The 121896-nt window shown below is 35.0% G+C and overlaps 9 protein-coding genes, 1 non-coding gene and 1 pseudogene across 16 annotated transcripts; 4 read left to right on the top strand and 7 right to left on the bottom strand.

The window, feature by feature from the left end:
• The first annotated feature begins 6219 nt into the window (after positions 1 to 6219).
• LOC129888654 (protein NLP6-like) lies at positions 6220 to 11618 on the top strand. 2 transcript variants are annotated; one of them, XM_055963605.1, is made up of 5 exons: positions 6220 to 6724; positions 8121 to 8698; positions 9147 to 9194; positions 9284 to 10214; positions 10321 to 11618. In XM_055963605.1, exons 1-5 carry the CDS (start codon positions 6406 to 6408, stop codon positions 11466 to 11468), a joined length of 3024 nt encoding a protein of 1007 aa, XP_055819580.1. In that variant the 5' UTR covers positions 6220 to 6405; the 3' UTR covers positions 11469 to 11618. The 2 variants fall into 2 exon arrangements, with proteins under 2 accessions (XP_055819580.1, XP_055819579.1); XM_055963604.1 differs by having other exon boundaries at positions 6221 to 6724; positions 9257 to 10214.
• A 1967-nt stretch (positions 11619 to 13585) lies between these two features.
• Positions 13586 to 15579, top strand: LOC129888653 (mitochondrial pyruvate carrier 1-like). The gene is made up of 5 exons (XM_055963603.1): positions 13586 to 13729; positions 14525 to 14640; positions 14729 to 14783; positions 14860 to 14995; positions 15345 to 15579. Exons 2-5 carry the CDS (start codon positions 14548 to 14550, stop codon positions 15376 to 15378), a joined length of 318 nt encoding a protein of 105 aa, XP_055819578.1. The 5' UTR covers positions 13586 to 13729; positions 14525 to 14547; the 3' UTR covers positions 15379 to 15579.
• Positions 15580 to 16231: 652 nt separating this feature from the next.
• Positions 16232 to 18919, bottom strand: LOC129888652 (bidirectional sugar transporter SWEET4-like). The gene is made up of 5 exons (XM_055963602.1): positions 18709 to 18919; positions 18384 to 18420; positions 16952 to 17330; positions 16580 to 16699; positions 16232 to 16500 (listed from the first exon to the last, which is right to left on the bottom strand). The coding sequence occupies exons 1-5, from the start codon at positions 18752 to 18754 to the stop codon at positions 16327 to 16329; spliced, it is 756 nt and encodes a 251-aa protein (XP_055819577.1). The 5' UTR covers positions 18755 to 18919; the 3' UTR covers positions 16232 to 16326.
• Positions 18920 to 20573: 1654 nt separating this feature from the next.
• On the bottom strand, positions 20574 to 23008 carry LOC129888651 (UDP-glycosyltransferase 86A2-like; annotated as a pseudogene).
• A 569-nt stretch (positions 23009 to 23577) lies between these two features.
• Positions 23578 to 26782, bottom strand: LOC129888649 (protein KINESIN LIGHT CHAIN-RELATED 1-like). Its single transcript, XM_055963600.1, has 3 exons — positions 25740 to 26782; positions 24339 to 25247; positions 23578 to 24065 (listed from the first exon to the last, which is right to left on the bottom strand). The coding sequence occupies exons 1-3, from the start codon at positions 26405 to 26407 to the stop codon at positions 23825 to 23827; spliced, it is 1818 nt and encodes a 605-aa protein (XP_055819575.1). The 5' UTR covers positions 26408 to 26782; the 3' UTR covers positions 23578 to 23824.
• Positions 26783 to 31834: 5052 nt separating this feature from the next.
• On the bottom strand, positions 31835 to 33524 carry LOC129888648 (transcription factor MYB3-like). Its single transcript, XM_055963599.1, has 2 exons — positions 33388 to 33524; positions 31835 to 32758 (listed from the first exon to the last, which is right to left on the bottom strand). Exons 1-2 carry the CDS (start codon positions 33518 to 33520, stop codon positions 31941 to 31943), a joined length of 951 nt encoding a protein of 316 aa, XP_055819574.1. The 5' UTR covers positions 33521 to 33524; the 3' UTR covers positions 31835 to 31940.
• A 4224-nt stretch (positions 33525 to 37748) lies between these two features.
• LOC129888647 (2-deoxy-glucose resistant protein 2-like) lies at positions 37749 to 43673 on the bottom strand. 5 transcript variants are annotated; one of them, XM_055963594.1, is made up of 8 exons: positions 43385 to 43673; positions 40435 to 41563; positions 39924 to 40014; positions 39663 to 39820; positions 39521 to 39572; positions 38904 to 38983; positions 38717 to 38810; positions 37749 to 38572 (listed from the first exon to the last, which is right to left on the bottom strand). In XM_055963594.1, the coding sequence occupies exons 2-8, from the start codon at positions 41539 to 41541 to the stop codon at positions 38028 to 38030; spliced, it is 2127 nt and encodes a 708-aa protein (XP_055819569.1). In that variant the 5' UTR covers positions 41542 to 41563; positions 43385 to 43673; the 3' UTR covers positions 37749 to 38027. The 5 variants fall into 5 exon arrangements, with proteins under 5 accessions (XP_055819569.1, XP_055819573.1, XP_055819570.1 ...); XM_055963598.1 differs by having other exon boundaries at positions 40435 to 41560; positions 43385 to 43671; XM_055963595.1 differs by having other exon boundaries at positions 40435 to 41557; positions 43385 to 43671.
• A 17013-nt stretch (positions 43674 to 60686) lies between these two features.
• On the top strand, positions 60687 to 62267 carry LOC129890294 (dof zinc finger protein DOF3.7-like). Its single transcript, XM_055965866.1, has 2 exons — positions 60687 to 60896; positions 61279 to 62267. The coding sequence occupies exons 1-2, from the start codon at positions 60887 to 60889 to the stop codon at positions 61968 to 61970; spliced, it is 702 nt and encodes a 233-aa protein (XP_055821841.1). The 5' UTR covers positions 60687 to 60886; the 3' UTR covers positions 61971 to 62267.
• Positions 62268 to 64680: 2413 nt separating this feature from the next.
• On the top strand, positions 64681 to 75422 carry LOC129888646 (plant UBX domain-containing protein 10-like). The gene is made up of 4 exons (XM_055963593.1): positions 64681 to 65575; positions 73762 to 73932; positions 74031 to 74234; positions 74949 to 75422. Exons 1-4 carry the CDS (start codon positions 64796 to 64798, stop codon positions 75174 to 75176), a joined length of 1383 nt encoding a protein of 460 aa, XP_055819568.1. The 5' UTR covers positions 64681 to 64795; the 3' UTR covers positions 75177 to 75422.
• A 79-nt stretch (positions 75423 to 75501) lies between these two features.
• TRNAV-AAC (transfer RNA valine (anticodon AAC)) lies at positions 75502 to 75575 on the bottom strand. Its single transcript has one exon. It is a non-coding gene; the product is annotated as a tRNA-Val (tRNA).
• A 639-nt stretch (positions 75576 to 76214) lies between these two features.
• LOC129888645 (protein yippee-like At4g27745) lies at positions 76215 to 78596 on the bottom strand. 2 transcript variants are annotated; one of them, XM_055963591.1, is made up of 4 exons: positions 78434 to 78596; positions 78061 to 78126; positions 77836 to 77969; positions 76215 to 76737 (listed from the first exon to the last, which is right to left on the bottom strand). In XM_055963591.1, the coding sequence occupies exons 3-4, from the start codon at positions 77926 to 77928 to the stop codon at positions 76507 to 76509; spliced, it is 324 nt and encodes a 107-aa protein (XP_055819566.1). In that variant the 5' UTR covers positions 77929 to 77969; positions 78061 to 78126; positions 78434 to 78596; the 3' UTR covers positions 76215 to 76506. The 2 variants fall into 2 exon arrangements, with proteins under 2 accessions (XP_055819566.1, XP_055819565.1); XM_055963590.1 differs by having other exon boundaries at positions 77836 to 77979; positions 78434 to 78594.
• Positions 78597 to 121896: the final 43300 nt, after the last annotated feature.

Here is a 121896-nt window from a genome sequence, read left to right as displayed (position 1 = left end):
AAATTGTTAGTTAGTCTCTTAATTTATGTGGCATATTTGGTACAAAGTTTAAGAAACAAAGAAAGAATTTTAAAATTTATAATCTAAAACAAATCTTAGATATTTGTGTGACTATAAATTATTTTTTGAAGGGTTAAGGAATTTTTTAAAAATTAAGTTATTTCTAATTAGAGAAAAGTAACATTTATTTTGGAGCGGCCTAAAACTGAAAATATGTAATATAAATTGGGACAGAAGGAGTATTATTTTTTTTTTTATAGTGTTCTACTGATGTGGTATACCACTACTTAACCCCCTTAGATTATCCATAATCAACCACCTGGTTTAATTTTTACATGTATTTTATTATATGTAATTGATGGATCTTGTTTTTAAAGTTGGAGATTACAATGATATCATCAATATATAGCTTACGTAGCCAATTTTAATTTACACTAAACATTGAAAACCCAACTACATCATAATCTTAATTCAAAGACATTGAGATCATCTTTTGGATATTTATTTTGATATTCAAAGTGGTGTGTGGAAGGAAGAAACAAAGAAGCATAGGGAGGCTATTACGTATAATTAAAGAAGATGATATATTTGACGTAGCTAATTCATTTACGTAATATGCATTTGAGAACACAGACAAATTTTTTTTAAAAGATTGAACCAAAAATATCAAATATGAACAGTTGGTTATGTGTCAAGTTCAAGAGACTGTATATGTAATATGTGTCTTAAGCGAACATAGAATGATCAATATTTATACATCAACATGAATAATAGGAGTATATATACTTTACCAGACCTATAAAATGGGAGGAGGGAGAGAACAAAAATTCTTAAGAGTGCATTTTTGCAAGTATTGTGCATATATTTTGTGAACAATGTTGTGCCTTTTTTTTTTTATAAAATACTTACAATTAATAATTTGCTTTCTTCATTAGGGAAGTTAGGAGATTTTTTCTTTAATTTCTCATAGTTGATGGTTGCCAATTTGACCACCATCATTTAATATTCTTTTGTGGGAAGATATTCCTCTTCTTCTTAAGGTGGTCCAAGTTATTTGTTTGACATAAAAAAAAGTCTTCAAATTTGATGCCATATATATATTGTAAGTATTTTTGCATTGGGGTCAAATATTAAAAAATATTCTTGAATATAAAAATGTGTTTTTTTGTGGTTCCTAAATTTTTATTCTTAAAACTTATAGATGTGAAGTCAACTCTCGGAGGAGTTAATTTATTATAAATATTTATTTTGACTGTGTGTTTATGCTCATCCAATGAATTTAACCTTAGTTAACCAAAATTTAAAAATAAGAATGCATATTATTACTTATAAATAATCATGATTAAGTAGTAAATGTGTGTATGAAAGACATATGTTTTATATGTGTAAATATTTCACGTGATCAGTAAATTTGTATAGAGTTAATTTTGGAGACACACACATATATATTTGGTGGTTCTTTATATTTTAGACAATATCCCCTTTGAGCAAAGAAATAGAAAAGAACAACATAAATAGCATCGAAGAAATGCGATTTATAGGAGTTTGTGGGGAAATTAGAGAATTCGTCTAATTTATATTTTTTAAAAATACATAAAACTTCTTGAATATCAATGATGAATTATCTTTTCTTTTTCTTTCTAGTATTCTTTTTTATATATAAAAAAAATAATCAAAACAATATGCTTTTATTCATTCACTAACAAATAAACAAAGTCACGAATTTCATGTACAATACATATAGGAAATTGTTCATTTCAAGAGATCTCATGTATCAAAGTATTTGAAAAATTAGTTAGAAGGTGAATACACATCAGCCAGAGTTAGAAATTGACGTACAAATTTAATCGAACATAGTAATTTTAATTCAAAGTTCAAACTACATATTTATTATAAAAGAATCATTAAATATGTATACAATTTAAATTCAAAATTCAGTTACCAACGCTTATTATCGGTATCATCAAATTTAAAACTATTAGAGTTGAAATCATGCTTTATAATAATGATAATAATAACGGTTAGGAAGATAATGGTGCCAAATGATAGGTGATTAAGAGAAAGATTAGTCGGAAAGGACTAACTACTAAGCAACTAAATGCCAAATAAAAAGGGAACATATTTTATAATGATATGGAACCAATTGTGCCAGATTTCATGGGTGATCAAACTCTAAAATTATAATGTTATTTTATCTGAAAATAGTTAAGTATTTATTAACTTTTATATACTAAGCAACTTTATTTATTTATTAACTTCTTTATTAATTTCTATAGATATATAAGTTACGTATAATAACACTGCAAATATTTTTTATATTATCAATATAGTTTAACATGTAATAGAAAGTTAATTATCATCTTTAGCAAGTTATATACTAGTTACTAATGTTTATCATAGAAATTTACATAACACACATAGATATATTAAAAATTTTATTAAATATTTAATTTTTAAAATATTCAATTGTATTAGTTTGAAATCGTTATAGCAACTCATAGACTAAGAATTCGAAATCCCCTCTTAATAAGTGGTCTAATTATATAAATATTTTTTTTAGAGAATTAATGCATAGACTATTGATACGAGGACGATATTTATGGATCTAGTGGCACTAGAATTCTAAATCTTATTAGTAGTCGAGAAATAATGCTTTAATTTTTATTTTTTTATGTTTCTAAATTAAAAGTAAATAATTTTTTCTTCTTCAAACATTTTGGAATTTAAATTTTAAATGACATAAAAGCTCGTTATTATTTCATTTCTTGTGGGTCCTTTTAGGTCTATGAAAATTACACACTAAAAATTTAAAAAATAAAATAAAATAAATAAAAAATAATATGTAACTTTCATAGACCAAAATGGAGGTGGAGAAAACACTATTTTTTTCCGGGATTAAGACAATATGGAGGTCTTAACTCAACTTTCCTTTAGTTAATAATAAAGACGGATTCAGAATTTAAATTTTATGAGTTTGAATTTGAGTTTTACCAAAGTCATGTGTTCTACGGGGTTCAAAATTTGTTATTTATACTTATTTAGTGAAGTTTTTATATAACTATATATAGAGTTAAGGGTCAAAAATAAAATTTAACTATTCCACTTTATTGAGTATTATACTTGAATTATTGAAAGTGTGAGTTTTCTATCTGAACTATCATTTGATGATTAGCGAAACACACTTAGACGTTGACTAGATTAAATATTTGTCTAGAAATGCTTTCAGATACGTTTGTTCATAAAATCTTCGTTCACCTGACATATATAACATCTCTATTTTTTGACACATTAATTTTTAAATATATTTTAATTGACTTCTTTAAAATTCTAACCTCTCTCCTTTCAAGTCGAAAATAATGATGTCACAATAGAGACGAGACCATGATTAAGAAGATGGAGAAGATGATGATGATGGATCTCGCCGTTGGAATAAGTTAATTTATACGGTGATAGTTTTAACCTTTAACCTAATATTAATTTATTTACATTTGCTATGGTGGAATTACTTTTTCATGTGGATTGCCATGTCACAGAATTTTTAAACAAAAGAGAAAGTGTATACACATCATCATAAATTAATCGAGGTGTGTTTTACTAGTCGTTTGGTTGGAAACAAATTATCACAAGATTAATTATATTTTTAATGGAACAAAACTTTTAATATTCATATTTTTAACAATAATTTTAGTGGGTGGACAACTTAAAATGTTGGGTTTTTATTTTTATCATCAATATGGACCCCTTATACAACAATTTTAATGGGGTCCTCGAATTTTGGTCTACTCCAAATTGGAATTTTCAATAGTTGCTCCAAATGATTGAGGTTGATTATATATTTATTTTAACCATCATATCATTTATATAGTCATGTTAAATCAATTTTTATTCTCTACTTAGATGGTAATAGATTTATGTTTTTCTCCATCCCGTGAGAATAGAACTAGCACTAAAATTATCGAAAGCCTTTCCTTTATTAAAATTTCTTTTTAATATTCTTGGAAAACAATTAAATCGAAGGTTCATAAATATTTATATTTATTATTGAATGAATGACTGATAAAGAATTCATTAATGTTAGTCTCACTCAATTAGAATGTTTGTTTCTTTATAGTTGTACATATATAAGACTGATCAATGAGTTAATTAGAGTGTTATATTGTTAACAAAAGATTAGCGAACTAATCACCATCGACAATAACGAAGCATTCAAGAGTAGTAAAGTAGGTTTATTTTTTATTAGTTAATAATGACTTTAAAGTACATAATTTTCCTTAATATAATATGAATAAAGGATACTAACACAGACTCCATTTTGTGATTTTGCTTTCTCACCACATGTTTTTTTCAAAGCCAACATAATTTAATATTTAGAAAATCAACTAAATCATCAAGTCCTAATAAAAACTAAATTATTTAAACACATAACAAAGTTGTTAACTTTTTATCTATTATTAACATTATTATTATCACTAGGCTTGATGGTAATTGGGACAGAGTACCGTATCTTCTTTCACTTTGTTATCATAGTAATAACATTATTTTCATAGTTTTTTGTCTTTGATTTTCTATTACCGTCGGTGTTTTTTTGTACTTTAACTATCACATTATTTTATTATTGTTACTGTTATTTTTTTCTAAATGTTATGTAATGCTTTTTTTTTTAATTGTCAGGTCTTCTTCGTTTTCATATTTTCTAAATTTGCTTTGAAGTGCTTTTCTTGAAGCGGACGGTCTATCAAAAATTAATAAGTTCTATACTAAAATCTGCATATTTTCTACCATCCGTCAAACTCCACTTATAGAATATATTGCTTTAAATATTATATTGTTGTTGTTATTATTATTATTATTATCCGTTGAGGTTTGTATTTTTGTTGTTGGCGAGTAAGTCTGCCATTGGTTGATACCACAAAGCCATAATAATAAATGTAAAAAGAAGAATGATTTGTCCCTTTTGCGCACTATAAAGAAATTTTGAGATTTTAATTATGGTATATTGTTTTTTTTTCCACTTGATCTTCGATATTATGTCTCCAGGAAACAGCCGTCCTATCTTGGTAGGAGTAAGGTCTGCGTATATTCTATCCTCCCCAGACCCCATGTTGTGGAATTTCACTGGATTGTTGTTGTTGTTGTTGAGCCGAGGGTCTTTCGAAAACAGCCGTCCTACATTGGTAGGAGTCAGGTCTGCGTACACTTTACCCTCCCCAGACCCTACGATGTGGGATTTCACTGGATTGTTGTTGTTGTTGTTGTTGATCTTCGATATTATTTGGGGTTTATAGTAATTCGAATTCCAGCCGAATAAGACTCAATAAAGGAAGTATTTTTAATTAGGATATTTATCATTTTCAAGATTTGAATTATTTGAATTTTTTAATTAAGAATAAAATTTTATTAATAAATACTATTTATTCTTAATTAAAATTCTTATGTTTGAGTCTTGTTGGGTTAGATAACATTTTACACCCCAATATGAAAATTCTAAGAGCTAATCGAATAATTAAAAAGTTAAAAACTAGATAAAATTAAAGAGAGAAAAGGAAGGGAAAATAATACAATGTTTCCTCAGTCATCAATTTATTAAATGAGGATGCCTCTTTCGACCAACTACAAATTAACTTTAAAAATTAAGAACAAAAAAAAAAACAATATGATTATTTTAAAATTACTATGAACACGTCACTATTGAAAATCACTTTTTTTTTATAGGTCCACCATGCTGTAATTTGGAGGAAAAAAACAGAAAAAGAGCTTATACATCAGAAATTTCCTTAATATTTATGGATATTATAAAGTTATTACTATGTAAATTTGAACCAACATGACTCGTAACATGATTGAAATTTCTCCAACATCTTGAATTTAAGATCATGAAAAAGTAGCTGGGTTCAAGCCTAGAGAAGAAGAAATGAGTTATGCAGCACATCAAATTCGACGGATATTGAGTGAAGCACCATAAAAAATATGTAAATTTTAATCAATATTACTCATAAGATGATTGAGATTCTCTCTATTCTTAATCAAATATATCAAATTTTAGATTTTAAAAATTCATCCACAGAAGCAGGAGTTCAAGTCATGGAAAAAAAAATTAGTTATACACAAAATTAAATTTGAGGCACACCAATTATCAAGATATAAATAATGAAATAACTTATCCGAATAAATTTTAAATTCTAATTTTGTATTCGATTCCATTTTGTAGATTGTGATTGATGCATAGAATAATCCCATAAACTTTTGCGAGTTGCAAGTGGGCTTATTAGATTCCAAGTTTATTTTTTTTTTCTATAGAATCAGGCTCTGCAAATTGCCATTAAACATATTTACCTCTCTTCTCCACTCGCCACATACAAAATCTCAGAGAAAAAGCAAAAAATTCTGGAGAAAATTTGAACAAAAATGTCGGAATCGGGAGGAGGAATGACTCAAAATCACCCTCCGAAGTCAAAGGAGTTGTCTCTTGCTCCGCCGCATACGCCGGCGACGGCGACGGCGACGGAGAGAGAGTCGATGATGATGGATCTCGATTTCGATATTGACGCTTCATGGTCCTTTGATCAGATTTTTGCTGCTGCGGCGGCGGTTTCGTCGAATCCAGCGTCTCCGTTCCTGCCTTGTTCTCCTCTTTGGGCTTTTTCCGATGATAACGATGAAAAACCGACCGGAAATGGACTTTCCGGCGCTCTTCGTATCTCCGGTCACCCTAGATTTGTCGCTTGTATGTCAGCCTTTAATTTGTTTTTTAAGCTGTTTTTATGAGAATATATATGAAAGTTAGTTGACTTTTTGTTCTTGCTGCAAATTTAGGTGACCTTTTTAGACTTGTACAAATTTAGATAGCATTTGTTACAAAAACTGAAAATTTGCATAAAGTTTTTGTTTTGATGTTTTTATTTTGCAAAGTATCATATACTTAATTTTGATGCTGTATCAAACAAACACTTCTGCAAGCAAAAACTTTTTAAAAGTATGCAATCTTTAGCTTTTGCAGAAACAGAAACAAGGGAAAGCTGAAAGTTTGCAGAATTGGGAAATCTTGGTAGCTTAGTTGGTTGGTTGTTTACCTGAACTTTCACCTTGTCAGTGGGTTCGATTCCTTACTTTGTATTCCCCTACGGCAAGTTTTAAAAAAAATTATTTTAGGATAGAAAGATTGCAGAATTGGATACCATATTTGCACAATCTGAATTGAATCTATTGAACTTCAGTTTAGAGAATATTATGTTTTACTTTTTCATTTTCGAGACATTTCTTATTCCCACCCTTTTATTCACATCATGTTTAGTGAATTTGATTCTAGGAGAGCAATAGTTACACACTAAGATGAGTTAAGATTTTTTTCTTTCATAGTTTATGAACGTACATGCTACTATATTTTACTTAGACTATTAAAAGTAAGAAAATAAGTATGATTTTTAATTTACTTTCTTAGATATTAATATAACATCATATGCAAAACATATCTTAATAGTAGGAACATTGGTTAAGCGATAAAGATTTAGTTAAAAAGAAAGTCAGGTTTATTTGTTGGTTTAGTGTAAACAACCGGTGCATATATATTAGAGCAGGAAAGTTTCTGCGTAGGTGTGCCCATCTCTGTTTTGCAATCAGATGGAAGATAAAGAACACACTGGACATCAGAGTATTAATACAATGTAAAAAGTACTTCGAATGAAATCTCTTTCTTACTGATGAACAAAATAGGTAGAAATATTTCTCGTCTGTGTAGATAAGAACAGAATGTGAACCAAGTCTGTTTTTTTCTTGATGAATTCATTCAGTATAATAAGCATATAGTATCTTCACATAGTACTTATCAAAAAAGAGAAAAAGATGGCTTCACATAGTAAAACATTAAAGCTATGCTGTCACTCATCTGTAATTGTTTTCCCAATAGCTTAGATTGTTGGTATACAAAAGTTGAACTTTAACTTTATAATGAACTAGTTGTAGTCTTTCTATAATTAGATTCTCCATGAGTAGCTTTACTTTGTGATATATGAACTTATAGTCAGTTTGTCCCTGTGGAAAGGGGATGAATGAGTTGGACATGTATCATTGGCTGGGAGCACACAATGAAAGAGTAATTTATTTGCCTTCCATTTTTGGAGCAGACACTGGTGATCTAGAGGCTACAACTGAAACTGTCTCTGTCAACGCTGATAAAGGACGACTTCCTCCACCAATTTCAGGATTAATACCTGGAGATTATCCAGAGGGGTCTTGTATAATCAAGGAGAGGATGACACAAGCGCTCCGATACTTAAAGGAATCAACAGGAGAGCGAGTTTTAGCTCAGGTCTGGGCACCTGTAAAGGAAGCTGGTCGGTCTGTACTCACAACTTCAGGGCAGCCCTTTGTTCTTGACCCAGAGTGTAATGGGCTTCATCAGTATCGAACAGTTTCTCTGATGTATATGTTTGCTGCGGATGGAGAGACTGATGGAGTTCTTGGACTTCCAGGCCGTGTCTTCCGCCTTAAGTTGCCTGAATGGACACCAAACGTGCAATACTACTCCAGTAAAGAGTTCCCTCGGCTTGATCATGCTCTGCATTACAATGTCCGAGGAACTTTAGCGCTTCCTGTATTTGAACCATCTGGACGGTCTTGTGTTGGTGTACTGGAGCTCATAATGACCTCCCAGAAGATCAACTATGCTGCTGAGGTGGATAAAGTATGCAAAGCACTGGAGGTTGGTTCTTTTAACCCTTGTAAATTTTCTAATTCACATCTCTCATGTTAGATGTCTTATCTTTTGATGATATTGGATCTTGTGTTTCTGCATCAACTGTATGAGAAAGTGTTAGAGCTAGCCATTTATAGCATCTATTGTACAGTGATAGGCTGAGATTTTGTTTGTTGGAAATGTGTTCACAAATTCAATCATGTTTCAATAGGAATTGTTGAATAGTGTTGTTGGCTTACAAAGGTACACTTGGACATGCATTGAGCAGTCTTCACATAGCATGACATCTAACTGCAAGAGTAATCCAATTATTGTGGTTTTTATGAAGGGAAGTAAAAAGTTTTGAGTAGATAAACACGTCTTTCATCTAAATCAAATGTGTTCATCATCTTTTCTTGCCTTTTCTTTTTTCAAGATGAGCTCTCTTTGGTTAATCTAATTCTACTTTCTGCAGGCTGTCAATTTGAAAAGTTCGGAGATATTGGACCACCCAAACACTCAGGTGAGGAACAGTTGTTTAAAAATTTCTCAGTTAAGTGGTTGTTTCATCATTTTTCTGAACAGGTCTATGTGATGGGGTATATGAACCAGATCTGCAATGAAGGCCGGCAGAATGCATTGGTTGACATCTTGGAGATACTAACTGCGGTATGTGAAACATACAAACTGCCTCTGGCTCAGACATGGGTTCCATGCAGGCATCGCAGTGTTCTGGCTGATGGTGGTGGGTTGAAAAAGAGCTGCAGTAGTTTCGATGGAAGCTGTATGGGACAGATCTGTATGTCCACAACAGATGTAGCATTTTATGTGGTTGATGCTCACATGTGGGGTTTCCGTGATGCCTGTGCGGAGCATCATTTACAAAGGGGACAGGGAGTTGCTGGAAGAGCATACGCTTCACGAAAATCATGCTATTGTGAAGATATCACACAATTTTGCAAAACCGAGTACCCTTTGGTACATTATGCACGCTTGTTTGGGTTGACCAGTTGCTTTGCAATATGCTTACGGAGCAGTCACACCGCCAATGATGATTATATTCTGGAATTTTTTCTGCCACCGAATTCTGGGGATTACAGTAACCAGCAGGATTTGCTTAACTCACTCTTATTGACAATGAAGCAGCATTTCAGGAGTCTCAGCATTGCTTCCGGAGGGGAACTTGAGCATGACTGGAGCTCAGTTGAGATTATTAAGGCTTCCATGGAAGAGAAAATTGACGCAAAGCTTGAATCTGTACCAATACCAAAATCTTTTCCACAGCCGACTAGTATACCAAATGGATGGATGCATCTTGATCCAGTGGGAGAGCAGCAGTCAGCAGTAGGATCCAATGTGTCTAAAGGTGCAAGGAGCACAAGTGGTACAGGTGAAGCCCCTAACCATGTATCTAACTCCGAGAATAAAGTGTCGGGAAAGAAATCAGAGAGAAAACGTGGAAAAGCTGAGAAAACAATAAGCTTAGAGGTTTTGCAACAGTATTTTTCTGGAAGTCTCAAGGATGCTGCAAAGAGTCTTGGGGGTATGTTCTCGATTTGAAATGCTTTTTGTCGACCAAATCACTCATATAGACATATTTCCTTTTATTCCTTTTTTAGCTATTCTCATCAATGTTCTTGCAAAAACAGTTTGCCCTACCACAATGAAACGCATATGTAGGCAGCATGGGATCTCTAGATGGCCATCTCGCAAGATAAATAAGGTCAACCGTTCCCTTTCAAAGCTAAAGTGTGTAATTGAATCCGTTCAAGGAGCCGAAGGTGCATTTACTCTGACGTCACTGGCACCAAATTCACTTCCTGCTGCTGTTGGTTCAATTTCTTGGCCTGCTGGTGCAAATGGTTCCAATCTACCAAGTTCACCATCATCTAAACCTTCAGTATTTCCCGAGGAGAAGAATGAGTTCTCCAACCATGGAACACCAGAAAGTCACGTAGAAGCTGAACCCTCAAATCAAATGCTAGGAGGCAGGGTGACCAGGAAGGAGAAATTCACTCCTCCGCAGAACGGTTTTCTGCATGCTGAAGGCTCACACAAGTCCAGAACAGGGAGTGTCTCAAGAGAGGAGAGCGCAGGGACACCTACATCCCATGGTTCTTGCCAAGGCAGTCCTTGCGCTGGAAACGAATTCTCCCCTCAGAACGAGCTGGTTACTTCACCAGCACATGAGTCGTGCATGAAAGTGGGAGGCTCTCTGGAAGCAGCTCGTCAGACCACAACAGAAATCAACTTATCTTCTGCATTCCTAATGCCTCGGCCTGTTATTCCAAAACACGCCCAGGAACCATTTGGAGGAATGCTAGTCAAGGATGCAGGCAGCTCTCATGATCTGAGAAATCTTTGTTCACCTGGAGATGCTCTGGTTGATGAACGTTCCCCGGACTACAGTTTGACGAATCCACCTTTTTCTGATGCAACTGCCAAGGAACCCGTTTATGTTCCCCCCGACACAATGCAACAATATTCTGCCTGGCCTGAAGTGACATCTGTTACAATAAAAGCAACATATAAGGATGACATCATAAGATTTTGGCTTTGTTTAAATTCTGGTATAGTTAAGTTGAAGGAAGAAGTAGCGAAGAGGCTTAAGTTAGAGCTTGGTACTTTCGACGTCAAGTATCTAGATGATGATCTTGAGTTAGTTTCAATTTCTTGTGATGGAGATTTGCAGGATTGTGTCGATATCTCAAGATCATCGGGTAGTAGTATTGTGAGGTTGTTAATTCATGATATTATATCCAACCTTGGGAGTTCCTGTGAGAGCTCAGGTAAATGATAAAAGGAATTAGGTTGTAAATACATAAAACTAGTCAAGTAATTATTGATATACTAGGATGTGTAAATTTTGATTGACAGGTTCTCTGTAATTGTAACAAATTTCCAATTGTATCAAGTCTCTGAGGTAATATATTGTGTTTTCTTGCTTCTTTTGCATCAGAACAAATTCAATACTTGAAAATTTCCTCCCCTTTTTTATAACCATTGTTTCCGGTCGATTTGCACGCAATATCTACTATCTTATCTCTTTGGGTAGTATATACTGATGAATTTTACGGGATATGTGCTATCTCATCTCTTTGGATAGTAAATACCAATAAATTTTATGGTATACGTACTATCTCATCTTTTTGAGTAGTATGTGCAGACGAAATACGTGGTATCTCATCTCTTTGAGTAGTATGTCCTGATGAATTTTGTGGATAGTATGTACCAATGAAATTATTGGTGTCCACAAATTGATCCGGACACTTTTTTTTATATAAGAAGAAAAAGAAAAGAGAGAAATCCATCCCATTTGACTAAAGTTTTCACCTAAACTTGATTGGATCACACCTCAATAATTCATATTAATATATATGAAACTTAAAGTCAACTTGTTAAACTTATTCTTCTAATACAATATGACAATATAGATGTATTTTGATTAAGTATTTTAAGCTACATATTAAACAATACAACACCCACATATCCCGTGCATATTAAACAACACTATTATCATAAATAGAAAATTTGAACATGCTAGATACTTCATTAAAAAATTTAATAAAGGATGTTTTTAGATGCGAATTTCAATTAATTAGACCCAAAATAAATATATAGACACCAGAGTGTGGAAAACAAAAAAGAAAATATCATGTAATAGAAACAACTCTTGACTTGTTAAAATATTTCATTAAAACATAATTTAACAATTACATAAATGTATTCTGATAGGTAATTACAGAACAAACAATATTATTATCATTAATATATCACTATGTTAAATTTTTTTAACCATGTTAGATGTTAACATTCTAATAAATATCTTATAACAGTTTTGTATCAATATAATAGAAACATCAATTTCATGTGTGCTGGCAAGAAATAATAGATATCTGCTAAATTAATTTAGTTATGTGTAAATGGTCTACACATCAACGTTATTAAAATCCGGACACCAAAAAAAAATCAATCGCTATAAATTAGGATGTCGGTTCGGTTCGATTTTGAAGTTTATCGGTTTGACTTATTGGTTATCGATTTATAAACATACCAAATCATTAAGATATTGACTTATCGATTATCGGTTACTGATTATTATCGGTTCGTTTATCAGTTTAACTGTTAAGATTTGATACAAAAAAGCCCATTGAAAATCACTTAGAAATAAGGTGACAAACCAAATTAACCATGTACATAAGTTGATAAATTGCATCTTGCTCAAAAGCAAATGTAAAACATTGTATAATAACTAAGAGTTTGAGACAACAAGAAATAAAAGTATGAAAACTAAAGCATAACTGAACGACTTTATATATCGAATGGTAATAAATATAAATTATTATGTTATTATCGGGTTATTGGTTAACCCGTTAAGAAAAAAATTTAAACCGTTAAGAAAAAATCTTAAATTGATAAAAAAAAAAATTAAAACTATTACCGAAACCGCTAAACCAATAACCCATTATCGATAAATCAATAACTTTTTTCCGATTTGATTTATCGATTTCAATTCAGCTTTGAACATTAAAACCCCGATTATCAATTATTTCCTGATCATTCACTAAAGCTATGTTATACGGGAAGTCCAAGGGAAAGCCAAATCATCACTTAAACTTGTGACCTCATTATCGTAATTACCAGTTACGCCAAAGCTAAATCCGAGCTAAGAGCAGGACAGTTCAATTAAGGTATAGAAAAAACTTCAAGCAGCTACTATTGATCAACCTTATTCAGGCACATCAATCAAAAATCTTGCTTTAACAGATAATTTTCTTAAGAGAAATTTTGACAAAGCTAAAAAAAATCTTTCAACTTAGACTTTAACGACTATTTTACTAATTTGAATGATTTAATTGACCCTTAAAAGCAACTTATATTATTTATCGAAATTTCCGAAAGAAATTAGTAGAAAAATAATTACATGTCGCCATTGGCGACTATAAACTAGTACAATATAGACTTACCAAAAATGGACCATATATGTATATATAAAGAGGTAATCGATAATCGGGGCTATTTTTTCAGAGCAACGGACGTTTCAGATCTCTGATTAAGGTATGATTTTGATGAATTTATTTAGATTTAGATGCAAAGCAAGTTAAGTTATTGATTTGTGGTTTTGGAATTTGTACAGTTTTGTTTATGGCCGGAATATGTATGTTTTTGATTTCTGATAAATAGGTCATGAAGAATTGGAACTTTTGAAAAGCAATAAGTTGGATTGTGAAAATTGCAGTTGTTATCACTTAGTTGCTTTTGCAATCTGTTTATTCTAACATGATTGAGCAGAGATTGTTCCTGTGTGAGTCTACTTAGATTGTTGGTCTCGTGCCTGGATAAATGAGGAGGGTTGCAGTAGGTGGACAATCAATGTAAAACTAGTCAATTCAGTCATTAGAAAATGTTGAAAACTGCTTATGTTAGAGAACCATAAGTAGTGATTAGTGGAATGAAACAGGTTCAGATGAAACAGTATAGATTGTGTGAAGATCCATATAATCGGCCACAACTAGCTTGTGATTGAGAAATATTTGATACTGTTGATTACGAGAAAACCAAAAGAAACTGGTACGATACCAATCAAGGGAATTTGAAAGTTCGTCTAGGTATTCTAACTGCTTTGATCCCCATTTTTGCAACTCGTTTTTGTTCAACAAATTTTCTGGTAGTATATTAAAGTTGTTTTAGTTCACCTCGATTCTGATTCATTAAGTGCTTAATCTTCCCGCTCAATTGCTATGTTTTCTGTTCTTGCTGCTTTTGCCTGCTGCTATATTAGCATAGTCAGATTTATGTAACAGGATATCTTGTGTTTGACTTCGAATACTGAATAATTGTGTTAAATTGCAGGAATTTCACACAGTGTGTTGCGTATGGCTTCCTTCAAGGCATTTTTGAACAGTCCTGTTGGCCCCAAAACAACTCATTTTTGGGGTCCCATATCCAACTGGGGATTTATCATTGCTGTATACTTATCTAGAATATAATATTATAACACGACGTTGGTTTCGTTTGGTTGACATTGTAAATGAGTTATATTTACGTACTTTGCAGGGACTCGTAGACACACAGAAACCCCCAGAAATGATATCAGGCAACATGACTTCAGGTAGGCCTTTTCTATTTAAACAGATGCTGGCTTCAACGATATATACCTTCATCTTCTTTTCTTTCTGATAATGCAGTAATGTGCGTGTATTCTGCACTGTTCATGAGATTTGCATGGATGGTACAGCCTCGTAATTATCTACTTTTGGCATCCCATGCCTCGAATGAGACGGTGCAACTTTATCAGCTATCACGTTGGGCAAAAAGTCAAGGGTAAGCAATTTCCAGTGTACCATTTAATCTTGTTCTGCCTCTCCTAACCATTCATCGACACTTACACCTTCCTCAAGAGGATTTTAAGACAAAATTAAGAAAAGGGGAGAATGGAAAAAGAACTTCAATGAATTAGGATGCTTAGGAAACAGTTTTACTTTCTCCTGTTTATCCCTATAGTACTTTGTGAAATATGTTTTAGAGCCTATATTGTTTATGACTTGTGTGTTTTGCCCTTGAAGCTTGTTCCTTTGTTTTGTGCATACAGTTACAATTTTACGAGTATATGTTTGCAATCTATGCTACCAATTGTTTTGTTTTTATGTTGGTTTCCCCATTGTACCTGCAGATATTTGCAGCAGAAAGCAGACAAAGCAGTGTGATCTAGTGTTCTTTCCTGTTTAATTCTGGACCTCTGTGTAGTTTCGGTAATTTTCCATCACTCTTTGCACAGATTATTGTCCATGATCATCCAAGAGCTGAACTAGCTGCTCAAAGTATTACATATGCCACAGTAAGCATAATTTGAATGGCAAGAAATGTTAGTATGGAACAATTCAATATATTTGTGATTTCACCCCGCACAAGTTTTTCCGCTGTCCCATCTCACTAGCATTTCGTCCTGCACTTCCCAGTCCCATTTCGGTTCCTAGATTTCACTGTTTCTGTCTAGCCAAACACTACCATTTTATGTGAAAAAACTCCAATCTAGAAACTTTATGTACCCCCAACAAACTGTTTGAGTCCCACTAACATGCGGGATGGAGATCATTTGCCTCCTAATGTGGTCTTTAGCCAATCCTCACGTCATGCGCTAGCTTTTAGGCTTGAGTTAAGGGCAAGGTCCATTTCTTATCATATTATCAGAGTCATACCCATTTCAATTCTTGGTTTACTCGATGTTGAGCCTCCATATTATAATGTCCATGCTCGAGATACCCAGTCCCGAGGGCGGGGGTGAGAGCCCTACGTTAGGGTGTGGGATGAGATTATGTGTTTCTTTACATGGTCTTGAGTAATCCTAACTCGTGAACTAACTTTTAGGGTTAAGTTTGACCCAAGGTTCATTTGACTTTTAGCTGTCATGTGTGCACAAACAATTGATACTATCTTGAATTCTAAATCAAGATTAGCGGAACAAAGATGATCTGTAGCAGTAGGTGAAGGCTGTTGCTTCTATTTGTTGTTATTTCTTGTCTTTGTTCCTATACTGAAGGAGCAGGGGGAGGCGGGGTGGGGTGGGGTGGGGTGGGGGAGCTAGGAATGGAAATGTCCATAGAAGTTGGGCTAATGACCCAAAATCATTAGAATATGGGCCTTCCAAAATTAAGTTAAACACTAGCCTCGTTGCTCGTCTTTTGGACCGCTTCAGAGACTGTCTTCTCAACCAGGTCGAGTTTTCCTTGGGCTTGTCTTTCTGCTATCTGTCTCTTAGTAGACTTGTAATAGGTAGCATAGAGCATCAGTTGGGCTAGGCCCAGCACTGTTCCTATCACATTTGCTGTCTGAAATAAAGAACTGAAAAATTTAGAGCAATCAAAAAGATATAACATTGACAATATAAAGTAAGTGAAAATAACTCACAAGAATGTAGACATCGAGACGGATGAGGGCATAAGTAGTCCAACTTATGCTGCAGAGAAAGGAGAAAAAGGAAAGGAAGAAGGGCATGTACTCCACACTCTTGGTTTTTATCACCAATTTCTACAATAGTAAAAGTATCGGAAGTTCTCTATATATTCTACTGACATATAAATCTCACACATATGCTGAGGCTGGAGCTAGAGGGATGCAAAGGGGACCAATCTGAAACCCCTTTGCTGGAAAATTACATTGTATACATATATAAAGTCAATTTATTTTTTGAATTCCTTTAGTGAACATCCTAGCTCAGCCGCGGCATTATATGCATGTGAAAAAACATGAAGAATGTAAAAAAGGAAATGATATATTTACCATGATGGCCAAAGGAGAAGCATACATCAAAATATTTCCCACCATGCAAATGGTACCAACAATTGTGGATCTTTCTTTGTGGCTATGGACAAGAGTTATGACAAGAATGGCAAGTGAACCAATGAGCACAATTTCACTTAAGAAGATGAAGAAAACTTTCATCCTTTTATCCCTTTTAGAGTACAACAAAAATAGCATCAAGTACACCGTCTCAATGGCAAGTCCTATTCCATTAATGGTCATGATAAGAATGGCTCCTTGTTGAATACATGGAAGTCCATATAAAAGCCAAAGGCCACAGTTTAGGGATGAGGCAATGTATGGATATGGTGAGAATTTCTCCACTGATTTCTTCTTCCATGTATGAATAAATGTAGGCCTAATCAAAAAGTTTAAAAAGTTTCATGAGCAAGAGGTGATCAAGTTTTAGATGAACAATTTGCTTATTCCACTTGGGTTTTAAGTAAATTTAAAAACTACTACGTCTCGGTCCAAACAAGAGGGATTTGTCACCAACTATAAGTAAATAAGACAACAACAACAAACCCAGTATAATCTCATAGAGTGGGATATGGAGCAGGTGGAGTGTATGCAGGCGTTACGTAGGATTGTACAGGGCAAACCGATAAACCGCACCAAACCGACAAACCGAACCAAATCGGAAAAAAAAATTCGACTAGTGGTTTTGTTTGACTTGGTTTGGTGTTTGAAAAAAAAACCCGACCATTATAGAGTTGGTTTGGTTTTAACTAAAAAAAGTCAAACCGAACCCAAACCGACCCGATTATAGATATACTACTTTTAAATTATGTTATACATAAAAATATTTATTAAAATATAATTTATAAATATTTTTTTAAAAAAATCATAATTTTTATTTTCTTTCTTACATTTAGATTTGGACTTGAGAAACCCATCTAAATAATATACAAAAAAAGTTCATCTTATAAAGTTAAAACTTCAAACAATGTTCTGCCTCCATCTTATATGTTGATATTTTGTACTAGAACTCTTTTTAAGAAGCACTGCTCTGTGCTTTCTATTAGATACTATGAAAAATCTGAGAAACCCCAAAAAACCCGAAAAACCTGAGAAAAATTGATATCGAAAAACCAGACTTTTATTGGTTTGATTTGGTTTATAGATTTAATAATCCGACACAAATGGTTTGGTTTGGTTTGTAAAAAATCCGAACCAACCCGGTTCATGTACACTTCTAGCGTTACGCCTACTTTGGAGGTAGAATATAAGTAAACAAGACATAGTAAAGTCTGGAGAGGGTAAAGTGTATGCATACCTTAATTTTATTCTTGGAGGTAGAATATAAGTAAATAAGACAAAACAAAAAATATTCCAGCCATATATACACACATATCCTTTAAATTATCTTGAGAACTCAATAAATGGAGAAACATGTATAAAGCTTACTTACAAGGGTGAAAGCAACAAGATGAATGCATTGATGCTTCCTGAAATAAATGTCAAAAGTCATATCAACAAAACATAGTGAGAAACAATTCATCGAGTGTATTTGTGTATATAATTGATTTTGATAGGGTAGGAAAGCTATGTTGCTCTGATTCTTTAAAAATATTAGTGGTTACGTGCCGAATCCTCCAAAACTAGTGCACTTTTAGAGGATCCGGTACAGGTAAGATTACATTTTTGAAGAGTTCAAGCAATATAGGTAGAAAATGAATAGAAGAAACTTTTTTTGTCCATCACCCCGACAAACTTGAGAAATAGAGGAAACTAACCAAAAACACCAACAGCAAAATGAGCATTCTGTCTATCAAAAACCATGTGAATGAAGAAAAAGAGAGGAACAACTGCTAGAAAAAAAAATTGGGAGGAGGGTGGGGGGAATGAAAAAAGGGGCCAAATAAATTGTGGAAAAGAGAATTAATTATTTTCTGCATGTATTACAATTAGTCAAAGTTAAAACTACACATCAATTAATTATCTTTTGTTTTTTTTTATTACACTAAACTCGAAGCCAAACTTATATTCTTTTTCTTTTGTTTTCATTCTGGATTGAGGTTTTCCCCCAGTCTTTTGAAGTCAGTATTCCTTCTTGTCTCACTTTTATTTGTTTATTTTGGGTTTTGCAGGTCTTTAAAGAATAATAATTAGTCCCTCCATTTCATATTAATTAAATTTTTGAGGGTTTTTTCATTGTTCAAAATAATTGAATTGTTCAACGTTCAAGATAGATGTTTGAAACTTTTTTCATATTTTCCCTTTCATTTATTGAAGTTTTATATTTTCTAGGAGATAAATCACACTACTAGCAAAGTTATATTTATGATTTTATAAATGTCAATAGTAGAAAGTTTGGTTCAAATTATGTCCTTGAATGTTTTTCTTAATATGTGTGTATTGCCTCACAAATTCACTTAATATGAAATAGAAGGAGTAAAAAAAGAGCAGCTCGGTGTACTAAAGCTCCCGCTATGCGCAGGGTCCGGAGAAGGATCCGACCACAAGGATTTATTGTACGCAGCCTTACCACATATGAAGAAACTAAAGCTTTGAAATTACTACTGCAAGTGAAGACGAAGAGTGTGTATATAATAAATATTGCACGTTGAAAAGCCATCCCATGTGCGGTACCTATATAGATATAGGAGCCAAACTAATTTGAATTCACCCGGTAGGACTTTACCCATTCGGATAGCCCTCCTTATTAAATTAATTTATACCTAAGACTCGAATTGAAGCTTGGCTCATCTGAAATCGCATTGAGTATGACTCATTCGGAGATAGCACTCTCTATCAAGACTTTTTTTATATTTAGGATTCGAATTGGTGCTCGGCTAATCTAAATTCATGTGAGGTAGGATTCATTCAAGAATAGCGCTTCCTAGGCGCCGGAAGGCATCTTTTCATAGACTTTTTCTTGCCTTTCAAGATATTGTGTATAAAGATAAAGATAGCCAGTCCTCTTGGGCGGCCGAGAGTGTTATGTAAAAAGGACCAAGGAGGATCCTATCCTAAAGGAGAAGAAAGAGGAGTAGGAGTAGGAGCTAGCTTTAGGGGCGGAATCGAATGATTATGAGATAAACAATGAGACAAAGGAGAGCACTTAGACGAGTCAGGCAAAAAGAAAGACCACCAAAAGTAGCTACCACCAAGATAGGCCTAGTAATTCGATCTTTTGATCAACTACACCTAGGTAGTTGTTTGGTCCTCCAACTCTCAATTTTATATTGGTTGATCAATAGGTATTTGGTGGTCTTCACGGCAATGATCTCCTTATCAGTCCTAAGAATTTTCCGTAAGGCCTCATTTGAGGTAGTGCTCCCTACAATTTTTTTCTTCATATTTAAAATTTAAAATCAAAATTTCTGATTTTAAAAAAAAAAAAAGCATCTGCGCACCACATTTGTTGGTGGTAGGAAGATTGATTAGGATTGAGCTTTAAACAAAACATTGCATAAAATGGGTCAACAATTCATTATTTTACAATGAATAATTAGTAGCACTTGATTCGTTAAATTTAAATTAACTCTTGAAATCCCATCAAGTAACACATAAAAACCAACAATTACATAATTAATATCCTAAAACTCGAATGAATACCAATAATTCATCTAATAATTTCAAGAAATTGAAACTTATTTTATTTACATACTTTTCCTATGAAATTATCTAAATTTCTCTCTGATGATCCTTCAGCTCTTAATGCATTCTCTAATGTCTTCCTCACTTTCTTAAGTGCATTTCTGAACTCATCACTTAATTTTCCATACATCAAATTGTGTATTTTCTCTGAAATTTCAACCTTAGTGATTGGATTTTCATCGTACAAATTAAGTCTGATTTTTCAATCATCGACGACTAATTTTTGATTAGTGAATTGATCGGTGAGCAAAGGGAAACAAAGCAAGGGAACTTCACACCAAATGGCTTCTAGGATCGAATTCCAGCCATAAGTCAAGAATCCTTCAATCGCTGAATGAGTCAACACTTGTTTTTGACAACACCAAGGTACGACCAAACCACGACCACATATTTTGCCTTTGAAATCTTCTGGTAACGGGTTTGGGTCATCGGAGCCTACAATATCGGGTCGAAGCACCCAAATAAAACTAACTTTACTTAATGATAAACCATAAGCTATCTCTACAAGGTCATTTTTGGTAATATGGGCATAGCTACCGAATGACACGTACAAGACAGTTGCATGTTGTTGTAAATCGAGCCAGTAGTCACACTGCTCTTGGTGAATTCGGGTGGGAAGATGGGTCCTATCGTGTAAACTGGCTTTTCAATTTGTAGAGCTGATATTGTCGTAGGGATGTACATGGACCGGGTTGGTTCAGATTTTTTACAAATCAAACCAAATCATTTGTGTCGAGTTATTAAATCTATAAACCAAATCAAATCAATAAAAGTCGGATTTTTCGATGTCAATTTTTTCGAGTTTTTTCGAATTTCTCAGATTTTTCATAATATATAATAAAAAGCACAGAGCAGTGCTTCTTAAAAAGAGTTCTAGTACAAAATATCAACATATAAGATGGAGGCAGAACATTTTTTAAAGTTTTAACTTTATAATATAACCTTATAAGATGGGTTCTTTTGTATATTATTAAGATGAGCTTCTCAAGTTCAAATCTAAATGTAAGAAAGAAAACAAAAATTATGAAAAAATTTTAAAAAATATTTATAAATTACATTTTAATAAATATTTTTAGGTATAACATATTTTAAAAGTAGTATATCTATAATCGGGTCGGTTTGGGTTCGGTTTGACTTTTTTTTAGTTAAAATCAAACCAACCCTATAATGGTCGGGTTTTTTTTTTTCAAACACCAAATCAAGTCAAACCAAACCACTAGTCGGTTTTTTTTTCCGGTTTGGTTCGATTTCTCGGTTTGGTGCGATTTATCGATTTGCCCTGTACAACCCTAGTCTTGGATTCGAGCTCTAGAATGGTGTTACATAAGATGAAATCAGCATTTCTTACATCCTTAATGCATTGAAAATAATTTGATGACAAATTGAGGTTGTATCTGTTTCTTGAAGATATGACATTAGGTCCTTTGGGTTTATTGATTGGACTCCTGGTCCGTAGTCAATAGGATCTTCGCGCAGATCTGATCTCAAATCAACAAAAATGAGCAAAAAAAAATTAATTTATCATATTTGTAGTCATGAAATTTTCAGCATTAAAAATAGGCATCTTATAGTAGAAGTCGAAGATAAGAGTTGATTTCTCATATGGTTACTCAACTAAATAGAATCAAGAAGAAAGATGACTTTCTGATATTATAGCAATTAGTTGTGTGATCATTGAGACGTAAATTAATCAGACTTTTCCAATGTGGAAAACTAATAGGAGGAGGGACATATTTGAGACTAAAGATAAAGGTGAGGACTGAAAGATAAATCGCAAATGTAAGGGGCATTTTTGAACATCTTTCCTTAAAAAATCTTGTAATTGTAATAAGAGATTAAAATGAACTTAGTGAGGCTTACCAATACAACCAAAGTGGCCATGTAACTTCAAGAGATGAAGATGATAATAAAGGGCAAAAGCCATATTTGTCATAAAAGATAATGTATAAAAGCCCATATTTCTTAGCCAATTTTCCAGGAAGCACAAAGAAAGAATCAGCAATCAAGCAGTTCACTGGAGGATCTAATTTTGACTCCATAGTTTTCACCAAAGCTTCTTCAACATGAGCTGAGAATACATGTAACAAAGATGCCATGAATTGGTCATGGTTCAATGACCTGTTGAAATTTACTGGAAGCCCGTCAGACACCATCATATAACGTATATCTAGGTCTTGATGACCTTGAATGCTAGAAAATATGTCGGTTTTATTGTTCTTTTGAGTGGTCTGATAGTGTGTGGACTCGGTATTGATGAAGGTGATAGTGAAGTCTTTTTGTGCAAGCTTGATTGCTAGATGGATTGTGGGAATAACATGGCCTTGTAGTGGATAACATACTAATATTGCATGAGGCTTTGGGCTTGAACCCACCATTTGTTGGTAAATATGTTGAGACTCTATGCAGTTGACAAATTAAAGTGAAGAGGTAATGAGAGAGACCAGAGTTTTGTAATGTATGAACATAAGCAAGAATAAGCCTTACTTTTGAAATGGTACTATATATAGGGAAAGGTGCAAAATATCATGATATGCTTGCTATTATAATATTAAAAAGTTGATTTGTGAAGGATAGGTGTAAGGAATAGCTTCTGAACTTCGTTAAAACAACGACAATATACCCAGTATAACCCATAAGTGGGATATGGGGAGGATAGAATATACGCAAACCTTACAAAGCAATTGAAGCAACATGTATTCAACATGTAGCAAAATACAAATAGAAGAAAATGAACAATGTGATTACTAAATAATACTACTAATAAGGAGAAGGTTAGAGGAAGCTATCCCCCTGCCTGCCTCTCCCACAACACTCTGCGATATAATCTTCTATATATAGATATAATTTTCCGACAAAGGGTATTCAACTTTCCATCTTTCAAACTATGTGGCTCCGCTGCTACTCCTAAATTTATTAAAATTTCCTCTTCTTTTTCCTCTTATCATTTGGATAATAATCCTAACAGATATGTTGTCACCAAATGACATAAGACCCATATCAGCTATACTATAAGACATTTACTTCCATAGATAAACATTGATTGATTTTGTTGAAACTGAGAGAAAATAAAAATTTGGAGGAAAAAAATGACAGCAGAAACATCTTCAAATTACAATCTGAGAACCAATTAAGCACTGAATGACAATTCAAAAGGACAACAACCAATAGGCTTCCCAAGATTGAAATGATTAGCTTAGCTCCTATATACATACCTCTACAATGTAACAGAAAAATTTTTGCTAGCCAGAATCAACTTCTGAACCCAAAGGCAGACCACTTCTTTGATGAAGTCTCCTTCTTCGTCGTCCTTTTAGAGTTTGGATCAATAAGATTTTCTAAGGATTTTGGGTTTTTGTTTCGAGATCTGCCTGCTTCTTTCAATAGTTCAGCCAGCCTCTTTTTCTCATCGTTAAAATCAGGATTTGCAGTTCCGAGTTTTTCTTCTCTCAATTTAAGAACATTCTCCAGAATCTCAATAGCATCATCCACTCTGTATGTTACATAAAATGTCAGAACAACCTTAACATCAAAAATACGCTTTGAAAGGTACATAGAATCCACCAATTAATCAGTAATGGCTTCAATGCATATGGATTTGGTGCAGGTGCATGACAGTTCATAATGTATAATAAACCACAAAATATGTAAGATACTTGTAATGTATTTGCTACTTTAATCCTTAGTCTAACAAGTTGGCATAGCCTATACGGGTTCTTTGTTTCATCTAGAGATGAAAAAGAAAATGCTCAAATATAAATATTACCTTCCAATTGCATCATAAGTTGCTGCAAGATTGCTATACACACCAAGGGTATCTTGATGACAAGGGCCACACTCCTGTTCCAGAATTTGTCTAGCTTCTTCGAATAACTCAGCAGCCTCATCTATTTTAAACAATTGTACAGAAGACAACCCCATCTGATTTAAAACAACTCCAAAGAAAGCTGATTTCCTCTCACCACTGGCTCTAAGTTTTACTACTGCATTTTCAAAGGAACTCCGTGCCTCTTCATACCTCCCGACCATATAAAACATAACACCCATTCGTGCTTCTATGCCAGCAATGGTACTTTGCTGTCCTGGTTTATCCTCTAAGAGTTTCATTGCCTTGATCAGCAGTTTCAGGGCCTCCTCAGGTTCATTAAATAACTCATATATTGCTGAAATTTCCATCAATCCACTGGCAATATCTTCTGGGGTTGTTCCAGGTACAGGTTTTGCATATATTCTGAGGGCATTTTCACAATAGGATCTGGATTCCCTCAGTTTTCCTGTCTTGTAGTATAGGTCAGCCAGCCTTACATAGACAGATGCAACTGAAGGATGGCTGTCACCCTTCGATGATTTGAAAAAAGTGAGTGCCTTCTGATAGGAGAAGACGGCCTCATCAAAACGAGACAACGACAAGTAGATGTTCCCTATTCCAACATCAATAGCTGCAACCTCATTTTCCTGTCCATTAGCAATCATAGCCATGTTAGCAAGTACAAGATGCTCAAGGGCTGACTCATAATCGCCTTTAGCCTCACATATTAGAGCCATCAAGCGACGATCAGCTGCCTCTTCAAGAGAAGCTGGAGGACTGTGCATGCGATGGATTTCCAATGTTTTTTTGCACAACTTCTCCGCCTCATCAAACTGCATTGCCTGAACATGGGCTTCAGCCAAGTACCTACAATTTCAGTTCAGTTGTGTCAGAATAATTAAAGCCAAGAAAACATCTGTCCATAATGGCCTCCAATTACTAAGAAGAAAAGAATGAATTCATCTGATATGCAGTAAAATGTTTGTCTATCCAATTTCTTCATAAAAAAATGTTTTTTTTCCTCATCCAATTCCATCATTGTCACTGTTTTCTTCTTTTTCCTGGGTTTGATACACTTGAGCCGAGGATCTTTCGGAATCAGTCTCTCTACCTCTACGACGTAGTGATAAGATCAGCATACTTTATGGGATTTTACTGGGTATGTTGTTGTTTATCCAATTCGATTATTGAGAATTACGAGCTACAATTTTTGGAAATATATAAGTCACAATAGGTTTATCCCGTCTTCAAATGCCAAAAGCACTTATACAGATAAACTTATAACATAAGAACTAAAACACTAAAAACCCAAATTTGTGATGACTTCAAATGCCAGGAGCAATGAATAAGATACATTACCTACAAGTCTCTGCGACTCTTGGATCTGTATCTCCCAAAGCTTCAATCTGTGTTTTCAACCCCTCCTTGTAAGACTCAATCGACCGATCCAACTGTCCTAACATGGAATATGTATCACCTAGCTGCATATACCCTGAGAACGCCGCAAGAGCATGATCTGCACCTCTTGAAACCTCCGGCACCTTAATCGCCGTCTCTAGCACCGTAATAGCCTCATCAAACCTCACCAAACTACAATATATAGCTGCCACAACGTGGAGGCTCATAGCTAGATCCAAACTCGGCTCACCGTCAACCGCGCACCTCTCAAACGACTTCGCAGCTCGTAAAGCATAATCTAGTGCTTTGTTCGGTCCTTCGCCGGAGGCAATGGTATCACGCGCTAGCTTTAATAGGAACGGCCCTAGATCCGGATTGTCGAGAGATGACTCGTCGATTACAACCTTCTCCGGAGGAGATTTCTTCTTTCCTGAACTCCGATCCGGAGATGGCTTCGCTCGTGAAGTTGACGGTGATGGAGGTCGTCGTGGCACAGGTGAGTTTGTTTTCGTGTTAACTTGTTCGGATCTACCAGAACCCGGCCCGTTTTGGCCGTGGTTCTCATCGGGAACTGATATTCTCAATGCCAGAGCTTCCGGCGGAGTTTTGATTGAAACTAAACCCGGCATTGCATAAGCGAAAAACAGAGTCTTTGCTTAAGACGAAGTTGATTAATCTAAATTTAGCAGACTATAATCTGTTGTATTAAGCAGTGATTTGTGATTAGTGTGTGGTGACGAGGTAATTAGAGGGATAATTAAGGAGATAAAACGAGATTAATTAGAGAGAAAATGAAATTTAGCTAATGTAAACCAATTGTAAAGGAAAAAAAACAGTTGAGCTGAGGAAGAAAGCAAAGACTTTGAGTGGACTTAATACTGAAAAATATTGGGCCAGCTCAGATTTATGCCGTTGTAAAGTGGGGCCAATGTTGATGACGTGGAGTCAATCTGAGCTGGAAGGTATCATTATTATTAGGGGAATTTTCATAAATATTTAGCTTAATTATCCAAAATGGGTATATATATCAAATTAATAAAAATGCTTTATGTATTTTGTAGATATAATTTTCTCTTTAAATCGTAGTTAATATATATATATATATTATTTAATCAAGACAATTGGTATGATCTTGGTGTAAATATATATCTTGTACGAATGAATTTTTACCTATTATTATAAAGATGATCGAATCGAAAGTTAAATACTTATTTGCATGTTTTTATCTAATTTAAGTTAAGCAGTTTAAAAATAAAGTGAGAAAAAATTGTATATGTATAAGATAGTTATTTTGTATATCTATTAGCTTGGTGTAAACATTAAAGCGAGTAAGTTTCTATGACCCCTAAGTGTAGTGCATGTGTGAATCAAATTGGTTTTTTTTAATTATTTTAATCAAATTTTTATCAATTGAGAAATTATCTACGAATTTTTTAATTTATTTTTCCTAATAATTGTATCTTTAAATTAAAAAAAACATTTGACGAGCATAGTTTGGTGAAAGTATTATTATAGGTTTGTTGGTGAAAGTATTATTATAGGTTTGTTACAAGGCATAATGTTGTCTTAAATCATGTAGTCGTTCCATGATTAGTATCATTAGAATAATAGCCTGTTTAGATGGCCTTATTTTAGTTGTTTTTTAAAAAAATTAAAGTAATTTTTAAATATTTTTATAGTGTTTGGATAAAGTTAAAAAATATTTTTAAACATTTATTTTAAGTCTAAATAACACAAATAAGCTAAAATTCTTAAGTTAAGATTCCTAACTTATGTCTTTTGACTTGTAAGTTTGAAACCATAAACCCATTCAAATAGGCTCTAAATTTTAGTGTATGTTTTTTTTATAGATTTAAATTAAAGATCTTGAAGTTAAACTTTGAGTATAAGATTATTTTTCTACTGAACATTTACGTTAATATAAAATATTTTAGTTGAAATATGAATTTAATCAGATCCTAATATAATTCGTAGATATAGATAATAGGGTGGGAAAATTAAAAAGAATAGATTAGACGCATATGATATGATGACAGATGAGATGTTTGTCCAAAGCAACTTTCGATTTTTTGATTACTTTGGACACACTCACAATTATGAGTATCATTTGAGATTCATTAGAAATTATAGTATATAGTTAGGTTACTGTTATTGGAATTAAATAACATTCTAACTTTTGTCTTTTCTCTCTACACACATGTGCTGGATCATAATGATTCTTTCACTTTGTCTAAGCTTTAAGTTGATATTTTAATTAAGAGTTGGAACAACAATATGCTAATTAACCATTATATTTTTACTCTTTTTCACATACGTCGAGGTTAAATATATTAACGAAATTTTGAATTAGTGAAAGTACCACTTCACTAATTTTCAGTAATTATTCAAAATATATTCAGAATTTGAAGTTCATGATTTCTTACAACGAAATCAAGTTAATATATAATGTAATAACTTAACTTACAAACAAATATATAAAAATATCACAAGATGTGATTTTTTAACTTTTTTTAAATGTTTACTTTATTATATTTTCAAATCCTTTTAATGAGAATTTTGATTCCACTTCGAGAACAATTAGGGATCATTTATAGCGAGTAAAGAGATAACTTATAATGTGTATACCAAGCACTTGCGTTGAACACTCTTCTTTAAAGTAATAGCGTAGAGGCATGACCAGGTCACAATTAAGATCAGGAACGCATTGCCACCGACATTCATTGACATCTTCTTCTTTTTATGGGGTGGGGTGGGGTGGACATAAATGATGGTGGCCTTTAATTAGTTTTACATTATGGGCCAACAAATTGATAGCAACCTCATTCTCTTGCAACTTAAAAGCGTTCGTCTTGTATGTGTTTTTGGCCCATGCACTATGAATGTTAGGTTCCACCATCTCTTTTATTTGGACATTACTATTTAATCTGTATTTTCTTTCTATTTTGTACATCTGTCACTTCGAAATAACTTTAGATATGCAATGCCTTTAGACATTTCTACTTGAAGTTCATACAAAAATGACTAAATTTTAGCCATATATAATTGAAGTTGAGGACATTTTGTCTAGTCTAACTTCAGACATCATATATCTGAAATTATTTCGAAGTAAAATAGATTTGTAAATCTTTAGGTATAACGAATATAACTTAAATGGTAGGTCCCAAAATGGATATATGACAATGGATGAGAATTTCATATAAATATACATGTACTTTATATATATATATAGTTGAAATTGAAAGTTATGAGAGTGGTTGCACTTGCATACTGCATCTACCTTATAGCTGTCTGCATTTAGTTTACAAATTTATGGGACGTGGATCATATGCCACCCCCAAAATTTGATTGAATTACAATATAGATTTATGCCATTTTCTGAACCTTTTTGGAATGATGTGATGTTATTCAAATACTACCAAACAGACATTAATGCATCCTAATTTAACAGTTTGTTTTGAAGGGGAAAATAGTTTCTAAATGTTTTTCTGAATTGAGAAAACATGAGACGAAGTAATAGAAAGGATATATAAGTGAATGACTTGTGTCATTTTTATAAGGTTTATCACTTAATTATAAGGCATACAATATGAACAGACACTCATACTTGGCCTCAACTATCAAATAAATATTTTAACTTTTAGTATGCATATATAGACACCTTAACTCATTTTTATTGTGTCAGTTGAAAACTTCAACTTCCAAAATGATTATCTAGACACCTTCAAATTGTATGTGTCACATTAGGATTGTGTGTCTACAAGATACTGGAAAGACAAGTAGAGGTATTTAGTTACTCCCTCCGTCCCATATTAAATGACACTTTCAATTTTATACGGTGATTAAGAAATTATTCATACATTAGAATACTTTTTCATTTTGTCTTTTCTTTATATCAATGCAATATATATAGTGTATATAAATAGCTAGTATTGAAAATTGTTTACATTCAAAAGGTTATGTTAATTGTAGGGTAAAATAGAAAAAAATTAATTAATTCTATCTTGATTTAGTAAGTGATCAAGTAATATAAAACAAATATTTTTAGTAAGATGTCTATCTAATATGGGATGAAGGAAGTATCAATTAAAATCTAGTTAAGATGTAATCATGATTCTCTTTCTTTCTTTTTTTTAGTTTTATTTTCCATTCAATGTTTGGAGCCTACGTTGAAATTATTATTAAATTCAAATCGCGCGCACCACATGACTCATTCGAAAATGATGCTCCCAATATAATTTTCTCCCTATCCAAAATTTGAATCTGAAAACTCTAATTAACAATAAAATAATTTCATTCTTCTTTTCTTTTATTATTCCTCTCTCCTCTATCTTGGCCAAAATTCTGTCTTTAAATGTGCACTTGAAAGTATACACCTAAAGTGTCTAAACTAGGAGTAATAAATAAGGTTGTCCCCTAGTCCTTACTAGAGGCTGCCCAACAACTTGAAATTCACCACTTCCACTAAAATAAATACTGGTAAAATTGAATGGTCACCAACCAATTATGATCTAGAAATTTCTTGAAGGGGAAGTGACTATATATATTCCGACCGTCTATTTTTACTTATTCATTATACTATTTTGAAATATCCAACAATAGTTATTCAATTTATAAAATTAAAAAATAATTTATACTTAATTTTTAATTTATCTTTATCATTAATTAATAGTCATTTTTCTATTATATTTTTCAAGACATTATATTTATTATATTCAAAGAGTAATATGATAAAATTATCTTTCTATTTATAGTTTCTTAATCCCTGTGTCAAGTCAATAATAGACAAGTAAAAATAGACGGAAAGAGTATTTATATTACTTCATTCATTCACTTTTATTTATCTATTATTTTAAAAATAAATTTTTTAATTATTTTTTACTTTTAACATATCAAAAAAATAATAATTTTTTTATGTTTTACCTTTAATATTAATTATTTATTTCTCAAATCATTTTTCAATATTTAATATTAAATATCAATTAATATGAGTATTATGATAAAAAAAACGTGTAAATTCAAAGTAATCCGGTAAAAGTGAACAAAAAAGTATTTTACCTACTTCAGTTTATATGCTAAACACTTTTGTTTTACTCCCGACCTATTTTAAGTTGGAAACAATTAACATGTATTTTTCATTTTATTCTTAATGATAAGTTTTTATAATCACTCTAATGTTATGGCATGTCTAACATTACAACAATAACATATTTCGTGAAATTTCACTAGGTGGTGTATGAAAAGGGTTGAGTATACACAAATTTTATTACCTCATAAAGATAGAGAGGTTATTTTTGAAGGACCTTCGACTCAAGTGCATCAAACTCAAGTAATAAAAAAAAAACATAACAGTATATACAACAATACTGTTAAGTCTACAAGAAAAAAACTAGTATACAACTATTACTATAACAAACACTAACAAGCCTGAGCATGACACCGTCTAACCCTACTAATCTTTTGTCCTAATACGTAATCTCCACTTTTCTCTATCTAAAGTCATTACAAATTTCAAATTCAAAAGATTATATAAATGCAATGATATATTTTAGATTATAAATTTTAAAAATCTTTTATATTTTTTATATTTCTTGTCAATTTAAAATATGTAATAAATTGAAACAAATGAAATAATATATTCCTGTCATTTATTATTTAACAATAATAAATTAAAGCAACTGTCATTTTCTCTAAAAACTATCCGAATATTCTTCTAGAAAGGAATTTCCTTTAATTCTTTGTTGAATCCTATTTCATACACAATTCTATAACTAGGATACACTTTAGGTTTGAGTGAACTTCAAATTCAATTATTGTACGATGTTACTTCATTTGATCTATAAAAACAAAATAACTTTGAGGATAACTTCTAAGGTTAAGGTTATATATATATATATATATATATAAAGAGTGATAAAGAGTGGTATGTACATAAAAAAAATATATATGTACAATGCAAAAGGAAAGAGCGGCGAACTTCCCTCTCTTTGAGCTATATATATATATAATTACACAATTAGAAGTTAGATAAAAAGTATTAAATCAATTAAAATTGTGACTTTTGATCAAACATGAATAATGTCACGTAAAGCGGAACATACAGAATATATTTTTACAATGAACACAAAAATAGAAGCAAAAGATTTTGAACACTAAATACTTGCACTAGAGTGCTATTGGATCATCTTGATGATAACATTTTTCAGAAATAAGTTGAAGATATTCTTCATAAACCTTCTCCAGCATGCTTTCATTTGAAAGATCACAATATCCATCTAGTAGAACTTCATCAAATAACAAATTTGAAGCACAAGGAATAAATGAAACCTCTTTTATTTTACCCTCAATATTCTCATCATCATTGGTAATAACATTAATCTTCTTGTGGTTATTATCACCTTCTTCAGAACTAGGTAAAACTATGTTGTTCGAGTTCTTCAGAAATGCGGATAGGTGTGAATCGGATTCTTCAGAAATAATGCAGTTTTTAAGGATCTGACATGTGTGTGGCAATATTTTGGGTGAGTCGGAGCAACATAGAGATGAAATACTCAATAATGCAACATTTTCAACACTAGAATTCCTCAAAAGTCCAGAGGAAATTCTAATAGGCTTTGGGACAAACACAAATTGATGAGGAGTGTCTAAAGATTGGTCTTTTTTCTTGTTATTTTTCTTCTTTTTGTCCTGTTTTTTACTTGGATTCTCTGTTTTGGGCTTTTTCTTTGGAGAAACTTTGTGGACTTTGGGCTGAATTCCAGCAATTTTGAGCTTCTTGATAACATGTGTGTTCCAATAATTCTTGATTTCATTGTCGGTTCGACCTGGTAATCGACCAGCTATGAGTGACCAACGACTACCCAAAAGGGAATGGAGCCTTATTATAAGATCTTCTTCATCTTGGCTGAAATTTCCTCTCTTGATTCCTGGCCTTAGATAGTTCATCCACCTTAACCTACAACTCTTTCCACATCTAAGTAGCCCTAAAAAATTCAACATGATATCTAGTATGAAGGAGCTACATGTAGTAAAAGCACAATAAACTGTCTTTACTAGAATCTAAAATTCAAAATTTAGTCTTTCACTGGTGACATGAGTAGAAACTAAAATACTTTTTGAAAATTGGAGAGTTTTACAACTAAATTTTTGAGCAATAATAATAAAGTGTTATTAGTCGCAATAAACAATATGAAGTTAAAATGAAAAATGTTCTACAAAAGTTGACTTTCCCCTCATAAGTGAAGGAAATCATTTCTTATTTTGATTTTAAAAAAAAAATAAAAAATCAAACACTAAAAAATGATCAGGAAAAAAAAGGCAAACATTAAACAATATTCTTAATGATAAAAAAAAAATCAGGAAAAAATGTACGAGCTTGACCAAAAGTCGATAATATCCCCCATATAATGAGTATTTGAAGAGTCAAACAAGATTCTAGAAATTAACATACTCATATTATTCAAACTCTTTTAAAATATCAATTTATACGTCTCAATTTTTTTTAAAATAGTACATTTTTGAGAATCGAATACTAATACGATCATATTTTCAAAGAATCCGATCAACATAAAACTCGAAAGAAACTAGTTGAAGAGAGTGTGCAAGGGCATACCAGCTTTATTGGGTAAGTTTCTCCATTGGCCTTCACCATTTTCCTTAATATAATTTGTAAGCAATAAGTCTTCTTTTGTAGACCATGGACCTTTACGAAGCCCCTCTTTAGCACAGCATGGTGCTCTCCCCATTTCTTTTGCTCACTATAAAATAATTTGGACAAGAACAAAAAAAGAGTTGTCAATATATAATGAGAGAAGAAATAGCTAGAGACAAAAAGTGTAAGACTCAAAAAGGTTCTCACTCTACGTCAGTACCAATATTTAATATTATTTATTTTTAAATAAATAATAGACATTTGATGTATTTTTTCTTTGAAAAAATTAAAATTTAAGGACTATTAGCGGTCTTGTTTGTTCTGCATGCTTCGAGATTAGTGGCGAAGCCAAAATTTTGAATAAGAAAATTCAAAATTTGAAGAAGTAGATACATAAACTAGTCGAAGGGAGTTCTACACCTATTATTTATATATAAAAAATTATTTTAATCATGTATAAATAATATAATCTTTCACTGAAGGGGATTCGGATGAACCTCTTAATCACCATGTGGCTCTGCCCCTGTTCGAGATAATCGATTTATCTGAACTCAAAACTTTTGATATAAATTAAAATTTTACTGAAATTTTGTTAAATATTAGATTAGAACTTATAACTATATCAAATTATAATAAATTTAATATTAAAAATCTTAAAATTTAAATTTAAATTCTTAATTCGATTTTAATTGATATTAATGTAAAATATATGAAAGATGAAGAAAACGCCACAAAGCTTGAAGTAAATTAAAGTCGTGTCCTTTTAGAAGCCACGAGATCCACTTCAGGAACATTAAATATTGATGGGACAAATAGAGACAATATTATGAAGTTGTTCTTTACGCTACTATTAGTTGGAAATATTGAGACCTAGTATATTTCATTCCTATATTTTATTCTATTTTATAATTATAACGTTTGAGCTAACTTACGATATTTCGTCTAATTTTATAACATTCTTGATGTTATCTTTTAATGATATGAGTATCGGATAGATTTGTGCATACTGCATACTATGACTAATTTGTTGCCTCCTAATGAGCATAGATATCGAATAGTTATATTTTGTTACTTTCTATCATCACAAATGCAAGATCAGCTTATGCATATAAATGTCGGATCAATTTACACACGATTAATTTTATGAAATACTTTTACCTGTTATAAGCAAGTATCAAAATTACTTAAGTGTATTATTAATTGGGATCCCACGTTACTATGACCTGTTCGTAGCATTCATTTATTCATTTGGTCTTATAGAGGCAAATGATCATCGGGAAGAGATTGGATCTAATGCAAGACTTAATAAATAATACTTGCCTCTTTACCACTTGCATCAATTGGGCAAGGATTCTAATATTTCTTTTGATTTTGAAGTTCTTTTTTAAAATGTTTTGTTTATTATACTGTCTATCCCACAACCACCAAAAAAAACAAAGACAAAAAAATTAAATATACATCATATTGTAATTATTTTTTTCTTTTTTGATATCACTTTATTTAGCCGGTAATTCATAGTAGAAAGTTATCATTTTTACCAAGTTATTAATTGTATTGTAGTACAGAGTGACAGTTATAGATCAACATTGTTGTATATGGCGCAGAGTATTAGCCAGTCAAGAATGCTTACGTTCAGAAGATGAATGTAGTGGAAAAGGGAATGCTCAGATGGATATGTGAGCATACTAGAAGAGATATGATTAGGAACGACGTTACAAGGTAAGATGGAAATGACTTTCATGACAGACAAGATAAGAAAAGTAAGATTAAGATGGTTCAAAATGTGAAGAGAAAGTGCGCGCATGTGCCAATTAGATGGTGTGAGATGTTGGTTGCAGCAGAAGTTAGGAGAGGTAGAGATAGGCCGAATAGAAGTGGGGAGAGGTGAGTAAAAAGGACATGACACAACTTTAGCCGAAAACATAACTCCAGAAATGAGTGGGCGTAAAAGTTTCTTCTTTATACGATATTTTTAGTTAGATGAAAAGAGGTCGAGGTAAGTCTCTCTACCCTACTTGTTGATCCTTCTCTCCTCTTGCTCGATAAATCAATTTCAGGCCTTGATTCGTCCGCACCCCTTGGCCTAGGGTGTACATTCAAATCTGGAGGCATACCTAATTAACGATAAGAGCAGAAATCTCCTCTCTCCTTCAGAAAACTAGATTTAAATCTTGGAAATAATCGACTCAAGCTGGTTAGCAAAGACCTCTTTCTCTTTGCGAGCTTTCGTAACAGCCCCTGGACTGGATCTATTTTGATTCTGAATTATCTGTCGCCGGCATCCCCTCTTAGTTTTGAGTAGGCAGAACCATTCTGTTTTGGTTCTTCTCCACGGGGTTTTTGTATCATGGATCTTGGGTCGCGCTTTATGGCACCTAGTGACATTTATGCCAGACCAAAGCATTCTTCTCAAGAAAAGAAAACGGAGAGGGTGACTGAATTACACTCTTTATTATTTCTTACTACTCTTCAATTCCCATCAAGTGTTGTCTTATTTCCCTAAAGACTAGAGATAAACTATGAGTGTATCTTACCTTCACTAAATTCATTTATGAGATAGCACTTAATATATTACTATTGTTACGATTATCAATTTTATTGTGAGATCATTCATCAATAAATATCTTATAGCAAGTGATATGATCTGATTATATCAATATTCTTACTCTATCAATACATAAAACTTAATTGATCTAACAGAATCTTTAAATATAAGGATATTAATTAAAATGCTAGTAGAATCATTTTTGGCTTCTTTTCCTATAAACTTTATGATTCCACCTACTTATATTTATTTGGTGCAATTGATAAGCGTGCACTCTGATTATATCATCTGCTCAGAAAATTTCGATGGATGCTGCAATTAAAGTCTCCACGTGTCTGATTATTATTTGCTGAAAAAATCTGCTGAAACATTATGTCAGAAAAAAGAGAATATTAATTTAAACTAAGAAAGGAAAATGAAGAAATGAAAGAACTAATATATATATATAAACATAAGGAGGCAGAGTGAGGTTTTTCGTGAAATTAATTATTATTTTTAACTAAAAAGTGTCAAAATATAAAATAAAAAAAATACATGAAAAGGTTGAAAGGATTCAACATATAGTATAACATATGTAAAAATGATAGTATCGTCGAAGGGCGTGGTGAAAAAATTAAAATTTCTTCATCTAAAATCACAGATTTTAGGTTTGAATGTTGAAGAGGAAGGAACTTTCTTGGGGGGGGGCATTTTTTTACCTCCTCTAGTAAATCTATTCACCATAAATTTAATTAATCAAATCAGTGAATTTCGATGGATAAAAAAAAAAGTAAAGTGTAAGGTCCACTTTTCCTCTTTGATCATGGTCATGTCATATTTGACAATTCTAGGACCACAAGAATGTAGAGAAATAGCAAAAGAAAGGGATAATTGGGAAGACATTCTGCTAACTCAAGATCGTTAACTAAGATAGGAAGATTTAACTAAAAAAAAAGTAGTTAAAAATGAGAATGTGTATTTTGGTAAGACAATTTTGTTATGAAAGAAGACTCTTTTATTTTTGTTATTGTTATAAATGTACAAGACCACCCATATTTATACTTGTTCATGGATGGTTTTAGAATTTCTTCTAGATACATCTACAAAAAAAAATCTAGAGAACTTTATCTTTTATATCTAGATATTTCCTTAAGATGTTTATCCTAGATTAAAAAAAAAGGACAGCTCGGTGCACTAAAGCTCTTACTATGCGCGGGATCCGGGATCCGGGGAAGGACCTGACCACAAGTTATCCTAAATAATGCTCTAAATTATTCTATAATTGACTACAAATATTTCATTATCTAGAACATCTAATACATTTCTTAGATACACAATTTTAGAAAGTTACACTAAATATCTAGAACTATTTGACCATCCAAAAAATCATCTTTATTTTTCAGAAAAAATGTGTGACAAATCATATATTATAGAGCAAGTAAATTTGACCTGTGCCAAAGTAGAATAATTCAAACTGATGATTATTTGCGTTAAGGTGGTCAACAATTATATGGTCGTCTGGTACACAAGATAAAGCATAATAATTTTGAAATAAAATTTGAAATTAACATTTTAACCCATGTTTAATTTAAAATATTAGCTAATTGCGAAATTATTTTATTCCATTATTCGTAATAAAATAGTAATACTACTATTTCATATAAAAGATGGAATAAAATGACCATGTATGATTTCATTCTACGTTAAGAGTTACTGGATAGAATTTACACTCATTCAAGAAATAACTAAGCTTCAAAATTTAACTGCTTAAACTACAGCTTAACTTCAAGACTTCAACTGAACAAATGAATAATAATATATGTGAACCATGGTTTTCATATATGTGAATAATAATTACATATATAGACTAGTATGCCCTAAGCACAAAATGTAATATAACCTATTGGATATAATATTTTCTTTGCGTTAAAACAAACTTTGGTGAAAGAGCCAAGAATTGATATAAATTTACAAGCAAGAGAAAAAGGAAAAATCTCAGGCTTTTGTCTGTGGCAGAATTCGAAATAGATGTTGCGCTCTTACCACTAGACTGAAGATCCCCGGGGGGAAAAGAATCTCAGAAACGAATAGGCAATCCGTGGTTGAGGAATGTTCTAATGCATCCATCCAATCCTGCGGTGACAACCACGAGACCCCACAAATGACTTGAACTCAATGCACTTTGCCAAGCACTCTTCAAGATCTTGTATTCGGATTTACATATAGAAGGGGAGACAGTTGCAGGAGGACTTGAATCGGGTAGTTTCTCCTCTGGCCACGTTGCAGAGCTCTTTAGTAGAGAATCTAAGAAAGACGCACGTCCCAAGGAGAAGCAATCTTGTAGAGATAAAGTTTTTGGCAATGAGTTGACATCACCGTTTGCTAAAACACTTCCTGGTAGTGTCGTTACTGGATTTGTTTTAAAACCAGACCAAGGTATGGCAACTGATGCATTTCGGGAAAAGAAACTCTCGGATGAATGGACTTTCTTTGGTTGGCTAGTCGTCCTGTCCTCGTGACTATAGTTCCAGACATAAACATTTGAATCCTCAGTGACCGCGAGAATGTGTTTCCCATCCGATGTGAATGATGCAGGACATTGGCTGTCCAAATTTTTAGTTCCTGGACATGCAGCAGGCAACAGTTTAAATCTACTCAAAAACGCCTCATCAGAAAGCTGCTTGCTTACAAAAGTTAGGCTAAAGTATGATGAAAACAAGGACATGGTGGGGGGACGGGGAGGTAGAGGGTACACAACCTACACACCTTTGAATTTGCAGATGATGTTGGATCCACAAAGTATTCTAACTTGAGAATCAGCAGAAGTAACCATGACTTTGCCCGAGTCATTCGGGCAGTACTGCGTGATGACAGTCTACGTTAGTTTTCAAGCGCATAAATCATTACAAGATACCATTCTTGTGGAAGTAAGAAAAAGAAAACAAATGGTTACCTGAAATCCAGTTACTCTCTTGTTAGTAAGCTTCTTCTTTCCTTGCAGGCACACCTCAAGCCCCATCTGCAAACGATTACCTAACATACAGAAATAATAGTCCGTTAATGTGAATTGTCTGATAGAGTAGAATTAAATAAGATAAATACTTCATAATATATCAGAGTAAAAAGGCCAAGTGATGGAAACTCAATTGCACAAACAGCTCACTTAAATATAAACGCTTTTGAAGACAACTCAAAACAGATGGAGAACACAACTCCCTCCCTCCATTTTTCCCTTCTCTTGCATAGCAATATTGCACTCGCAAAATACAATTTTATAGTACCATTACAGTGGTTAACTTCCTTTCTTTACTTCTCGAGCAGGAAAATAAATTCTCGATGAATATTATATGGAAATCATAACTTGCAAAGTGCAGTTAGAAGTTTAGTATACTGCATGATTATATGCTTTTCTATCATGATTACCTACTCTAGCAATTTAGTCAGGGGACAAAAAAATCAGTTACCAGAATTGTTCTATTCTCAGAGCTCATATCGAGAGCATTTATATGTAAATCAGCGAGAAAATGGAAGAACTAGAAAAAAGTGTCAAGAAAAGACAAGCTACCGTACCAACAACATCATAAAAACGGCAATTGCCATCCATATATCCCACAACACCTCCCTGCACCAATCACAAGCAAGAAACTTAAATAAGTTCCAAAATCAAGTACCATCTTTAAAAAGGTTTAAAAAAGAAGTAAAGCGATCAAACCTTTCCATCAGGACTATAACAAACAGCGGTCACTATTTCCTTTACATCAGTCCAATCAATCACTCGACAATCATGCACCTCCCAGAGACGTACTTTCCCATCTATTGAGCCACTAATGAAATAATTATCATCCATGGGGTTGAATTCTACACAAGTGACTGTATCCAAGTATGACATTGGCAGATGTATGATATAAGCATCCAGTTTAAAGTTTAGAAAAATACTTCAGCAAGAAGAGAGAAAGCACAGAAATAGGCTCACCATAATTATTATGCGAATAAACACCAAGGCATTTATCATGTCCAACTTGCCAGAGACGAGCTGTTTTATCAACGGAAGATGACAGCAGATACTGCAGCAAATAATGTTCGTACAAAAATTACAGTTTATTCATGTTGGATGATGTTTTATGAAGCAGATACTGCAGCAAATAATGTTCGTAGAAAAAATACTGTTTATTCATGTTGGATGATGTTTTATGAAGCTGTAAAATATACTCCCTCCGTTCACTTTTCGTTGTCCATAATGGAGTTTGCACTCCTCTTAAGTAATAAATGAAGTGCATATTTTACTTTAATACCCATGACTATTAGCATTTCAAAAATCTTGAAAAAAGATTTGGAGAATGACTAGTTAATGTTAAGGGTAAAACAGGAAAAGAAAAATAATGCTAAAGTTGACAAGTAAAAGTGAATATTTATAGTGGACAAGTAAAAGTGAACGGGGAGGGACTATTTAGTAAACTCAAGCCAATGAGATATATTATACTGACCCCATTTTTGGACCATGAGAGGGCCAAGACTTCACCCATATGCCCACGGAACTCTTGGATTGGTTTCTCCATTATCCGGAATAACTTTGGCGGGAGGACAACACAAGCTGATTCTGATGATTTTCTCATCATTTTCATCCCGTTGATCTTCTCTCTGTTGTCATTGAGAGAAGCTAATTTGGACAAATGATTCAGAGAGAAGTATAAACAAGAGGGGTCAATATCCTGAACATTGAAGTTTTTAGACATCTCGTCCTCAATCACTCTCCAAATGCGCACAGTGCCATCTTTGCCAGCACTTGCCAAGTATTGGCCACAAGGACTGAACTTCATTGTTATGATGGAGCCTTCATGTGCCAGGAATTCTTGGCCTGTGTAAAGTGAGGACAGTTCTTTTGACTCCTTCTTACTGGTTTGGACCCGAACTCTTTGAGAACCAGCCTCTGGCTTTGTCCTCACTTTGTGCCAGGTGCCAATAGTGAGTTTTTGAAGCAAACTTCTCACTTTCGTCTTTGTATTAACTGTACTAAACCCCTTAATATCTCTATGCAGCAACTGTTGAACCAAAGCCGATGAGCCAAGAGTTCTTGTAAACTCTTCAATAGTGAATATCTTGTTTGTACCTACTTCACGTAGTCGGCTAAGCATGCCATCCTGGCCTAATTCATCTGCAACAAACTCTGATCCGGTGTCCAGATTCCTAATTTTCCAATACATTGGATCCTCTTCAGCATCCTCCTCCAATTCTAGAGCTTCATTTGACTCAAAAGATTGGGAAGATCGACCAGAGAAAAAATTGCCTTCAGCATCTGAGCTTGCCAGCACAGTCTCATTGTCATCCCTAATTCTATCAGTACTCGTCTTTCTTTCATCAGAGCAATCAGATCTGTCACAATTTGAGTTCAAACCCATCCATTTCAAGAATCTATGGCGGCGTTCATCAACACTTTCAGGATCCTGAGTCCAAAATTCATATCCCAAAGCACATTCGGAAATCTCATTACGAGTACAAGCATCAGAGCCATCCGAACCCAAATCAGAGAGAGAACCGGTCTCAGCACGTATATCAAAGAAGCTATCTTCTTCAGTCTCACTGTAAGTTCCCATCTTTCTTCAAATTCAACTACTCCTTGAAAGAACAGAAAATCAAATCAGGATCAATCTTCAAAAGCAAGATATTATAAAAATGGTCAATCCAACTGGAAAGATAACTAAAGAAACAACCTAATCTTTCAATTCACTCCAACAATCCCAAAAGAAATCCCCATAAACAACAGAAAGGAAAATCTTTAGAGTCTAAAATTCCTATATGATCAAGAATTGAGCATAAAAAACCCCAATTACGATAAAAGAAAATACGCCAACACCCACAATAAGAAAAAGGAAAAAAACAGATCTTTCAAAAGGGCAGTTGAGCAACCAAGTCAACATGAAAATACAGTAATCTAATCCCCAACAAGGTATATGAAAACAGAATCTTTGAATTAATAAAAACAAACTGTACATAGTCAACAGAAAACTAACATAAACATGCTTATACTTCTACAAATTCAAAACTAAAAAAAAATGACAGATTTTGCTTACCTTAACTACCATGGACTTAATCAAACAAGCCCAGAAATTATTTCCAAAAAAAAAAAGAATGATCTTTAGCATCCACAAAATTGAAATGAAGACTGAGAACCAAGTGGACTCAAGTCAAAAAACTCACCCATTCTTCAATTCAAACCATCAACCCCACAAACAACAAAAGGAGAAACCTTTAAAGTCTAAACTCCTCATATAATCAAGAATTGAGTATTAAAAAAAATCCCCAATTATGATAAAACAAAAATATGCAACACCCACAACAAAAAAAACAAAGATCCTTCAAAAGGGTAGACAAATAACAGTAATATTAATCAAATTACCAGCAAGAAGATAACTTGTACCAAATCAACATAAAACTAACATAAACATGCCTATGTTTTTTCAATTTCAGACAATAATAGTCACTATTATTGGTGTATCAGTTAAGACAAAAGAAAAGATTTTTCTTTCCTTAACTATAATGGACTTAATCAAACAACCCCAGAAATTATTTCACAAAAAAAAAATATGATCATTACCATCCACAAAATTGAAATGAAGACTGAGAACCAAGTAGAGTCAAGTCAAAAAAACTCATCCATTCTTCAATTCACACCATCAATCCCATAAACAACAAAAGGAGGAACCTTTAAAGTCTAAACTCCTCATATAATCAAGAATTAAACATAAAAAAAATCCCCAATTATGATAAAACAGAAAATATGCAACACCCACAACAACAAAAACAAAGATCCTTCAAAAGGGTATACAAATAAAAGTAATATTAATCAAATTACCAGCAAGAAGATACCTTGTATCACCTTGTATCTAATCAACACAAAACTAACATAAACATGCTTGTGTTTCACAATTTCAGACAATAAATAGTCACTATTATTACTGTATCAGTAACGAAAAAAAGAAAAGATTTTTCTTACCTTAACTACCATGGACTTAATGAAACAACCCCAAGAAATAATTTCAGAAAAAAGATGATCTTTAGCATCCACAAAATTGAAATGAAGACTGGGAACCAAGTGGACTCAAGTCAAAAAACTCACCCATTTTTCAATTCACACAATCAACCCCAGAACAAATCCCCATAAACAACAAAAGGAGACATCTTTAAAGTCTAAACTCCTCATATAATCAAGAATTGAACATAAAAACAGAAAATAGGTAATACCCACAACAAAAAAACAAAGATCCTTCAAAAGGGTAGACAAATAAAAGTAATATTAATCAAATTACCAGCAATAAGATACCTTGTACCTAATCAACATAAAACTAACATAAACATGCTTATGTTTCTACAATTTCAGACAATAATAGTCACTATTATTACTGTATCAGTTAAGAGAAAAGAAAAGATTTTTCTTACCTTAACTACCATGGACTTAATCAACCAACCCCAAGAAACAATTTCAGAAAAAAAAGAGATGATCTTTAGCATCCACAAAATTGAAATAAAGACTGAGAAACCAAGTAGACTCAAGTCAAAAAAAATCCCAAAAAAATCCCAAAAAAGAGACAAACCCCACAAAAACTGGGAAATGATCCCTAAGATATGAAGTCAAATAAATTGAAGATTTCGAAGAAAAGGGTATGTTTGAAGGTAAAAAGTGAGAAAGAAAGAGAGTCGCTATTTTTCTTTCTTTCTGGCTTTTTTCACTTTGAATGGACAGACAAAAAATTTAATATTAATCCGACGGTTTTACCCTCCACCTTGTTGCGTCCGTCCAATTAACGGTTGTAACTAATCGTGTCATGCCTGTTCACTATTTAAGTTTCTGGCGGAGTGAGAATTTTCGTTAATAAAATTTAAAATATGAAAAAGTAAAATAAAATAAAAATAAAAATTAAACCTCTATGGTATATATATGTATAGATAATTTTGATCTTGAATATTAAATATAATTATAAAAATATGTGGCGAAGTTAGATCTTTACTGAAAATTCAAAATATCAATAAATATGTGAAGAAATTAAAGAGATTCAAATTTATTACTATTTTCAAAGCTTGAAAACGTGACCTTTTGGTCAATGGCAGTAACTTTACCAGTTACTCCAAAGCTCTCCTTCCAAATTTATTATATATATATAAAAAAAATTGACCTTATATATACTGAATAATTTTTTAAAGAAATGAACTCTTTTTTACCCCCTAACTCCGCCCTGATAAAAAGGGGTAAACTATTAATTACTCCCATTATTTTATCATATGTAACGTTAAATCATTTTTAGTTTGTTTCGAAAGAATGAAATTTTTGGAAGGAAAAAAATGGATATCTTTTTTTTTTCTTATATTTAGAAAAGGTTAAACTTTACTTTCATTTCTTCATAATGTTATAATTACTGTTACAAATGAATTCTAATTTGCTTAAAATTATTAACTTTACTCTAATAGTCATATTTTATTAAAAAAAAAAATTATGTTCAGTCAAATAAATTTTGTATGAATTTATAAAATGAATTGGAGGAAGTATTTGTATGATTATACAAGCTAGGACCAAATTATTTAATTCTTAGTGTAAGTTTATACGTTGGTTCCTTTAGATTACTTAAAGTATAATTCACATTTTCAAATTTTCATATGAAGAATATCATATTTTTTTATAATTAAATATGTTTGGTAGGATCTGGGACTTCCTACCAACTTTATGACAAAATAAATCAAATGGATTATAATGCATTTGTATAGCATGGTATTGAAATAAATCTGTATAAGTAATGATTGACATCAATAGATTAAAGAGCTGGCTGATCATATTGTTCGTCTCAAATTCGAATAAACAAGGATCAATTGAAAACAGTTTTTCTATCTTTCGTATTAGTGAAAATATAATTGCATATTTTATCCTCTTCACACTTTATTTATAAAATTATGTTGAATTCGTTGTTATTATTATTGTTGTGCTTTAATTCTATATTATTATGATCAAGATGAAAGTTATTTCCTCTTTTAAGTACTTTTTAAAAACTTTGACTCGAAAAAGTCTTGAACTTTTCCTCCTACGAAATTGTTTAGAACTTGTCATGCATACAAAAATTACAAATTGATTAATAGAAACAATAAAAATAATAATCTTAACAAGTCCACCATTTTAAAAAGGAGTTTTGACGTAACTAATGAAGTTGTTATCATGTAATCTGAATATTATGAATTTGAGTTGTGAAAACGATCACTTACAAAAATGAAAAGTAAAACTATATATAATAGATCTTTGTGATTTGATCCTTCCTCAAAAATTACGTACATAATAAAAATTTAGTGCATTGAACGGCCTTTTTTAATCCACCATTTGATGACTTCTCTGAAAAGGCAGACTATTCTTGCTTCTTTGAACATCTATATATATATATACTATTCTATACATAGTTTTCTTTCTTTCTTTCCCTTTTTTTGTTTTGTTTTCATTGTTATTCACTTATTTGTATGGATGACATGCCTTAAGAAACTTCCAGAAAAATTAAAATTGGGGCCTCTCTAATTATTCAAAATAATGCATTATGACCTTTCATTTGTCATGTTTCCACGGTATGTTCAGCTACTTTTTATCAAATGTCACTGATTTATTTTAAGGGTGTGTTTGGTACGAACTAAAATGTTTTTCACGATTAATAAGAATTGTGGTGAGATGGATATGAAAATTTTAGATTTGAGCAGGAAATCATGTTAGGGAGTGCTTCCCTTATAAATGAGTCTTACGCAGCGCGAATCTGAATTAGTTGAGCCCAATATGGATGCTTGGCACCTGATGAAAAACCAAAGAAAAATTTGAGGAAAAATGAGAAATAAATAATTTTCTAACTTTTTTATATATTTATTTCAAGCACATTTATATAAAATATACACAAATATTATAAGAATGGAATGGAATAGCAGGCAAGGGTGAGGGCGTGTGTTGAGATGAGACAATTAGCAGGGTAAAATGTCATTAATGAAACTTGTTTTCCCTAGCTACTCTCACTAAATCTTAAAGAAAATCATTTTCTTATTTTTCAAGAAACTTGTTTTTGTGGAAAAAATATTTTATCCAGGGAACATGAAAAAATCAAAAGACATTTATTTAAAAAAATATTGTTTTCCATACCAAACACACCCTAAACTTTCACCAAAACAAAAGATAGAGAGAAATGTGGCCAACCATTTTTCACTAGTGAGAATGACATGATGAAGGTTATCTAATGGAGTGGGTAATGCCACCAATTTATAATATATATTAGCATATTATTGTATATCTTTCGCAATATTTAAATTACTTTAAAAGATATTGTGCAAAAACTTTAATATGGAATAAAATAATTTAAATATGTCCTTAAATATCTTTCTCTTCTTATTTTTAAGCTATATCAATATGAATTTTTATTTGCACATCCATCCATCGCTATTTTAAATTAAGTTTTAAATTACTCATCATCTCATGGGCTAATTTGGTGATTAATGGTGTACCACATGACATATCAATCGCCAACATCAAATCATATTGGCTTCTTTTTTGTGTATGCATCTCCAAAGTTATGGATAAAGATAGTAAATTGATTCGTAGATCGACAAATGCCACTAATCCAAGCCCCGCTCCATCACTCTATTTTTTTATACTCATCTTGCTGAATCAATGACTTTAATATCAGATAGATTAAAATAAGGAAAAATTACTATGAAAAACATTTTTTAATAAATAATTACTGATTTTAGTGATACTCTTTATTTATTACCATTTATAACAATATTATGATATCTATTATGTATTAAAAGTGAATTATGTATGCAATATAAATGTATTATAAGTGTTTTAAAATATATTATACTTGTTTGGTAAGAAATTGACATAATGTATTATAAGTGTATTAAAGTATGTGATAAATATATTATCCGTGAATAAAACTTGTATTATATGAGTTTTATAAATTATTCTCGCTAATATGTATTAAAATTATATTATAAATATATTATAAGTGTTCAGTGAAAAAAAATATTATTGTTATAAATGATAAATATTTTCTTAATATAATACACCTATGTAAATTTTTCTTAAAATAATTAAAAGATACGCTTTTGACATGATATGATATTGTTAGAATTTAAATCAAAGACCACATTGTTTCCCCAAAAAACTTCACACAATTATAATTTTTCTTATATCTTATATAATGCTTGTTTTTCTTTTCAGCTACTTAGATAATTTTTTGTTCGTATATCTAATACGACTCATTGAATTTTGAAATATAGAACACGATATGATTTAGCATATGTTAGAGAGTGGTTTATTTTTAATGTCAAATTTTTCGATGTAAATTTAAATTTAACTAGATTCTAATATAAATATAAATCACAATCTATCATTATAATTCAATTGTCTTTGACAAATATGTAACACAAATTTGACTTTTTGTTGATTACTGCTAAACAAACAGCCACCGCCCAAAACACCACCCAAGGACGCAAAAAGTTGTGTATAAAATAAACTAGGCATAACACTTGGCATAGGGTTACAAGTAAATATTTTAATTTTGAGTATATATATCTAGATGGTTCAAGGCTTAACTCATTTTTACTGTATAAATTGAATATTTTAATTTACAAAATAATAATCTAAATAACTTTAAAATTTATGTGTCATGTTAACACCGGACACCAATTAGACACAATGAAAATGAGTTGAAGTATTTAATTATCGATTAAAATCTAATTAAGATGTCTAGATGTTAAAACTACAGTTCTAATTTGTCCATTAAAATCAAATTTAAGTGTTTGACTATATATTATGCCAATATATATGTGATAGTTATCGATAATAGAGAATTTTTTTTAAAAAATTTACATTATACATTTTAACAAGTAATAAATAAAACAAGTGCCTTTGACTCAGTTTTGCTTTAGTGTATTTGTTGGTGTGTCAATTTGAATAGTTGTTGGCGTGATTTGTTGCGTAAAACCATAAAAGTAGTGTAATAATAATAGTAATAATATATATATATATATATATATATATATAGGCATTACAACCCATACATTGACCATGGAATTATATATATTTAGCTTTATCCATTCAAGAAGAAGACTCATTCATTAATCTTTTGGGTGTATTATATTTACATTTAAGTTTTTATTTTATCACATTTAATATTTGGTTACATTACATGCAAAAAGAGGGATGTTAAAGTTTAGGCACTTTCTAAATATGTAAAATGTCAAACTAGGTCTCAAATTGACAAGGAAAAGAAAAAAAAGGTGTCAATCAAATTGAGACACCAAAATTTTCTATGTACTTGAAAATTGAGGCCGATTTACACAAATAGTTTTTCTTTTATGTTTTTATATTTAGATTTTGTCCCTATTTAAAAAAAATGTAGAAATATAATCTTAAAAAAATTATCCTCCCGAATTTAACTCGGAGCTAATATTTGTTAGTAATATAGTTCTCAACCTTATCAACAAACTATTAGACAGTCATCTAACACTTGCAACAACTTACAAAATTGTAGATCGTGATTCAACATTTGCAATAATTTACAAAATTTTAGATTGTGATCTAATGATTTCTCATAAGATTTTCAATTAGCTAAAAATAAAATCTTTAAATATGATCTTAAAGGCCCATAAATTGTACAATGAATAAAAAGAGGGATATTTACTAACCAATTATGCCAAAAAATTGTACAAAATTGAAAGAAAAAATGGCACACTGTATCAATTAAGACAAGTAATTGGCAAACATTAATCGTGTTTTAAGAAATTGACATAAAATAGTTATTCGTTAAAAAATTAGCACTACATAATCCATAAACCATAATCATTTTCCTTAGAAATAGTAAAACATATAGTATTTTCTCTCTGTTCTAACTTCCAATCAGAGTTTGTTGTTATAATTAGGAAAAAATTAGAAATAAAAAATTGATGATAATTATTTCCTACCTTTTGTAGTCTTATTAAATGTCAACTTCCGCTATATTTTCTCAGTTGCATCATTGTCTTTGTTCTTCATATTTATTTTAGTCAATTTCCTAGAGTCTTTGACCTTTCCCCCCCTCTATTATCTTAATTTATAGAATATACTAACTTGCAATTAAAGCATTCATTTTGGTACTTATATAATTAATTAATTTTGTAAAATATTGAATTTTGTTGATTGAATCTGATAATGAATACTATTAATTTTTTTCTCAAACAGATGTGTATAAATTAGTTAATGAATACGAACCAATACATAGCAATGTAAAATTATAAAAATAGTAATGCAAACAAATATATACCTATTTATTAGATGAATACAAATCAATGTATACCAATCTTGATTTAAACAAATATATATACAAATTTATTAGGTGAATACAGACCAACGAATATCAATTTCGATTTAAACAAATGCATACAATTTTTTTTAGATGAATAGGGATCAATGCATATCTATGTAAAATTAAAAAGATATAAATGCAAACAAATGTGTACCAATTTATTAATAAATACATATGAATGTATCTAGTACGAAGATGAATATGGATCAATAAATACCAATGCAAACAAATGTATACAAATTTGTTAAGTGAATATGAATTGGATTTCTCACCAAAACTTCTTGTAAACAGTTGGAAAAACTATTTTATAGATGATGGACTCGATGGAATACCCTTTAAAGAAGAATAGTCATGGTCAAATATCTTTGGCTAATTTTAAGGAGAGAGATAATTCTAGATAATTTTTTGCTAGTTTCAGAGAGAATCGGTACGAAGTATCTTTTACTGTTTAAAAAAATAATAATTTGAAGAGAGAGATGAGCGTGAATAGAATTTTCTCTCCTATTTTGTATAGAATACACATTTGGCTATTAAATGCCAATTTTTTTAGATTTTCATTTGCTAAATAATTATTTGTTTAAATTATACTAATTTAATCTAGGAAAAATTTCACAAATAGCCAATATAATAAACTTAATTAGGCTCCTTAGCTATATTTTGTATATTTACGGGCTGTAGCTATAGTTTAAGCTGCATCGTTTGTATAATTCGCGAGTATGTTTGTATAATTGAGCTATTTTTTTGTATAAATTCAAAACAACGAATTTATACAAACACAAATATATGAACTTAAAACAATTATACAAATTATATTATACAAAATTACATTATACAAAAGTTATACAAATTATATTATGCAAGTTTTAATTATACATATGTGCGAACTATACAAACTTGAATCATAATTAACACTAAATATTAATGAAAAATTTTAAATTAGATAAACTATAGCTATATTTAACTAATTAATTAGTATATATGTACTTATTCGTGTAATTTTTCGTTTAATCTAAGAATGGTATATACTTGTCAAATCCTCAAATTGAAAGACATTGAGGCCCAAGCCCATGAGCATTTTCAAGTGGGCTCTATCATCCCTTTGGACCTAGAAAGAAAATATCATGCATGTGGTGTGGGGATGGGGTGAGGGGTCTTTATGTATTTATATATTTATATAATATATATGAAAAATTTAGAATAATTGTTTGGAATCTTATGTCAACGTGGCAAATATTGGGACAAAATTAGACCCCATTCATAGATTTTCTCTCAGATATTGTGGTCCGTTTTATAAAATCTATGACACACTATAGGAAACATTGAGATTTTAATTGACAATGATTGCCAATTATATGTTTCACTTGTTTTTCTGACATTAATTTAGACCGTCTAATTTGAAAAAAGAAATTGCATTTTTAACTTTTAACTTTATCGACTGATTTGAAACTCTAATATTTCTTATGGTTATTTCATTCAGAATGAGAAACTTCTAGTGTTCTAAAATAGTGTTTTACTTTAGTCTCGTGGAAAATAATATTTTATTATATGAAAGAATATTTTTTAATTTAGACAAATCAATATCTATGTCATAATAATAGAGGGGGTTAAATGTTTTGATTTTATGACCTTTTTTTTAAAAAAATGTGAATTTTTAAGTTTATTTACATGGTTAACAAGGGTTTGCCAACAATGAATAAGTGTCAATTGGAATTCAAATTAATGACATTAGGGTTCCAATGGTAAGTCCAAACTTCTTTGTATTTGTTATCTGAAACATGACTAATTCATCTTCGCGTTGTGTATAGATTTTAAAAGAGAATGTGCTATGTACCAACAATTTTTTCATTTTAAGAATTTTGAATTCCAAACTTCTAATTATCGATAGAGATATCTTAACTACCAATTCCACCACACCCTATGATTCGCTAGTTCTCTACTTTACTATATTGTTTTTTTAGAAATACGACTTAAGCCGAGGATCTATCCAAAATAACTTCTCTACTCTAAAAGATAGAGATAAGATTTATGTACATATTAGCCTCTATAGACTCCACAGGTGAAACTGTCTGTTTGTTGTTGGAGATGAGACTTTTTATGAGTTTGGAAAATGAAATTTCAATAATTTATCTTGTATCATACTAGGCCTTTCTAGTGCACTAGTGGCCCTATTTGCAAAAGTAGCCATTGGGCACTTGGCCCAATATGCATCACTTAGGGCCCAGAAGAACCAATTCTATGCTACCCAGTCCAAAGTTGATTCTTCAACAGTCTACCACTGTTCCACATGGTATAGATAATTAGTGACATCATCATGGACCACCCGCCCACGAGCAGACAGATTCAGAATTTAAATTTTATGAGTTTCATTTTTAAAGTTTTTAATGTTGAAACCATTTATATGTGTAAAGTATGAATTCGTATCTACTATTTGTTACTATCTTTTTAGAAAAAAACTTGTACATAAATTTATATACTCCCTCTGTTTCAATTTTATATGATTTACTTTTTCTTTTAGTCTGTCTAAAAAAGAATGACACATTCTTATATTTAGTACAATTTAACTTTAAAATGTCTAATTTATCTTTAATGAAATAATTTCTAGCCACACAAATATTTATGACTTATTTCTTTCTATCTTAAACTCCACGCTAGATCAAACTAATTCATATAAATTAAATCGAAGGTAGTATATCATATTGAAAATACTGAATTCAAGGACTATGTGGTTAGGCTTTTCTTCTCAGAAACTTTGTTTACGTTGGGCCTACGGCTCTACTTCTCTACTTCTCTTCCTTTACGTCAATTTATGTAGACTTAGAGTCTGTTTGGATTGGTTGAAAAAAAAGTAGCTTTGAAGTTAAAAAATAAAAAAATCAAATTAAAATAATTTTTAAGCCAAAAAATAAAAAGTAGGGAGATTTCTACTTTTTGGTTTTTAAATTTCTTAAAGTCATTTTCAACTTATTTTAAGTTATTTTTAATTTTATCAAACACTCTCAAAAATTAAAAATGACTTAAAAATAGGTTTGATAAACTTTTAAGTCAATTCAAACAGACTCTTATTCCTTTTGGGTTGTTAGTTGAGTTTAGTATTTGGGCCCTACAATCCACCACAACTGGCATGGCACTGTCTCCTCTCAGGCCCGCCCAATATCCGCAACGTACGGTCCATAGGAGATTGGTCCCTCGGTGGTCGATCTATGATAAATTTATATGGTTGGATCTAAACATTCGATACATATAAGTATTTATCGTCGGACTCTCGATACCTCTCTTGGTTTAAATGTTCATTTTCTCAACATGTCTAGTGTGTCTTAACATGGACTAATATTAGGTCCCTATTTTATATTGTCATAATCGACTTATATATATTATATAGTGATTTACCTAAGGTAACATGTTATATTGCCATGCAGACATATTATGGTTTATCCAACTTTTTGCGTAAGGTAACATAATACATATTTTTTGTTTGACTAAAATGATCGTGGTATTTATTAGCAATAACATAATAGAGTCAGACACTCGATATATATATAAATTAATTCAAAATCTAATCTTACTCAATATGTATTCAAATGAGTTGAGGCTCAAATATGAATATCGAATATCTATAATTAATGTACGAAGAAAGTACGTGCCAAAATGCGTTTTGACGCAGTCGATCTAATATAATGGACCACGTACAATAACTAGTACCAACTACTATATCTACGAGTATATCATCATTTGATCACATTATTCAACCTTTTTTTCCCAAAGAATATATAGTACTTACTGAAATATATAGTATTATATATAAAGAGGCGAATTTGGAAGTTAAAATTTTGTGGGTTTCCATCATTCTCAAATTTTAAAAGAAAATTTATCATATTTGCGGTGCGTCTGAGAGAAATCAAATCCTCGTATAAGATGTCAACAAAACTCCAGCATGTTCCATTTCCGTCGTTGGACCAAGAGTCTACTTTGTTAGTGGGTTCTCAATAGATATTTCTTATATATAACAAATTTCTCAATATATATAATGTCAGCGTAAAAATTAATTGTTAGCGGAAACATGAAAATATAAAGAACAAGGAAGAACAATAATATTTAACGTGGTTCAGATCAGAATGATCCTATGTCTATCAGAGAACAATTGCCTTTATATTAACAAAAAAAGGAGAGAGATCCCAGATACAATTAAGAGAATTGCTCTATCAATTCTCTACTCTTCTAATGTATTTTTCAAATGACTTAGAATAAAGTTTTTGATGTGTGTTTCAAATGAATCAAGAGCTACCTAGTTATAGGAATAAATTATTGCTCTTGATGTCATTCATGACATCACATTTTGTCAAGATGTCAAAGTTTACCAAACTTTCACCTACCAAGTTACTACATTAAGACTATCTAGAATCTTGTCAATTTTAACAAATCACCACCTTGGAGAGATTCTCTATCTTTCAGTAACTTTTGATTGTGTCTTCAACCTCAACTCTTTCAATCTCCACCATGGTTTGCGTTCAGAGCATGCGTATGAACAACTCCGGCCAAAACTTCTAAGCTTACTGAGCAATCCCGTTGTAAGAAACAAGAAGAATCAAACCTTTGTTGAACATACTAGCTCCACCTAGTAGTTATTCTCCTAGAGTTTGCATCAGTTGATTCATACTCCCTCCAAGTCCTTGCAGTGTGCAAACTTGGCAAGCGGGACTATCTTGGTGAGCATGTTTGCAACGTTATCATTTGTGTTAACCTTCTCGATCTTGATAGCTCCCTCTTCAACGACATCTCAAATGAAATGGAATCTGACATCAATATGTTTGGTGCACTCATGAAATCTTTGATTTTTAATCAAATGAATAACACTTTGACTATCACATCTTAGAGTTGATTCCAGCTGAACCAAACTCAATTCTACCACCAAACTTTTCAACCAGATAGCTTCTTTCACTCCCTCTGTTGCTGCCATATATTCTGCCTCTGTTGTTGACAAAGCTACAATCGATTGTAAAGTCGATTTCCAACTAACGACACTGCCAAGAAGAGTAAAGATGTATTCAGTTGTGGACCTTCTTCTATCAAGATCCCATGCATAGTCAGAATCCACATAATTAAGAACTAAAGTACCTTTACTTTTTCAAAAGGTTAGGCCAACATCAGAAGCTCCTTTGAGATATCTCAATATCCACTTGACAGCTTCCCAATGCCTTTTTCCTGAATTGGCCATGTGCCTACTTACTACACTTACAGATTGAGCAATATCTAGACGTATGCACACCATAGCATACATAATGCTACCAACTGTGCTAGCATAAAGAACTTTTGACATATGTTCATCCTCATCCCCAGACTGAGGCGTTTGTAACCCTGAAAGCTTAAAATGAGAGGCTAATGATATACTTATAGGCTTGATCATCTGTATATTGAATTTCTCAAGAACCTTTTTGATGTACCTCTTCTGAGAAAGATGTACAACACCATCTTCTCTTGAAATCTTCATTCAAAGAATTTTCTTTGCATCTCCCAAATCCTTTACGTCAAATTTCTTGCTCAACAGTTTCTTTAAAATATTTATCTTTGTGATGTTGTTAGCAGCAATAAGCATATCATCAACATACAACAATAAATAAATCATAGAGTTAATAGACATTTTCTTATGATACACACAGTTATCAAATGCACTCCTCGAGAATCCATGTGTAGTCATGAATGCATCAAACCTTTTATACCACTGCTAGGGGATTGCTTCAAACCATACAAAGACTTCTTCAGTTGGCATACATTATCTTCTTTTCCCTCAGCTAGAAAACCTTCAGGCTATTTCATATAGATTGTCTCTTCTAGATCACTATATAAGAAAGCAGTTTTGACATCAAGCTGTTGAAGCTCCAAATCAAATTGTGCAATCAATGCTAGTAGCACGCGAATTGAGCTATGTTTCATGATTGGAGAGAAGATATCATTATAATGAATTCCCTCCTTTTGATTGAAACCTTTGCAACCAATCTCGCCTTGAACATAACATCTTTCACTTCTGGAATACCTTCTTCTTTCTTTAGATCCATTTGCATCCAACTGTCTTCTTCCCCCTTTCAACTAAGACCCTTGTCTCATTTTTGTGAAGAGACTTCATCTTCTCCATCATGGCTAATCGTCATTGTGCAGCATCTTTGCAAGAAGTTACTTCAATAAATGAAGAGGGATCGAGGTCTTTAATCTCTTCTTCTGCAACTATAAACGTGTATGCAATCAGATTTGCTTGCTCTATAAGACATTCTGATTTCTATACCTTCCTTTTGTCCCTCCCTTCACAATTATGTATGATTCATTGACAGCATGTTCTTCAAGATCAACATCTTTTGATTCATCAACCTTAGGATCTTGATCCTTTTCCTTGGTATGCTCCATCGGTATCTCCATCTACTCGTTGTTCTTGTTTTTTGATAACTCCATAGAAATTATACGAGAATCCAGTATAAAAAATTCATCAAAGTTAACATCTCTACTAACTATAAATTTGAGTAAAGATAAACATCAAAGTTTATACCCTTTTACTATATCTACATACCCTATGAATATAGCCTTTTAGCCCTTGGTTTAATCTTTTTCCTTTATTAATATGATAATAAGCTGGACACCCAAATATTCACAAGTATGAATAGTTAAAGGGTTCACCTGACCATACCTCATTCGGAGTCTTAAAGTCAATCGTTGATGCTGGAGATCGATTGACAATATGAGAAGCAGTGTGAACTGCTTCAGCCCAAAACACTTTGGACATTTTAGCTTGTAAGAGCATACAACGAGCCTTCTCAAGAAGAGTTCTGTTCATTCTCTTGGCAACTCTATTTTGCTATGATGTGTGTCTGACTGTCTTATATCTTGAGATCCCATGAACCTTGTAGAAATTATTGAACTCTTCATTGCAAAACTCCAAGCCATTATCTGTGCGAAGATGCTTGATTTCTCTCTATTTGATTCTCAACCAAAATCTTCCATTCTTTAAATTCTTCAAAAGCATCACTTTTTGCCTTCAAGAAACGCACCAAAATCTTTTGTGAAAAATCATCAATAAATGTGAGAAGATACTTTTTTTCCCTTCGATGAAAGCTGAGAGGGACCCCATAAATCTGAATAGATGTAGTCTAACACTCCTCCTGTCTTATGCTTGCTAGTGCTGAAACTGACCTTCTTCTGCTTCTCTAAGACGCAATGCTCATAAAATTCAAGTGTGCTAATCTTCTCACTATTCAAAAGCTGCGTTTGCTCAATATTTCTAGTCCTCGTGAGCTCATATGGCCAGTCTCATGTGCCATAATCTTGCTTTTTCATCACCAGATAACTACTGCACTGTTGATGCATTAATAGAGCCAACAATGGTGCTTCCTGCTAGTGTTTAGAGGCCATTCTCCAGCTTAGCCTTTAGCATGACTAAAGAACCTTTAGCCACCTTTATTGTACCTCCCTCGCTCATGTACTTGTAGCCTTGATTATCTAAAGTACCTAAGGATATAAAATTCTTCTTCAGATCAGGAATATGACAAACTTCTGTAATAGTCCTCACGATTTCATCATGGCAATGAACCCGAATTGAACCAATGCCAACTATTTTATAAGTTACAGTATTGTTCATTACTACAGTTCCTCCATTTTTCTTGTAGCTGCTGAACCAATCTCTTTGGAATATCATATGCAGAGTACAACCAGAGTCTAACACCCATTTGTTGTCATAGACTCCATTATTGTATGATGTTGTTAGTACATATTCATCATCAGAATTATGTACCTGCTCAACAATGGATGCACTCGCCTTTTCTTTGGACTTTGACATAGGACAATCTCGTTCAAAGTGTCCCTTCTTGTGACAACTCCAACACTCTGCATTCTTCTTGTTCACATGAGATTTTGATATGTGCTTTGATTTGCTCCTTCTCTGTTGGCTAATACGACCTCTTACAATGATCCCACTAGCTTCATCATCTTTGTCTTCTTCAAAATGTCTCCGTAAATCACAAGAGTTAAATGCTTGCCGCACTTGCTCAAGAGTGATAGGTGCCTTGCTATACATCATTGAATTCTCAATATCACGATATTTTAAAGTCAATGATAATAGTAAAGCACATGCAAGCGTCTCCTCATCCTTCTTAATTCCGGAAATCTGTAAGTCCATCACAAGTTTATTGAATGCATCTAGATGGTCTTGCAACAAAGTAATTGACTTCATCTTAAATGTGTGAAATGCCATTGTAACAACATCTTTGTTGTAACTGACCGGTCCTGGTAAAGCCCTTTCAGCTTATTCCATAATTGTTTGCCGTCTCCTCGGTACTTGTACTCACTTCACAAAGCACGTTAGGTGCAAGGGATAGTTGGATTACACTCAATGCATCTCTTTTAATCTTGCCTTGTTGGAAACTGATGTGTTATCGGGGTACTTTCCGTCAATAGCATGGATTGAACCTCCCCTCAGCAGTAATGCCATCATCTGGATTTTTCAGATATTGAAGTTGTTGCGCCCACTAAATCTATCAATTTCAAACTTCATGGAACTCATTTTTACTTATTCTTCCTTTTTTACTACAAAGTATTTGGAAATATAGAAAACAAAAGTATTTTTTTTCTAATGTGGAAGCTCAGACTGTGCTACAACTATAAAGCATACTCAGATAGAACCTTGGCTTTGATACCAATTTGTTAGCAAAAATATGAAAATATAAAAAAATAAGAAAGAACAACAATATTTAACGTGGTCCGGATCAGAATGATCCTATGTTTACCAGAGAACAACTTCATTTATATTAACAAAGAAATGAGAGAGATCCAAATACAACTAAGAGAATTTGCTCTATCAATTCTCTACTTTTCTAATGTATTTTGCAAATGCCTTTGAATATGAGAAGACAAGAGAGAAATGTTTTTGAGGTGTGTTTCAAATGAATCCAGAGCTACCTATTTATAAGAATAAATTATTGCTCGTGATGTCATCCATGACATCACATTTTGTCAAGATGTCAAAGTTTACCAAACTTTCACCTACTGAGTTTATCAAACTTTCACCTACCAAGTTACTATATTAAGACTATCTAGAAACTTATCAATTTTAACAATTTCTAAGAAAGTTCATATGTTTGGGTTGTGTAGATAGTAAGTGAGAATATGGTTTGATCCTCTTAAACGTAATACGAGAAATAGGAAAAATAAGTAGTCACAATTAGTCTGTACTGTAACAGATTATTAGAGTTTGTTCATTTCCCTTGTTTTTTCTTTTGCTCTTTGTGTTGTAACTAAAGCTGCAGAATCTCCAAGCTTATATATTTTGCGAAGTTTCAAAAATGTTGTCGCAATCATGTTGAAATCTTAAAAATGTACTATTTTTGAAGAATTCGATGTGTCCGAACAACACAAGTGTATCAATTATCCTGAATTTCTTGATTTGAAGATTGTCACAATTATCTCTTCCTTAACTATGTAGCCATATATTCCATTATACATTTCACTTCATTCGTGAGGGGTGGAGGGTGAAGAAGACATAATTAACATGGAATACTACTTATGGAATTTGTTCGAGTTTTTCCTTTGATGGGTTCTGCAATGCTAATCCGAATTAATTTTCTAATCTGAAGAATAAACTTTAATATTATAAAGAAAAATAGAATACATAGTAGAATTATTATAAAAAGAAAAGATAGAATAAAAGATAAAATAAAATTATTCAATAATAAGTAATAAAGTCGAAATGATAGAAAAAATAAGATAATGACACGACCATATCAAAGCCGTTACATAAAATGAAACTTTGAAGTGAGCTTGAGTTTGTTTGATTATGAATCAAGAGCTACCTATTTATAGGAATAAATTCTTTCTCCTGATGTCATCCATGACATCACATTTTGTCAAGATGTCAAAGTTTACCAAACTTTCACCTACCAAATTTATCAAACTTTTACCTATCAAGTTACTACATTAAGAGTATCTAGAATCTTGTCAATTTTAACATTAATAAATTTACGGATACCTGCACAGTGATCCACGTGATGACAAAAACTAAAAAACAAAAAGAGCTAGCCTAACTTAGCTTGATCATGATTTTATAAATGTTATTATTTGGACTCCTTAAAAATATCGTTGGATGTGAGTCACTTTCTTTCAAAGCTATGCATTTTTTAAGAATCCAACAATATTGTATGCAACAATATTTTAGAAGGTCCGAGCAACGAAGATATTATATGTTTTGTTTGTTAATTGTTTTACCAGATGTTTGATACTTGCTTCAAGCCCAACCAATCCAACTGTGCACAAAAAAAATAATTCTTAATTTGAATAAATATATAGCTTTTGAATCAAAGCTACTAAATTTTAATTTATTAAACTTAAAGATCTACTATTTTGCTTTCCCTTCTGTACAGTTTAATATCGATTTAATATAAATTCAATCGAATAAACTCACATTAATAAAAATACTTCCTAATAAAAGCGACTCCAAATATTTGTTTTTGTTGATAATTAACATGATTGTCCCATGTCCCACATTGGAGGATATGAGGTAGACAAGATAATATTCCCTCATGCTCTTTGCATGAAATATAAAAAGATTTGCACAATATGTGTACAAGCAGAATAACACCTCATCTAGATCCTTGACATTGAATCCGTCCATATATTTTCCACACTGAAATAATTAATTTGAAAAGAATGTAATTTTTTTTATTGTATAAAGTTAACTCATATACATATATAAGGCTAAGAATAAAAAATAAAACAAATGACAAGGGAGGGAAAAAATATTAGGTGTTCGAGTCTTTGGAGTATAGTGTTATTCGATATATTTATGTTAGTACGTAGGAGATAATAAACACATCGTAAAATTAATTGAAATATGTTTAAATTTACTCGAACAATTATCATATAGATAATATAATCCCATAAACAGATCTGTGAAGGGTATGATGTACATACAAATATCTAATTATCATTGTTTCTGATATGTCGGCTCAAAAAAAGTATATTCAAAGTAGGATCGTAAGAAAAATAACAACAACAAATAAAAGAACAAGAAGAACAAAGTAAATAAAACATCACATAGTAATAGAAAAAAGAATAAGATACTATGCGAATACTAACTATAGTACTACTAAATAATGAGAAGATGAAAAGAGAAGGCTAACCCATATCTCTTCCACACAAAAAATTAACTACCTACTATTTTTCTACCCTAATTCTTAATCTCCATACATAATTTATATACCGGTCGAACACCAAAATTATAAAAAAACAATGAAATAAATGAGAGTAAGCTTATAACCACCCCCCACAAAAGTAAATTTATTCTCTGCACCCACAAACATATATTCCTCCACTAACAAATGATAAACTATATACTATAGTCAATATATAATAAGAGAAAAATAATGTCATTTTCTAATAATTAAACATTAAGCACACATTCTCTCTCTTTCTATAAACACATGAAGGCTAAAGCACATAGAACTTCCACAAACCATCTCAGACATTTCATTTTTCTCAAAAGCTACTCATTTTTCTTTTTTTCACCAAAAAAAAAAAAACCTTCCCCTTGTTCTTCATCAATGGATACTTCTCAATGGCCACAGGTACAAACTCCAAAAAAATAGAAATAGATCCATCTAATTTTTTTTTTTGCCTTCTCACTTATTTTATGAAATCTTGGTTTCATTTATACATTTTTTTTCATATATCTATTTGTTTTTTTTCTTGTTACAAATTGAATTTGTGTGCTTTTGAAAAGTTTGATATAACCCTTTACTTTTTCCCCTCTTTATCTTTTTATATTTTCACCTTCTATGTGATTTTGAAAGGGTTGAAAAAGGAGAAAAAGATCAAGTTTGTTATTATCTCAAAAGTTAAAAAAAGTACACACAGAGACCAAAAATTCAATTTTTATTTATCCTCTACGATGATCTTTTAATTTTGCTCATTTTTAAAAATTATTCCCTCTCTTTTTTTTGGAGATAGTGGTGAAAACCATGGAAGAGATCATAGTACCAAAAAATACAAATACAGGGAAAATTAGGCCTCATCAACAACAACAACAAAAAAATGACCAAGCTTTGAAGAATTGTCCAAGGTGCAATTCAACAAACACAAAGTTTTGTTATTACAACAACTATAGTCTTTCTCAACCAAGATTTTTTTGCAAAAATTGTAGAAGATATTGGACTGATGGTGGATCTCTTAGGAACATTCCTATTGGTGGGGTTTCAAGAAAATCCAAAAAATCATCATCAAATATTATGAAAAATAATATTATTTCTCCTAAAGTACAAGATATTCCTCCTAATAATGAAGGGGTTGATCAAGATCTCAACTTGGATTTTTCCACTGATTTCAAGATTATTTCTGAGTTGATCCAAGTACCAAATAATTCCTTTATGCCAATGCCTAATATTTCTGATCCAAATTCAATTTACTTATTCTCTAGTACTAATTTGGATCATGGCCTAATTGGAAGTAGTAGTACTAGTGGTGGCTATGAATGTAATAATATTATTCAAGAATTGCAAGAGAGTACTACTACTACAACAACAAGTGGAGGGATTTTGCTTCCTTTTGAAGATCTAAAGCAAATTTCAAACACAAGTGAGCAATATAGAGATGGAGAATCATCACCAAATGGATATTGGAATGCAATTGTAGGAGGAAATTGAGATCTCGGTACAACAACATATCCAGTGTAATCTTTGGGGTCCAAGAAGGATAGAGTCTACATAGATCTTATAAGCCTACCTGAGAAGTAGAGAGACTGCTTCCGATAGATCCTCGACTCAAGAAAAACAGTTTAAAGCAGTCCAGAGATGGAGATCTTGGTAATTAAAGAAAATAATATAATTTATGTGACATGTTTTTTCTTATGTTAATTCTAAAAAAATGTTATCTTTATGTATTTAAAAATAATTTTAGCTTTAATTTGAACAATTTAACTATATAAATGTCTAAGCTTGATTTAGATTATAAATTTCAAGAATTTTTATTTCTTTCTTAGTTTATGTGCTCAGACAAATGGTACCGCATAAAATTAGAACAGAAGAAGTATCTTATAATTTATCAGAGATTTTTCATATCTTTGTGGTTCTTTTATTAGGTGGCTAGGTAGTCTACATTTTAACCTTTGATATGTGGTACTTTCTCGAACCTTGCATAAATCACAAAATGTTTTCTAACATTAGGTGCTGTTGGTGAGATTTTCTTATATTTTTGTGTATCTGGTGGAATAGATTTAATTTCTTGAAAAGTTAACTCATTAATTAGGATTACTGTGTTTTTCTGATCTCCTATAGATCTCTTTGAATTCTTCTTTCATTTTTCAGTGTAGTTATTTGTGATTCAACTTGAAAAATTTAATTTCATTTTTCGGTCTTTTCCATAAATGTTATTAATTGTCATAGCAACCTCAGTATGATAACTTAGAAATATATTTTTAGAGTCTGTTTGAATTGACTTTTGACTTATGATTTATAGGCCAAAAACCATAAGTTAGAAGTTCTAATTAATAATTTTTGACTTATTTTTATTATTTTGGCTTAAAAATAAGTGCTTATGACCATTTATTAAATTTATTCAAACACTTAAAAACTGCTTAAAAATTATTTTAACTTAAAAACACCCAAAACAAAGCAATCCAAACGGGCACATCTTCCCTAACATGGTATATGTATTACGTTGATGTAAACTATTTTTTCTACTATATTAGTGTGTAAAATTTTACTATTATAAGTATACAGGGCGCTAAATATAAAAGAGTTTAAATTATATACACAGTTAATTATATCATCAATTGGTTTACACATTTCCCTTGGGAACCGTGCTGAAGAATAGTTTCTCTTTCACTAGCATAGATCTGCACCCTCCAATAATTTATTCCAAATAAAAAGTAGTAATGAATAATACTAATAATAATGTAGCCTAAGAACATGATCAACAAATGGATAAGAAAATCTCTCACATAGTAGATTACTACACTTAGTATTTTTATAAACAAATATTCTTATCAAGGTATGATTAAAAAATATACTCATATTCTTATTTTATATTCTATCACAACGTTGAAGCGCATTTGAACAGCAAGACTATCGAATAGGTTATATATGCTAAAAATTTCATTAATTGTTTCAATCATATTCTTTAATCGATTTGTTATTATATGGATCATATGAATATATACCACTATCTAAAAGTTCCCATGTAAAATACGATCACAATGCTCCATGTACTACTCATATTTTTAAAGGTTGTTCTTTAAACACACAATATTAAGGATTTCTTTATAAATAGTTAATAGAAAATTAAAGTACATAAATGCAATTGAGTTAAGTTAAATGTATTGGAATTTAAGAAGTAATTGGATGTAATTAAGCGTTACTGATATATGAACGAAAATGAAACAAAATAATCATCAAGGATTTGAACATGTGATATTATGTCTTAACCAACAACAAAAAAAATAGTCTGGTAAAAAGTTGATGCTTTTATGATTGAATTTTCATTTTCTTTCATTTACTTATTACAAAAATTAAAACTACGTACTATGAAAAAATATGAGGTACTATATATGAAAAACAATATGAGATGAGTTAAAAGGAGAAAGTTAAGTATAATTGATACCAACTTATTTGAAATTAAAATTGATAAATTCTATTATTTCATAAAAAGATATAAACTTATCGTTCCAAGAACAAATTAGTGATCAAGAGGTGACAATTAATCACGCTATGATATTGTATTTTAATACTATCAAATTGAGGTAAAAATCATTCGTTAGCTAGTAATCGTGAATAATTGATTCCCCCCCCCCCCAATATTTCCATTACTTTTTATATTAATAAATGTCTACATCTAACTAATAGCAAGTGACACATTTTTGGTTGTATGCAACTTTGCAAATACATTTTAAAATTTAGTTATGGCTAATTTATACTCTATTTCCCCCAAATTATGTCATAATTTCCTTTTCTGATTAAAAAGAATAAAAAGAATGTCATACTTTCTAATTTGATTGATTTTTAAATTTCTCACTTTAATTTTAATAAAGTGATTTATAATCATATAAATATACAATTATTTATAAGTACTTAGACCACAAATTTAAATAAACTTTCTTTATTCTAAAATTTTGTGTCTTAGTTAAACATCATTATATAAATTTGAGACTAATGTAGTTCATATTATCATCTCATTAGATCATTTAATCATAATAAATTAATATGATCAAACGTAAACACGCGATATGATCGCATTTGAAGAAAAAATAAATAACCACGTCATATTAGGCATGATTAGCATATGGAATGGTAAATTTGTTATTCCCAAAACAGTCGGAGGCATTTCTGTCTATAAATTAATCATATCCCATCGCTCACTCGGACTTTCTCGTGGACATTTCATCGAACAGGTAGTAGTCAAAACCCTAAACTTCTTCCACTTCTTCAGAAATTGTTAGCATAATTGGAAGAATTTTGACTAGGAGAACTCAGCAATGAGTGATGTAGCTGATAAAGTATCTTATTTTCAAGCGATTTCTGGACTTGATGATCCAGATTTGTGTGCGGAGATTCTCTCCGCACATAATTGGGATCTCGAATTAGCGCTCTCAAATTTCACCTCCAATCCTCGTGCCAATGATGGAAATGCATCTGAAGCTACTACTTCTAGCACGAATCCTGAACAAGTAGAAACTGGACTTGTTGTTGGTGCTGCAGGTGGCCCGCCGGGGATTGCTTGGAAGATTGTTACTTTGCCGTTTTCAATTGTTTCAGGTAGTTTAGGGTTAATTTCAGGTGCGGTTGGATTTGGTGTTTGGGCGGCTAGTGGTGTTCTATCGTATGGGTTTGGTATGATTGGGCTAAATTCGGGACGTAATGGTGACTCGTCCTCGTCGACACGTTTGGTGTCGGTATCTGCAGCAGTATCAGAAGCTATGAATTTTGTTGCGTGTTTCGAGAGGGATTTTGGTAGTATAAGGCCGAATTTTGTTGCTGAGGGGTTTATGGACGCATTGCAAAGGTCTAGGAATGAGTATAAGCTACTATTTGTTTATTTGCATTCACCGGATCATCCAGATACGCCTGTGTTTTGTGAGAGGACACTGTGTAATGAGGATTTGGTGGCGTTTATTAATGAGAACTTTGTTGCTTGGGGTGGGAGTATTAGAGCTAGTGAAGGTTTCAAGATGAGTAATAGCTTGAAGGCGTCCAGGTTTCCCTTTTGTGCTGTTGTAATGGCTGCAACGAACCAGAGGATTGCTCTACTTCAGCAGGTATGACAATTTATTGCCCTTAGTTCTACTTAGCCTTGGAAATTTCCGCGAAATTATTTGGTTTGATATGCAGTTATATTATTGACATGCTTACTGAAAATTCTCAAACCTGTTTCAAACTCCTAGAATTGTTTGTGGAAACTTCAAAAACTGTAATCCATCCATTCACTTTTGCTGTCGTAATCATGTTGTTTAAACCCTCCATATCTAGAATGAATAGAAAAGGGGTAGCGGGTCCCCTTGCCTAATTCCTCTTTGAGTATCAAAAAAATCTTAGGGGCTCCATTAATCAGAACAGAGAATTTCACAGTAGATATACAGAAACTGATCCACTTTTCACCAAAACCCATTTGTCCGTGAATTCTGAGTAGAAACTCTCAGTTAAAATGATCATATCCTTTCTTGATATCTAATTTACACAAAATGCCTGACTTATATTGTGATATTCTTGAATCTACTGCTTCATTAGCAATCAATACAACATCCATAATTTGTCTTCCTCTGATCAATGCGATCTGCTGAGAGTCTATTGAAGATTATTCTAAATTTATGATTAATTATCTTGTACTAGCTTACTCCTAGTCAGTTTATAGTTAGTTAGTTACCTGATCAGTTAGTTAGTTAAGCAGTCACAGTTAGGCAGTTAGTTAGTTAGGATCTTTTTTGATAAAGAGTTAGTTAGAATATTTTCTTCTCTTTTTTAGCTTAGCTGGATACAGTTGTCAAGATCATAGATTTGTATATATATCTCATCACTGATCAAAGGAGAAAATGTGAGTTCTCATTTTGTTAAACACAACTTTAGTTAAGTTAGCTTCTCTTTCAATTGGAAGCTTTGGCTGCTACTCCTTTCTACATGTCAAATATGTCAGCCATTGCTACGCCAATTTTGCCTACACATTGCCTCGTACAGAACTAATTTATGGCATTGATATTAAAAAGATTTCAAAGAAAAGTGCTCCCAAGCACGTTTGTGTTCTATGGGAGGCCAGATTAATTCTAGTGTGCTAACTGAAAGTTCTAAAAGGCAAGCTTAATGAGTGGAGCAGAAATGAACAAAAGAACCTGAACATTCAAAGGTCTAAATTGCTAAGTCAAATAGTAAGTTTGTACTCATTATTTGATAGCAGACCACTGACAGAGGAGGAATCAATCAAGAAGGCAGTGACATATATTTGACGTCTCAACACGTAATAAATTCTCCTTTGGAAATCAATTGAGTTTACTGTTATAGAAATTTATTAAATTTTGAAAAAGAAACCAATAAATTTAGATAAGCGAAGGAAGAAGAACAAATAAGAAAAAACATTGTTTTGTTCTTTAATGTACAATTTTTTGGTTAATTTCTTAGTATTACTCTTATTTTAAAGTTATCTTTTTTAATTGAGTTGCTGTTATGATAAAATTCAGTCGTGATTTTTAACTAAATTTTTTTTCCTGATTATTTTATTTTTATGTTACTATTATTATTTCAAGTTTATGAGTTCTATTATTTTACTGCTATTAGCAAAAGGTGTAGAGATTTGAAGAAGAAAAAATGAATAAGAAACGATTTAGTTTTTTTAAAAAAGGAAAAAAATTAACAAATAACAAATTAAAAAAATAAATGTAAAATGCCACATTGATGTTATTTTGGGCCTATTTTATAGTTCCCACACACTTCAAAGAGAGTGAGGTCACTCTCCCGTCTCTATGCCACTTGGCACTGCAGTCTGCTGGGAGTTTTAGATGGGAAATATTATAGTTTAAGTAATAAACTGACAAAAACATGGATAGTTTAGGTTTTTTTTTGAAGTATTAACTCTAAGAAAACAGGACACCCATGGTTATTGACATTGTCCCTCCTTTTTTTTGGTTGAAATTGTGATCTTTGATCAAATAGAGGCAACTTGGTTGATCTCTCTCGCCCTCTTCACCCTCACCCTACCCAAGAAGTTGGGTGTCGGTCTGACTTCTGGCAAATGTATGTATCAAGAGAGTAATTTATCGTGTTTTTACTGAAATGGCCTCTAATCACCTAAGTTGCTCCGACTTTTTACTTTCGGTGCCGCACCCTTGTCGATACAATGTGGGTGTGGGATCTGTACTAGATTTGGTCAAGTGATTTTGGATACTTTGAGCAAGGTCGATAGAGAAATTTGGGACAAATACCTGTGATTCCGAAATCAAAACAAAAGCTAAGGTGAAATTGAAGAAAATGGAATAGCTTGTACGTAAAAACTTGTATGACAATCCTTTTCCTTTTATCTCCTTTTGGAATTCTCCTCAGAAAACCTTGTAAATTTTCCACATAATGCCTTATAATTTATACATATAACTCTATTTTTAGATATTTGAATTATTTTTTAGCCAAATTCCTATTTCCTACACATGTATTCGTACTGGATCTGTATCCCAAATTCTTAAGATTTGGATCATGAAGGATCCGACCTCTAAATCCACACCCAAAATTGACACCCACACTCGAGTTCTCGAGCAACTTAGCTAATCACAACATTGCCTTTCTTCATTTTTGAATGAACAATCTTATATCGTCAAGGGGAAAGATAGCAAAAATTGGAGCAACAAGAAACAACGTAAACAGAAACACAATACAATTTCCCTAAGCCCTAAAGGATCTTGCCTGAGATGTAAAGGGGAAGAGCCTAGAAGTGACTACTGTTTGGGAAATTTGATATGGAAAGATGTAACCTAGGTCATCGTCTGTCAAACTGCTCACCGTCCGCTGAAGTCGCTAACACCTGTTACTGGTGCTGTCACCTAAGGTTTTCACTTTTGTTTTCTTTCCTCTGAAGTCAACAAAGGACCGAAGAGGAAACTACGCACAAAATAGCTTTGGAGTTTCATAGGCGAAATTGTTTTTCTATAGGAAATGATGGAGGCGGAAGCCGGCGACGTGGCCGGAAAAAAGATGGGAAAACTAATGCAGGGATATATTCTCCCATTGAGATGGGGCTACATCAGGGATCAACTCTTAGCCCTTTCCTCTTTGCCTTGGTGATGGATGAGTTGACATGGTCTAGTTAGGAGGAGGTTCCATGGTGTTTATTATTTATGGATGACATAGTACTGTTTGACGAGTCACAGAACAGAGTTAATGCTAGGTTGGAGGTTTGGAGACAAACTCTAGAGTCCAAAGGGTTCAGGTTGAGCAGGACTAAAATGGAATATTTGGAGTGCAAATTTAGTGTTTCGTTGCATGAAAGTAAGGCTTGACACACAGACTATTACCAAGAGAGAAAGTTTTAAGTATTTGGGATCTGTAATCAGAGTAGTAGGGACATTGACGATAATGTCACTCATCACATTGGGGCGGCATGAGTGTGATAAGAAGGTATCAACGAAACTTAAAGGTAAGTTATACAGAGTGGTGGTTAGATCGTTCTTGTTGTATGGGGAGGAGTGTTGGCACGTCAAGAACTCACATATTTAGAAGATGCATGTTGCGGATATGAGAATGTTGAGATGGATGTATGGGCATACTATGAGCGATAATATAGGAATGAGGTTATCTGGAAGAGGTGAGAGTGGCCTCTGTGGCGGAAAAGATGAGGGAAGTGAGACTAAGATGGTTTAGGCATGTGCAGAGGAGATGTGCTGACGCCCTAGTGAGGAGGTGCGGGAGACTGGTTGTAAGGGGTATCGGAGGGGTAGAGATAGGCTGAAAAAGTACTGGGGAGAGGTGATTTGACAAGACATGGCGTAGCTTCATATTACCGAGGACATGACTCTAGGTAGGAAGGAATGGAGGTCACATATTGGGGTAAAAGGTTAGTAGAGGTGGAGTGTTGTCTTGCTTAGCAAAGGGTTAAGGTTGTTAGTGCTTATCTAGTACTAGTCGTACCCTTGTAGTCTGGGGCGGCTTAACGGATCTTGTGACCTAAGGCAAAATCATATTAAGAGGCCTTTAAGTTTTTATAAAATTTGTAAACTAACAAAGAAAAATTGTTGTCTAAACAATAGATCAATCATTTAAGACAAAGAATAAAAAATTTCAAAAAAAGAAGAAGACTTGGAAGAAGAGCACAAAGAATAAGGTGGTGGATTATCGATGTTGAGGTCCGAAACTCAAATTGAAATTTTGATTTGACTATCGTCATAAACAAGAAAAAGAAAAGAGCGTACACAACTTAATAGTTGAAGTTTTGAGCATGGATAGTGTCAAAAATATATACACCTTCGATCAAATTTTTAATCAGTTTAAATGATAATTCTAGTTCATTCTATTAAGTAGCACTCATTAGTGAATATTTAAATAAATTATAAAAAATTAATATAATATGTTGAATTTAACGAAATGGAGACCGATGCATGAATGCTTGTGTGTTCATGCAGTTTCAGAGAAGATGAAAAAGAAATTCATTATATTATCAATGTATATAACTTAATTCCTATAGAAAAATAAATAAATTGAAGGGCGAAAAAAATATACTAATTAATGAGAGAAGAAAATTATCATAATTTATGATCTTATTGATATAAAATAACCTCAAATAAATAATAAAAATTATATTGTAACAATTTTATTTATATACATTATCTGATATATAATAAATTTAATGATAAAATTTAAAGTAAATTTGGGGCCTCCAAAATTTTTGGGGGCCTAAGGCAATGGCCTCATTAGCCAAGCCTTAGAGCCGCCCATGCTTGTAGTTCTTGCCTTTATGTTGTTTATTGTGTTTTGATTATTACATTATTTTACTGTTGTTATTGTCTCTGTCTTGCCGATTTTACACTGATTTTTCTTATTAACGACTGCTTTCTTCATTGTTTTCTTCTTTTTCTTGGTTTTGATGCACTTAAGCCGAATGTCTTTTGAAAACAGTCTTTCTGCCTCCATGAGGTAGTGGTATTGTCTGGGTACACTCGACCCTCCTCAGACCCCACTTAGTGAGATTTCACTGGGTATGTTGTTGCTGTTGTTGTTAATCTTATATCCTTTTGGTTAAGTATGCTCAATGACCTGAAATCATTTGATACTTGTATCAAAATAAGTTGCATAAACCTAAACAACCTCCTATTGAAGTAGTATTAATAGTAAAGGTGGAATGCAAGAGTATAAGATGTTCATGTAAAGGGTACAATAAGTAAGTTTATATGCTTTTACTGAGCCGAGGGTCTCCAGGAAACAGCCGTCCTACCTTGGTAGGAGTAAGGTCTGCGTACATTCTACCCTCCCCAGACCCCATGTGGGATTTCACTGGGTTGTTGTTGTATGGTTATAAAAAGGAATCACATGGTTGTAAAAAGGGATGAGATTAAGGTGAGAAAAAGGAGAAACTAATTTATTCACTGTGAATTTGAAAACCTGCCAAGCTTTTTGATGCTTACCTATTTTCTTGGAATGATTTAAGTGTGGACTTATTGTTTGAAATGGGATGGTCGATTTGGTAAACAACATAGTCCTCTCCATTTCTTTGGTGTTTTTTCTGTTGTTTGTTTACCTTGTTCTCATGGTAATTTCTGTCATTAAAGGTCAACTGATTCTGACTTTCGTTACTTTTTATGAAGAATCAGCAATGCTAGGCAAAACATCATACAATTTTTTATTTTTGAGAAAGTAACAACTCCTTCCTTTTTTTTTTTTATAAGGAGCAAAACATCACACACTTGTAGAACATATTCTTGGACCTCGGTTTGTTATTTTAGGCAATTACGATTAAGGTGATAAAAGATGTCCACTATACAATATATACATCTTTCAATTAATTGAAATTGCTTCTATTAGTGTCTATCTTTCCATCTTCTTCTTCTCCAAGAGTATCCACTCTTTCTGAAATTTAACCATTGTTATGTGCCCTATAAAGTTATTGGATTCCATTTCAGTTCTGAATATGCTCAACAAGCATTTCAACCTTAAGGGGTTGTTTGGTTCAAAGAGAAGTAATATAGGGATTAGTTACACAGGGACTAGTAATATATACATCTTTCAATTAATTGAAATTGCTTCTATTAGTGTCTATCTTTCCATCTTCTTCTTCTCCAAGAGTATCCACTCTTTCTGAAATTTAACCATTGTTATGTGCCTATAAAGTTATTGGATTCCATTTCAGTTCTGAATATGCTCAACAAGCATTTCAACCTTAAGGGGTTGTTTGGTTCAAAGAGAAGTAATATAGGGATTAGTTACACAGGGACTAGTAATGCAGAGATTAGTTAAGAGTTATTTAGATATGAGTAGTGCATGAATTGTTACACTTGGATTATTTGATGTTTGGTTTGTTGTATCAAACGTTACTCCCTCCATTCACTTTACCTGTCCACTTTAGACCTACGTTGCTTGGACTCTTCAAAAATGTCGATGGGTCGAATTCTCCAAAAGTAGTGTATTATGGAGAATCCGACACTGGTGCGGCAACATTTTTGGATAGTCCGAGTAACATAGCTTTAGACTTTGCATGCCCCTTAAGAAACAATGATTAACATGAATATTTTACCACAATGCTCATATTAATTGATGTATAATATTAGGTCTTGAGAAATGATTTGGGAATAAGTAATTAATGTTGAGGGTAAAATAAGGAAAAGTAATTGTCTTTTCTTGATTGTTAAAAGTGACAAGTAAAGGTGGAGATCTATTTGGAATAGTGGACAAATAAAAGTGAACGGAGGGAGTAGTTTACAATGTATTATTTAAACTTTTGTTAATTTAATAACAAAATAAAACTTTGTTTTTGTTGTACCCCTGACCTTGAACTTTGTAAAATGCTTTGCAACGATTTATTTAGTCTAAGCTAAGTCATCCAATTACATGACAGTGATCACAGTGGTTACTATCAAAGTCTTAACTGAAAATTTGTAATACATGAGGATTTCAATCCCAACTAACTTGACTAAATACTAGACTGATGAAATTTCAAGTCTGTGAAAAAGAAAAAAAAATACTGATATATTTTGATTGATACAAAAGCAAAGTCTGGCCAGAAAGAAATTCTAAATCATCAAAAGCTCATCCACCAAATATTTACTCTTTCAATGTCAATTAATCATTCAGAAGGATGTTGCAAAAGAGGGATGAAGAGTTCTAATAAAAATTCTAACATCATTGTTTTCAAAGGAACATGAAATATGTTTTGAACATCATGGCAGTAATTTTGTCAATTTTGTTGGTTTAATACATGTATTGTTGATACTTGCATCGGTATTCCACATTCTACCCCACACCCACATTAAATAATGCATAGATTCCCGCATAACTTATGTGGGTGTTATTTATGAGGCAAACCAAAATAATAATCAAACAATGTACTAAATAATGCTGAGTTGTACATATTGGTTAGTTCTAACATACTGTTCTAAGCTTTAAGTGTGTAGAATATCATTGTTTGTGGGAAAGTTATGCATGTCATTTTCCTTATTGCTGAGTTATTACAGTGTAGAATAGTGTCCTATGAAAAGAAGTCATCCCATTATGGGAAATGATAGTCAGACCAAAGATTATGCTACTGCTCTAAGATTTCTCATCGATGGATTTTCTGTGCAAGTTCATTGAGGCAAGATGTAGATTCTCATGATATTAGCTGTTTTTCATTCATTCCCTTAAGCATGTCTGTGTTCTTTTTTTCCATAGGTTGACTATTATAATCTTATGTCAGCACGTGAATGTTTTAGTCGGGAATATAATTGTTTTCTTGGAACAGACGGGCTGACTACCCTGTTCTCTGTCAATTGGAAAGAGTTCATGATTATAGAGCCCGGGGGGGGGGGGGTATCTTTTCTGCCTCTCCTTTAACTGTTACTTTGAAAAAGATAACATGGTTAGCACTTTGTAACTGTTGGCTGATATTTATGTGTATCTCACTAATCTATTCTATGTCCGCGTGCACATGCTTCCTGGGTTCTTGTTTTTGTGTTTATTTCCCCTCTTGCCTTGTTTTTGCTAGCTATCTACATAAAGCGTTATTAGGCTTGTGGCCTGATGTGTTAAAAACCAATTGATGCTATATTTGCCACGTAAGAGTCTCACACAAAAAGGCAAGCGTCTCACACAAAAAGGTGATAGTCCCCACACAAATAGAAAAGGGCAACCTAGAGCTGTCATACTATAATTGGTACTACTATTTTCTGAAGGAATCACACTTGTCTCAGTGACTTCGTTGTATGTAGAAAAATAAACCTACTTCATTGAATCTTCTACTAACCCAATGACTTGTGTACTTATTTTGGTGAACAACGCTCTGCAGGCGGAAGGGCCTAAATCTCCTGAAGAGTTGCTTACAGTACTGCAAAGAGTGATCGAGGAAAGTGCCCCTGTGCTTGTCACGGCCAGGATTGAGGCAGAAGAAAGAAGAAACAATATACGCTTGAGGGAGGAGCAAGATGCTGCTTATCGTGCTGCACTAGAAGCTGATCAAGTAAGTTCTTTTAGGTTCCAAGTATGCCTTTCCTCTCTTCAAGTTACTTTATGATGGAGAAAAAGCTGTACATTGATGAACTGTTTGCCCTTTACTAGGCTAGAGAGAGCCAGAGGATAGAAGAACAAGAGCGGCTGGAGAGGGAAGCTGCTGAAGCTGAAAGGAAAAGAAAGGAGGAAGAAATGGCCCGGGAAAGAGAAGCACATGAAGCTGCTGAAAGAGAAGCTGCATTAGTTAAAATACGCCAAGAGAAACTATTGTCATTGGGCCCTGAACCTGAGAAGGGTCCTGATGTTACCCAGGTAATCATGTTGCTCTTGGTTTTCATTGTATAAAAAAAATCATTATTACAAATTTGGTGAAGAAGGGGATTTTTGGAGCAATGGAAAAGTTGTCTCTATGTGACCTACAGGTCATGGGTTTGAGCTGTGAAGCAGCCACTAATGCTTGCATTGGGTAGGCAGTCTACATTACTCTACACCCCTTGGGGTATGGCCCTTTCCCTGTACCCTACTAATGCGGGATGCTTTGTGCACCGGACTGCTTTTTTTTCCACAAATTTTGGTGAAAGGCATAGTTTTCCGGACTGATCTTTACCAATTTTGGTGCACCGGACTGATCTTTAATTTGATGCTCCTTCGTGGCTTACCAATATTTCGTTTCATTCTATTGGTTGTTCTAGCTCCAAAGAACAGATTCATGGAGCTAAAGTGTTTTTTGTAGAGTCTCGTTGATTTGAGGTCTTGAATGATTTGATTTGTAAAGATATTGAATAGAAAAGATTATAATGCTAAAAGAAGCTGTCCAGCAATGAGACTTACCAGAAAAGAAGTAAAGATTCCTGGAAATTATCTAGAACTGGCTTAAGGTTGAGCAGAAAGCTCATGTTAAATGCACATGACTAGTGGGAGGGAGGGTTGACAAAGTGCAAACTGAAACGGCAGAATCCCTCAGTCAACAGAAAGGTGTTTATACTGTTGTCTCTATTAATTTGTTGTTTTATTTGGATCATTCAGGTTTTGGTACGGTTTCCTACTGGAGAGCGCAAGGAGAGGAAATTTCATTGTACTACAAAATTACGGTCCTTGTATGACTATGTCGATTCTCTAGGATGCCTAGCGGTTGACAACTACAGTCTTGTATCCAACTTCCCTCGCACTGTATATGGCGCAGAGAAGCTAAGTTTGTCCCTGAAAGATGCTGGGTTACACCCTCAGGCCAGCCTTTTTATCGAGTTGAGCTGATGAGGACTTTAGAAGTCATGCTGTAGAACATTTCCCTGTTATAATATTGGTAACTCATCGGTAGTTAGCAAATGAATTCATAATTGTTCCTATACTGTTCTATTGTTTCTCTGACAACAAATATAAGCGAAAGAGATTGTACTTCCGGTAGCAAATTCAGTACACATTTGTAAAGAAGCTTGTTTTACATGTAATTTTGGGTCAAGAAGGGAGAGACAACAGTAATGTCTGCTCGTTAATTTTCTTCATGCTTTACTAACTTGGGTTCTTTTGTCTTGTAATGTATGAAAAGATGACAATGTGGGCAAAAAAGTAAGAAAAAGACTGGCTTCACCCGGACTTGAACCGGAGACCTTCAGTGTGTTAGACTGACATGATAACCAACTACACCATGAAACCCTAGTTGGAGTCAGTTTGTTCAGAAAGCTTAATAAATTAGCAGTTCAGTGGAGTTCTGCTTACATTTTTTGGTTAGTAATATTGGCTTCCAAATTCAGATGAGCTCTTTAATGATGTCGCAGAATGTCATTTTTCACTTTGTTTAACGAGGTCAAGTTAAACTTATGCCAAATGTGCATCATTAGCGGGGGTAGATCTACTGAGTAACCTATGAATTCACGTGATCCTAGTAACTTTTGCAAACCACGTTAACATTGTTCTTCACACTTCATCGTTGTACATCAAGATATTGTACGAAGAAACCATTGTTCAATCACTGAACTAGAATAAGTGAAGCAAAAGCACAAATTCATACCAAACTTGAATTGCTACATCTATGAGAGTATAGATGTAACAATTGCAGAGACATTATCGAACATCTTCATCGTGTCATATGGTCAATTCAATGGAATTTTCATCGCTCCAGCTATATCATCTTCCAAAGTGTGTCTTCCCCATTTACAATACATCACATTACTTGATGGTTATCTCCATGGAAGCTGACTCAAAAATGGTGTAAAAACAAAGATTGCAGATGAATAATTCAGTGGTGACTTATCAGATGAATAATATCCTAAGACGAAGAATCCAGGTACTCCATAGCAGAAACCAAGTAAAGCAAATATCATAATCTATCAGAAACAGCCTCTCTACCCAACAAAGGTAGGGCTAAGGTATGTTTACTGTTGTTGTTTTGGTATTTACAAATTATGATTTTGGAGATAGATTATTCACAAGATTGTTCAACATATCCAATCGAATCGGACAACAAACATAAGAAATTTATACAGCAATGAGCAATGAATCGACATTTTGAATTGATGAGAATTTGATCTAACAGCATAACATGTACATAGGAGCATCCACACAGTTTCATAGAATTCAGGGTGGACTACCACCAGTTTTCCTTTACGATCTTTGACTTCTCAAGTACGAACTTCCCTTCCTTGTACTTTTGTGCCTCTTCGTAAGCTCGTTCATATTTCCAGCCAAGCACCTCACGACAGTCGCAGCAATGGACATCAGCAACTGTATGGAGACCGGTCATGAGATGCCTATCCTCTTTCGGTCCCACGACTATGTTCATTGCATGAGAGAACAAAAATGCTCGACCCTTTCTTCCCTAATGTCAATTTGCCAAGAATTTGTTACTGGCAATATCGTAAGTAAACAATAGGATAGATCTTGCACTGAAATAAGATAAAAACAACAGAATATCTCAATTATAAAAAACCAAGATGTATTCCAACTTGTTTCCTTTTCAGGTATGTAACTGAACTACAAACGCATATATGCTCATTTCAATAGCAGAGGAGCCATTTTTCTTGAATTCATGGTATTTTCATTGATTTTTGCTATTAGAAAAGAATAGAAATAGGTGCAACGTTGTCAAAGGCGTGCCAAAAGTGCACTTAAGCTCAAAAGCAAGGCACAAAAATCTTGAAGGCTTCACCTCAGTTAGCATAAACCTGAAGAGGTAACACTAAACCATTGCAATGTTACTTTATCATATTCTTTTTCCAATTTCTTTGTCCATATATGTGTTATTCATGCTTATAATTGTTATCTTGGACTACATGTACATAATGGTATCCATTTGCACCTTCTTTCGTTAAATCCCACTTTATTTGGACTTTACACTTAAAGCCCCAATGGACCTTAAATCTTTTTGTGTGTTTTGCCTTTGATAACTCTAAAGGTGTGAGCGTGTGACAATCAAATTATCTGTTAACTTTGATATTGTTAACACTTGTGGCGGTGACTAACTCAAGAACTACTGATAACCTTTTGTATCAAGAACCTCCAAATGAAAACAACATAAATGATCATACATCTAATAAAGGCATAATACGTAAACAACCACTCAAACTTGGCCTCGGATGGAAAGTAAACACTCCAACTTTGAGTATGCACATCTAGACACCTCGACTCGTCTTCACTATGTCACAACTTACAAAATAATCACCTAGACACTTCCAAATTATGTGTCACGTCAGCATCGGGTGTGTCTCATCGGGTGTCCATGAGACACAGTGGGAACTAGTTGGAGTGTTCAGTTGCCCTTTGAAACCAAGTTAAGGTGTTTAGATATACACTATCAAAGTCCTCACTAGTCAACCGAGACCAAGTTTGAGTGTATATTTATGTATTATACCTCTAATAAACTATCGACATTCATACAATTCAAATAAAATGAAAAAAAATCCCCACATATTCTAACCTGAAAAGACTTAGAAATAATGTCATCATGAAGTGCAACTTCATTCTTACAATTGCAGCAACTGTACAATCTAGGGCCAATCACCTCAGCCATTTGATGATCAAGATTCTATACACAGTCAGTTTTCTCAAGAGCTGCAATACTCTGAGATCATCACAAACAGAATATGATTCCAACAGAACAAAGTTAACTACAATAGCAGAGTGCAGAGCAAAAAGATTGTACCTTTATCTTCAGTAGCCACAATTTGTTATCTACAAAGCCTTTTTTTCTTTGACCAAATATCTGCTACTATAACCATCAAATCAAGTTTGTCAAAAACAAATTAAGTCATAATCAATTAAGTAATGATCAAAGATTAACATACCAAAGAAACAAAGTGAAAATTTTGAAAACTAAAGCATCAAAGATCCAATTTTTAACTCATACCCAAGACTAAGCATCAAAGACCCAATTTTTATCTCAGAGGAGGAAAAGAAAACAGAAGAAAAAGAGCACACCCAGTTGAGAAAAAGAAAAACCCATTTGATACTGATAGAATTCAAAGGGAAAAAGGAAAGTAAAATCATCAAGTGTAGTTAAAGAGTCAAGAAAGAACCTGATTATAGTGTCATCATGGCAACAAATGGGAGATTGATCAGTTGCTTTTCCCCTTTTCAAGGAGACAAGGAGGGGAAGAGGGGGGAGGGTAGGGTGCGGAGGTGTGTCGGAGTTTGGTGAGTTATGACAAAAGATGAATTGGGAGTATCGAGATACACAACTTCTATCCTTCTTTCTTATGATAATGATTGAGGTGAAATTTTGAGCTTTTGGTCAAAAATATTTTTAAATTATATTTTAAATTTAAATTATATTTTTAAATTTTTTTTTTGGCATAAAATATTTTTTAAGTATTTAAAAGTTAATAATTTTTATTCTTTTGTTAGATATTATCAAAAAATAAAAGTATTTTACAAAAATATATGCAATTCACGTGAATTTTTTTTTCTACATAATTCATTACCTACTATAAAAAGCTTTTGAAAAAAAGAATACTAAAACTCTTAGACACTATTGCTTACTGAAACAAAACATATTAGGAAGGTGTGAGGATATATGATTTGATCTTCTTCTCTTTTGCCAACGAAAAGAAGTTGAAGCTTAATTATCTTCACCTTCTTCAAAGTCAAATTGTAGTTAGATCAATAATTTTTTTGGTGCAACTGATGAGGTGATCAAAATTCTGATTACGCCTCGCATTTTAGTTTTTAATCAAAATTCTAATTATGTCTCTCATTCGAGTTTCATTCTCCATTATTAGAAGTGAAAGTCTCCTATAAACACCGCTTCTAGCAGATTTAGTTGAAAAAAAACATATTTCAACTGGTAATTTTTTTTAATATTAAATCGCATGACAAATAAATAAAAAAACTATTAATTAAAATATTTTGCATAATTCTAAACTCAATTGCCCAAAAAGTTCACGATATTATTTTTTGCGTATCTCAGAATAATAAATACGAAGGAGTGATTTGATTTTTGTGAAATATGTTAATTCTTTAACAAATTCTAGCAGAAGGATGAAAGTTGTTAACTTTTAAATACTTGGAGGATGTTTTTTTGCTAAGAATAATATTTTAAGGAGATAATCTAAATTTGGAGTATAGTTTAAGAATGATTTTGATCAAAAACTCTAAAATTTTTGCCAATTTTTTTGTACAATGGTGTAAAAGATTTCTTTGGGCAAATATAAATTTTACTAAAGAATTATTAAATTGGCATTCAGTGTGCATTTATGGATTTTCCAAAAAATTATTATAGTCTCTCCATGATCAACGCCTCTTTATTTAGCATTTGGAGGTTACGAAATAGAAATTCAGGATTTTGTTAATTTTTTATGTGCTCAAGTTCATTAAAATTTGTGAATATGACTAATCGAGCCCAAAATTATTTAGGATCATCCGTAATGATCTAGTAAATATTTTCATAGGGTCAACATAATTCACGCCACATTTTTTAAAGCATTTAAAGGTCATCAAACATGAATTCAAGATTTTCTCAAATTTTTTGTGTGTTTGTCAAATAATTTTTGGAGATACGATTGATCGGCTATGTTTGATCCAATTTTTTTGAGGAACATCCGTATTAACCTAATAAATCATTCTTATAGCTTCTACATTATGCACACCATTTTTATTTTTTTAGTTTTTAAGGGTCAAAAAAGAGAAATTCAGAATTTTTTAAATTATTTTATATGTGTTAGTCCATGAATTTTTGGGATAAGACTAATAGGCTATGTTTGACCCAAAATATTATAGGACTATTCGTAATGACCTAGTAAACTATTCCAATATCTTGTACATGATCCACACTACTTCTTTTATCGTTAAGGGTCATGAAACAAGAACTCAATATTTTTCTTAGTTTCAAAACTTTTTGACTCCATATTTTGTAGGATCATCCTTAATTACTTATTCAATATTATTCATAGCTTCTATAGGATCCACACCACTCTTTTTAGCATTTAGGGTCACAAAACAAAAATTTAGTATTTTTTCTAATTTTTCGTGTGTGTTATCTCATGAATATTTTGGTCAACTGGCTTCCGAGGGATTCGTGAATATTCTAGTAAACTGGCTTCCGATGAATTTTTTTCAAAACCTATATCGGACCCTCCGTAAGTATCCGGGGGATTAGTCCGTGTAGTTTCAGCATGATCCACGACGCATTCAAAGAATTTAGGTGCCGCACAAGTGAAATTCGATAATTTTCTCATTTTTTGTGTGTGTTAGCCCATGAATATTTTGGTGAACCGTCTTCCAGTCAATTTTTTCCCTAAACCTATATGAGACCCTCCTAAGTACCTGGGGGATTAGTATGTGTAGCTTTGAAACTTTTCACTGAGTATTCATAGCATTTAGGGGTCGTACAAATATATTTAGGTGATTTTCTAATTTTTTGTGTGTTAGCCTATAAATATTTTGGTGAACTGACTCCCGATTAATTTTTTTCGAAGCCTATATGAGACCCTACGTAAGTACCCGAGGGATCAGTATGTGTAGTCTCGACATGATCCATTGCACATTTACAGTTTTTAGGGTCCATACAAGCGAAATTAGGCGATTTGCTCATTTTTCATTTGTCTTAGCTCATAAATATTATGGTGAAATGACTTTCAATCAATTCTTTTTGGTAACCTATATGGGAACCTCCATAAGTACCCGGGGGATTAATATGTGTAGCCTCGGTATGATCCATGACGCATTCATAGCATTTAGGGCCCGCACAAGTAAAATTAAGCTATTTTCTCATTTTTTCCCCGCGTGTTAGCCCATGAATATTTTGGTGAACCGAATTTCGATTAATTAACCTACATGGGACCCTTTGTAAGTATTCGGGGGAATAGTACGTGTAATATTGGCACAATCCATGGTGTATTCACATCATTTATGAGCTGCATAAGCAAAATTAGGTGATTTTCTCATTTTCGTGCGTATTAGCCAATGAATATTTTGGTGAACTGACTTTCGGTTAATTTTTTTCTAAAATCTATATGAGACCCTTCGTAAGTAGCCGTAGAATCAATACGTGTAGCCTCAACACAATATACGATGCATTTATATCATTTAGGGGCTGTATAACTGAGATTACATTATTTTCTCATTTTGTGTGTGTTAGCCCATTAAAATTTTGTTGAATTGACTTTCGGTTAATATTTTTGAAAACCTATATGAGACCCTTTGTAAGTACCCGAGGGATTAATACGTCTAGCCTCGGCATGATCCACGACTTATTCATAGCATTTAGGAGACGCACAAGTGAAATTAGATAATTTTCTCATTTTTCGTGTGTGTTAATTCATGAAAATTTTGGTAAATGGATTCCGGTCAAATTTTTAAGAAACTTATATGGGACCCTCTATAAGTATCCAGGGAATCAGTATATGTAGCCTCAACATGATCTATGGCGCATTCATAGAATTTAGGGATCGTACAAGCGGAATTAGACGATTTTCTAATTTTTCGTATTTTTTAGCCCATAAATATTTTGGTGAACTGGCTTCAGATTAATTTTTTTTGAAACCTATATGGCACCCTATGTAAGTATCCGGGGGATCAGTACGTATAGTCTCAGCATGATCCACGGAGCATACGTAGCATTTAGGGTCCACACAAACAGAATATAGCGATTTTCTTATTTTTTGTGCGTGTTAGCCCATGAATACTTTGGTAAACTGGCTTCTGGTAATTTTTTTCTTAAAACCTATTTGATACCCTCCGTAAGTACCCGAAGGATCATTACGTATAGCCTCAGCACGATCCACGATGCATACATAACATTTAGGACCACACAAGCAGAATTAGACGATTTTTCTCATTTTTCGTATGTGTTAGCCCATTAATATTTTGGTGAACTTGCTTCGATCAGTATTTTTCGAAACCTATATAATATACTCCCTATATACCCGAGAGATCAGTACGTGTAGCCTCGACACGATTCATGGCACATTCATAAAATTTAGGGGTTGTACAAGTGGAATATGATGATTTTCTCATTTTTCATGTGTTATGCCATAAATATTTTGGTGAACTGATTTTTGATAATTTTTTTCCAAAACTTATATGGGACCCTTCGTAAGTACCCAGGAGATTAGTACTTGTAGCCTCGCACGATCCACGGTGCATTCATATTATTTAGGGGTTGCATATTTAAAATTCGGTAATTGTTTCATTTTTCGTGTGTGTTAGTTCATTAATATTTTATTAAACTGACTTCGATTAATTTTTTTCAAAACCTGTGTGGGACCCTCCTTAAGTACCAGAAGTATCAGTACGTGTAATTTTGGTACAATACACATCGCATTCATAGCATTAGGGGCCGCACAAGCAAAATTAAGCGATTTTCTCATTTTTCGTGTGTGTTAGCCATGAATATTTTGGTGAACTGACTTCCGATTTTTTTTTTCAAAACCTATATGGGATTCTCCATAAGTACGTAGGGGTTCAATATATGTATCTTCGACACGATTCACGACGCATTCATAACATTTAGGTGTCGCACAAACGAAATTAATTTTTTTTATTTTTAATGTGTATTAGCCTATGAATTTTTTTGGTGAACTGGATTTTAGTCAATTTTTTTCCAAAACCTATTTGAGACCCTCAATAAATACTCGCGGGATCAGTACATATAGATTCGGTACGATCCATGATGCATTCATAACATTTATGGGCTGCACCAGAGGAATAAGTCAATTTTCTCATCTATTTTTCGTGCGTGTTAGCCATGAATATTTTGGTGAATTGGCTTTCGGTTATTTTTTTCCTGAACCTATATGTGATCCTATTTAAGTACACAAGGGATCAGTGTGTGTAGTCTCGACATGATCTATGGTGTATTAATAACATTTATGGCCGTATAAGCGAAATTAAGCGATTTTCTCATTTTTTATGTGTGTTAACCCATGAATATTTTGGTGAATTGGCTTCCGGTCAAAATTTTAAAAAAACCTATACAGGACCCTCTGTAAGTACTCAAAAGATCAATAAGTGTGGCTTCAACACTATCCACGACGCATTAATAGCATTTAGGGGCTGCACAAGTGAAATTAAGCGATTTTTTCATTTTTCATGTGTGTTAGCCATAAATATTTTGGTGAAGTGGCTTCCGGTCAATTATTTTTGAAACCTATATGGGATATTCTATAAGTAATCAGGGGATCAGTACTTGTAGTATCAACACGATTCACGCCGCATATATAATATTTAGGGCCCGCATAAGTAGAATTATGTGATTTTCTCATTTTTCGTGTGTGTTTGCCCATTAATATTTTAGTGAACTGACTTTCAGTAATTTTTTTTTGAAGCCTATGTGGGACCTTCCTAATTACTCGAGAGATCAATATGTGTTGCCTCGGCATGATCCACGGTGCATTCATAACATTTAGGGGCCGCATAAACGAAATTAAGTGATTTTCTTCTTTTTCGTGTGTGGTGCTATGAATATTTTGGTGAACTCGCTTTGATCAATTTTTTTTGAAACCTATATGGGAACCTCTCTAAATACCCGAGGGATCAATATGTGTAGATTTTGCATGATACATATCATATTCATAGCATTTAGGGGCCGCGCAAGCGGAATTAGGTGATTTTTTAAATTTTCGTGAATGGTAGTTAATGAATATATTTGGTAAATTGGCTTCTTGTAAATTTTTTCCAAAACCTATATGGGACACTCCGTAAGTACCCGGGGGATCAGTATGTGTAGCCTTGACCTGATACATGACGTGTTCATAGCATTTAGGAGCCGCACAAGTGGATTTAGACGATTTTCTTTGTGTTAAACCATAAATATTTTGGTGAACTAGCTTCCAGTCAAATTTTTATGAAACCTATACAGGTCCCTTCATAAGTTTCTAGAGAATTAGTACATGTAGCATCAACATGATCCACGATGCATTCATAATATTTATGGTCCGTCTAAACGAAATTAGGCGATTTTCTCATTTTTTGTGTGTCTTAGCCATGAATATTTTGGTGAATTGACTTTCGGTAAATTTTTTCAAAACCTATGTGGGACCCTCCGTAAGTAATCAAAATATCACTAATTTAGTTTCAGCATGATGCACAACGCATTCATAGCATTTAGGACCGCACAAGCGTAATTGGGCGATTTTCTCATTTTTTCTTGTGTGTTAACCCGTTAATATTTTGGTGAACTGGTTTTGATTAATTTTTTTGATACCTATCCAAGGGATCAACACATGTATCCTTGGCACAATTTATGTCGCATTCACAACATTTAGAGGTCGCACAAGCATAATTAGGTGATTTTCTTATTTTTTCATGTGTGTTAGCCTATTAATATTTTGATGAACTGGCTTTCGATAAACAAATTTCCAAAACCAATGTGGGGCAATCTGTAAGTACTCAAGATATCTATAAATATAGACTCATCATGATCCACGATGCATTCATAGTATTTAAGAGCTGCACAAGTGGAATTAGGCAATTTTCTCATCTTTTGTGTGTGTTAACCATGAAAATTTTGATGAACTGGCTTCTGGTCAAATGTTTATTAAAACTATACGGAACACTCCATAAGTACCCAGAGTATCAATACGTATAGCCTATAGACGATCCACGGTGCATTCATAGCATTGAGGGGCTGTACAAGCGGAATTAGGCGATTTTTTCATTTTTCATGAATGTTAGCCATGAATATTTTAGTGAACTGGCTTTAGGTCAATTTTTTTGAAATCTATATGTGACCTTACGTAAGTACTTGAGGGATCAGTACATAAATCCTCGACATGATCCACGATGCTCGACATTAGGCGATTTTCTCATTTTTCGTGAATATTAGCCCATTAATATTTTGATTAACTGGCTTCTGGTAAAAAAATATTTTGAAACCTATTTAGGACCCTTCGTAAGTACCCAAGGGATTAGTACGTACAGCCTCGTCATGATCTACGATGCATACATAATGTTTAGGGACCGCACAAGCGATATAAGACGATTTTCTCATTTTTTGTGTGTGTTAGCCCAAAAATATTTTGGTGAACTTGCTTTGATCAATTTATTTTTGAAATCTATATGGGACCCTCCCTAAGTACCCATGGTATTAGTATGTGTATCCTCGGTACGATACGACACATTCATTGCATTTAGGTGTCACCCAAGCAAAATTAGATAATTTTTTGATTCTTCATAAGTGTTAGTGAATGAATATTTTATTGAACTGACTTCTAGCATATTATTTTCCAAAACCTATATGGGACCCTCCGTAAATATCTAGAAGATCAATATATGTAGCCTCGGCATGATCCACGATGCATGCATAACATTTATGGGCTTCACATGCGGAATAAGGTGATTTTCTAATTTTTCGTGGATGTTAGGCCATTAATATTTTGGTGAACTTGCTTTCGATTAATTTTTTTTATGAAACTTATATGAGACCCTCCTTATGTACCCGGGAGATCATTTTGTGTAGCCTTGACATGATCCACGACACATTAATAGCATTTATGGGCCGCACAAGAAAAATTAAGCAATTTTCTTATTTTTCGTGTGTTAGTCCATGAATATTTTGGTGAACTGAATTTCTGTCAATTTTTTTCGAAACCTATAAAGGACCCTCCGTAAGTACCTAAAATATCAATACGTGTAGTTTCGGCACAATCCACGGTGCATTCATAATATTTAGGGACCGCACAAGCGAAATTAGTTGACTTTCTCATTTTTCGTGTGTGTTAGTCCATAAATATTTTGGTGAACTGACTTCCGGTTATTTTTTTTGAATCCTATATAGGACCCTCTTTAAGTATCTGCGGGATCAATAAGTGTAATTTCGGCACAATCCACGGAGCATACATAACATTCAGGGCCCGCACAAGTTGAATTAGACAATTTTCTTTAGAGTGGTTTAGGAGCATTTTATTGACGACGCAACATGAATAAGACGATTTTGTTAGTTTTTCGTGTGTGTTAGCCCACAGATTTTTAGGTGCTGTGGGTCCGGGTTGAATTTTCCAGGATTCTTCCGTAGTAGCGTCAGTAACAATATGTAGAACGACTCCAATAGCCCCGTTGGCGCTTTAGAGTTGTTAAGGAGCATTTTTATGGCGAAGCAATAGAAATTTGGCAATTTTTTCAGTTTTCCGTGTCTGTTAGCCCAAGGATTTTTTAGGTGCCGGGGTTCTAGGTCCAATTTTCTTGGATTCTTCCATAGTAGCATTCATAACGAACTGGGGAACGACTCCAGTAGCCCCAACAATGATTTAGTGGGGTTAAGGAGCATTTTATTGGCAATGCAGTAGGAATTAGTCGATTTTGCCAGTTTTTCATATGTGTTAGCCCATGGATTTTTTAGGTGCCAGGGGTCCGGGTCAATTTTTTTTGGATTCTTCTATAGTAGTGTCCTTAACGACCTGGAGAACGACTTCAGTTACCCCAGCGACGCTTTAGAGTAGTTTAGAAGCATTTTATTGGCGACGCAACATGAATTAGGTGATTTTGCCCGTTTTTCGTGCGTGTTAGCCCACAGTTTTTTAGGTATTGGGGGTTCGGGTCAAAATTTATTTGATTATTTCATAGTAGCATCTATAACGACCTAGGGAACGTCTCTAGTAGCTCGAGCGATGCTTTAGAGTTGTTTAGGAGCATTGTATTGGCGACATAGCATGAATAAGGCGATTTTGCTAGTTTTTCATACGTATAAGCCCACGGTTTTTTAGGTACCGGGGGTCTGGGTTGAATTGTCTTGTATTCTTCCATATTAATGTCCGTAATGACCTGGGGAACCATTCTAGTTTCCCCAACGGCGCTTTAGAGTGATTTAGGAGCGTTTTATTGGCGAAGCAATAGGAATTAGGCGATTTTGCCAGTTTTTTGTATGTGTTAACCCACATATTTTTTAGGTGCCAGGGTTTCGGGTCGAATTTCGTTGGATTCTTCTATAGTAACGTCCTTAACGACCTAGGTAATGGCTCCAGTAGTCCCAACTAAGCATTAGAGGGGTTTTGGAGCATTTTATTGGCGACACAATATGAATTAGATAATTTTGCCAGTTTTTCGTGAGTGTCAATCCACAGATTTTTAAGGTGTCGGGGGTTTGGATCAAATTTTCTTGGATTCTTCCTTAGTAGTATTCGTAACGAACTGGGGAACGATTTTAGTAGCTCCGGCGGTGCTTTAGAGGGGTTTAGGAGCATTTTGTTGGTGACACAATTGGAATTAGGCGATTTTGCCAATTTGTTTTGTGGGTTAGCCAACGAATTGTTTAGGTGATGGGGGTCCATGTCTAATTGTAATATCCCCTAAAAACGTTGTATACGATGTTTCAATTTTTGCCTAAACATGATACAACCTCTGTATTTTGGTCATAACTTTTCATAGCAATATCCAAATTGAGTGATTCAAATTTCTGAGTAACCACAAGATCATTACCTACAACTTTTATGAAGACCATATTTTAAGATTCGGAGGTTAAGTAGGTCAAAAAAATTAATCTTTGTAAGATAGGATGCTGTTACGGAAATGAGTATTTATAGAAGAAAAATCATATCTCACTGTAGGTTTATCCAAATTGGTTGATTCTTGAACAATCTGAAACTAGACTTCCATATCTACAATTCTTATGAAGACACTAAATCCTAATAAGGAATTTATCTTTTTCAAACGCAGCTCCCAAAAAGAGTATTCTGTCAAAGATAACTCATTTCACCTACCATAGAAAGATCTAGATACATTTGACATCACTCATGACATAAATTGTCCTCCATTTAACATCATCCATGACATCAATATATTCCACTAAATTTTCAGATTTTTATTTTATAATTATTTTATTTATTGTTAGGTCATTTTTCCCACCTATAAATACCCACCTTATTTCCTCATTTTATTCATCAAGCTTTCTCAAGCAAATCTTCTCTCTATACACATTCTCAAATATAGTTTTAGTTCTTAGTAGTGAAGAAATACTATTCCGGTGATTCATATATTCTGGGTAGTACACAAAACGTTCCGGCAAGGAGAGAAGCTAGGACTCAAGAGTGTTCATTAAGTCTTCCGGTACCAACTAAAGCTTCGGTTTCCAGGTATGTAAGGCTTCAATGAGAGTATTCCTTCCACTCTCATGCCTAAATTATTTTGAGTATATGATAAATTATATTTATTTTCTTTAAGATTTACTCTAAGTTATGTGAGTATTTATCCATGGGTTCTTCCACCCATGTAGTCCAAAAACTCTTTCAATTAAATCTCTCAATTTCAAGTAATTTTCTTATGGATAATTCTTATTTTTACTTAATAGCATGAATCATGGTTGAACTAATGATTATTGGTCTATTTTGATGCAATATTTTTCATATGTATAAATTGATGGTTTGCAAGTAATTTCTCTATTTATCTCTTTAAAGGTTCTTGAAATTAATGGTGGGTTGTTTAAAGCATGAATTTTAATTAATGAATTTTAAAGTATTTATGTATATTTATTTACATACATATTTGCAAGTTGAAGTGATTTGATCCCACCTAGTTTTACTATGTTTTTAATAAAGTTTTACTTGAAAGCTTTGACTCCAAATAAATGTTTATGAAAACAATATCTATGATCAAAAAGGGAGTCTTATGAAATGAAAGAATGATGAAATGATATGAATGATGGATTCTTTATGCAATAAGGACAATTCTTGCATATTTGAATTATCAAATGTTTTAATGAGCTATTCTACCGAATATGATGTTTGAATTCTCAAGTTATATGCTATGAATATTTTAAAGTATTAAACTATTCCGTGGGATTGACTTAGCACCGAATGAGGCATTGAGGTGGGATTCGGTAAGAGAATCCTAGTAGCAACCCCTTGTCTCATTAACTATGTGCCAACATAGGAGCCCTTGTAGGCTTAGGCTAATGGATCCATAAATAGCCCTTAAAGTTAAAGTTAAAGAAATGAATGAAGTTGACGGAGTTCTACCTGGCAAGTAGTCTCCCCGGCCAACGTAGGGGGTTATGTTGGATTCCATGTAATAGCTCGCATGGTCTTAAATGTCGGTTATGGTTAGATTCCCACAAAATGAATGTTTTAAAGGATATCCATATGATTTATTATGCATGTATTACATTATGTTTCATATTACATAAATGTTATAATATTTTCTCAATGTTCATGCATCCTTACATACTTAGTACATTCAAAGTACTAACGCATACTCTTTTGCCTACATGATATCACCATGTAGGGATTGGTGCTCCTCCTCGTTCTCCTCCACGTGGCTAGTTGATATTCCATTGAAGACTACTTTTGGTGAGTTCCCATGTTCCGGGAACAATACTCCTTTGTCTTTCTAGCTTATGATATGTTAAGATATTTTATTATGGTATTTCTTCTATTATGATTGAGGGTGAGCTAGGAACTTGTCTTAGCCCCATTAAATCTAATAGTTAGAGGTATTGTTGGACATATGTAAGTTGAAGATTTATTATTATTATGATTTCCGCTTGTCTATTTATCATCATTACCTATGAAAGGCTAAAAGAATGCTAAGAGGCTTGTTTGAGGTACTTTCGGGTTCCTCATTCGCCATGTCACGTCTAGGCCCTAGGCTTGGGTCGTGACACTAATATTCTTGAATTCATCAATAGTAGTGTCTTTAACGACCTAGGGAATGCTAGTAGCCCCGATGGCGCATTAGAGGGGTTTAAGAGCATTTTATTGGCAACACAACAGGAATTAGGTAATTTTGCTAGTTTTTCGTGTGTGTTAGCCCACATAATTTTTAGGTGCAGGGGGTCCGGGTCGAATTTTCTTAAATTCTTCCATAGTAGCATTCATAACAACCTAGGAACGACTCCAGTAGCCCTGACAGTGCTTTAGAGGGGTTAAAGAGTATTTTATTTGCGACGCAATAGAAATTAGTCGATTTTGCCTGTTTTTCGTGTTTGTTAGCTTATGGATATTTAGGTGCCGGGGGTCTGAGTCGATTTTTTTTGGATTCTTCAATAGTAGCATCCTTAAATACCTGAGGAACGACTTCAGTTGCCCCAGCCGCGCTTTAGAGTGGTTTAGAAGCATTTTATTGGTGACGCAACATGAATTAAGCGATTTTGCCCATTTTTTGTGTGTGTTAGCCCATAATATTTTTGGTGTCGGAGGTCCGGGTTAAAATTTCTTTGATTCTTCAATACTAGCTTCTGTAACAACCTGAGGAACTACTCTAGTAGCCTCGGCGAAGCTTTAGAGTGGTTTAGGATTATTTTATTAGCGAAATAACATGAATAAGGCAATTTTGCCAGTTTGTCGTGTGTGTAAGCCCATGATTTTTTAGGTGCCCGGGGTTCGGATTGAATTTTCTTGGATTCTTCCATAGTAACATCCGTAACGACCTAGGGAATGACTCAAGTTGCCCCAGCGGTGCTCTAGAGTGGTTTTGGAGCATTTTATTGGCGACACAATAGGAATTAGGCGATTTTGCTAGTTTTTCGTGTGTGTTAGCCCACAAAATATTTAGGTGTCGGAGGTCTGGGTCGAAATTTGTTGGGTTCTTCCATAGTAGCATCCGTAATGACCTAGGTAACGACTCCAATAGTCCCGATGGCGCATTAGAGGGGTTTAAGATCATTTTATTAGCGATGCAACAGGAATTAGGCGATTTTGCTAGTTTTTCGTGTGTGTTAGCCTACAATATTTTTAGGTGCCAGAGGTCTGGGTCGAATTTTCTTAGATTCTTCCTTAGTAGCATCCGTAACAACCTGGGGAACAACTCCAGCAGCCCCGGCGGTGCTTTAGAGGGGTTTAAGATCATTTTATTGGCGACGCAAAAGGAATTAGGCGATTTTGCTAGTTTTTCGTGTGTGTTAGCCAATAGAGTTTTTAGGTGCCGGGGGTCCGAGTCAAATTTTCTTTGATTCTTCCATAGTAGCGTCCGTAACGACCTAGGGAACGACTCTAGTAGCCCCGGTGGTGCATTAAAGAGGTTTAGGAGTATTTTATTGGCGACGCAACAGGAATTAGACAATTTTTCCAGTTTTTCATGTGTGTTAGCCTACAAATATTTTAGGTGTCGGGGGTCCGGGTTGAATTTTCTTGGATTCTTCCATATTAGCATCTATAATGACCAAGGGAACGACTCCAATAGCCCTAGTGGCGCTTTATAGGGGTTTAGGAGCATTTTATTTGCGACACAATAGGAATTAGGCGATTTTGCTAGTTTGTCGTTTGTGTTAGCCCATGAATTTTTTAGGTGCCGGGTGTCTGGGTCAAATTTTCTTAGATTCTTCCATAGTACCGTCCGTAAAGACCTGCGGAACAACTCTAGTATCCCGGCGGTGCATTAGAGGGGTTTAGGAAGATTTTATTGGCAACGCAATAGGAATTAGACAATTTTTCTAGTTTTTTGTGTGTGTTAGCCAATGGATTTTTTAGGTGCCGGTAGTTTGGATCGAATATTCTTAGATTCGTACATAGTGGCATCCGTAATGACCCGGGGAACAACTCTAGTAGCCCGATGGTGCTTTAGGGGTTTAGGAGAATTTTATTGGCAAAACAATAGAAATTAGTCAATTTTGCCAGTTTTTCGTGTGTATTAGCCATGAATTTTTTAGGTATCGGGGGTCCGGATCGAAATTTATTAAATTCTTCCATAGTAGAGTTCATAACGACTTGGGGAATGACTCCAGTAGACCAGACGATACTTTTGAGGGTTTAAGAGCATTTTATTAGTGAATCAGCAGGTATTAGGTGATTTTACCAGTTTTTCGTTTATGTTAGCTCATGGATTTTTAAGGTGTCGGGGTTTCGGGGTGAATTTTCTTGGATTCTTCCATATTAATGTCCACAACGACCTGGGGAATATCTCATGCAATAGTAATTAGTCAATTTTGCCAATTTATTTTATATGTTAGCCAATGGATTTTTTTAGGTGCTGGGGGTTCGGGTCAAATTTTCTTTGATTCTTCTATTATAACATCCTTAACGACCTGGGAAATGACTTCAGTTGCCCCAATGACGTTTTAGAATGGTTTAGGAGCATTTTATTGGTGATGAAATATGAATTAGGCGATAATGACCTAGGGAACGACTCCAGTAGCCCCGGCGAAGCTTTAGAAGGGTTTTGAAGCATTTTATTAACGACGTAAAAGAAATTAAGCGATTTTGCTAATTTTTCATGTGTTTAGCCCATGGATTTTTTAGGTACCGGAGTTTGGGTCGAATTTTTTTGGATTCTTTCATTGTAGCATCCGTAATGACCCGGAGAACGACTCCAGTAGCCCCAACGACGTTTTAGAGGGGTTTAGGAGTATTTTATTGGCGACACAATAGTAATTAGGCGATTTTGCTAGTTTTTCATGTGTGTTAGCCCATATATTTTTTAGGTGCCGGGAGTTTGGGTCAAAATTTCTTGGATTCTTTCATAGTAGAGTCTGTAACAACCTCGGAAACAACTCCAGTAGAGGGGTTAAGGAGCATTTTATTGGCGACGCAATAAGAATTAGGCGATTTTGCCAGTTTTTCATGTGTGTTAGCCCACAGATTTTTTAGTTGCCGAGGGTCTGGGTCTAATTTTCTTGGATTCTTCCATAGTAGCGTCTGTAACTATCTAGGGAATGACTCTAGTAGCCCCGGTGGCACATTAGTGGGGTTTAGGAGCATTTTATTGGTGACGCATTAAAAATTTAGATGATTTTTCCAGTTTTTTGTGTTAGTTAGCTCATAAAATTTTAAGGTGCTGGGGTTTGAGTCAAATTTTCTTGGATTCTTCTATAGTAACACCCGTAATGACCTAAGAAATGACTCCAGTAGCCCCGACGACCCTTTAGAGAGGTTTAGGAGCATTTTATTGGAGACGCAAGAAAAACGAGAAATATTGTCTAATTTCTATTGCGTCGCCAATAAAATGCTCCTAAACTCCTCTACAGCATCGCCGGAGCTACTGGAGTTGTTCTCTTGGTCGTTACAGATGCTACTATGAAAGAATCCAAGAAAATTAAACTCGAACTCTCGACACCTAAAAAATTCATGGGCTAACACACACAAAAAACTGGCAAAATTGCCTAATTCCTGTTACGTCGCCAATAAAATACTCCTAAACCCCTTTAATGCAACGCCGGGGCTAGTATAAACATTCTCTAGGTCATTACAGATGTTACTATTGAATAATCCAAGAAAATTAGATCCGTACCCCCAGCACCTAATAAATCTCTGGGCTTAACATATGAAAAAATGGCAAAATCATCTAATTCCTATTGCGTCGCCAATAAAATGCTCCTAAACCCCTTTAAAGCGCCGCTGGGGCTATTGGAGGCATTTTCTAGGTCGTTACGGATGCTACTATGAAAGAATCCAAGAAAATTCGATCTGAATCCCCGGTACCTAAAAAGTCAATGGGTTATCACACAAGACAAACTGGCAAAATCGACTAATTCCTATTGCGTTGAAAATAAAATGCTCCTAAACCCTCTATTGCGATACCGGGGCTACTGGAGTCGTTTCCTACGTCGTTACAAATGATACTATGGAAGAATCTAAGAATATTCGACCCAGACCCCTAGCACCTAAAAATTTAATGGCCTAACACACACGAAAAACTTGCAAAATCGACTAACTCCTATTGTATTGCCAATAAAATGATCCTAAACCCCTCTAATGCTCCGCCGAGGTTACTGGACTCGTTCCCTAGGTCTTTACGGATGCTACTATTAAAGAATCCAAGAAAATTCGACCCAAACCCCTGGCACCCAAAAAGTTCATGGGCTAACATACACTTAAAACTGGCAAAATCGACTAATTCCTATTGCGGCGCCAATAAAATGCTCCTAAAACCCTCTAATGCACCCTCGGGGCTTCTGAAGTCATTCTCCAGATCGTTACGAATGCTACTATTGAAGAATCCAAGAAAATTCAACCTGGACCTCTGACACAAAAAAAATCTGTGGGCTAACACACGAAAAACTGGCAAAATATCATAATTCCTATTGCGTCGCTAATAAAATACTCCTAAATCCCTTTAAAGCATCGTTGGGGCTATTGGAGTTGTTCACTAGGTCGTTGTGGATGCTACTATGGAAGAATCCAAGAAAATTCAACTCGGACCTCCGGCACCTTAAAAATCTATTGGCTAACACACATGAAAAATTGGCAATATCGACTAATTCCTATTGCGTCGCCAATAAAGTGCTCTTAAACCTCTCTAATGCACCGCTAGGGATACTGGAGTCATTCCCTAGGTCGTTACAGACGCTTCTATGGAAGAATCCAAGAAACACTAGTAAGGAACATTATACTAATTCCTATTGCATCACCATCGACTAATTCCTGGCAGGGATACTAGAGTCATTCCCCGGCACCTAAACCATCCGTGGGCTAACACACACGAAAAACTGGCAAAATCGACTAATTCTTATTGCATCGCCAATAAAATGCTTCTAAACCCCTCTAAAGCGCCGTTGGGGCTACATGAGTCAGTCCTGAGGTCGTTACACATACTACTATGGAATAATCAAGGAACATTCGACTCGGACCCCCGACACCTCAAATATCTATAGGCTAACACACAAAAAAAACTTGCAAAATTGCCTAATTCCTATTGCGTTGCCAATAAAATCTTCCTAAAACCCTCTAATGCACCACCGGGGCTACTGGAGTTATTCCGTAGGTCGTTACGGATGCTACTATGGAAGAATCAAAGAATATTCTATCCGGACCCCCGATACCTAAAAAATCAAGGGCTAACATACACAAAAAACTGGGAAAATAATATAATTCCTATTGCGTTGTCAATAAAATGCTCCTAAAGCCCTCTAATGCACCATTGAGGCTACTGGAGTCGTTTCCTAGGTATTTACAAATGCTACTTTGGAAGAATCCAAAAATATTCTACCCGGACCCCCGACACCTAAAAAAACCCGTGGGATAACACACACGATAAATTAGCAAAATCGCCTAATCCTATTGCGTCCTAATAAAATGCCCCTAAACCCCTCTAAATCGTCACTGGAGCTACACGAGTCATTCCCTAGGTCGTAATGGACACTACTATAGAAAAAACCAATAAAATTAGACCCGTACCCGACACCTAAAAAATTTATGGGCTAACATAAATGAAAAAAATAGAAAAATCATCTAATTCCAATTGCTCCGCCAATAAAATTCTCCTAAACTCCTTTAAATGTCCGCCGGGGCTACTCGAGTTGTTCCCCAGGTCGTTACGAATGCTATTATTGAAGAATTCAAGAAAATTCAACCCGTACCCCCGGTATCTAAAAAATCCACGGGCTTAACACACACAAAAAACTGGCAAAATCGACTAATTCCTATTGCGTCTCAAGTAAAATTCTCCTAAAGCCCTCTAATGCACCACCGGGGCTACTGGAGTCATTTTCTAGGTCGTTACAAATGCTACTATGGAAGAATAAAAGAAATTTCAACCCGGACCCCAGCACCTAAAAAATCCACGGCCTAACACACACGGAAAACTTGCAAAATCGACTAATTTCTATTGCATCGCCAATAAAATGCTCCTAAACCACTCTAATGTGCCGCCGGGGTTACTAGAGTCATTACCTAGGTCGTTACGGATGCTACTAAGAAAGAATCCATGAAATTTCAATGCGGACCCCCAGTACCAAAAAAATCCATATTCTAACACAAACAAAAAACTGGCAAAATCGCCTAATTCCTGTTGCATCGCCAATAAAATGCTTCTAAACCCCTCTAATGTATCACCAAGTGTATTGGAGTCATTACCTAAGTTGTTACAGACGCTTCTATAGAAGAATCCAAGAAGATTCGACCTGGATCCCCGAAGATTAAAATATTTATGGGCTAACACACAAAAGAATTTGGTAAAATTGCCTAATTTCTGTTGCGTCGCCAATAAAATGCTCCTAATCTCCTCTAAAGCACCGCCGGGGCTATTGGATCGTTCCCCAGATAATTACAGATGCTACTATAGATGAATACAAGCAAATTCGACCTTGACCCTCAGCACCTTAAAAATCCATGGGCTAACACACAAGAAAAAATCGCAAAATCTACTAATTCCTATTGCGTCGCCAATAAAATTCTGCTAAACCACTCTAATCCGCCGCCGAGGCTACTAGAGTCGTTCCCTCGGTCGTTAGAAATGCTACTATGGAATATTCTAAGAACATTCAACCCGGACCCCCGAAACCTAAAATTTTTGTAGGATAACACACAAAAACTGGCAAAATTGCCTAATTACTATTGTATCGCCAATAAAATGCTCCTAAACCACTCTAAAGCGCCGCCGGGGCAACTAGAGTGGTTCCCCAGATTGTTACAGATGCTACTATGGAATAATCTAAGAAAATTAAACCCGGACCCCCGGCACCTAAAAAATACATGGGCATACACGCGAAAAACTGACAAAATCACCTAATTCCATGGGCTAACACATATGAAAAACTGGCAAAATCGACTAATTCCTATTGCATCGCCAATAAAATGCTCCTTAACCCCTCTAAATCGTTGTTGGGCTACTGGAGTCGTTCCCCAGTTTGTTATGAATGCTACTATTGAATAATCCAAGAAAATTCGACCTGGACCTCCGACAACTAAAACATCTGTAGGCTAACACACATGAAAAATGGGCAAAATCGCCTAATTTCTATTACGTCGCCATAAAAATGCTCCTAAACAACTCTAAAGCACCGCCGAGGCTAATGTAGTCGTTCTCTAGGTCGTTATAGATGTTATTATGGAAGAATCCAAGAAAATTCAACTTGGACCCCCGGCACCTAAAAAACTGTAGGCTAACACACACAAAAATGGGTAAAATTGCCTTAGTCATGTCACTTGGCCAATAAAATGCTCCTAAACGACTCTAAAGCTCTGCCAGGGCTACTGGAGTCGTTCCCAGGTCGTTACAGATGCTACTATGGAAGAATCTAAGAAATTTTTACCCGAACCCCGACACCAAAAAATCGTGGGCTAACACACATGAAAAATTGGTAAAATCGCCTAATTTATGTTTCGTCGCCAATAAAATGCTCCTAAACCACTCTAAAGCATCGCTGGGCAACTGAAGTCATTCCCCAGGTCATTAAGGATGCTACTATTGAAGAATCAAAGAAAATTTGACCTAGACATCCGACACCTAAAAAATCTGTAGGCTAACACACACGAAAAATTGGCAAAATCGCCTAATTCCTATTGTGTCGCCATTAAATGCTCATAACTAACTCTAAAGCACCGCCGGGGCTATTGGATATGTTACCCAGGTCGTTACAGACGCTACTATGAAAGAATCATAGAAAATTCAACCCGGACCACTGACACCTAAAAAACCGTGGGCTAACACATACGAAAAACTAGCAAAATCATGTAATTCATGTTGCGTCGCTAATAAAATGCTCCTAAACTACTCTAAAGCACCACCGGGGCTACTGGAGTGGTTCCCCAGGTCGTTACGGATGAATCTAAGAAAATCTGACCCGGACCCTTGGTACCTAAAAAATCCATGGGCTAACACACATGAAACACTAGTAAAATCACCTAATTCCAATTGTGTTGCCAACAAAATGCTCCTAAACCTTTCTAAAGTGCCGCCGGGGCTACTGAATTCGTTTCCCAGGTTTTTACGAATACTACTATGGAAGAATCCAAGAAAATTCGACCCAGACCCCGGCACCTAAAAAATCCATTGCTAACACACACGAAAAACTGGCAAATTCGACTAATTCCTATTGCGTCGCCAATAAAATGCTCCAAAACACCTCTAATGCAATGTCGGGGCTACTGTAGTCGTTCCCTAGGTTGTGATAGATGCTACTATGGAATAATCTAAGAAAATTAGACCCTTACCCTCGGCACCTAAAAATCTGTGGGCTAACACATATGAAAAAATGGAAAAATCATCTAATTTCTATTGTGTTGCTAATAAAATGCTCCTAAACCCCTTTAAAGCGCTGCCGGGGCTACTAGAGTCGTTCCCCAGGTCATTACGGACACTACTATTGAAGAATCAAAGAATATTTGAACTAGACCTCCGACACTTAAAAAATCCGTGGGCTAACATAGACGAAAAACTGGCAAAATCGCCTAATTCTTATTGCATCGTCAATAAAATGCTCATAAATAACTTTAAAGCATCGCCGGGGCTATTGGACACGTTCCATAGGTCATTAAAGACGCTACTATGAAAGAATCATAGAAAATTCAACCCGTACCCCTAACACCTAAAACCCTGGGCTAACACACACTAAAAACTAGCAAAATCACATAATTCATGTTGTGTTCTAATAAAATGCTCCTAAACCACTCTAAAGCACCACCGGGGCTACTGGAGTGGTTTCCAGATCATTACGGATGCTACTATGGAAGAATATAAGAAAATTTAACCCGGACCACTAGTACCTAAAATATCTGTGGGCTCAAACACATGAAACACTAGCAAAATTGCCTAATTTCAATTGCGTCGCCAACAAAATGCTACAAAACCCCTCTAAAGCGTTGTCGAGGCTACTAAAGTTGTTCTCCAGTTTGTTACGAATACTACTATGGAAGAATCTAAGAAAATTTGACCCGAACCCCAGCACCTAAAAAATCCATGGGCTAACACACACGAAAATTTGGCAAAATCGACTAATTCCTATTGCGTCGCCAATAAAATGCTCCTTAACCCCTTTAATTCTCATCCGGGGCTACTAAAGTCGTTCTCTAGTTCGTTACGAATGCTATTATGGAAGAATTCAAGAATATTCGACCCAGATCCCCAGTATCTAGAAAATTGGTGGGCTAACACATTGGAAAAAATGGCAAAATCATCTAATTCCTATTGCTTTGCCAATAAAATGCTCCTTAACCCCTCTAAAGCGCCGCCAGGGCTACTGGAGTAGTTCCCCTAGTAGTTACGGATGCTACTATCGAAGAATCCAAGAAACTAGATCTGGACCCCCGATACCTAAAAATCCATAGGCTAACACATATGAAAAATTAGAAAATTTGACTAATTCTTATTGCATCGCAAATAAAATGCTCCTAAAACCCTCTAATGTGCCACCGGGGCTACTAGAGTTGTTTTGTAGGTCATTACGGATGCTACTATGGAAGAATCAAGGAAAATTAGACACGAACCCCCGGCACCTAAAAAATCTGTGGGCTAACATACATGAAAAACTTGCAAAATTGCCGAATTCCTATTGCGTCACTAATAAAATGCTCCTAAACCACTCTAAAGTGCTGCCGGGGCTACTAGAGTCGTTTGCCAGGTAGTTATGGATGCTACAATGGAAGAATCTAAGAAACTTTGACCCGGACCCCCAGTACCTAAAAAATCCAAGGGCAAACACACAAGAAAAAATGACAAAATCGACAAATTCCTATTGCGTCGCCAATAAAATGCTTCTAAAACTCTTTAATGTGCCACCGGTGATACTAAAGTCATTCCCAGGTTGTTACGAATACTACTATGGAAGAATAGAAGAAAATTCGACCCGGACCCCCTGCACCTAAAAAATCCATGGGCTAACACACACAAAAAACTGGCAAAATCGCCTAATTTCTATTACTTCGCCAATAAAATGCTCCTTAACCCCTCTAAAGCGCCGCCGGGGCTACTGGAGTCGTTTCCTTGGTCTTTACGGATACTACTATCAAAGAATCCAATAAAAATAAACCCGAACCCCCGGCACCTAAAATATCCCTGGGCTAACACACACGAAAAACTAGATAATTTGACTAAACCCTATTGCATCGCAAATAAAATGCTCCTAAAACCCTCTAATATGCCACCGGGGCTACTGAAGTTGTTTTCTAGGTCATTACGGACGCTACTATGGAGAATCAAGGAAAATTCGACCCGGACCCCCGACACCTAAAAATTCTATAGGCTAACACACATGAAAAGCTAGGAAAATCGCCTAAATCCTATTGCGTCATCAATAAAATGCTCATAAACCCCTCTAAAGCACCACCGAGGCTACTGGAGTCGTTTCCCAGATCGTTAACTACTGTGGAAGAATCTAAAAAAATTCAACTCAGACCCCCGGCACCTAAAAAATTCATGGGCTAACACACACGAAAAACTGGTAAAGTTTCTTAATTTCTGTTGCGTCGCCAATAAAATCCTCCTAAAAAGCTCTAAAGCACCTTCGGGGATACTGGAGTCATTCCCAGGTCGTTACGGATGCTACTATGGAAAAATCCAAGAAATTATGACCTGGACCCCGGTACCTAAAAACTTCATGGGCGTTACACATGAAAAACTGGCAAAATCAAACTTGTTTCTATTGCGTCGCCAATAAAATATTACTAAACCCCTTTAATGTGCCGCCGGGGTTACTAGAGTCATTTACTAAGTCATTACGGATGCTACTATGAAGAATCCAAAAAAAATTGACCCAGACCCCAGGCACCTAAAAAATCCATATTCTAACACAAAAGAAAATTCGGCAAAATTGCCTAATTCCTGTTGAATCGCAAATAAAATACTCCTAAACACCTCTAATGCACCGGCGGGGCTATTAAAGTCGTTCCTTAAGTCGTTACGTATGCTACTATGGAAGAATCCAAGAAAATTTGACCCGGATCCCTGACGCCTAAAATATTCGTGGGCTAACACACAAGAAAATTCGACTTGGACCCCCGGCACCTAAAAATCCGGGGGCTAAGACACATAAAAAACTCACAAAATTGCCTAATTCCGATTGCGTTGCCAATAAAATGCTCCTAAGACCCTCTAAAGTGTCGTCTGGGCTATTGGAGTCATTTCCTAGGTCATTACAGATGCTACTTTGAATTAATCCAAGAGAATTCGACCCGGAGCCCCGGCACCTTAAAAAGTTTGTGGGCTAACAGATAAGAAAACTGGTAAAATTGCCTAATTCCTATTACATCGCTAATAAAATGCTCTTTAACCCCTCTAAAGCACCGTCGAGGCTACTTGAGTCATTCCCTAGATCGTTACATATGCAACTATGGAGTAATCCAAGAGAATTCGACTCGAACCTCCGTCACCTAAAAAATCCATTGGCTTACACACACGAAAAACTTGAAAAATTGCCTAATCCTATTGCATCGCCAATAAAATGCTCTTAAACCACTATAAAGAGCCACTGGGGCTATTGAAGTCGTTCCCCAGGTCGTTACGGATGCTAATATAGAAGAATCCAAGAAAATTCAACCCGTACACCCCGGTACCTAAGCAATCCATATCCTAACACACACAAAAATTGACAAAATCGATAAATTCCGATTGCATTGTTAATAAAATTCTCCTAAAACCCTTTAATGCGCCATTGGGGATACTGGAGTCGTTACCTAGATCGTTATGGACGCTACTATGGAATAATCTAAGAAAATTCGACCCAGACCCCCGACGCCTAAAACATTCATGGGCTAACACACAAAAAACTTGCAAAATTGCCTAATTCCTGTTGCGTTACCAATAAAATGCTCCTAAATCCCTGTAAAACACCGCCAAGGCTACTAGAGTCGTTCCTTAGGTCATTACGGAAGCTACTATGGAAGAATACAAAAATATTCGACACGGACCCCCGGCACCTTAAAAATCCATGGGCTAACACACATAAAAAATTGGCAAAATTGACTAATTCCTATTGTGTCGCTAATAAAATACTCCAAAGCCCCTCTAATGCGCCACTGGGGCTACTGAAGTCCTTCCTTAGGTCTTTACGGATGCTACTATAGAAGAATCCAAGAAAATTCAACCTGTATCCCCGACACCCAAAATTCTGTGGGCTAACACAGATGAAAAACTGGCAAAATCGCCTAATTTCTATTGCGTCGCCAATAAAAAGCTCCTAAACCCCTCTAAAGCGCCACCGAGGCTATTGGAGTCGTTTCTTAGATCGTTAACTACTATGGAAGAATCCAAGAAATTCAACTCAGAGCCCCGACACCCAAAATATTTGTGGGCTAACATACATGAAAAATTGGCAGAATCGTCTAATTGCTATTGCATCGCCAATAAAATGCTCCTAAACCCCTCTAATGCACCGCCGAGGCTACATGAGTCATTCCCTAGGTCTTTACAGTCGCTATTATGGAATAATCCATGAATATTCAATGCGGCCCCTGACACTAAATTTTTTTTGGGCTAACACATCCAAAAAACTGGCAAAGTTGCCTAATTCCTGTTGCGTCGCCACTAAAATCCTCCTAAACCCTTTTAAATCACCTTTGGGGAACTGGAGTCATTTCCCATGTCATTACGGACGCTACTATGGAAGAATCCAAGAAATTACAACCCGTACCCTTGGTATCTAAAAAATTTATGGGCTAACACATACGAAAAACTGGCAAAATCGACTAATTCTTATTGCATTGCTAATAAAATTCTCCGTAACTCCTTTAAAGCATCGCCGGGGCTACTAGAGTCATTCCCCATGTCGTTACAGATGTTACTATGGAAGAATCCAAGAGAATTTGACCCAGACCTCCGGCACCTGAAAAATCTATGGGCTAAAACACATGAAAAACTTGAAAAATCGCCTAATACCTATTGCGTCGCCAATAAAATGCTCCTAAACCCCTCTAAAGCGCCGTTGTGGCTATTGGAGTCGTTACCCAAGTCGTTAAGGATGCTAATATGGAATAATCCAAGAAAATTCGATCCAAACACTCGGTACCTAAAAAATCCATGTGCTAACACACATGAAAAATTGGCAAAATTGATAAATTCCTATTGCGTTGTTAATAAAATTCTCCTAAAACCCTCTAATGCTCTATCGAGGCTACTGGAGTCGTTCCCTAGATTGTTACGGATGTTATTATGGTAGAATCCAAGAAAATTTGACTCGGATCCCCGGCGTCTAAAAAATTCATGGGCTAACACATCCGAAAATCTGGCAAAATTGCCTAATTCTTATTGCGTCGCCAATAAATTGCTCCTAAACACCTCTAAAACACCGTCTGGTCTACTAGAGTCGTTCCCTAGGTCATTACGGATGATACTATGGAATAATACAAGAAAGTTTGACACGGACCCCCGACACCTAAAAATTCTGTGGGCTAACACACACGAAAATTTGGCAAATTTGCCTAATTTCTATTGCTTCTCCAATAAAATGCTCCTAAACCCCTCTGAAGCACTGTTGGGACTACTGGATTCGTTTTTAGGTCGTTACGGATGCTACTATGGAAGAATCCAAGAGAATCGAACCCTCGGTATCTAAAAAGTTCATGGGCTAGCACACACGAAAAACTGTAAAATTGACAAATTCCTATTGCGTCACCAATAAAATGCTCCTAAAACTCTCTAATTCACCACCGAGGCTACTGTAGTCATTCTCTAGGTTGTTACAGATGCTACTTTAGCAGAATCAAAGAAAATTCGAGTTGAACCCCAGGCACCTAAAATATCTGTGGGCTAAGACACGCGAAAAACTCGCAAAACTGGCTAATTCCTATTGCGACGCCAATAAAATATTCCTAAAACCCTCTAATTCACCATCGGGGATACTGGAGTAGTTCCCTAGGTCGTTACAGATGCTACTCAGGAAGAATCCAAGAAAATTCGACTTGGACCCCTGGTACCTAAAAATCTGTGGGCTAAGACACACGAAAAACTCACAAAATTTCCTAATTCCTATTGCGTTGCCAATAAAATGCTCCTAAACCCCTATAAGGCACTGTCTGGGCTAATGGAGTCATTTTATAGGTCATTTCGGATGCTAATATGAAATAATCCAAGAAACTTCGACCCAAACCCCCGGCACCTAAAACATTTGTGAGTTAACACACAAGAAAAACTAGAAAAATTGCCTAATTCCTATTGCGTCGCCAATAAAATACTTCTAAACCCCTCTAAAGTGCCGCTGGAGCTACTGGAGCATTTCCTAGATCATTAACTACTACGGATAAATCCAAGAAATTCAACTCAGACCCAGGACACCAAAAAAATGCAGGGGCTAACACACATGAAAAACTGACAAAATTGTCTAATTGCTATTGCGTCGCCAATAAAATGCTTCTAAACCCCTCTAATGCACCGCCAGGGATACAAAAGTCATTCCCTAGGTCGTTACAGAAGCTACTACGGAATAATCAAGGAAAATTCAACCCGACCCTCGGCACCTAAAAAATTAGAGGTCTAACACACACGAAAAACTGGCAAAGTTGCCTAATTGCTGTTGCGTTGCCAATAAAATCCTTCTAAACCCCTCTAAAGCACTTTTAGGGCCACTGGAGTCTTTTCCAAGGTCGTTACGGATGCTACTATAGAAGAATCCAAGAAATTACAACCCGGACCACTGGTACTTAAAAATCAATGGGCTAACACACATGAAAAACTGGCAAAATCAACTAATTCCTATTGCGTCACCAATAAAATGCTCCTAAACCCCTCTAAATCACCTCCGGGGCTACTGAAGTCGTTACCCAATTCGTTACGAATGCTATTATTTAAGAATCCAAGAAACTTTGACCCGGACCCTCGATATCTAAACAATCTGTGGGCTAACACATAGGAAAAAATGGCAAAATCGCCTAATTCCTATTGCTTCGCCAATAAAATGATCATTAACCCCTTTAAAGTGCCACCGGGGCGACTGGAGTCGTTCCCCTGGTCATTACAGACGATACTATAAAAGAATCCAAGAAATTTTGACCCGAACCCCCGGGGCCTAAAAAATTCATAGGCTAACACATCCGAAAAATTAGCAAAATTGCCTAATTCCTGTTGTATCGCCAATAAATTGATCCTAAACACCTCTAAAGAATCGTCTAGTCTACTAGAGTCGTTCCCAAGTCGTTACAGACTCTATTATGGAATAATCCAAGAAAATTAGACCTGCACCCCCGACACCTAAAAAATCCATGGGCTAAGAGATACACAAAAAACTCACAAAATTGCCTAATTCCTGTTGCGGTTCCAATAAAATGCTTCTAAATCCATCTAAAGCATTGTCTGGGCTACTGGAGTAATTCCCTAGGTCGTTACGGATGCTACTATGAAATAATCCAAGAAAATTCGACCCGGACCCTCGGCACCTAAAATATTTGTGGGCTAACACACAAGAAAAACTAGAAAAATTGCCTAATTCCTATTGCGTTGCCAATAAAATGCTCCTTAAGCCCTCTAAAGCACCGCCGGGGTTACTGGAGTCGTTTCTTAGGTCGTTGCGGACGCTACTATTAAAAAATCAAAGAATATTAGATCCGGACCCCCGACACCTAAAAAATCCGTATTCTAACACAGATGAAAAACTGGCAAAAATCGCCTAATTCCTGTTGTGTTGCCAATAAAATACTCCTAAACCCCTCTAATGCACTGCCGGGGCTATTGGAGTCATTCCCTACATCGTTACGGATGTTACCATGGAAGAATCCAATAATATTCGTAGGCTAACACACACAAAAAATTGGCAAAATTATCTAATTCCTATTGTGTCACCAATAAAATGCTCATAAACCCTCTAAAGCACCGCTGGGGCTACTAGAATCGTTCTCAGGTCATTGTGAATACTACTATGGAAGAATACAGGAAACTTTGACCCAGACACTCGGCACCTTAAAAATCAATAGGCTAAAAAATACAAAAAACTTGCAAAATCGACTAATCACTATTGCGTCGTTAATAAAATGCTCCTAAACCTCTCTAATGCACCACCGGGGCTACTAGAGTCAATCCCTAGGTCATTACAAATGCTACTATGGAATAATCCCAGAAAATTCAACCCGGACCCCAACACCTAAAAATTTTGTGGGCTAACACACACGAAAAACTAGCAAAATTGCCTAATTTCTATTGTGTCTCCAATAAAATGCTCCTAAACCCTCTAAAGCATCGCTGGAACTACTGGAGTCATTCCCCAGGTTGTTTCAGATACTACTATGGAAGAATCCAAGAAAATTAAACCTAGACTCCCGTCACCTAAAAAATTCATGGGCTAACACACACGAAAAACTAGCAAAATTGCCTATTTCCTGTTGTGTTGCCAATAAAATGGTCCAAAACCCCTCTAATGCAACATCGGGGCTACTGTAGTCATTCCTAGGTCGTTACAGATGCTACTATTTAATAATCCAAAAAAATTAGACCCGTATCCCTGACACCTAAAAAATATGTGCGCTAACACATACGAAAAAATGGCAAAATCGTCTAATTCTTATTGCGTCGCAAATAAAATGCTCATAAACCCCTTTAAAGCACCGTCGGGATACTGGAGTCATTCCCCAGGTTGTTACGAATGCTACTATGGAAGAATCCAAGAAAATTCAACCCGTACCCCTAGTACCTAAAAAATCCATAGGCTAACACACACGAAAAACTGGCAAAATTGACTAATTCCTATTGCGTCGCAAATAAAATGCTCCTAAATCCCTCTAATGCTCTACCGGGGCTTCTGGAGTCGTTTCCTAGGTTGTTATAAATGTTACTATGGAAGACTCCTAGAAAACCCGACCCGGACCTCCAGCACCTAAAAAATCCATATCCTAACACACACGAAAAACTTGCAAAATCGACTAACTCCAATTGCGTCGCCAATAAAATGATCCTAAAGCCCTATAATGCACCGCCAGGGTTACTGGAATCTTTCCCTAGGTCGTTACGAATGCTACTATTAAAGAATCCAAGAAAATTCAACCCGGACCCCTGACACCTAAAAAATCCATGGGCTAACACATATGAAAAACTTGCAAAGTTGCCTAATTCCTATTGCATCGCCAATAAAATGCTCCTAAATTCCTCGAAAGCATTGTTGTGGCTACTGGAGTCGTTCCCCAGTTCATTACGGATGCTACTATGTAAGAATATAGAAAATTCGGCTCAGACCCCCAGTACCTAAAAAATCTATGGGTTTAAACACACAAAAAACTGGCAAAATCGACTAATTCCTATTGCATCTCTAATAAAATGCTCCTAAAGCCCTGTAATGAACCACCGGGGCTTCTGAAGTTGTTCTCTAGGTCATTCCGGATGCTAATATAGAAGAATCAAAGAAAATTCGACCCGGACCCCCCGCACCTAAAAAGTCTGTGGGCTAACACACACAAAAAACTAGCAAAATTACCTAATTCCTGTTGCATCACCAATAAAATACTCCTAAATACCTTTAAAGCATCGTCGGGGCTATTATAGTCATTCCATAGGTCTTTTCAAACGCTACTATGGAAAAATCCAAGAAAATACGAATCAAACCCCTGGCACCTTAAAAATCCATTGGCTAACATACACGAAAAATTGGAAAAATTGACTAATTCCTATTGCATCGCCAATAAAATGCTGTTAAACCTCTCTAATGCACCGCCGGGGCTACTGGAGTCATTCCCTAGGTTTTTACGTATGGTACTATGGAAGAATCAATGAAAATTTGACCCGGATCACTGGCAATTAAAAAATGCATGGGCTAACACACACGAAAAACTGACAAAATTGACTAATTCCGATTCCATCGCCAATAAAATGCTCTTAAACGCCTCTAAAGCATCGTTGGGGCTACTGGAGTCGTTCCCCAGTTCGTTACACATACTACTATTGAATAATCAAAGAAAATTTGACTCAGACCCCTGACACCTAAAAAATCTGTGGGCTAACACACATGAAAAACTAGCAAAATCGCCCAATTTCTATTGTGTCGCCAATAAAATGCTCCTAAACCACTCTAAATCATCGCCGGGGCTACTGGAGTCGTTATCTAGGTCGTTACGGATGCTACTATGGAAGAATCCAAGAAATTTTGACCCATACCCCCGGTACCTAAAAACTCAAATGGGCTAACTTACACGAAAAACTAGGAAAATCGACTAATTCCTATTACGTCGCCAATAAAATGCTCCTAAAGCCCTCTAATCTGCAATCGGGGCTACTGGAGTCATTTCTTAGGTCATTACGAACGCTACTATGGAAGAATCCAAGAATATTCAACCCGGACCGCCGGTACCTAAAATATTCATGGGCTAAACACACACGAAAAACTGGCAAAATCGCCTAATTTCTATTGCGCCACCAATGAAATACTCATTAACCCCTCTAAAGCACTGCCAATACTACTGGAGTCGTTCCCTAGGTGGTTACATATGCCACTATGGAATAATCCAAGAAAATTTCACCCGGACCCCCGGCACCTAAAAACCCCATGGGCTAATACACGAAAAATTGGCAAAATCGCCTAATTCCTATTGCATCACTAATAAAAGGCTTCTAAACCCCTCTAAAGCATCGCCGGAGCTACACGAGTCGTTCCCCAGGTCGTGCGAACACTACTATGGAAGAATCAAACAAATTCAATCCAAACTTTTGGCACCCAAAATATCCATAGGCTAACACACCCAAAATATTAGCAAAATCGACAAATTTCTATTGTATCGCAAATAAAATGCTTCTAAACCCCTCTAATTCTCCCTCAGGGCAACTGGAGTCATTCCCTAGGTTGTTACAGATGCTACTATGGAAGAATCTAAAAAATTCGACCTGGACCCCCGGCTCCTATAAACTGCATGTGCTAACACACACGAAAAATTGGCAAAATCGACTAATTCGTATTGCATCACAAATAAAATGCTCCTAAACCACTCTATGCATCGCCGGGGCTACTGGAGTCATTCTCTAGGTCGTTACGGATGCTAATATGAAAGAAATCAAGAAAATTAGACCCATACCCCACGACATCTAAAATATCTGTGGGCTAACACATATAAAAAAATGGCAAAATCGTGTAATTTCTATTGCATCGCCAATAAAATTCTCCTAAACTCCTTTAAAGCGCCGCTGGGGCTACTGGAGTCGTTCTCCAAGTCGTTACGGATGCTACTATAGAAGAATCCGAGAAAATTAGACCTGCACCCCCGGTACCTAAAAAATCCATGGGCTAACACACATAAAAAATTGGCAAAATCGACAAATCCTGTTGCATCTCCAATAAAATGCTCCAAAACACTCTAATGCACCGCCGGAGCTATTGAAGTCGTTTCCTAAGTCTTTACAGACTTTACGATTGAAGAATATAAGAAAATTCAACTCAGACCCTCGGCGCCTAAAATATTTGTGGGCTAACACACAAAAGAAATTGGCAAAATTGCCTAATTCCTGTTGCGTCTCCAATAAAATGCTCCTAAACCCCTCTAAAGCACCGTTGGGGCTGATAGAATCATTCCCAGGTCGTTACAGATGCTATTATGGAAGAATACAAGAAAATTCAACCCAGACCCCCGGCACCTAAAAAATCAATGGGCTAACACACACGAAAAACTAGCTAAATAGACAAATTCCTATTGCGTCGCCAATAAAATGCTCCTTAAACCCTGTAATGCGCCACCGATGCTACTGAAGTCATTTTCCAGGTCTTTACGGATGCTACTATGGAAGAATCCAAGAAATTTCGATCCGGAACTCTGGTATCATAAAAATCCACGGGCTAACACACATGAAAAACTGGCAAAATCGACTAATACCTATTGCATTGCCAATAAAATACTCCTTAATCTCTCTAATGCTCCACCGAAGCTACTAGGGCCATTACCTAGGTCGTTACAGATGCAAGTATGGAAGAATGCAAGAAATTTCGACCCGGACCCCCAGCATCTAAAAAATCTATGGCCTAACACACAAGAAAAACTTGCAAAATCGACTAACTCCTATTGTGTTGCCAATAAAATGATCTCAAACCCCTCTAATGCACCGCGGTGTTACTGGAGTCGTTCCCTAGGTCATTATGGATGCTACTATGAAAGAATCCAAGAAAATTTGGCTCGGACCCCCGGTACCTAAAAAATCCATGGGTTAACACACATAAAAAATTGGCAAAATAGACTAATTCCTATTGCATCGCCAATAAAATGCTCCTAAAACTCTCTAATGCACCCTCAGGGCTTTTGAAGTCGTTCCCTAGGTCGTTACGAATGCTACTATGGAAGAATCCAAGAAAATTCAACCTGTACTCCCGACATCCAAAAAATCTGTGGGCTAACACACATAAAAAATTGGCAAAATTGCCTAATTCCTGTAGCATCGCCAATAAAATGTTCCTAAATCCTTTTAAAGCATCGTTAGGGCTATTGGAGTCGTTCCCTAGGTTTTTGCGGACTCTACTATGGAAAAATCCAAAACAATTCGACTCGGACCCCCGGCACCTTAAAAGTCCATTGGCGTTACACATGAAAAATTGGCAAAATCGACTAATCCCTATTGCATCGCCAATAAAATGCTCTTAAACCTCTCTAAAGCATTGTCGGGGATATTGGAGTCATTCCTTAGGTCGTTACAGACAGTACTATGGAAGAATCCAAGAAAATGTGACCCGGATCCTCGGCAGCTAAAAAGTCTGTGGGCTAACGCACACAAAAAACTGGCAAAATTGACTAATTCCTATTACATCGCCTATAAAATGCTCCTAAATACCTCTAAAGCGCCGCTAGAGATATTGGAGTCGTCCCCATGTCGTTACACATACTACTTTGGAATAATCAAGGAAAGTTTGACTTGGACCTCCGGCACCTAAAAAATCTATTATCTAACACACACGAAAAACTAGCAAATCACTTAATTCCTATTGTGTCGCCAATAAAATGCACTTAAACCACTCTAAAGCGCCCTAAGGGCTACTGGAGTCGTTCCCTAGGTCGTAATGGACGCTACTATGGAAGAATCCAAGAAATTTCGATTCAGACCTTGGTACCTAAAAAATCAATGGGCTGACATACAAAAAAACTGGGAAAATCGACTAATTTCTATTGCATCGCAAATAAAACTCTACTAAAGCCCTCTAATGCGCCACCGGGGCTACTGGAGTCGTTTTCAAGGACGTTACAAATGCTACTATGGAAGAATAAAAAACTATTCGACCCGGATCCACGGCACCTAAAAGTTTTGTGGACTAAACACACATGAAAAATTGGCAAAATCGACTAATTCCTATTGCGTCGCCAATAAAATGCTCTTAAACCCCTCTAATTCGCAGCCGAGGCTACTGGAGTCGTTCTCTAGGTCGTTACGGATGGTACTATGAAGAAACCAAGAAAATTAGACCCGTACCCCCGGCATCTAAAAATTTTATGGGCTAACACATATGAAAAAATGGCAAAATCATCTAATTCTTATTGCGTCGCTAATAAAATTCTCATAAACTCCTTTAAAGCACCACCGGGGCTACTAGAGTCGTTCCCCAGGTCGTTACAGACATTACTATGGAAGAATCTAAGAAAATTTGACCCGAACCCCCGGTATCTAAAAAAATCCATGGGCTAATACACGCGAAAAACTGGCAAAATTGATAAATTCCTGTTGTGTCTCCAATAAAATGCTCCAAAACCCTCTAATGCTCCTCCGGGGCTATTGGAGTCATTCCCTAAATCTTTACGGACACTACTATGGAAGAATCAAATAAAATTTGACCAGGACCCCCGGCGCCTAAAATATTCGTGGGCTAACACACAAAATAATTGGTAAAATGACCTAATTCCTGTTGCATCGCCAATAAAATGCTCCTAATCCCCTCTAAAGCACCGCCAGAGCTATTGGAGTCATTCCCCTGATCGTTACGGATGCAACTATTGATGAATACAAGAAAATTCGACCCGCACCTTCGGCACCTTTAAAATTCATGGGCTAACACATACGAAAAACTCACAAAATCGACAAATTCCTATTACGTCGCCAATAAAATTCTCCTAAACCCCTCTAATGCGCCACCGGGGCTACTGGAGTTGTTTTCTCGGTCTTTACAAATGGTACTATGGAATAATCTAAGAAAATTTGACCCAGACCCCCGGCATCTAAAATTTTCGTGGGCTAACACACACGAAAACTGGCAAAATTGCCTAATTACTATTGCGTCGCCAATAAAATGCTCCTAAAGCACTATAAAGCACCACTGGGGAAACTGGAGTCCTTCCCTAGATCGTTACAGATGCTACTATGTAAGAATCCAATAAAATTCGACCTAGACCCCCGGCACCTAAACAATTTGTGGGCTAAAACACAAAAAAAGATGCAAAAAATTGCCTAATTCCTATTGCATCGCTAATAAAATGCTCCTTGACCCCTCTAAAGCACCGCCGTGGCTATAGGAGTCATTCCCTAGGTTGTTACAGACGCTAATATGGAATAATCCAAGAGAATTAGACCCAGACCTCCGACACCTAAAAACTCTGTAGGCTAAGACACATGAAAAACTTGAAAAATTGCTTAATTCCTATTGCGTCGCCAATAAAATGCTCCTAAACCCACTAAAGCATCGTCGGGGCTACTGGAGTGATTCCCCAGGTCTTTAAGGATTCTAATATGCAAGAATCCAAGAAAATTCAACCCGAACACCCGGTACCTAAAATTTCCGTGGGATAACACAAATGAAAAACTGACAAAATTGATAAATTCCTATTGTGTCGTTAATAAAATTTTCCTAAACCCTCTAATGCGCCATCAGAGATACTAGAGTTGTTCCCTAGATCGTTACGGACGCTAGTATGGAATAATGCAAAAATATTCGACCCAGAACCCTGGAACCCAAAAAACTGGTGGGCTAACAGACATGAAAAACTGGCAAAATTGCCTTAATTCCTATTGCGTTGCTAATAAAATGCCCCTAAATCCCTCTAAAGCACTGTCGAGGCTATTGAAGTCGTTCTCTAGGTCGTTATGGATGCTACTATGAAAATATCCAGGAATATTCAACCCGGACCCCTGACACATAAAATATTCGTGGGCTAACACACGAAAAACTGGCAAAATTGCCTAATTCCTGTTGTGTTGCCAATAAAATGCTCTTAAATCCAACTAAAGCATCGTCAGGGCTACTAGAGTCGTTCCTTAGGTCGTTACGGAAGCTACTATGGAAGAATACAAGAAAATTTGACGCGTATCCCCGGCACCTTAAAAACCCATGGGCTAACACACATGAAAAATTGGCAAAATTGACTAATTCCTATTGCGTCTCCAATAAAATGCTCCAAAGCCCATCTAATGTGCCGCCGGGGCTACTGGAGTTCTTCACTAGGTCATTACGGATGCTAGTATGGAAGAATCCTAGAAAGTTCAACCCGGATCCCCGGCACCTACAAAATCCGTGGGCTAACACACATGAAAAACTGACAAAATTGCCTAATATCTATTGCGTCGCCAATAAAATACTTCTAAATCCCTCTAAAGCACCGCCGGGGCTACTGGAGTCGTTGCCAAGATCGTTAACGACTCTTGAAGAATCCAAAAAAATTCAACTGGGACCCCCGACATCCAAAACATTTATGGCCTAACACACATGAAAAACTGGCAAAATCATATAATTGCTATTACGTCGCCAATAAAATGTTCCTAAACTCCTCTAATGCGCCACCAAGGCCATAGGAGTCATTACCTAGGTCATTAAAGATGCTACTATGGAATAATCAATGAAAATTCAACCCGGCCTCCTGCACCTAAAAAATTCGTGGGCTAACACACACAAAAAACTGACAAAGTTGCCTAATTCTTGTTGCATCTCCAATAAAATCCTCCTAAACCCCTATAAAGCACCTTCGAGGCTATTGGAGTCATTCTCCAGATCGTTATGGACGCTACTATGGAAGAACACAAGAAATTATGACCCATACCCCAGGCACCTAAAATATCCGTATTCTAACACAAACGAAAAACTGGCAAAATCACCTAATTTCTATTACGTCGCCAATAAAATGCTCTTATACACCTCTAAAGCATTGCCGGGGCTACTAGAATCATTCTCAGGTCATTGCGGATGCTAATATGGAAGAATACAAGAAAATTTGACCAAGTCCCTCGGCACCTTAAAAATCCAATGGCTAACAAACATGAAAAACTTGCAAAATCGACTAATCCCTATTGCGTCGCCAATAAAATACTCCTAAACCCCTCTAAAGAATCCCCGGAGCTACTAGAGTCGTTCCCTAGGTCATTACAAATGCTACTATGGAAGAATCCAAGAAAATTAAACTCGGACTCCAGGCACCTAAAAAATTCATAGGCTAACACACACGAAAAATTGAAAAACATTACCTAATTCCTGTTGCATCGCCAATAAAATACTCCTAAACCCCTCTAATACAACGCCGGGGCTATTGTAGTCATTCCTTAGGTCGTTAAAAATGTTACTATGTAATAATCCAAAATAATTAGACCTGTACCCCCGGCACCTAAAAAATCTGTGGGCTAACACATATGAAAAAATGGAAAAATTATCTAATTCCTATTGCGTCGCCAATAAAATGCACCTAAACCCCTTTAAAGCGCCACCGGGGCTACTGGACTCGTTCTCCAGGTCGTTACGGACGCTACTATGGAAGAATCCAAGAAAATTCGACCTGGACCCCCGATACCTAAAAAATCCATGAGCTAACACACATAAAAAACTGGCAAAATCGACTAATTCCTATTGCATCGCAAAAAAAATGTGTCTAAAGCCCTCTAATGCGCTACTGGGGCTAATGGAGTCGTTTCCAAGGTCATTAAAAATGCTACTATTGAAGAAACCAAGAAAAATCGACCCAGACCTCCAGCACCTAAAAAATCCATGGCCTAACATATACGAAAAACATGTAAAATCGACTAACTCCTATTGCGTCGCCAATAAAATATTACTAAACCACTCTAATGTGCTGCCGGGGTTACTGGAGTCGTTTCCTTGGTCGTTACGGACGCTACTATGAAAGAATCCAAGAAAATTCAACCCTGACCCCCGACACCTAAAAAATATCTGTGGGCTAACACACACAAAAAACTGGCAAAATTGTCTAATTCCTATTGCATCGCCAATAAAATGCTCCTAAACCCCTCTAAAGCACCACCGGGTCTACTTGAGTCGTTCTCCAGGTCGTTACGGACGCTACTATGAAAGAATCTAAGAAAATTTGGCTCGGACCCCCAGTACCTAAAAAATCCATGGGTTAACACACGAAAAACTGGCAAAATCCACTAACTCCTATTGCATCGCCAATAAAATACTCCTAAAACCTTCTAATGTACCACCGGGTCTTCTAAAGTCGTTCCCTAGGTCGTTACGGATGCTACTATGGAAGAATACAAGAAAATTTGACTCCAACCCTCGGTACCTAAAAGATCCGTGGGCTAACACACACAAAAGACTAGCAAAATATCCAATTTCCTATTGCATCGCCAATAAAATGCTCCTAAATCACTTTAAAGAGTCTTCAGGGCTATTGGAGTTGTTCCCTTGGTCGTTGCGGAGGCTACTATGAAGAATCAAAGAAAAATCAACTAATTCCTATTGCGTGGACAATAAAATGCTCTTAAACCTCTCTAATGCACCACCGGGGCTACTGGAGTCATTCACTAGGTCGTTACAAACGCTACTATGGAATAATCAAGGAAAATTCGACCCAGACCCTCGGCACCTAAAAAATATGTGGGCTAACATACACAAAAAACTAGCAAAATCACGTAATTCCTATTTTGTCGCCAATAAAATGCTCCTAAACTACTCTAAAGTGCCGTTGGAGTTATTGGAGTCATTCCCATGTCGTTTCGGATGCCACTATGGAAGATTCTAAGAAATTTCGACCCGAACCCCGGTACCTAAAAAATCAATGGTCCTAAAAATGCTCCTAATTCCTATTGCATCGCCAATAAAATACTCCTAAAGCCCTTTAATGCGCCACTGGGGATACTGGAGTCATTTCTAGGTCATTACGTCTACTATGGAAGAATCCAAGAATATTCTTCCTGGAACCCCGGTACCTAAAAAATCCGTGGGCTAAACAGACACGAAAAACTGGCAAAATTGCCTAATTCCTATTGCGTCGCCAATAAAATGCTCCTTAACTTCTCTAAAGCGTCGCCGATACTACTGCAGTCATTCCTTAGGTTGTTACAGATGTTATTATTGAATAATCCAAGAAAATTTCACCCGGACCCCTGGCACCTAAAAAACCCGTGGTCTAACACACATGAAAAACTGGCAAAATCACATAAATCCTATTGCATCACTAATAAAATGCTCCTAAACCCCTCTAAAGCGTCATCGGAGCTACACGAGTCAATCCCCAGGTCGTGATGGACATTACTTTTGAAGAATCCAACAAAATGCAACCCAGACTTCCGGCACCCAAAAAATCCATGGGCTAACACACCCGAAAAATTGGCAAAATTGACTAACTCCTATTGCATCGCCAATAAAATGCTTCTAAACCCCTCTAATATGCCGCCGGGGCTACTGGAGTCATTCTCTAGGTCATTACGGATGCTACTATGGAAGAAACCAAGAAAATTAGAATCGTACCCTCGACACCTAAAAATGTTTTGGGCTAACACATATGAAAAATGGCAAAATCTTGTAATTCCTATTGCGCCGCCAATAAAATTCTCCTAAACTTATTTAAAGATCCGTCGGGGCTACTAGAGTCATTCCCCAGGTCGTTACAGACGCTATTATGGAAGATTCCAAGAAAATTCAACCCGGACCCCCGGTACCTAAAAAATCCATGTGTTAACACACACGAAAAACTGGCAAACTCGGCTAATTCCTATCGTGTCTCAAATAAAATTCTCCTAAAGCCCTCTAATGCACCACCGGGGCTACTAGAGTCATTTCCTAGGTCGTTACAAATGCTACTATGGAAGAATCAAATAAAATTTGACTCGGACCCCAGCACCTAAAAAATCTATGGCCTAACACACACGAAAAACTTGCAAAATCGACTAATTCCTATTGCGTCGCCAATAAAATGCTCCTAAACTCCTCTAATGTGCCACCGGGGTTACTGGAGTCGTTCCGTAGTTCGTTACGGATGCTACTATGAAATAATCAAAGAAAATTCAGTCTGGATCCCCGACACCTAAAAATTCCATATTCAAACATACACGAAAAACTGATAAAATTGCCTAATTCATGTTGCATCGTCAATAAAATGCTCCTAAACCCCTCTAATGCATCGCTGGGGCTATTGGAGTCGTTACCTAAGTCATTACAAATATTTCTATGGAAGATTCCAAGAAGATTCGACCCAGACCCTCGGTACCTAAACAATCTATGGGCTAACACATATAAAAAAAATGGCAAAATCATCTAATTCCTATTGCATCGCAAATAAAATGCTCCTAAACCCCTTTAAAGCGCCGTGGGGCAACTGGAGTCATTCCCCAAGTTGTTATGGATGGGTACTATGGAAGAATCCAAGAAACTTTATCTCGGACTCCCGGTACCTAAAAATTCCATGGGCTAACACAAAAAACTGGCAAAATCGACTAATTCCTTTTGCGTTGCAAATAAAATGCTCCTAAAGCCCTATAATCCGCCACCGGGGCTACTGGAGTCCTTTCCTAGGTCATTACGAATGCTACTATGGAAGAATCCAAGAATATTTGCCCCAGAACCTCGGCACCTCAAAAATTCGTGAGCTAACACACACAAACAATTGGTAAAATTGCCTAATTCCTATTGCGCCGCCAATAAAATGCTCCTTTACCCCATTAAAGTATCGTCTGGGATACTAGAGTTGTTTCCTAGGTCATTACGGATGGTACTATTAAATAATCTAAGAAATTCGACCCGGACCCTCGACACCTAAAAATATTGTGGGCTAACTCAAAGAACAACTGGAAAAATTATCTAATTTCTATTGAGTCGTCAATAAAATGCTCCTTAATCCATCTAAAGCACCATCGGGGCTACTGGAGTTGTTCCCCAGGTTGTTATGGATGCTAATATGGAAGAATCCAAGAAAATTCGACCCGGACACCCGATACCTAAATAATCCATGTGCTAAAACATACGAAAAACTAGGAAAATTGATAAATTCCTATTGCATCATTAATAAAATTCTCCTAAACCCTCTAATGCTCCATTGGGGCTACTGGAGTCATTCCCTGGATCGTTACGGATGCTACTATGGAAGAATACAAGAAAATTCGACCTGGACCCCCGCTGCCTAAAATATTCATGGGCTAACACACCCGAAAAACTGGAAATATTGCCTAATTCCTGTTGCGTCGCCAAAATATTGCTCCTAAATACCTCTAAAGCGTCATCTAGTCTACTAAAGTTGTTCCCCAGGTCATTACGAATGCTACTATAGAATAATCCAATAAAATTCGACCCGAACCTCCGACACCTAAAAAATCTGTGGGCTAACACACATGAAAATTTGGCAAATTTACCTAATTCCTATTGCTTTGCCAATAAAATGCTCCTAAACCCCTCTAAAGCACCGCCGGAACTACTGGAGTCATTTCCCAGGTCATTACGGACATTACTATGAAGTAATCCAAGAAAATTCAACCTGTACCCCTGGTACCTAAAAAGTCCAGGGGCTAGCACACACAAAAAACTACAAAATCGACAAATTCCTATTGCATCGCTAATAAAATATTCATAAAACCCTCTAATTCAACACCGGGGCTACTGGAGTCATTCTCTAGGTCATTACAGACGCTACTTTGGACGAATCCAAGAAAATTCAAATTGGGCCCCAGGCACCTAAAATATCTGTGGGCTAAGACATACGAAATACTCGGAAAATTGCCTATTTCCTGTTGCGTTGCCAATAAAATGCTTCTAAATACCTCTAAAGCACCATCTGGGCTATTGGAGTCATTACCTAGGTCGTTACGGATGCTACTATGGAATAATCCAAAGAAATTCGACCTGGACCTCGACACCTAAATAATTTGTGTGCTAACACACAAAAAAAGCTGCTAAAAATTACCTAATTCCTATTGCATCACTAATAAAATGATCCTTGACCCCTCTAAAGCATCATCGGGGATACTGGAGTCGTTCCCTAGGTCGTTACAGATGGTACTATGGAATAATAAAAAAGAATTCGATCCGAACCTCTAGCACCTAAAAAATCCATGGGCTAACACACACGAAAAACCTTAAAAATCGCATAACTCCTATTATGTTGCCAATAAAATGCTCCTAAACCCCTCTAAGGCACCGCTAGGGCTACTCGAGTCATTTCGCAGTTCATTATGGATGCTAATATAGAAGAATCCAAGAAAATTTGATCAGGACACCCGGTATCTAAAAAATACATGTGTTAATACACATAAAAAACTGGCAAAATCGATAAATTCCTATTATATCATTAATTAAATTCTCCTAAAACTCTCTAATGCGCCATCGGGGCTACTGAAGTCCTTCCCTAGATCATTACAGACGCTATTATGGAATAATCCAAGAAAATTTGACCCAGACCTCCGGCGCCTAAAATATTCATGGGCTAACACACGAAAAACTGGCAAAATTGCCTAATTCCTGTTGCGTTACCAATAAAATGCTCTTAAATCTCTATAAAGCACCGCCTGGGCTACTAGAGTCGTTCCCTAGGTCGTTACAAAAGCTAGTATGGAAGAATTCAAGAAAATTCGACATGGACCCCCGGAACCTCAAAAATCCATGGGCTAACACACATGAAAAATTGGCAAAATCGACTAATTTCTATTGCATCGCCAATAAAATGCTCCAAAGCCCCTCTAATGCACCGACGGGGCTACTAAAGTCATTACCTAGGTCTTTACGGATGCTACTATGGAAGAATCCAAGAAAATTCAACCAAGATCCCCGGCACCTAAAACTTCTATGGGCTAACACACACGAAAAACTAGCAAATTTGCCTAATTCCTATTGCATTGCCAATAAAATGCTCCTAAACCCCTATAAAGCGCCACCAGGGATACTGGAGTCATTGCCCAGATCATTAACTACTATGGAAGAATCTAAGAAATTAAAATTGGACCCCTGGCACCCAAAAAATTCATGGGCTAACACACATGAAAAACTAGCAAAATTGTCTAATTGCTATTGCGTCGCCAATAAAATGTCCTAAACCCCTATAATGAACCGCCGGAGCTACAAAAGTCATTCCCTAGGTCGTTACAAAAGCTATTATGGAATAATCTATGAAAATTCAACCCAGTCCCTGGCACGTAAAAAATTCGTAGGCCAACACACACAAAAAACTGGCAAAGTTGCCTAATTCCTATTGCGTCGCCAATAAAATGCTCCTAAACCCTTCTAATGCACCACCGAGGCTACTAGAGTCATTCTCTAGGTCGTTACGGATGCTACTATAGAAGAAACCAAGAAAATTAGAACTGTACCCCCGACATCTTATAAATCTGTGGGCTAACATATATGCAAAAATGGCAAAATCGTCTAATTTTTATTGCATTGCCAATAAAATTCTCTTAAACTCCTTTAAAGTGCCGTCGGGGCTACATGAGTCGTTCCCCAAGTTGTTACAAACTTTACTATGGAATCATCCAAGAAAATTCAACTCGGACCCCTGGTACCTAAAAAATCCATAGGCTAACAAACACGAAAAACTTGCAAAATCAACAAATTCCTGTTGTATCTCTAATAAAATGCTCCAAAACCCTCTAATCCGCCACCGGAGCTATTACAGTCGTTCCCTAAGTCGTTACGGATGCTACTACAGGAGAATCTAAGAAAATTCAACCCGAACCCCCGGCGTCTAAAATATTCATGGGCTAACACAAAAGAAATTCGCAAAATTGCCTAATTCCTATTGCGTCTCCAATAAAATGCTTCTAAATCCCTCTAAAGCACCGCCGAGTCTGCTAGAATCATTCGCAGGTCGTTACGGATGCTACTTTGGAAAAATACAAGAAAATTCGACCCGAACCCCCGACACCTAAAAAATCCATGGGCTAACACACACGCAAAAACTGGCAAAATCGACAAATTTCTATTGCGTTGCCAATAAAATGTTCCTTAAACCCTATAATGCCCCACCGGGGCTACTGAAGTCATTTGTCAGGTCTTTACGAATGCTACTATGGAAGAGTCTAAGAAATTTTGACCCGGAACCCCAGTATGATAAAAATCCATGGGCTAACACACACAAAAAATCTGCAAAATCGACTAATTCCAATTGCGTCGCCAATAAAATGCTCCTAAATCCCTCTAATGCTCCACCAGAGCTACTAGGGTTGTTCCCTAGGTTTACAGATGCTACTATGGAAGAATCCAAGAAAATTTGACCCGGACCCCAGCACCTAAAACACACGAAAAACTTGCAAAATTGACTAACTATTATTGCGTCGCCAATAAAATGATCCTAAACCCCTCTAATGCACCACCAGGGTTATTGGAGTCGTTCCCCAGGTCGTTACGGGCGCTACAATGAAATAATCCAAGAAAATTAGACCCGGGCCCCCGAAACCTAAAAAACCGTGGGCTAACACACACGAAAAACTAGCCAAATCGCCTAATTCCTATTGCATCGCCAATAAAATTCTCCTAAACCCCTCTAAAGCACTGTCGTGTCTATTGAAGTCGGTCCCTAGGTTATTACGGACACTAATATGGAAGAATCCAAGAAAATTCAGCTCAAATCCCCGGTACCTAAAAAATCCATGGTTAACAGACACGAAAAATTGGCAAAATTGACTAATTCTTATTGCATCGCCAATGAAATACTCCTAAAACCCTCTAATGCATCACCAGGGCTTTTGAAGTTGTTCCCTAAGTCATTACGGATGCTACTAAAGAAGAATCAAAGAAAATTCGACCCAGACCTCCGACACCCAAAAAATCTGTGGGCTAACACACACAAAAAACTGGCAAAATTGCCTAATTTCTGTTGCGTCACCAATAAAATGCTCCTGAATCCCTTTAAAACATCGTCGGGGCTATAGGAGTCGTTCCCTAAGTTTT

The sequence above is a fragment of the Solanum dulcamara genome, chromosome 5, assembly GCF_947179165.1.
Source record: "Solanum dulcamara chromosome 5, daSolDulc1.2, whole genome shotgun sequence".
In the NCBI taxonomy this organism is placed as follows: Eukaryota; Viridiplantae; Streptophyta; class Magnoliopsida; order Solanales; family Solanaceae; genus Solanum; species Solanum dulcamara.
Note: the sequence above shows the minus strand (reverse complement) of the source record. Positions and strands in the feature narration are given on the sequence as shown.

Bases quoted from the DNA above. Each gene is read 5' to 3' on its own strand.
- LOC129888654 (XM_055963604.1), top strand. From the start codon at position 6,406: ATGTCGGAATCGGGAGGAGGAATGACTCAAAATCACCCTCCGAAGTCA. The intron at 6,725-8,120 runs GTATGTCAGCCT...TTTTTGGAGCAG, and splicing joins TCACCCTAGATTTGTCGCTT to ACACTGGTGATCTAGAGGCT. The intron at 10,215-10,320 runs GTATGTTCTCGA...TTGCAAAAACAG, and splicing joins TGCTGCAAAGAGTCTTGGGG to TTTGCCCTACCACAATGAAA.
- LOC129888653 (XM_055963603.1), top strand. From the start codon at position 14,548: ATGGCTTCCTTCAAGGCATTTTTGAACAGTCCTGTTGGCCCCAAAACA. The intron at 14,641-14,728 runs GTATACTTATCT...CGTACTTTGCAG, and splicing joins ACTGGGGATTTATCATTGCT to GGACTCGTAGACACACAGAA. The intron at 14,996-15,344 runs GTAAGCAATTTC...TTGTACCTGCAG, and splicing joins CGTTGGGCAAAAAGTCAAGG to ATATTTGCAGCAGAAAGCAG.
- LOC129888652 (XM_055963602.1), bottom strand. From the start codon at position 18,754: ATGGTTTTTGATAGACAGAATGCTCATTTTGCTGTTGGTGTTTTTG. The intron at 17,331-18,383 runs GTAAGTAAGCTT...CTTTTTGATTAG, and splicing joins ATCTTGTTGCTTTCACCCTT to GCCTACATTTATTCATACAT. The intron at 16,501-16,579 runs GTGAGTTATTTT...TCTTTATTTCAG, and splicing joins GTCTCGATGTCTACATTCTT to ACAGCAAATGTGATAGGAAC.
- LOC129888649 (XM_055963600.1), bottom strand. From the start codon at position 26,407: ATGCCGGGTTTAGTTTCAATCAAAACTCCGCCGGAAGCTCTGGCATTG. The intron at 25,248-25,739 runs GTAATGTATCTT...CTGAAATTGTAG, and splicing joins AGAGTCGCAGAGACTTGTAG to GTACTTGGCTGAAGCCCATG. The intron at 24,066-24,338 runs GTAATATTTATA...TGTAACATACAG, and splicing joins ACTTATGATGCAATTGGAAG to AGTGGATGATGCTATTGAGA.
- LOC129888648 (XM_055963599.1), bottom strand. From the start codon at position 33,520: ATGGGGAGAGCACCATGCTGTGCTAAAGAGGGGCTTCGTAAAGGTCCA. The intron at 32,759-33,387 runs GTATGCCCTTGC...TGAATTTTTTAG, and splicing joins AAACTTACCCAATAAAGCTG to GGCTACTTAGATGTGGAAAG.
- LOC129888647 (XM_055963594.1), bottom strand. From the start codon at position 41,541: ATGGGAACTTACAGTGAGACTGAAGAAGATAGCTTCTTTGATATACGT. The intron at 39,821-39,923 runs GTGAGCCTATTT...ACTTGGATACAG, and splicing joins TTATTCGCATAATAATTATG to TCACTTGTGTAGAATTCAAC. The intron at 38,573-38,716 runs GTGTGTAGGTTG...CTGCATGTCCAG, and splicing joins CATCATCTGCAAATTCAAAG to GAACTAAAAATTTGGACAGC.
- LOC129888646 (XM_055963593.1), top strand. From the start codon at position 64,796: ATGAGTGATGTAGCTGATAAAGTATCTTATTTTCAAGCGATTTCTGGA. The intron at 65,576-73,761 runs GTATGACAATTT...AACGCTCTGCAG, and splicing joins GGATTGCTCTACTTCAGCAG to GCGGAAGGGCCTAAATCTCC. The intron at 74,235-74,948 runs GTAATCATGTTG...TGGATCATTCAG, and splicing joins AGGGTCCTGATGTTACCCAG to GTTTTGGTACGGTTTCCTAC.
- LOC129888645 (XM_055963591.1), bottom strand. From the start codon at position 77,928: ATGGCTGAGGTGATTGGCCCTAGATTGTACAGTTGCTGCAATTGTAAG. The intron at 76,738-77,835 runs GTTAGAATATGT...AATTGACATTAG, and splicing joins TTATTTCTAAGTCTTTTCAG to GGAAGAAAGGGTCGAGCATT.